General features: G+C 37.5%; 1 protein-coding gene and 1 non-coding gene across 2 annotated transcripts; both read right to left on the bottom strand.

Annotated features, from left to right (window-relative positions):
* Window positions 1-43500: 43500 nt before the first annotated feature.
* On the bottom strand, window positions 43501-118104 carry LOC145678942 (pyroglutamylated RF-amide peptide receptor-like). The gene is made up of 4 exons (XM_081749549.1): window positions 118010-118104; window positions 113064-113206; window positions 66081-66196; window positions 43501-44097 (listed from the first exon to the last, which is right to left on the bottom strand). The coding sequence occupies exons 1-4, from the start codon at window positions 118102-118104 to the stop codon at window positions 43501-43503; spliced, it is 951 nt and encodes a 316-aa protein (XP_081605675.1).
* A 202-nt stretch (window positions 118105-118306) lies between these two features.
* On the bottom strand, window positions 118307-118378 carry TRNAR-CCG (transfer RNA arginine (anticodon CCG)). The gene has a single exon. It is a non-coding gene; the product is annotated as a tRNA-Arg (tRNA).
* Between the last annotated feature and the right edge of the window lie 25801 nt (window positions 118379-144179).

The following is a 144179-nucleotide window of genomic DNA, read 5'->3' as shown; positions in this document are numbered from 1 at the left end:
TGGCACGTTTTAGTGGAAGCTAAGAGGTGTGATATTTTCTTCTTCCCACAATGCATTGTTAATTTTACATATGAAAACTGACCTCATATTTATATTGTACAAAAATGATATTAATCATCAACAATCTGTTTTTATTACCGGAATGGTGGGACCTCAGAATATTCAACCTAAAATGTCATTTCATTTCCCCTTTCGAAAATTATATTTGATATGTTTCCTTCGTACGTTTCAACAAACATTATGTTGCAGTTAATCAACATGTATTTGTGTATCAATTAACTGCTTGTGCTATTTTCGGGAACGCCATTGGTTCCTCAGAATTGGATGCTGTTAATATTTATTCATTAGATAATATTCATTGAACACCAGTTTAGAAGCGGTCGATGATTTCATGGAGCATCAAAGTTAACCACATTCCATGTTATTACTGCGAATCGTATCATTCCAGTTTGTGCTTTCAGAGCGCGTTCAGTCTTCCAGGAATGAATGGATAGAAATGCAGTGATGCTTCAACATTTATAAATGTAGGTTCAGTTTCGGAGAAGCTGAAGAGTCTCTTTAACCCTTTTGTATCCCACCTACAGTATAACAACATATTGTTTTCCCAAAGGATAATTGTTTCAAAGATAAAACCAATAGGGATTGAAGCGAATAGAGCTGTGACAAATCCAAGAGCAAGTGAATGGTTTCTGATACCTGTTTATGTTTATTTGTAAAGATCCGAAATGTGAACGGGAACAAAAACAAGAATAGGAATAGCAAAACAAATCTTTAAAAAGAAGAAAAAAAATACTGTTTTGTAGGACACAAGATTTATCAAATTCCTTTCTTTGCTGTATTGTGCTGTTCGAAGCAGAAATGTGGACATGATGAAAATGACAGGAAACTACTCTAGGTACGTTACCCCTCTCCTCCACATTCAAATAGCAGAATATTTTATAGTCGGCTGTTATGTGCGTCTTATGTGCGCGGAATTTCAGGTTATGTGAACACATATTTACACACGAAAAGGATGATAGAAAAGTGCACTCCAGGGTAACGCCTGAGTGTGACATTCGAATCCAGACTTCATATTTCTATGCCAAGTAGGATTCCATATGTGCGCTTATAATTTCCGTTTGTGTGCGCACAGGAACGAAGAAAATCCGTAGACAAAAATGTACAGAAAATTCATGACTTGCTCTAAATCAAAGAATAACAACTTGAGATTTCTGCAGCAAGTAATACTCCATATGTGCGCCTAAGTGCACATACAATTTTTTAGTGTGCGCATAAACAAACGTAAGATGTATCACATTGAAAAATGTAAATTAGTGAAGTTCAAAGGGCGCACTTTAAGCAATGAAATAACTTGGAACAACATTTGTTCTTATGTGCGTCATATTTGCCCTTATGTGCGCTCAATATCATTTTCTCTGCGCACATACTAACACATGAAAACGATGATAAAAGTGCACCCCCTCAGGGAAACGCCTAAGTATGATATTTGAATTACGATTCCATATTTAGTTTCAAGTAGAATTCTATATGTGCGCTTAAGTGCACATAAAATGTTCTGTGTGCGCACAAAATAACAATATATATGGTAATTGCAAACGCACTTCAGTGTAGTTCAAGGCGCGCACTTAAATCAATAAGATAGAAACTGTGAATAAGATGAAACACCATTTGTTTCTCGAGCGTCATATTTGCCTTTATGTGTGCGCATTATCAACTTATGTGCGCACAATATTAACCCATGAAAAACGACTGAAGTGCAACCAGTGTAACACTTGAGTGCAACATTCGAATGTAGCCTTCATACTTATGTAGGCCACTGCTGTATACTGAACTCTACATAACTGACATGATTACAATCCTTAATATCCTTCTTCCCACATTTACTGACGACACGGCTGTCTTTGCAAAACATCGCAATTTCAACATTGCAGTTATTTACTTTCACAGATAACTAGCTTATTGAACTCATGACTAAGGATGTAGAAAATTAAGATTGACCCCACCGTGACTGCCATGGTGAACATCACTAAGAAGTGACGACAATTACCCGTCCAACTCACGGTCACGGTCACGGTAATTTTGTGGTTATGTATAGAGTATCGGGCCAGAGCCCCTGACTCCATGAGTAATATGTTAGAAAGAATATATCAAGATGTGCTGGTGGTTTGTTGGATGTTACTATTGTTTTGGTATGTATGGGAGACTACATCTGCAACTGTCGCAGAGTAGCTGATTATGAATTCTTTACCAGTCCTGGAGAGATTTTAAATGCGTGGTGTTCGATGGACGTTCCGCAGTGCGCATTCGGTGCCGATATTAGCTATAGCTGGATTTATATGTCTGGGTAAAGTACGCCAGAACTTATTGTGGAGATGCCGTAGTACGTCTCTGACAGTGGGTAGCTCTAAGTCTTCCAGGATCTGGCTGTTTCGTGTATATTTGTCGTGACCAGTGATTATACGACCAGCTCGAGTTTGCACACTTTCGAGAGTTTGTACGTGACTATGTGAAGCATGTTGCCAGGCAGGGCATGCATAAGAGATGGTAGACAGGATTATCATTTTGAAGATGTGAGCTCGGACCTCATGAGAAAGGGAGCTACAGCGCAAGATGGGGTACAACGCTGAGATTTTTCGTAATGCTCTCTGTTTTATGTCTCTGATGTGTGCGGCAAACGTTAGACCACGATCTAAAGTTACACCCAAATATTTTGCGTGCGTAGCATGAGGAATGCGTGTGTTCTCATAGGTTAGATTTCGATGGACGCGGATGCGTCTCCGACTATGGATGACAGCACAGCTTTTGTCTGCATTTATTTTGATTCTCCAACGTCTTGCCCATTCTTGAAAACCTATGAGTTGGCGTTGCATGTATATGTAACACTGTGCAAGTGAGCTACTGGTCGTGAAAAAGGCAGTATCGTCGGCGTATGTTGCAACAAAGCAATGGGGTAAGGTCGGGATATCTGCTGTGTACAGATTATATAAAAGCGGTGAAAGTACAGCGCCTTGTGGAACACCTGCTTTAATAGGTCTAGACGTGGATTTAACTCCGTCAACAGACACATGGAATTTTCTGCCAATGAGGTAGGAACGCAGTAAATGCAGAAGACGATCTGAAAAACCTTGCGTGTATAGTTTATATAAAAGTCCAGCTAACCATACTTTATCAAAGGCTTTTGCGACATCCAGATAAACCCCAAGGGTGTGTTGTTTTCTGTTGAAAGCCACTGTTAAATGATCCACTACTCGCACGAGTTGTGTAGTAGTGCTATGTTGTGCACGAAACCCGAACTGATGAAACGGTAGAAGGTCTCTAGTAGCTACATGTTGTTTCAGCCTCCAGAGAAACACACGTTCAAAGAGTTTACTTAGGTGTGACAGAAGACTTATTGGCCTATAGTTTTCCGGGAGAAGTGGATTCTTCCCGGGCTTGGGGATGGTGATAATACGAGCTTCCTTCCAGGTCTTCGGGAAATAGCATAAGTGAAAGATGGCATTAAATAAATAGGTTAGGAAGACCAGTAGTTTTCTGGTTGGATGTTTTAGGATATCAGATCGAATTCTGTCGGGTCCGGATGCTGTCTTCGCCGGCAGACATTTGATATGTCTTTCTATTTCTCGAGGTGTAACTAAGATGATGTCATGTATAGGGTTTTGTGTAGTTAGGCTATGTAGTGTGGTTCGGATGTGCTGTTTGAGATAGGGATCAAGACGTGATCTGTTAGGCTGGAACTGTTCTTCCAGGGAGTCAGCGAAAATATCCGCTTGTGACTGTGGGTCTTGAGTCAGTCCTTGTTGGCCTTGAATAACTCTAGCTCTGGAAGCATTTGTAGCACGCTGAAAGGATTTAGAGGATGTCCATATTTTTCTATCATTTGGTGTGATATTTCGAAAGGTATCTTCCCAGTACTGTTGATTTTGTCGCTGTGTGAGCATCTTGAGTTTCGCACGCAGTTTATTCCATAATGTTTTGTATGCTGGATGTAGTGTATGCTGCCATCGGCGTCTAGCCCAACGTTTTAAATGGAGATAGATCTGCAGATGTAGACTGTCACATTGTCCCGTGTGTGTTGGAGAGATTTTGGTAGTGGAGCTCGCTGCCTCTGCTGTTCGAAGTGCTAATGTGATGTGAGAAACCGCTTGGTCGATGTCCTCAATGGTAGCTGGCCGATCTCGGAGATCTATCATAGTGTTTAGTTTTTGTTTAAAGATATCCCAATCGGTTTTTATTTGCTTAAAAATAGGGGCAGAATGGGCAATGCTGCGGTGTGATACGTGAAAAATGACTGGATCATGGTCAGAGTCTAAATCTGAGATGACATAAGGATGGACAGTAAAGGATACGTCTTTACAAAGAGCGACATCAAGCACATCGGGTTGTCCGCCGAACTTTGGATAATGAGTTGGGTCTGGCGGAGCACTGATGTTGAAGTTGGACGTGAGGAGGTATTGGTGTAAATCGTCTCCAGCGTCGTTAGGTTTAATTGAGTTCCATTCTCCATGTTTAGCATTAAGATCTCCAGCTAAAATGACCTTTGGCCCTAAGTTTGCGATGACATCGAAGTCTGTGGGCTCTAGTTGTGTGGCCGGGGACCTGTACCCGGTAACCAATATTAATGGAACGCCTGGAGTTATTAGCTTAACAGCAAGTGCCTCCAAAGTAAGTAAGGGTGGTATTGTAACCAACCTGACTGGGAAAGCCTTTTTGATTATAAGTAGTAATCCTCCTTTCTGTCTGCCGACTCTATCCTGCCGATATACAATATAATTGGGTAGTCGCCAAGTAGTGATCCGAGCTGTAAAGTGTGTTTCTTGTACAAACATGGCATCAACTCTATGGTGTGTAAGAAATCTAATTAGCATTTGTTTCTGCCCCTCGAGACCATCTGCATTCCATGTAGCAAGGATAAGTGTATGATGTAGGACGCTGGAGTTAGAAACAGCCATCGTCAACCATTTCTGCTATTGTTTCTATTACTGCTGCAGCCTTGGAAGCTGAATCTGCTGCTTGACGGAAACGGGTAATACCACGTTTAATATGCGTTATGATTTTGTGGAAATGTAACCCCTTGAGGAATGAAAGAATAGACTTTAGGTCCAGGTCTTCTTTGGGGCTCTCCTGTTTTTCGGCAGATGCTGGTTGGATGTGGGAAGCAGGAGGGGCTTCAGCGTCTTCATTGTCCGTAGCCATAGGTTGGACATTAATAATAGTGGGATCGGGAATTGTCTCTGCTGCTGGTTTGTTGACAGTTTTCTCCGCTTTATCTTGAAGTTTTCTTGGTTGCTGTGCCGGCAATTTAAGAGCCTCAGAATAGGATTTGAATACGGGACATCCACGGTAATTTGCCGGGTGATCTCCCTTACAATTTGCGCAAGTGGCGGGTGTGGAGGAGTCGGATTTACTGCAGGACTGGGTAAAATGAAATTGCCCACATTTGAGACAGCGTGGATGCGCTTGGCAGGTGTCCTGTGAATGCCCCAAGCGTTGGCATCTGTAACACTGTAGCACCGAGGGAGGCTTATATGGTTCGATTTGGACCTTGTAATGAAGTAGGTTGTTGATAGCATAGATCTCTTTAATAGCTGCACTTCGTTCCAGAGCAATCAAAAACAGTGGCATTAGTATTTTCTTGTTATCTGTCTTGCTTTTGCGAGACATTTGATGAACGCTTGTTGGTTTGTAGCCCAGTCGGATAAATTCATCCTTCAGATCGTCTAAGTCAGTGTCAATAGGCAGCTTTCGCACAACCACCTTAATAGGCCTTTCGTTTTTTGCTACCCCTGTGGCATACTCAGTTTTCGTTTGATCGCAGTAAGCCTTGATAGAATTGTAGTCATCTTTGTTTGCCGCTTGAATCCGAATGCGCTCCTTAGTTGGCTGAGCTAAAGGGGGCTCCTTCAATGCTCGGGACAAGGTCTTAATAAATGTATAGGTGTTGTTAATTCCGTAGATGAAAATCGGAGGAGGCTTGAAACTGTGTGGCTGACTTGTCGTTGCAGTTTTAGTGCTAGTACTTGCATTATCTGATTGTGCTGGGGCCAAAACCTCGAACTTATTACTGAGTGGAAGAGGTGGATATTCGGAGACACTATTAGTGAGGTGTTCTGTCTTGGTGTTTGCTAAAGACGACCTTCGTCGCTTCAGCGTTCCTACTACCGTGAAGTCCATGTCTTCAGGCTTACTCGAAGCGGATGGTTGTGAAGCGCTGGACTGCTTAAGTGCAGTGGATTTTAATTTCGCTGGGGCGGCTGCTTGTTTCTTTTTGCCTAAAGGCACTAGAAAATCTTCCGGTTTGTACGTTGGTTTTGTTATTTTGCCCCTGAGCCCTGGAATCCGGGGTGATTGTACTTTTTTATCTGATTTTGCTGCTGGCTTCTGAGAAGCCATCTTGATAGCGAAAGTGGGAGATGGCGCCAGCTTACCACAAAAGGGGTAGTGACGGCCCCTGTGTATATTCTGGTGTTAGAGCAAAGCTCTAAGTTTAGAGTTTATTAAGGTGCTCTTTCCTCCAGAGAGGGAGCACGAAAGTAATCGATCACCGGTATAAGTGCCAAAGTCGTCAACTATTTTTTTTTTCTTCAGGTACCTCTACCTCCGAAGAGGAGAGTATCAAAATAAATCGTAAGCCTAGAGAATAGCAAGGTTGTCAACAGTTAAGACCAAATCAAAGTGTCAACCTCCGTGGAGGTATGAAAATACAATTCGACGGTTGTTTCCTAAGCCCCTAAGAGGCAAGTATTCCAACCGTATGTACGAAGATCGCGAATAAAAATAACAATTGGGGATGGACACACTAAGTGACTTGATTATTTTTCTTCGCCAGCTACGAATACCCTATTTTTTTACCTGGTTAGAGATTCCAGGTGGCCAGTTCCGTCCAACTGACATTGGTAGAAACTCCTTGACAATTGCCACCACTGTGAAGTACTTGGAGTTTTACTGGATAACCAACTTACATTTGCGTCTCACCTTATTGTAACGTAATAGTCCCATTTTTTTTTTTTTTTTTTTTTTGTATTTATTTGTATAAGAAAATTTTGTGAGAGCACAGTGATTAAAATTCTGCACAGAGATAATATACAATATGCTGGCCTGTGTCTGAAGTGTGCTACCATCTGGTGGGCGATTACGGTACTAGAGCGGAGCTAAACCGTGCCGTACCGATTTGCTCTCACTTTGGATTTAGCAGGTAAGACGTAGGGTTAGAAAATGACTTGCGTCTATATTTAGGTCTAAAAATATATAATGTTATAACTAAATTCCTTTTAAATAATATGTAAATGGGAAAGGAAGTTCTATGGTATCATTCCGGCATCAAAAGGCCTCATTTAAATGTATATTTAGTGATATTGACCTTCTAAATTGTGAACCTGTCACGAGGCCATTTGCATATGGATCATTTGTGCTCACTTCTATTTTATTCAAAGTGTTGTTTCTAGTATTGAGTATTCAAGAAATTATTTATGGTAAAGAATTATTCGAAGAATACCTTATCTAAATTACTATTTAGGAATTTCACACACACACACACACACACACACACACACACACACACACACACACACACACACACACACATATATATATATATATATATATATATATATATATATATATATATATATATATATATATATATATATATATATATATATATATTACTTGTTGTTGATAGGCACGAACTCACTATTTGTTATTCAACGTGTAAAAAAATCTTTTTTTCCTTGTTAATAAATTTGTTGATTTTCAAATTCGTATTATACTTCACAAGATATATACTATATGACCCGTGCTGGCTTCCCTCAAATTTACAGAATTTACTAAAGCCAAGCATGTTACATTATCACAACCACAAAGAAAGCTGCCCAATGTCTGTAGGCCCTCCTTTTCCTCAGCCTATCACTTTTCCAGGGAACAAGACAATATCTCTACATCATGAGCATCCATCTTTCCTTACTTTGAATCCACACCGCCTGGTAATACGAAGGCTATTACCAGGCGGTGTGGACTCAAAGATAGCAGTCTGGGGCTACTATATTATGATATAGATACTATATACGATATTATTGTTAGTGTTTCTTCCTCATGGCAAGTGTATTATGCAAAAAATACATGTACAGAATGCTTGAGTTAAATTTGATACCTTAAATGTTGCCCATAAATATGTTATGTCATATATTTGATAGGGTCTAAATATATTTTTATTCTGTCGTTTCAGACATATTCGTGATGTCAAGAGGAACTGCAATGGACAAGTGGAAGCCACTGAAATATTGGAAGAGCTTTCTGCATCATCATGATTCATGCTGGGCATCCAAATGCCGTAACAAGGACTGCTGCTCAATGCTGCGTGAACATCGAATAAATGATGCGGCGTGAAATGCAGACGTGCAACGTAAATACGATGCCGTGAGTGCTAGGAAGAAACACAGATGACATCCGATTGCATCCGAACACAGAATTCATTCAACAATTGCTGGAGAAAAGCCAGGCAATGGATGCGAGCTCTATCACTGGAAATGAACGTTGTAGCGTCCACCACCAAAGTGAATTGTGAATAAGGACCTCTGTTATCACATAAAATTGAACTGGTTGAAAATGTTTGAGCAAAGCACTTGATTAAGATCAAGATACTCCTTAAATAAGTGAAATATTCCTTCAACCAGGAACAATGTTTTTTTTTTCCTTTGATGAAATATAAGCTATTGTCAGGACCAAATATACAACATTGAGAACAACAGATGACTTGCCTACAATCCGTTGGACATTCCTCGTATCACACACATTGAATTTCGTGTCCAAAATGAAATATTTGGGTTCGTGTCCAGTAATTGTGATGTGATGCCAAACACATGTCTTTAAACAAGGACTCAGAATTAATTCGAATGATATCAGTAGAGTTGCTGAATACCGTTAATCAAGTATTGGGTCGACAGAGTAGCTGCTGGAGTACCCTACGTGTGCGAGTAAGTTCCCTGCCGTACTACCGGAAATATTCTGAAGTGGTTGTCACAAAATTTTTCCGATTTCACTGGTCTCAACTTGTGCTTCCCCTAACTGCCCTGATTACAATCCAATGAATATCTGAGGTATGGTTAGGAAATAAACTGCCTGTAATACCAAGATCCAGCTGATTGACAAGATTTGGGCGTCATTTGAGGTTCTCCCTATGGAGACCGTGCATGCTGGGTGTGTCAGATTTCAGAGTCTTCTCGTGTCAATTATGAATGCTGAGGATAGTTTTCTTAAGTGATTTATTTTCTCTTTGTTTTTATCATTGTCCTTTCTTAGGTTTCGAATAAGTTTGCCCTTCGTCTTTCACCAGCTCCAGTCTAATTTACCCCGAACACCCTGTTTTAATATAATGTCAAATTTTCTTTTTTTACTGTAGTGTTAGCTGTGCAAAACTCCGTGCGCCTAAAATAATTCATAAATTTGTACAAATTAAAGGTTTGCAGAATTTTATTTCTCTAGAAAACTAGGAAATACAAATATACAAAACGATAATCATGCCTGTTGTTCTGTATGGCTGCGAAACATGGTCACTTACTCTGAGGGAAGAACATAGACTGAAAGTATTTGAGAACAAGATCCTGAGACGAATATTCGGACCCAAGAGGAACGGGAATGGGGAATGGCGGAAACTTCATAACGAGGAACTACACAATTTATACGGTTTACCCAACATTGTTAGGGTCGTCAAGTCTAGGAGGCTTAGGTGGGCGGGTCATGTAGCTAGAATGGAAGAAAGTAGAAACGCTTTCAAAGTCTTGACTGGAAGACCAATCGGAAAACGACCATTAGGAAGACCTAGGCGCAGATGGGAGGACAATATTAAGATGGATCTCGCAGAGATTGGAATACAAAGTAGAAATTGGATGCAGTTAGCTAAGGATAGAAGTCAGTGGAGATCTTTTGTGAACGCGGCATTGAACCTCCGGGTTCCATAGGCCATAGAGTTAGTTAGTCAGTTAGAAAACTAGGAAATAAAACACTAGGATATAATTCATTCAATTCGTTTGGTTTAACGTGTTTAAATAAATATTAATTTCGTTTTATTCATTTTTAACTAAACGAAGTTTTAGTTTTACGTTCCAGCGTGTGTGCGTGGCTTATAGGCGAAAACAAATGGAAGATAAGTAAGAATTAATTATCACGAATTTATGTGGTAAAAGTGAGTTGGAAGCAACGATCGAAGTGCAAGAAATTCACATGCACACGATATTTTGTCGTCTTCCATCAACTTTTACCCTAAAATTGAATCAGAGACCTTTGGCAGTAGAAGCGTCGAGCTGCCTTGCATTCTAATTACAAATTGAATATTTTCTTGTCCACGATTATAAGTGTGTGTATTATGAGCGTTAGTAATGCAGAGAAAACTAGAACTTTTACTAGAAGTTCGTCGGGATAGTAAAACTGCATATTATGGATGCGTTAAAATATCAAATAATACTTGCGATAAAGTGGATACTTTCAAATATCTAGGATCAATATTAGCAGATCAAAACAATAATCACGAAGAAATTAAATGTCGACTAAAAGCAGGGAATTCGTGTTATTATTCAGTTCAGAATCTTTTATCGTCGCGAATCCTATCGAGGAATTTGAAACCTAAAATATATAAAAACGATAATCATGTCTGTTGTTCTGTATGGTTGCGAAACATGGTCGCTTATTCTGAGGGAAGAATATAGACTGAAAGTATTTGAGAATAAGATCCTGAGACGAATATTCGGACCCAAGAAGAACGGGAATGGGGGATGGCGGAAACTTCATAACGAGGAACTACACGGTTTACCAAACATTGTTAGGGTCATCAAATCTATACATTGTTCAGCGTAAGCTCTAAACTCCGATAAACAAAATATTTGTATCCTTCCGCTTGTTACAAATACGATTGGCTAGTGATGTATCACTCCCACTCCCCATGGGGAGGAGCAAATTATGCATGTGCATTTTGACAATACTGTCTCGTGTTGTCCAGATACTTACAGCAGCAGCAGAAAGAAAGAAAAGAAACTCGAAAGATTAAAAAAAGAAAAGTATTTGAATTTCGCTCGTAAACAATTGTTGCTTAGTGAGTAAAGGTTTGCCTTGTTGGTGTTTCACCACAACACTCGCGGAACCGGGATTCATGCCAGTCATCTTTCAGACTTTAAAAGCAGAACACCCTTCCACAGTTGAGTTGGCGCCATAATTACTGCGCATGCTTAGTGTTTATTTCTATTGTTTCATTAGCCACATTCGATTGCAGTATTATTAGATAATCCGTATTATATTTTTGTCATTTATAATAATATAGCAGTTTTATATGAAGCTTCATAGTAAAAGTAATAATGCAATCATATGAACTATTTTGCGGAGGAGTACAAGCGTCGGTAGCACAACAGCAAATCAGCGAAATTTAGTTTCACGTGGCTTTGTTTATCGCAGTTTAGAGCTTACGCCGAACAATGTTTAGTAGGCTCAGGGGGGCAGGTCATGTAGCCAGGATGGAAGAAAGTAGGAACGCTTTCAAAGTATTAACTGAAAGACCAATCGGAAAACGACCATTAGGAAGACCTAGGCAGAAATAGGAGGTCAATATGAAGATAGATCTCGTAGGAATAGGAATACAAAGTAGAAACTGGAAACTGGATCCAGTTGGCTAAGGATAGAAGTCGATGGAAAGCTTTTGTAAGTGCGGCATTAAACCTCCGGGTACCATAGGCCATACAGTTAGTTAGTTAGCCATTATGAGGGTTCGAGGGATTGACCACACTCTAAACCTGCGTCTCTTTGATCGCTCTTTGTATGGAACAAGTGAAAAACAAACGATATAAAGGAATACGATTCGATGTGTTGTGCACTTGTCTTGAAATAATAAAAGAAACCCCTTTAGCTAGATACTTGAACACAGACTCACGTTAGTGACGACTTTTTTTTAAAGAAAAGGAAATTGATCGAAGAACGTGGTAACAACATGTATATTTCCAGAAAGCACTTTGTTTTAGGTTTGAACTCAGTATGACGTGAAAGATGACAGAAAGAAGACTTGTTGTATCAAAAACGCAGACTTAACGACAAACTATCATTTGAATGGCCTTGAGAATAGAAGTCAAAACGTAAAATTTTAGTGTATTGCTCGTAAAGACAGTGCGTCACTCCCAGCGTCGCAAGCTTCCTGCTGAGAAAATGAGTTTCGTATGGAAATGTCTATGTTTATTTCTTCGCGAAAAAGTAATTCTCGCATTTCGATCTTCAATAGAAGGTCTGTATTTGTAGCATTGTCTTATTTCGAAGGAAAAACAAAGTGAAAATATAAAAAGAAAGGTACTTACTAGAATTTTTGATGTGTACAACAAGAAGATTGGTTTTGAGGTTGATATTCAACTATCGATGTTTTGAAGAACATACATTGTAAATCTTTGATGCATTTCAGTCCAAGGAGAGATGTGCTGTAATAGGTTTCCATTTTTAAAGGGGCTCATACACTTTGGGTTTGGCTGCGCGGTCTAACTGTGCTAAAAGCTGGTTGAAAAACTGAATGATGAACTGAATCTAGGATACGTTCAGGTTATGGAGCACTTGCAATTTCAGTTTACATTTACTGTACGTTTACCTCAGTTAAGCGTAATTTATCGTTGCAAAGGAGGCTCTGTTAATCTGTTCAAACACTTGCGTGAAAACCTGCCTAAACGGCGCATTTTCGTACAGTTTATCGTTCAGTTATGACGTCACTAAGTCTATGGGCTATGGAACCCAGAAGTTCATTGTCGTGTTGTGGCTATGCTTGTTCCGCTGGTCCCTCGCGGGAGACCCCTATTTTTGGTGCGAGCTTGTGTGGTTGGGATATCATTCTAAGCTGTAGGTTCACATTTCATATAGCCTCGCTGCTGAGAAAGTATGCTAAATTAAAAAAAAAACATTTGGTTTATTTACATGCTCTAGATTAGAAATCTTCAATCTGTCTGGCAGTGTGGGCCATATTAACAACTTGAGTGATGCCTGTGGGCCATTGAGCTATACCATAGTATTTATGGTTGCTCACAAGGCGAGAATAAATAAAGGTCTTTCAATAGAAACAGATATTCGTATGTTTTTTGAAACAAGACATCACTTCGTTATTCTCTCCCCTCCCTCAAATGACGTATTTAACTAAACAGTGGCAGGCCCTTGCACATAAAGGTGGATAGACATTTGAAAAAATCTTCGTCATGTAAATCTTAGCAAACATGTGATTCATAAGCATCTTAAATTTAATTTCAATTCTTGAAGATTACCAAAAGAAAATCACTTCTGTTGTAGCTCGAAATTTAAGATTAAAAAAGTCAATTCTATGAAGCATTTTTATATGTTTAGATCATATATATAAACAGCCGACAATCAAAATGATATATATGAGCATAGTGTTTGAAAGTTGAAATTGTTGTTTCTTGTTCCAACTAGAAATGCTACCATATAATTTGGAGTGATAATTCGGGTAGAAGAGAAGCAGTTTGGATTTCTTTTTATTAAGGTGAGATAAATGTTTCTCGTAGTTGGGGTATCATATCCGAAGAGGGTTTTTGTCTCTATTGAGAAGTTAGTTAACTGCAACCGAGCCACAGAAATAGTCACGGACTATGGCGGAGGGTAAGAGAAGAGACGAAGGTGAAATTCAGAATGTAATTATATCCTAGAGAACAAAGCAGTCATTTTCAGTAACGTAATGACACCAGAGAGAGTAAGAATCACAGAACCGCACTTCATCCTTTACAAAATAGACCAAGATCACAGATGAGTTTGGAGTTCGTTACATAGTGGGTTGAATTCGTGACTAAAAGGTACCCAGGAGAGAAGTTGCTATTAATAAAGTGGAGAATCTCTGTAGTGACGCACCACAGAGACAAAACAGAGCATAATTGATGAAGGACAATATCTAATTCGTGACAGGAAGGCAGACATTAATTGGACTATAGAAAAGGAATAACTGCATTGTTAAGAACTTACAGAATCACTTAACCAAATCTAAAAGTCTCACAAGTTCTTGCCTAGTCTGATAAATTTGTAGACTAACACTTAAAGAAAAAGAAATCAGGATTCGATTCCCGGCGGGAGTTCATGTGGTTGGAAATGAAAGCTTTGAGTTTTACGTCCCATGGTTATGACGGGCAGTCTAAAGGATACGGTGGTGATGAGAAATGAGTGAAATGGTGGAATGAAGAGTGGAAGGAAACGGGAGAATTTCGGGGAAACCCACGCATAGAATGTTTGTCCACTACAAAGTTGAATTGGTGCGAGCTGGGGTCGATCCAGGGACTTCATGCACCAGAGGGGAACGCACTACCACTGAACCACCATGGCCCCAAAATGTGGTTCGGATCAGACATTAAACTGGAGGTCCACGTCTCATATGCCTCGCTGCTGAAAGCGACGCTAAAATAAAAATCAAATCAAATCAAATGAAAAGAAAGTTAACTCAGAGCACAAATTAAACATTCTCACTTTCCAATTTTGAAATATCGGTTCGAGTTCCACAATCATCCATCCTGACTACGTAGTCTGGTTACAACGATAATGTATATTGTTTATTTCGATTGTAATCAGGGCAGCCGTGCTCAAGCACATCTATGTAATAGAAGAAGAAGGAAAAATGTAAGTAAGACTAGTAGATTGATATATATTTATTTTGTTTGTGCGTTGCTATGGTGATGTTACTGTTGTCAAGGAAATGTTTATACAATATAATTGTGAGTGTCGCCATACTTGTTAGATGCATAATTTTGAATGGTGTATTAAATACGTTAATATCGTAAAATAACGTTTTTGTACGTTTTAAACTGGTGTATGTTTTTCATTCTAACTTTAATTTACGTAGTAACTAAAAAATATATACGAACTGTGGGTAATATTTAAGGTAACGTTATAGGGTTGCCAACTGACCGTTATTTTACCGACAGAGAGTATTTTCGTCAGGCTCGGCTATGGGTAAAATACATTTATCCTTCATCAATTTGAAAATCATGAGTGGTTCCTGGGTACCGATAATTTTATTTTACAGAGTTCACAACTGTAGCAGGCAGTGAAATTCGAAGTTTTAAATCCTGTATTTATTCTCTGTGAGTTAAAGGTGCAACAATCATATCAGTGTATTTCTGGTTTATGTAAAGTGTGGTGCACGAATAGTTGATGTATTTAAATATTAGATATTACCTTTGTCTATGGAATCAAAATGATTGCATTAGTACATACTAGTTACTGTATTTCTGGAAACGTGTATTGCATTAGTACATACTGGTTACTACATTTCTGGAAACGTGTATTGCATTAGTACATACTGGTTATTACATTTTTGGAAACGTGTGTCAACGCTGCACATGTTCAATGTGAGTACTTTTATACCGAATAACCTCTTTAACGTGACTCCTTGTTTCCTACCACTTTGTTACACATTTCACTGCACAACTTCACTAGGCGAGCTCGAATTTCCAAAATATTTTGGGGGTTTAACCGGTAGAATATATCCTTTAAATACCCCCAAACAAGGGTAAAACTGGTTCTGAAAAGGTAGGGGGACGCATGATCACACCGTTCCCCGTGCCTGTCTTTGTCCATTGTAATTTTTTAGGATGTGGGGGACGCCATAGATATTTTGTTGGATGTGGGGTAACGACGTCTCCCCCGCGTTCACCCTCACTTTTACCCCTGCCCCCACAGAAAAAAATATGACAGGGATTTAGATAAAAACAAAATCTTTCCCTCGCTGCAATATGAACAAACGTGCGTATTCAGCCATTGGTTTCCTTACAACGCAAGATTGTGATAAGCTAAATTGGCCACGCCCAACGATAACTTTTCGTGACCTTGACTATCCATATTTCCACGGACTGCAAACGGAATTTGTGTGTTGTTATAAATTTAGACAATGTCAAACTCTAACAATTACATGTGTCAACCATTCGTGCGTCACCTGGTAGAAACTAATCTAAATGTAATTAACATAGTAATTGTTAGTTTTTGTCTGGCTGGGTTACTATTTTCAGATATATTTTTCAAATAACTACTCCTCTCTAATTTTCCTGTAAACTTTATTTATTGAATGTATTGTGATTTAGCATTTATAAATGTCGGGAAGAATGTCAGTGCGTAGGAGACGAACAAAAAAAAAAAAGGTTAGAAATCTACACACAACATTAAACTATACAATAGCTACAGGTCAGCGAACACCACTCAGATAATAGGCTAGGGAAAAGAGACCTTTAGGTATCCGAAGAAGAAGGTAGAAGAATAATACGAGGGTCATCCAGAAAGAAAATGATTTTTGTACAATCCTACTTATAATAATAATAATAAAAAACATCTCAGTTTGTGTGCAACGCTAATATGAAAACCGCAAAGCATTTAAGAGTTACCGCCTATACCTAGGTGACAGAATACATCGCAATACGGGTTACTCAAAATACGAGGAAAAATGATATGAAATCTTAAGTTTAACGTTCCACGCTAAGAGAAACAAAGAGACGGATAATTAAGGCAAGTGAAAAAATTATTTAATAATTGGTGGAATGATAATGTGGAAGGAAACTGGAGTACCCCAAGAAAACCCACGGACATGATGTCCACTACAAACGTAGTTCGAACTGTAAGCTGGCGGTCCCCTAACACTTCTAAATTCCGGCCAAAACATTCCGTGTCCGTTATTGTCAAGGCCTAACTTTCGCCTACTTTCGACACACCATGAAAGCAGAGCGTATCTGAGAATTCTGTTAGGAGTATGTCTGGGATTATGCCATGTAGGGTGTCCCATGCGCACCCATGGCATTGCTGAAATATGAATTTAATATGAATTTTTGGGTGGCGTATGGCCTCTATTACGATCATATAAACCGCCACTCCACGGTTTCTCGAATTCGATATAACGCGAGTTGAATGTGATTTTTCACTGTTTTGAACGGGCCTAGCTCTCAAGCTACGCACTTTCCACACGGATTCATATAATTTTTTTTGTGTCCTTATAATATAAGAAATCATCTCTTACGGCTTGTCGGTATAATTAATTAACACCATGTACTTATATTGAAGTTTACATTTATTCATACATTTAAAATGATAATTTTGTTTATGTTCAGATTAAATATTCCAAACTTTTCTCCAAAACATTTTTGTAGTTGAATCTTAAGCTAAGAGTAAGATGAGGATTACAATAGTTCAGACATACTCTTAAAAGAGGAAGACGAATCGTTGGACTGTTGCTTTCTCCATGAACATTTTAGACGTTTCTTGGATTGCTGCGTATGTTGTCTGCAGAGCTGTAACTAGAGAAGAAGAGGGGGCAGCGAGGCGCTCGCCCCGGGCGCTGATAGCAAGCTGGCGCCGAACGAGCAAGAAGAAAGGAAAAGTGTTGAAAATGAATAAACGACGCGGCGCCCCGTAAAAGTTCTGGCGCCCTATTAAATCAATATTGTGGGTTAGCAAAGAAATGGATTTGTTAAAAATTTTCTTGCTCGCTCCGCTCGCAACTCAAACGTTTCAGTAACAGTCACAAGTTTTTAACTTATTAAAGAAAGTTATTATATATGATTTATTAATGACGATGTGATATCAAAGTGCCGAGTAATGTCTTATAGATTACGCAGGAGGATTTTCAAAGTCAAACGGTCAAAGTCTGAAATGTGTTTTGATGGTGATGAATTTGCTTAGTTAATCACGCCTTTCTACCTAATCGGATTAATCACGAAGGTGAGAATGAAGGTATGAAAAATAGAGGAGTGAAGCGAACATGCAAGCTGCTGTTTGCGCGGGAATATTAAAAATGAAAGTAAACAATAATAATAATATTTTCGAACTTGAAGAAGTTATAAAATAGGGGCTTAAGGCGAGAGACTACTAAATGTTTTTGAAAAGCTAATAATTTTTCTTTTGCCCGTTTTTCGTAAGTGGAAAGAGGTAATAAAATGTAACTTACCACAGTAATAGATAATGTTATTCTACACCCGAAAATACGAATCAGAAGAATTTTCAGTGTTGCCATCCATAGAAAGTACAGTGTGACGAGAATATATATAAACTGTAGGATACAAAAATAATGGTCGTATGTCATGACAAAGAGTGTGACTGAGCTTATCTTCCCGAACAGCGTTTGTTTTATAAAACTATTATTTTTCTAAAATATAATTAATTATACATAATAAGGAAGAAAGTTTGTTTCGGTAAAATTGCGGTTGTTTTTTGGGTCAAAAGATCCAATATATTTCAATCAAAAAAATTTTATGTAGGCTTTACATCTGGAGAACTATATATAATGTAGCCGAACAAAACCTATCGCTTAACTCAGTGTGATGTGCGCATTTCGTAGGAAATACGAAACTTGATTTAGGGGCTGTTCAAAAATTTTGTAGCCCCTAGTCCAATTGGCCCAAAAGATCCAATATACTGTATTTCAATCAAAAATTTTCGTGTAGGAATTATATTTGGAGAACTACATATAGTGTAGCCGAACCCAAACTATCACTTAACTCAGTATGATGTGCTTATTCCGTCGAAAATACGAAAACTTGATTTAGAGGCCGTTCAAAAATTCTGTGGCCCCTGATTCTAAAACTAATTACTGACCAAGATCACAATCTTTTGATTCATTTTTGTTTTCCTAATTCTTTCTTAATCTCTTTTCCCGAATAGTTCTGTTAGCAGAACATAGTTTGTACAATGCTTTTTGCGGCAAAATTAAAATTAGGAGATAGTTGACAACTATGTGCATACTTTTCAAGACGTTCATTTGTGTTGGTGTGGATTTGATTATAAGCCTTCAATGTAAAGATCATTATAATAAAGAAACATACATTACGATGTTAAGTTCTATCTGGAAACTCCATCGGACTTACTGTAGGCTTATTCAGTTGCAAAAAAAGCTCAGACTCAAAATCCTTTAAAATTTTGTCCTCCTACGTTAGAACAAATATGGAGTTAGAACATTATGTGAAAGTTAGAAAGTATATTTCATACATTATAGCGTTCCACCAATATTTGTTGTTGGTTCAGAGAGAATAAAGTATACAAGATTTTCCATTATTTTGTGAGTAAAACAAACAACTACATGGTTTAGTAGCTCGTTTTTTGTGGAGTAAATACGAACATCATACAAACATAAACAAACATATAGTAGGCAACAGCGCATAAAAATAAACCAAAAACCAAACATCACTTACCTTACAGTTCTGTTTGGAAACAAAGCAAAATTGTATTCATAAAACTATTAGTGTTAGTATTGTTAATGTTAGTGTGACAATCCCGAATATATGATAAATTATCTCTTATAATTCTATCTCCACCTTCCCTAAGAAAAATATGAATATACTTCAGACAGTTATGTTTGTATCCTGGATTCAGAAATTCCAGGGTTAAAATCCCGGGTCAGCCAATCTGACGAAAGTTTGTCTAATAATTTCTCATGAATATAAGGAAAGACCGAATTATTTACATTATTGCCACATACAAAATCAAAATATTGTAAAGTTGATTATGCTATTGATGCAATTAACATATAATTTGTAATACAAATCAACTGGCGGGTGGAATTTATACTTGAGCGTTCACCTCTGGTGCTTGGGGTCCTTGGCTCGCACCAAGCGAGCTTTGTGGTGGGCAAGCACCGTGTGCATGGGTTTTCTCGGGGTTCACCTTTTCCTCCTACTTTTTCATTTTACCATTTCATTCATGTCTCCTTTAGCCTAGGCGACATAATCGTGAGACGTAAAACTTGAAGCATTCTGAGCGGAAAACGGCAAACTTTCAAATTTTACTAGACTTTGCAACTATGCCATGCATACGTATCAGTAGAACTGTTATACACGTGTTTGTCAACATATATCAGAGCAAAAACGATAAGAGATATCGGTAAAACGCTTTTTCAAAATTAATTCAGTGCCCCAAGAATATGTATCATCTTATCCGTGAATCTTCTACTGAAACCGGAAGTGGTAGAAATTAATCATTTCCGGTTTCAACCTTGATCATCATAGAAACAAAAATGTAAAAGGAAGCAAGAAGATTTTTTAAAAAAAGATTCAGCGTCTGAAGAAAAATTAACAATCTTTGCTTTTAATTTTATACTAAAACCGGAAGTGGTGGGAATTGTCAACTTCCGGTTTCAATACTGATCTTCACAGAGCAAAAACGGTAAGAGCCAGCGACAAACAGTTTTCTGGAATAGACTCAGCGTTCCGCTAATACGTACATTCCATACATTCCATCAAACTTCTATACAAACCGGAAATGGTAAAAATTAACCATTTCCGGTTTCAATGTTGATCGCCATAGATAATAAACACTAAGAAATAACGAGAAGCATTTTTTTAAAACCTAGATTCAGCGTTCCAATATTATTTTCCATTGTCTCCACTAACACACTATTTAAACCGGAAGTGACAAAAATTAACAACTTCCGGTTTCAATATTGATAGCCATAGAAGAAACATGGTAAAAAAAAATAGCGAGAAATAGTTTTGGAAATCGATTCAGTATCTAAAGAAAAGAGATCATCTTCACTCGTATCTCTGTATTGAAACCGGAAGTGGTTGAAATTTACTAGAACTTCTGCTTTTAATATTTACCTCCATAATCAAAAACGCTAAGAAATAAGAAACAGTTTTATAGAGTTGATTTAGCGTCCCAAGAATAGGTATACTATCTTGTCTAATAGCCCTCTATTAAAACCATCAACCACTTCCGGTTTTAACGTTGACTGTAATAGAGCGAAAACCACATCAGATACCGAGAAACGATTTCCTGCAATCAATTAAGCGTTCTGAGAATATATTCAACCTCTACTCTAGTCTTTCTACTGAAACCGGAAATGGCACAAATCAACCCTTCCACTTTTAATATGCGGGTTTCAACGTTTAACGCCATACAACGAAAACATGAATAGAGAGAAACCGTTTTTCACAAACGATTTAACGTCATAAGACATCGTACCGTGACTATCCTGAAGACTACCAAAACCGGAAGTGGTTGAAATTTACTACTTCCTGTTTCAATATTGATTTTAATAAAACACAAACAGTTAATAAATATCGAGATGCGTTTTCTTTGCAATTGATTCAGCGTTCCAAGGATAAGTTCCTTCTTCTCCATTAACCCACTATTCAAACCATAAGTAATTAAAATTCACCATTTCCGGTTTCAACGTTTATCATCATAGAACAAAAACAGTAACAGATAGGAAGAAATGTTTCTTCAAACGATCCAGCATCTCAAGACAACATATCACGACTATCCAGAACACACTATCAAAACCGGAAATGGTTGAAATTTACTATTGCTTTCGGTTTCAATATTGATATTCATAGAACACAAACGGCAATAGATGTCGACATGCGATGATTTTCTGAAATTGATTCAGCGCCCAAGAATATGTTCCGCCTTCTCCATGAACCCTGTATTCAAAACCACAAGTGGTCCGAATTAGCCATTGTAGTTTGAACGTTTATCGCCATAGAACGAAATTAGCAGCAGGGAACAAAGAAGCTTTGTTTTTCTTGGAAACGATACAGTGCCTCAAGACAAATATTATGATTGTTTTTTATTTGTTTTCAGTTTCGCGGCCCTTTCAGCAGCAAGGCTGTATGAGACGTGGAGCTATAGCTTAACGTGGTATCCGAATCACATGTGTTCCCGCCAGTTCGAAAGCAGGTCTTCCAAGCCAAAGGCGAGTATACTAACTGCTTAGCCACGAGGGAACTCGTATATGATGACTTTAAACAACAGTCTACCGAAATCGAAAGTGGTTCAAATTTAATATTACTTCCGGTTTCAATAGTTATTTCCATAGAGCAAAACAATAAATGTTATCAAAATACAGTTTTTTTTTCTATGGATTCAGCATCTCAAAAACAGGTTTGTTTCCTTCCTTGGCCCTCTCTTTAAACTGGAAGTGGTGGAAATAAACTATTTTTGATTTCAACTTTTATCGCAATAGAGCAAAATGAGTAAGAGGAAACATGTCCATGAAGTTAGCAGGCCACCTATGGCAGGCCAGAACTTCGTCTTCACACATCGTTAGTGCTTCGTTAGTGCTCGTTAGTGCCGCAAACCCCATCGTTAGTGCTACATAAATAACGTCTCAATTTTAATAGTTACTATTGGCCTGCTAACTTCATGCCAGCAGGCCAACATATCAAAATCACACCAAGAGTGAAATTACCGATTCGAGCAACGTTAGTGCTCGTTAGTGCTATAAACATTAACGTTAGTGCTTCCATATATACAGTTTTTAGGGCAACAAAATGGGACAGTATTATGAACGTAGCATGAACTTAGCAGGCCACCTATGGCAGGCCAGAATTTTAACTTCACAGATCGTTAGTGCTTCGTTAGTGCTCGTTAGTGCCGCAAACCCCATCGTTAGTGCTATAAAAATAACGCCTCAATTATCACCAGTCACTACTAACCTGCTAACTTCATGCCAATGAACTTGGCAGGTCACAAATGGCAGACCATAATTTCGACTTCACAGATCGTTAGTGCTGCCTTAGTGCTCGTTAGTGCCGCAAGCCCCATCATTAGTGCTACAAAAATAACGTCTCAATTTTAATAGTTACTATTGGCCTGCTAACTTCATGCCAGCAGGCCAACATATCAAATTCACACCATAAGTGAAATTACCGGTTCGAGCAACGTTAGTGCTCGTTAGTGCTATAAACATTAACGTTAGTGCTTCCATATATACAGTTTTTAGGGTAAAAAATGAGTCCGTTTTATGAAGCTGGAATGAACTTAGCAGGCCACATATGGAAGACCAGAATTTCGACTTCACAGATCATTAGTGCTTCGTTAGTGCTCGTTAGTGCCGCAAACTCCATCGTTAGTGCTACAAAAATAAAGTCTCAATTTTTAATAATCACTATTGGCCTGCTAACTTCATGCCAGAAAACTTGGCAGACCACATACGACAGACCAGAATTTCGACTTCACAGATCGTTAGTGCTTCGTTAGTGCTCGTTAGTGTCACAAACCCCATCGTTAGTGCTACAAAAATAATGTCTCAATTTTTAACAATCACTATTGGTCTGCTAACTTCATGCCAGTGAACTTGGCAGACCAGAATTTTGACTTCACAGATCGTTAGTGCTAAGTTAGTGCTCGTTAGTGCCGCAAACCTCATCGTTAGTGCTACAAAAATAACGTCTCAATTTTTAACAATCACTATTGGCCTGCTAACTTCATTGCAGTGAACTTGGCAGACCACATATGGCAGACCAGAATTTCGACTTCACAGATCGTTAGTACTTCGTTAGTGCACGTTAGTGCCGCAAACCCCATCGTTAGTGCTACAAAAATAATGTCTCAGTTTTTAACAATCACTATTGGAGGTGCTAACTTCATGCCAGTGAACTTGGCAGACCACATACGGCAGACCAGAATTTCGACTTTACAGATCGTTAGTGCTTCGTTAGTCGTCGTTAGTGCCGCAAACTCCATCGTTAGTGCTACAAAAATAACGTCTCAATTTTTAACAATCACTATTGGCCTGCTAACTTCATGCCATGCCAGTGAACTTGGCAGACCACATATGGCAGACCAGAATTTCGACTTCACAGATCGTTAGTGCTTCGTTAGTGCTCGTTAGTACCGCAAACCCCATCGTTAGTGCTACAAAAATAATGTCTCAATTTTTAACAATTACTATTGGCCTGTTAACTTCACGCCAGTGAACTTGGCAGACCAGATATGGCAGACCAGAATTTCGACTTCACACGTCGTTAGTGCTTCGTTAGTGTTCCTTACTGCCACAAACTCCATCGTTAGTGCTAGGAAAATAACGTGTCAATTTTAGTAGTTAGTATTGGCTTGATTGGTCTGCTAACTTAATGCCAGCAGGCGAACATGTCGAAATCACCAGAAATGAAACTGCCGGTTCGAGCAGCGCTAGTACTCGTTATTTCGATAAACATTAATGTTACTGCTTCTATATATACAGATTTTTGCGTAACAAAATGGGCCCGTTTCATGAAGCTGACAAACCACCTATGGCAGATCACGATGTCAGCCTCACATATCGTTTGTCTTTCGTTCGTGCTCGTTAGTGCTATACATCCCTTCGTTAGTGCTTCAAAGACAACGGATATATACAGTATAATATTTAAGAAATCGTTTTTACTCACCTAACTGCATGTCAACACGTCCCACAGAGCTTACCCCAGAGCACAATCTCGATTGCACCCATTAGTGGTTGTTAGTGGCGCATGCCCCATCGTTACTGCTCTATAGATATTGCCTACAAATTTGTAAAAAGCTGTTATTGGCCTGCTAACTTGTGGCAGCACGCAAGGACGAAACCTACGACAGATGGCACCCGTCATTAGTGCTTCGTTAGTACCTGTTACTGAAGATTATTATATCGTTATTGCTTCATAGTTAATAACTACATTTAAAAAAACATTCATGGCTGCAACATAATGGCAGCAGACAATGGACGAAATGTACGACAGACCACAATTTCGATCGCATCCGTCATTAGTGCGTCGTTAGTGCCCCATATCCCACCGCTAGTGCTTCACAGAAAACGAATATATTTTTAAGGAAAGACATTTTTGCCTGCTAATTTCATGCCAGCAGATCAAGACCAAATCTACGCAGACCACAATTTTGATTACACCCGTTATTAGTGACTTGTTAGTGTTAGCTAGTGCTGCGTATTCCATCGTTAGTGTTCCACAGTTAAGGTCTAAAATTCTACAAACTTCATTTTCCTCTCATAATTTCATGCAAAAAAGCCACGCACTAAACCTACAACAGACCACAATTGTGATTACACCCGTCATTAGTTCCTCGTTAGTGCTTGTTAGTGCACCATATTCAATCGTTTGTGCTTCACAGATAACGGGTACATTCTTGAAGAAAACCATTATTGGCCTGGTAACTTCATGCCAGTAGTCGAGGGACGAAATAGTCGGCAACCCACAAGTTTGATTACATCTGTCACTAGTTCTTCGTTAGTGCTCGTTAGTGCCGCACATCTCATCGTTAGTGTTCGCTAGTCCTGCATATCCCATCGTTAATATCCGATATATATGGGCTACGTTTTTAATAAAGCCATTACTAGCCTTCTAACTTCATTCCAGCATACTAGGGACCAGAGAAGACCACAATTTATATTACATCCTTCATTAGTGCTTAACGAGTGCTCGTTAGTGCCGCACATTCCATCGTTAATGGTTCACGAATAACAGCTACATATTTAAGAAGCAAGTATTTTCTTGCAAACTTGATGCCATCAGAACAGGGACGAAATCTAAAGCAGGTTACAATTTAGATTACACTCCTCATTAGTGCTTCATGAGAGCTCGTTAGTGTCGCATGTCAGACCGTTGGTTCCTCAAAGCTAACGGCTACATCTTTCAAGAAAAACATTTTTTGCCTGCTAAATTTATGGCAGCAGAACAGGGATGAAATCTATGCAGACAACAATTTTATTACATCTGTCATTAGTGTTTCTTTAGTGCTCTCTAGTGCCACACATCCCATCGTTAGTGTTCGTTAGTGCTCCATATCTTATAATAAATACTGCACATATGTCGACTATATTTTTTAAGAAAGGCAGTATTGGCCTGCTAATTTTATGGTAGGAGACATAGACCAAATCCGCACAAGAACACAATTTTGATTACACCTGTCACTAGTGCTTCTTAAGTATTTCCAGTGCCGCTATCTCACCATCAGTGATTCACCGATTACGGCTACATTTTTTAACGCCATTAGTGACCTGTTAACTTCATGCCAGCAGACCAGAGGCGAAATCTACGGTAGACCACAATTTTTATTATACCCGTCATTATTGCTCATTAGTGCTGCATATCTCATTGTTAATGCCTTACAGATAACGCCTATACTTTTTAAAATTCCAGTTTTTCCTTCTAATTTCATGCAAACACGTCACGCACGAAACCTACAGCAGACCACAATTTTGATTTTATCTATCATTAGTGCTTCGTTAGTACTCGTTAATGTTGTATATCATATCGTTAGTGCACGACACATTACAATTAGTATCAAGTTGGAACCACCACTTTTCGACTGGGAAAAATAAATAATGCCATTCGTTTGTGCTGTATTAGTGTTGGTCAGTGCAGAAATTTCAGCGTTTGTGCTCTCAAAATAACAAAGTTATGAACAATTTAAATTTCGGGGCCAACTTGGCGTCAAGCTAGCCCCGCTTCTTTTCCTTAATTAAGATAGAATTGACTTCCTAATGGCAGACTTTGTGCTACGTTAGTGCGGGTTAGTGCCCAAATATGAGCGTTTGTGCTGTTCAAATAACGCCAGTATAACGAAATAACTTAGCGTCAAGTTGGCCCCGCTCTTTTTCCTAATTGAGATAGAATTGATTTTGTAATGCCAGACCTTTGTGCTACGTTATTGCAGGTTAGTGCGCAAATTTGAGCGTTAGTGCTGTTCTAATAATATCGTTATAACGAAATCAATTTCCGTCAGGTTGTCCCCGCTTTTTTCCCTAATTGAGATAGAATTCATTTTCTAATGCCAACTGTTTGTCCTACGTTAGTGCTTGGTCGTGACTCAATTTGTCCGTTAGTGATGTTGAAATTACACGTCCGTAAACTTTGCGCCTCCACTTAACGCATTATCGATAAAATTAGTGTCAATCATTGTTGCATCGTTAATACTTCTTAGTGCACCAACCCTAACGTTAGTGCTTCATTAGTGTACATGCTACAAGTAAAACACCTCTCGAGTTCCAAATTGACGCTGGTCCCCACTTTGAGGACTAACGAAATAATTAGTGTCATTTGTTAGTGTATCGTTAGTGCTTCTTACTTCACCAACCACTAATGTTAGTGTTTCATTACTGTAGGCTCTAGAGCCAAAACAATGGTCCACGCTAGTCTCCCCACACTGTTCAGTAGTGAAAAAATTCGTGCAATTCTTTTTTGTGTCGTTAGTGCTTTCAGAAAATACTCATAGTTTTGTTAATGCTTTACTATTAATGTAGATATAGGCAATTATCTATCATGAAACACCCGTAAGAAATGCATGGATAATTCTGCATTGCGTGACATTCCCGGCAAATTGAAAAGCACGAATGACCTCTTCTAGTGCAATCGTTAGTTCATCGTTAGTGCTTCTTTGTGCACCAACCCCTAGCGTTTGTTCTTAGTGTCGATGCAACAAATGAAAAAGCTTTGGGAATCAGCGTGATCTTGATCCCTACTTTAAGCACTAACAAAGGAATTAGTGCATCGTTAGTGCTTCTAGAAAACGCTAATAGTTCCGTGAATGCTTCACTATTACTGTAGACGTAGCCAATTATAAGTTTAACACTTATTTAATTATTTAATCAGAGATGATTCCGTAGAATTAATTTAATCACGTATGATCATACACGTGACGTCATTGTCTTATAGTAGTGTTTAATTACTTACCTTATTCACATTTATTCTTGGCGCCAAAAATTCGTTTTCTGATTGGTCGGTTTCTTTTTTCAGCGGAATGTTTGATTAAAGGGTCAATTAAATTTGATAAAATTAAACAATACTATAAGGTAAAAACTACGTGTATCATCATACGCGATTAAATTAATTCTAGGAAATCATATTTGATTGAATAAATAAATAGCTGTTTGATTAAAGGGGTAATTAAATTTGATATAATTAAACAATACTATAAGGTAAAAGCGATACGTGTATCATCATACGCGATTAAATTAATTCTAGGAAATTATCTTTAATTGAATAAATTAATAGGTGCTTGATTAAAGGGGTAATCAAATTTGATAGGAGTTTGATATCAAATTAATTAGAGTTTGATATCAAAATTTAATTAAATTATATCTTACAATGTTGCCTAATTTACACTATAAATATGCAAAATATAGGGAATTTCAGTTCTTTTAAGGCCTAATTTGGCAACACCGCAGTGTTACAAGTTCGTAATACAGCGTTATTACAGTGTAATTAAACGTCCACCATCTTCAAAAGGTCATATTTGGCAAACTGTCTACTCTACACTAAAAAGCACTAACGTAATTGGTTGGTTCACTAAGAAGCACTAATGACGCACTAACGATTACAATAGAAGAGATAATTAGTGCTTTTGATTTTGACGGGAATTTGACGCAATAAAAATTACCCATGCTTTTCTAATGGGAGTTTTGGAACTTATAATTGGCTACGTCTACAGTAATAGTGAAGCATTCACGGAACTATTAGCGTTTTCTAGAAGCACTAACGATGCACTAACGAAAAGCACTAATTCCTTTGTTAGTGCTTAAAGTAGGGATCAAGATCACGCTGATTCCCAAAGCTTTTTCATTTGTTGCATCGACACTAAGAACAAACGCTAGGGGTTGGTGCACAAAGAAGCACTAACGATGAACTAACGATTGCACTAGAAGAGGTCATTCGTGCTTTTCAATTTGCCGGGAATGTCACGCAATGCAGAATTATCCATGCATTTCTTACGGGTGTTTCATGATAGATAATTGCCTATATCTACATTAATAGTAAAGCATTTTACTATGAGTAATTGATTTCGTTATAACGATATTATTAGAACAGCACTAACGCTCAAATTTGCGCACTAACCTGCAATAACGTAGCACAAAGGTCTGGCATTACAAAATCAATTCTATCTCAATTAGGAAAAAGAGCGGGGCCGGCGGGAAACTATGAGTATTTTCTGAAAGCACTAACGACACAAAAAAGAATTGCACGAATTTTTTCACTACTGAACAGTGTGGGGAGACTAGCGTGGACCATTGTTTTGGCTCTAGAGCCTACAGTAATGAAACACTAACATTAGTGGTTGGTGAAGTAAGAAGCACTAACGATACACTAACAAATGACACTAATTATTTCGTTAGTCCTCAAAGTGGGGACCAGCGTCAATTTGGAACTCGAGAGGTGTTTTACTTGTAGCATGTACACTAATGAAGCACTAACGTTAGGGTTGGTGCACTAAGAAGTATTAACGATGCAACAATGATTGACTCTAATTTTATCGATAATGCGTTAAGTGGAGGCGCAAAGTTTACGGACGTGTAATTTCAACATCACTAACGGACAAATTGAGTCACGACCAAGCACTAACGTAGGACAAACAGTTGGCATTAGAAAATGAATTCTATCTCAATTAGGGAAAAAAGCGGGGACAACCTGACGGAAATTGATTTCGTTATAACGATATTATTAGAACAGCACTAACGCTCAAATTTGCGCACTAACCTGCAATAACGTAGCACAAAGGTCTGGCATTACAAAATCAATTCTATCTCAATTAGGAAAAAGAGCGGGGCCAACTTGACGCTAAGTTATTTCGTTATACTGGCGTTATTTGAACAGCACAAACGCTCATATTTGGGCACTAACCCGCACTAACGTAGCACAAAGTCTGCCATTAGGAAGTCAATTCTATCTTAATTAAGGAAAAGAAGCGGGGCTAGCTTGACGCCAAGTTGGCCCCGAAATTTAAATTGTTCATAACTTTGTTATTTTGAGAGCACAAACGCTGAAATTTCTGCACTGACCAACACTAATACAGCACAAACGAATGGCATTATTTATTTTTCCCAGTCGAAAAGTGGTGGTTCCAACTTGATACTAATTGTAATGTGTCGTGCACTAACGATATGATATACAACATTAACGAGTACTAACGAAGCACTAATGATAGATAAAATCAAAATTGTGGTCTGCTGTAGGTTTCGTGCGTGACGTGTTTGCATGAAATTAGAAGGAAAAACTGGAATTTTAAAAAGTATAGGCGTTATCTGTAAGGCATTAACAATGAGATATGCAGCACTAATGAGCAATAATGACGGGTATAATAAAAATTGTGGTCTACCGTAGATTTCGCCTCTGGTCTGCTGGCATGAAGTTAACAGGTCACTAATGGCGTTAAAAAATGTAGCCGTAATCGGTGAATCACTGATGGTGGGATAGCGGCACTGGAAATACTTAAGAAGCACTAGTGACAGGTGTAATCAAAATTGTGTTCTTGTGCGGATTTGGTCTATGTCTCCTACCATAAAATTAGCAGGCCAATACTGCCTTTCTTAAAAAATATAGTCGACATATGTGCAGTACTTATTATAAGATATGGAGCACTAACGAACACTAACGATGGGATGTGTGGCACTAGAGAGCACTAAAGAAACACTAATGACAGATGTAATAAAATTGTTGTCTGCATAGATTTCATCCCTGTTCTGCTGCCATAAAGGACCCCGCACTTTTCTTACGGAAAGTGGCTTTCGGCTAATGTTGTTGAAACTTCGCTGGTTGATAGTTCTTAACATGTGGATCAAAAGTCTCAATGGGCACAAAGACCGAAATCCACTCCTTCCCCCCCAAAAAACCGCCTCCAAGTAGCTGGGGGGATTGAACTGATTTCAGCATGTAAAACAAATTTGTTGTTCTAATCAACTCAACAAGGACCCCAAACAACCACATGTTAGACTATCAAACTACCCCACTTGACACCGCCCTTTCCCCCCACATATCCCCCCCCGCGAATTACCTTACGGATGTTCCATATTACTGTAGTTTATAGTTGCGCGTATCTGTTGAAATACCTACAGTTTTGGTCTCACCGACGATATAATGGGTTTCACGTATCGCTGATTACGAATCTGAGGTGAGAGTTCTAGAATTCAAGATGGAGGATCAATATGGCGGATCAAAAACACGAAACTCCTGTATGTAGCCACAAATAGCTGTTTACTAGGGTATTTTGGGTCGTTGGTTACGAATCTGAGGTCAAAATTCTTGAATTCAAGATTGCAGATCCAATATGGTGGATAAAAACGTCGAAGCCACAAATCGTAGTAGACTAGAGTGTTTTTAGATCGCTGTTTAAGTACGCAACATTCCTTGATACTTCAGCCACCATGTAGAATTATTCTGCACCCTTGTCCTTTACCAAACCCACCACAGATATCTTAATGTTGAACGGTGTTAAAATAATTCATCAATTATCTGTTCATTATTTTCATCATTTCGGTTTGCAGCATCTAATGTGGTACTTAGCAATGAGTCATCGGGATATCTAATATTCTGTAAATGTCGTGCATGGCCTAAATACCACAAGACACTTGCAACGTGCGCACATGTACCTAATGTACGAGCACCCCTTTGACATATTCAGTAGTAACCTTGAATAACATTTTGATCATAATCCTGGTCATCTTCATCATTGGCTACATATGCTATGAAAACTTGATGCTTAGTTGCATTGCGGAACCTTGAGTAGAGACGTAAGCGCAGGAATCCCGGTTCAGTTACGTTTTCGTCAAGCTGGAATTGCTCATCCTTATCTCGTATTAGTTTATCTTGGACGTAAGAGGATGAGAGATCTACTTGATATGTGTCTACAGTCAAATCTCGTAAGTAGTTTAAGTTAAGTACAGAGAAATCAATTAGGCTTTGATCATTCAGCGGTACCCATTCACCGTTACTTCTAATAAGATTATCTACCTCCACTCTTGCTTTAACAACGTTCGGCATGATTGACCTATTTCTCATTTCTCTAGCTAATTCAATGGTTGCATCTTGCATGAAAATAACGGGATGGTATCTGTTCAAAATAGCTCCAGCTATGCGATAGAAACTATTCAGTTTCTTTGCATGTTGCAGATTCAATGTTTGTGCTAGAAACTTAAAAACAGATCTTAGATGCCCGTTTCTTGCCTCGACTATCCACCGACTTTTAGTAACTAGTCGAGAAGTATTCGCATCTTCTGTTGATAGTTGTCTTTCACGTGGTAGTAGGAGTGCGGGCATTCTATGATCAACTCCTAAATATTCCAGTAAAGGAATTGCATCGCGGTATCCTCTGTCTACTAACACAATGACCAGGATTATGATCAAAATGTTATTCAAGGTTACTACTGTACATGTCAAAGCGATGCTCGTACATTAGGTACATGTGAGCACGCTGCAAGTGTCTTGTGGTATTTAGGCCATGCACGACATTTACAGAATATTAGATATCCCGATGACTCATTGCTAAGTACCACATTAGATGCTGCAAACCGAAATGATGAAAATAATGAACAGATAATTGATGAATTATTTTAACACCGTTCAGCATTAAGATATCTGTGGTGGGTTTGGTAAAGGGCAAGGGTGCAGAATAATTCTACATGGTGGCTGAAGTAACAAGGAATGTTGCGTACTTAAACAGCGATCTAAAAACACTCTAGTCTACTACGATTTGTGGCTTCGACGTTTTTATCCACCATATTGGATCTGCAATCTTGAATTCAAGAATTTTGACCTCAGATTCGTAACCAACGACCCAAAATACCCTAGTAAACAGCTATTTGTGGCTACATACAGGAGTTTCGTGTTTTTGATCCGCCATATTGATCCTCCATCTTGAATTCTAGAACTCTCACCTCAGATTCGTAATCAGCGATACGTGAAACCCATTATATCGTCGGTGAGACCAAAACTGTAGGTATTTCAACAGATACGCGCAACTATAAACTACAGTAATATGGAACATCCGTAAGGTAATTCGCGGGGGGGGGATATGTGGGGGGGAAAGGGCGGTGTCAAGTGGGGTAGTTTGATAGTCTAACATGTGGTTGTTTGGGGTCCTTGTTGAGTTGATTAAAACAACAAATTGTTTTACATGCTGAAATCAGTTCAATCCCCCCAGCTACTTGGAGGCGGTTTTTTGGGGGGGAAGGAGTGGATTTCGGACTTTGTGCCCATTGAGACTTTTGATCCACATGTTAAGAACTATCAACCAGCGAAGTTTCAACAACATTAGCCGAAAGCCACTTTCCATAAGAAAAGTGCGGGGTCCTTTAGCAGGCAAAAAATGTTTTCCTTGAAAGATGTAGCCGTTAGCTTTGAGGAACCAACGGTCTGACATGCAACACTAACGAGCACTCATGAAGCACTAATGAGGAGTGTAATCTAAATTGTAACCTGCTTTAGATTTCGTCCCTGTTCTGATGGCATCAAGTTAGCAGGCCAATACTTGCTTCTTAAATATGTAGCTGTTATTCGTGAACCATTAACGATAGAATGTGCGGCACTAACGAGCACTCGTTAAGCACTAATGAAGGATGTAATATAAATTGTGGTCTTCTCTGGTCCCTAGTATGCTGGAATGAAGTTAGAAGGCTAGTAATGGCTTTATTAAAAACGTAGCCCATATATATCGGATATTAACGATGGGATATGCAGGACTAGCGAACACTAACGATGAGATGTGCGGCACTAACGAGCACTAACGAAGAACTAGTGAAAGATGCAATCAAACTTGTGGGTTGCCGACTATTTCGTCCCTCGACTACTGGCATGAAGTTACCAGGCAAATAATGGTTTTCTTCAAGAATGTACCCGTTATCTGTGAAGCACAAACGATTGGATATGGTGCACTAACAAGCACTAACGAGGAACTAATGACGGGTGTAATCACAATTGTGGTCTGTTGTAGGTTTAGTGCGTGGCTTTTTTGCATGAAATTATGAGAGGAAAATGAAGTTTGTAGAATTTTAGACCTTAACTGTGGAACACTAACGATGGAATACGCAGCACTAGCTAACACTAACAAGTCACTAATAACGGGTGTAATCAAAATTGTGGTCTGCGTAGATTTGGTCTTGATCTGCTGGCATGAAATTAGCAGGCAAAAATGTCTTTCCTTAAAAATATATTCGTTTTCTGTGAAGCACTAGCAGTGGGATATAGGGCACTAACGACGCACTAATGACGGATGCAATCGAAATTGTGGTCTGTCGTACATTTCGTCCATTGTCTGCTGCCATTATGTTGCAGCCATGAATGTTTTTTTAAATGTAGTTATTAACTATGAAGCAATAACGATATAATAATCTTCAGTAACAGGTACTAACGAAGCACTAATGACGGGTGCCATCTGTCGTAGGTTTCGTCCTTGCGTGCTGCCACAAGTTAGCAGGCCAATAACAGCTTTTTACAAATTTGTAGGCAATATCTATAGAGCAGTAACGATGGGGCATGCGCCACTAACAACCACTAATGGGTGCAATCGAGATTGTGCTCTGGGGTAAGCTCTGTGGGACGTGTTGACATGCACTTGACATATGGAAGCACTAACGTTAATGTTTATAGCACTAACGAGCACTAACGTTGCTCGAACCGGTAATTTCACTTATGGTGTGATTTTGATATGTTGGCCTGCTGGCATGAAGTTAGCAGGCCAATAGTAACTATTAAAATTGAGACGTTATTTTTGGCACTAACAATGGGGTTTGCTACACTAACGAGCACTAACGAAACACTAACAATATGTCGAATCCCAGTTGTGGTCTGCCAAATGTGACCTGCCAATTACATTGGCATGAAGTTAGCAGGCCAATAGTGACTAGTGAAAATTGAGGCGTTATTTTTGTAGCACTAACGATGGGGTTTGCGGCACTAACGAGCACTAACGAAGCACTAACGATCTGTGAAGTTGAAATTCTGGCCTGCCATAGGTGGCCTGCTAAGTTCATGCTGGCTTCATAAAACTGACCCATTTTATTACCCTAAAAACTGTATATATAGAAGCACTATCGTTAATGTTTACAGCACTAACGAAGCTGGAACCGGCTACTTCACTTATGGTGTGATTTTGATATGTTGGCCTGCTGGCATAAAGTTAGCAAGCCAATAGTAACTATTAAAATTGAGACGTTATTTTTGTAGCACTAACGATACTGTTTTGCAGCACTAACGAGCACTAAGGAAGCACTAACTATGTGTGAAATCCTAGTTGCGGCCTGCCATATGTGGCCTCCCAAGTTCATTGGCATAAAATTAGCAGGCCAATAGTGACTAGTGAAAATTGAGGCGTTATTTTTGTAGCACTAACGATGGGGTTTGCGGCACTAACGAGCACTAACGAAGCACTAACGATCTGTGAAGTTGAAATTCTGGCATGCCATAGGTGGCCTGCTAAGTTCATGCTAGCTTCATAAAATTGACCCATTTTATTACCCTAAAAACTGTATATATAGAAGCACTATCGTTAATGTTTACAGCACTAACGAGCACTAACGATGCTCAAACCGGCTACTTCACTTATGGTGTGATTCTGATATGTTGGCCTGCTGGCATGAAGTTAGCAGGCCAATAGTAACTATTAAAATTGAGACGTTATTTTTGTAGCACTAACGATGGGGTTTGCGGCACTAACGAGCACTAACGAAGCACTAACGATGTGTAAAATCCCAGTTGTGGCCTGCCAAGTTCATTGGCATGAAGTTAGCAGGCCAATAGTGGCTGGTGAAAATTTCGGCGTTATTTTTATAGCACTAACGATGGGGTTCGAGGCACTAACGAGCACTAACGAAGCACTAACGATCTGTGAACTTGAAATTCTGGCCTGCCATAGGTGGCCTGCTAAGTTCATGCTAGCTTCATAAAATTGACCCATTTTATTACCCTAAAAACTGTATATATAAAAGCACTATCGTTAATGTTTACAGCACTAAGGAGCACTAACGATGCTCAAACCGGCTACTTCACTTATGGTGTGATTCTGATATGTTGGGCTGCTGGCATGAAGTTAGCAGGCCAATAGTAACTATTAAAATTGAGACGTTATTTTTGTAGCACTAACGATGGGGTTTGCGGCACTAACGAGCACTAACGAAGCACTAACGATGTGTAAAATCCCAGTTGTGGCCTGCCATATGTGGCCTGCAAAGTTCATTGGCATGAAGTTAGCAGGCCAATAGTGACTGGTGAAAACTGCGACGTTATTTTTGTAGCACTAACGATGGGGTTTGCGGCACTAACGAGCACTAACGAAGCACTAACGATCTGTGAAGTTGAAATTCTGGCCTGCCATAGGTGGCCTGCTAAGTTCATGCTAGCTTCATAAAACTGACCCATTTTGTTACCCTAAAAACTGTATATATAGAAGCACTAACGTTAATGTTTACAGCACTAACGAGCACTAACGATGCTCAAACCGGCTCTTTCCCTTATGGTGTGATTCTGGTATGTTGGCCTGCTGGCATGAAGTTAGCAGGCCAATAGTAACTATTAAAATTGAGACGTTATTTTTGGCACTAACAATGGGGTTTGCTACACTAACGAGCACTAACGAAACACTAACAATATGTCGAATCCCAGTTGTGGTCTGCCAAATGTGACCTGCCAATTACATTGGCATGAAGTTAGCAGGCCAATAGTGACTAGTGAAAATTGAGGCGTTATTTTTGTAGCACTAACGATGGGGTTTGCGGCACTAACGAGCACTAACGAAGCACTAACGATCTGTGAAGTTGAAATTCTGGCCTGCCATAGGTGGCCTGCTAAGTTCATGCTGGCTTCATAAAACTGACCCATTTTATTACCCTAAAAACTGTATATATAGAAGCACTATCGTTAATGTTTACAGCACTAACGAAGCTGGAACCGGCTACTTCACTTATGGTGTGATTTTGATATGTTGGCCTGCTGGCATAAAGTTAGCAAGCCAATAGTAACTATTAAAATTGAGACGTTATTTTTGTAGCACTAACGATACTGTTTTGCAGCACTAACGAGCACTAAGGAAGCACTAACTATGTGTGAAATCCTAGTTGCGGCCTGCCATATGTGGCCTCCCAAGTTCATTGGCATAAAATTAGCAGGCCAATAGTGACTAGTGAAAATTGAGGCGTTATTTTTGTAGCACTAACGATGGGGTTTGCGGCACTAACGAGCACTAACGAAGCACTAACGATCTGTGAAGTTGAAATTCTGGCATGCCATAGGTGGCCTGCTAAGTTCATGCTAGCTTCATAAAATTGACCCATTTTATTACCCTAAAAACTGTATATATAGAAGCACTATCGTTAATGTTTACAGCACTAACGAGCACTAACGATGCTCAAACCGGCTACTTCACTTATGGTGTGATTCTGATATGTTGGCCTGCTGGCATGAAGTTAGCAGGCCAATAGTAACTATTAAAATTGAGACGTTATTTTTGTAGCACTAACGATGGGGTTTGCGGCACTAACGAGCACTAACGAAGCACTAACGATGTGTAAAATCCCAGTTGTGGCCTGCCAAGTTCATTGGCATGAAGTTAGCAGGCCAATAGTGGCTGGTGAAAATTTCGGCGTTATTTTTATAGCACTAACGATGGGGTTCGAGGCACTAACGAGCACTAACGAAGCACTAACGATCTGTGAACTTGAAATTCTGGCCTGCCATAGGTGGCCTGCTAAGTTCATGCTAGCTTCATAAAATTGACCCATTTTATTACCCTAAAAACTGTATATATAAAAGCACTATCGTTAATGTTTACAGCACTAAGGAGCACTAACGATGCTCAAACCGGCTACTTCACTTATGGTGTGATTCTGATATGTTGGGCTGCTGGCATGAAGTTAGCAGGCCAATAGTAACTATTAAAATTGAGACGTTATTTTTGTAGCACTAACGATGGGGTTTGCGGCACTAACGAGCACTAACGAAGCACTAACGATGTGTAAAATCCCAGTTGTGGCCTGCCATATGTGGCCTGCAAAGTTCATTGGCATGAAGTTAGCAGGCCAATAGTGACTGGTGAAAACTGCGACGTTATTTTTGTAGCACTAACGATGGGGTTTGCGGCACTAACGAGCACTAACGAAGCACTAACGATCTGTGAAGTTGAAATTCTGGCCTGCCATAGGTGGCCTGCTAAGTTCATGCTAGCTTCATAAAACTGACCCATTTTGTTACCCTAAAAACTGTATATATAGAAGCACTAACGTTAATGTTTACAGCACTAACGAGCACTAACGATGCTCAAACCGGCTCTTTCCCTTATGGTGTGATTCTGGTATGTTGGCCTGCTGGCATGAAGTTAGCAGGCCAATAGTAACTATTAAAATTGAGACGTTATTTTTGTAGCACTAACGATGGGGTTTGCGGCACTAACGAGCACTAACGAAGCACTAACGATGTGTGAAGTCGAAGTTCTGGCCTGCCATAGGTGGCCTGCTAACTTCATGGACATAGAGGAAACGAGTAATATGTAGGGATGCGCACGAGACAAGATTTGAGGCTGTCTCGTCTCGAAAATGTGCTATAAAAGTGATGTCTCGACTCGAAAAATATATATTTTTCTATTGGAAGATCTGTGCCTCGACTCGAATTTTTCAGGAAAATTCTGTCTCGACTCGACTCGAGCGCATCTCTAGTAATATGAATTCAACGTTTGAGGAACAGGTTCTATCTTTGGTCTTTTTTATTCTATTGCAACCAGTACTCATAAATGCATTACTTCAAGGTTAAATATTAAATTCTCATTGTTTGGAAGTCTTAGTTTCACACTGTGAAACGACACTAGTCTTTTTTATTGCACAACATAATGTTATGATATAGTAATTAAATATTCTGCATACTGCAACATTTCCCACACATTCTTCTACAATTGTCATCATCATAAGATATGTCACCTTCTATATGTAAACGAATAAGGTCGCCAAAGATGCCTCGTTTGCTGTGAGATAAAATAGTATTAGAGCTGGAAATGTTAAAACAACAAAATATACGTAATATCACATGCACAAGAGCTACACAAATATAAGAGACAGAAAAATAAATGACTGAAATAGTTACCAGACACTAGATAGGAATAGATAATTATAAACATTTTAATATTTATGGAAATTAATTGTAAAAGACAGGGAAAGAAAGGCCAAACAAAATTAGCTTTATCGCCATTATCCTTTCTCCAAGAGTGTTGTTCGTATCACGGTCATTGCTGAAGTCAACTAAATAATCAGTTTTAGAATTAATTACTAGGACGAACTTTAGACGGTTAAAAATTTGATTAAGGGATTATTTTTATTTCGTTTCACACTTACCATAATGATAATAGATACGGAAATCTTTATTTATATCTGTATTTCTTTAAAATGACTTATCATTTTTAAATAACTCCAAAATGCTTGATACTTATAAGGGGAAAGCTGACTTTGGTAAACGAACTTTGAAGCCATCTTTCACGAAGTAGTAGTGCACATTTAAAGTGTTAATATTACAAAATGGAACAGCACAATAGCTGGAAGTAGCGGAGAAAAAGCGTCTTAAAATATCCGACTCGCCACATATATGATACGACGCGTAAAATTATCAAGTGACGGCATGGCAGAGCGAGCAGCATCTACGACTTACTTGCAAAGAAACCTGGGTTCGACTCCCGCATGGGTCTTTTTTTACTTTAACTAATGAAGTAGCCATTTGTAAAAACAAGCAAAATATTAAGTCACTATATTTTTGTAATGTATATAACAATAGAAATGTTCAAATCACTTGTAAAACCTTTCAATATTCCATGTTAACTAGCAACAAAATATAACATATTTCACAAATATATTGATACCACGAGTTATATTATGGTTACCACAATAGTTGTGTGAAAAATATTCTTACGCTTCGTGTCTATATCTATGAACGTTGTGCGAATTAACTGAACTTTTGCAAGGGGGGGGATGGATAACAATTCCCATTCACTATTTCAGAAAACAATAGCATGGAAAACTATGACAGTTGTATCCAGGGGCGTCATTTAGGAGAAGCAGGTGAGGACAATTGCACCTCCCCAAGAGTTTGAGGAATAAATATACTTTAGTCGATTGTCCACTAATGTACTAGTACAAAATGATCGGTAGTGCTCTTGCACCCCTCGAGCGAAGTCTGAAATTACACCCCTGGCTGTGGTATTATCAAAGAGGATAACCCCTCATTTCCCTTGTAATTCGCACACTGTCTACAGATATAGAAATGACGCGTCAAGAACATTTTTTACACAATGACTGTGGTAACCGTAATATAACTCGTGATATCAATTAGGGGCCGCGGTGGCTCAGTGGTAGAACGTTCACCTCTGGTGCTTGGGGTCTCTGGTTCGTTTCGAGCTCGTCCTAAGTGAACTTTGTGGTGAACAAACACCGTGTGCGTGGGTTTTCTCGGAGTTTTCCCTTTTCCTCCCACTTACTTCATTCCACCATTTCATTCATTTCTCATCATCACCATCTCGTTTAGCCTAGCTGGCATAACCGTTGAACGTAAACTCAAATATTTCATTTCATTCCATTTCTTCATGATATCAATATTTTTACGGAATAAGTTACATTTTGTTGCTAGTTAACATGGAATATTGAAAGGTTTTACATCGGATTTAAACATTTCTATTGTTTTATCCATTATAAACATATGGCGAATTAATATTTTACTTGTAGTTACAAATGGCTACTTTATTGATTAAAGCAAAAAACAAAAGAAAATAACTCGAGCAAGAATCGAACACGAGATCCTTTGCACGTGAGTCGTAGATGCTTCTCATTCTACCACGCCGTCGCTTGATAGTTTTACGCGTCGTATCATATATACGGTGAGTCGGAATATTTAAGACGCTTTTTCTTCACTATTTTTGGCTATTGTGCTCTCCCAATTTGTAATATTAACAATTTAAATGTACACTATTACCTCGTGAAAGATGGCCCCGAAGTTCATTTACCAAATCTGCTTTCCCCTTATTAGCGCACATATAAGTAAATGAACTTCGTGTTGAGTAGTTCTACGAATCATCAATGATTAAATTAGCATTGCGTTGATCAGAAATTTCCAATTGGATCGTTTATGACGTCAAAGAACAAAGGAAGCACCAGAAGAATCAGTAAAAGCCAAGGAAGGGAAGAGTGAAGCGCTCCGCGTCGGGACGTTTGTAGCAGTGGACATTTGCGGTACAAAAACAAAACCAGTTTTTCTCCAGTACAGTTTAAAATTCTTCCTTAGACATTTGCAGCACTCAACGTTCAACGTGCCCAACAGCACCAACATGTATTCCATGCGCATATACAATACTTTACACGCATATTAGTAAACACCTTTTATTAAGAATACTGTATTAATATATATTTCGTTAAGTAAATGTGAAGTGTTGTAATAGTTCTAACCTATTCTCTGATTTAATTTGATTCTTCTTCTTCTTCCATAATCTTGCCCTATCCTATTCTAAAATTTGTTATCCTACTTTCCTCCAATCTGAAGATTTTAATTTGAGTGTTAAACCTTTTGTGATCACTTTTTTTCTGGAAGTGACAAGACGATATCTTTTACATATTACGCTACACATCATCAAAATTTAAATGAATATAGCATTCCTTGTGTACAATTCCCATTCACTAGTGAAGATGGCAGTAATAGGAATGACGCTTTCTTGTGAAGCAAGTAACAATATACTTAGGTTCCTTTGGCGTGAACTGTATATTCCATTGCCCTTGAAAGGGTTAAAAGAAAGTAGGTATCATTACTTTTACGAGAGGTTGTACTAAAACAACAAGAATATTGAAACACATTCTTCCCCCCATAATTTCTAATATATATATATATATATATATATATATATATATATATAACTGGAAGATTGAAATTCTGTATTGCCACATGTGAGTAAGATAATTTCTGTTTCTTTTTGCCAATATTCGAGTCGATATCAAGTCTTTCGAGATTGGGTGTAGTCTCTTCTGGTATTACGCGTCTGTGTCGAGTAATTCTCAAGATTTACAAACGTAGTATCGGTCTCAGTCAGGGTTGCCACACTCGAGACTCGTGATGATGCCAAACACGGGTGTGAATTATGCTAGATTTTTGTAAATTATGCCAGATTTTCAAATTATCTTTCCTAACTAATTTTAAAGACACGCCCTTACTTATTTTCATTATTTTAATGAAGTGTATTAACTGTATTCATGTACAAATTTAATATGACGCTGTTAGGAATGATGAGAAATGGCACGTTATAGGGGAGGATGGTCGAATTTATATTTTATGAATGGATAACATTTTAAGAAATATATATACAACATGCCGCTTCCGACATAGCCCTGAAGCATTTCTTTTAGTGTATTACTAGTTGTCCCCTGACGCTCAAATCCCTCCCTTTTCAAGTTGTAAATTGAAAGGAACAGAAACATCCCAAATAATCACACATTCAGGTGTCAGTTGATAGTAATAAAACAATGGGTAAGTAAATATGTTTTGCAGTCACGTTTGCTATTTTTGAACATTTGCGCTTGCTCTGAATTCAACAAAAAATTACAACCGCAGAAATACTGACTGGTTTCAACTAAAAAGAATAATTCCCGACGGTATTTGAACCATTTAAATTTTCGTTCTTTTTCTGTTTGACAAAGGGTAAAATGAAATTATGCTAGATTTGGCCAGGATGCTAAAGTCAAGATGCTAGATGCTAAATGACTGTGGATTATGCTAGATCTAGCACCAAGATGCTAGATATGGCTTCACTGGTCTCAGTACTATCCCTAAATAAGCCCTTGAGTGTTTAGCCTAGAAGACCGTCTACTCTGTTTTGTTTGCTTGGCAACACTGCATCTGTTCCAACTCTTGTGAACTAAAGGCGGGAAGACTACCCATGTTACCCACGAGACGAAATTTGGGGCTGTCTCGTCTGAAGAAGGTTTTGTAAAAGTTCTATCTCGTCTCGAAAAATATGTTTCTTTTGAAAGACCTGTCTCGTCTCTATATCCCCTCAGGAAAATGCTGTCTTGTGGGGGAACATTAGTAACCACGAGATACTGTGTATTACAAGAATTATAACGTAAAATATATCATGTATTTGTTACTGTATTACCTTATAATAGTTGCTGGAAATATTCTGTTTGTTGTATCAGACTTATAGTAATGAAAACGAGCTTATGAACTTCCCTTTTGCATAATTCATTACTCATGACTATGTTCTTCCACATTAATGGGATAAACGGACGAATATGTTTCTTCAGTCAATATTTACTTAGTAGCATATATCGCTATAATAACACTACAATAACAAAACATCATTAGAATAAATACTTTTTGCTGTTCTTTTGCGCTCGTGGGGAATATAATACACTTTTCGCTTGTTAAAACTATATATTATTATCAAGAATGTTATAAAATAGAGGATCTGTCCATATGTATCTTCATCCTATTAATGAAGCCGAAAACCAGCCGAGGATAGGCACGTCTACTGTTGTTGATTGGCTACTCTCGTTTCCGCCATGAATGTTAGCTCAAAACATTACGATCTTATTGGGCGCAGCGGGCAGAGTGGGGATGGCGGAACTGTGACGTATGGCTTCACAATCTTGTTCTATTCGCAGATCCTATGTTTTATAACATCCTTGGTTAGTATCGTTATAGAATTAGGGTTCAAGCGTGAAGATGCCACTATAATTTACTCAACTGTGGTGGCTTTCAGTGACGCTGAAAAGTTATGTTAAAATTATTTACCTTTGATTGTTTAAAAAATAATCTTGGAGAAAGGAAAATGCCAGTAAACCAGGTAATCATATGGTGGTTAAAAGAACAGAAATCATGCAACATTTTCTCTTAAATTCAAATAATTCTTGACTTCTTGTTTTTTTTTTCCTTAAAAGAAAGAAACATACCTGTGCCTCACCCTTGTTGACCCGTAGTGGGGTTATTGGGGTGAGGGCACACAGACACTTCGCTAGGGTGACTCATACAAGCAGTAGTAGGGACGAACACTCAGTCAAGTGAAGGTGCTTACTTTGCGCCGTTGGTGCTGTCTGGAAGCAAAACCTCCTCTGCGATCCAGGAGGAGATTGCGAACTATCTGGCGAAAGTTCTTCGTCATGAAACAGTAGAGCATCGGGTTGATTGCTGAGTTGGCGTGGCCTAGCAACAAAGCGAATTGGTGAATGATCTGCACCGTAGGGTCATTGGCTTCATCCACTCCGATGTCAACCAATAGAGCGAGAATGTTGTAAGGTAACCAGCAGAGTGCGAACATCAACGCTAATAAGAGAAGGATTCTAGCTACTCGTCGGCGTTCTCTGGCCACCTGGCAACTTTGTTTGGTCTCTGTGTCGCCATCGAAAAGAAGTTTTGCTGAACAGAGCTTCCTGCCCATCAAACTGTAGGCTAACACAACGACAAAGCCAGGAATGGCGTAGACCAGCACAAAGCAGAAGATGCCGTAAAGACGGCGGTGATCAGGATTGGACCACGTCTCGACACAAAAGGCGAATTCCCCGCCGAAGGGAAGAACGTTCACTCTCTCCACTTTGCGGACGTTAAAAATTGGAATGAAGATTATGATTGCTACAATCCACAACACAACGATCACCTGCAATGAAAAACAAAGAGAGGAAACTGGTCACATGATTTAGTATATTATCTTTTCTTACACTGTTGTTTTAATTTAAAATGTGAAACGAGAAATCTACATCATAAAGAATATAAGTGTGATATACTAAAATTTGACATTAACTACAATAAGACATATGTATCTGGAAGTATACTAAGAATTTGTGCTTCTATAGGGTGTTACAAAAATGTGTCACCATATTTTGAGAACATATTCCTCACATCAAAATAAGAAAGAAAGTTCATATGGACCTGTGCTCAAAAGTGGATAGTTTCGGAGTTATAGGATGCCGAAAACGTGAAACAAGTGAACTTCAAAAGTTCATAGCTCAACTACTATGTGACCTATCATAGTCGGATCAAGGTACATCACTGAGGAACTGGTATATGAACTATCCAAATATGTTTAAGCATGGGCGCCCGCAGGATATTTTCCAAGGGGGGAAAGACACCCCCCACACACACAATTGCTAGAATGAAACCCAACAAAACTAAACTTAATTGCTATCAGCACCAGAAACAACAAAAGAAACAACAAAGAGCGAAATTATCGTTTCAACTCAACTGACGGATACCATCATTCAAAATACTTAGCATTGCATGCAGCATCAGACTGAATATAATTATTACTGAAAAAATATGAAACAATACATGGGGGAGAGAAGTAGACTAAAATCTTGGGGATGGGTTTGACTAAATTTTGTTACTCTAAATCATTTAGTGAATGTTGATTTTAAAAGTATACTATTGTCAGCAGAAGAGACTATAAATGTTAACCTTTTTCAAAAATCCAGGGAGGGGCAATTGCCCCCCTCTGTGGGCGCCCAAGTGTTTAAGAATGCTCCAGTATACTTGCACACTAGTTTTCAGAGAAGTAGATGGAGAGTGATCAAATACTCCCAAACAGCCTCCTTAAAAATGATTGTGCCAGTACCAGAGATTCAGAAAGATGGCTATTTGGACAGTCCACATACTAGTTCCTCAGGGATGTCGTGACCAGCCTACGATCGGTCCTATACTAGTGGAACTATGAATATTTAAAGTTCATCTTTTCACGTTTTCAGCACCCTATACACTTCAGACTACAGATGCATAATAACTTTTTTCTTATTTTGATGAGACGAATCTATTTACAAAATATTGTGACAAATTTTTTTTTGCAACATCCTGTATAAGGAAATTATGTTTAGAAGGGAAACATTAGATTTTCCGACTTATAAGACGAGCGGTTGTTAAAAGCGCGCTCTATTTTCCGTCTTCAATGTTGAGGGAAAAATATTTTCACTGCATATGATAAAGACTATTGAAAATACGAAGTGATATTATAGCAAGAAACTTATACGGTGTTAAAAGTACTTAACTAAATTTAGAATTGCACCCACGTCTCGAAGTGTCTATAACGTATGTATATCCAGAGAGAAACATACATACTACAAAATGGTATAATAATAATAATAATAATAATAATAATAATAATAATAATAATAATAATAATAATAATAATAATAATCGCATGCGCTCATCTACTTTTCCGTAGTTGCCACATTTATTTTTCTCACCCGATGCATTGGGGTTACATAAGTTAATCATTGGCAAATCAACTTTTTAGTTGTACTCAAAGTAAACTCTGAATATCAAAAAGTGCACTTTCCTTAATAAGGAGCTAGTATGCCAGTAACTAGTCTGTGACTAAACCTCGATTAACGAATTCTCTCGGAATACCGCCCATTGTCTTCTTCACAGGGCCGGATTAAGGGGATCTCTTAGGGGGACTATAGCCCCGGGCATCCAGGTGAACAGGGCCTCCATCTGATCAAAATCTCAACGGGCTATCCAAAAAGAATCATAAAGATACAATCATAGTAGTAATCGCATGACTTGGCCTAACTTTTTGGCCCCTGGGTCCCTGCCTCAGGACCCATGGTCCCTGGCCGGGGTCAATGACCTAGGGGTACCTAGGACCACCCCCTCTAAATTTTGGCAGGGGTACCATGGCCCACCCCCTAAATTTTGGCAGGGGTACATAGGACCACCCCCCTTAAATTTTGGAAATTGCCAAATCTAAAAATTTGGTATGGTAGCCTAGGACCATAGTATGTACCTCTATTAGTATTGGGTGTCTATGTCGTTCCCTTTCATGGGTAAAAAATTGCCAAAAATTCAAATTTCGGGGGTTTTTGACCTAATTTATCCCCTTGGATGAGGTGTTATTACCCTATATAGTTATATGGGCGTATACAGGGGTCAATTCCCTTTCATAAGACATGGGTACATTAATGCACCCCTTTAAAAATTTGGGAGGGGTACCTTGGCCCACCCCTTAAATTTTGGAAATTGTCCAATTTAAACATTTGGTATTATAGTATAGGACCCTAATATGTATTATGATAAATTTGGATGGTCCACCTTGTTCCCTTTTAGGGGTACCAAATTGCCAAAATATAAACGTAAGCAATACGTAGTACCACGTGTTTGGTTTTGACCTAATTTATCCCCTTTGATGAGGTGTTATTATCCTATATAGTTATATGGTCATGTATAGGGGTCCATTACCTATCATAAGACATAGGTACATTGGTGCACCCCGGGAGGGGTACCTTGGCCCACCCCTTTAATTTTTGGAAATTGCCCAATTTAAACATTTGGTATTATAGTATAGGACACTAATATAGATCACTATAAATTTGGGTGGTCCACCTCGTTGCCCTTTAGGGGTACCAAATTGCCAAAATTTTAGTACAACCACGTGTTTGGTATTTGGTCGATTTTATCCTATATAGTTATATGGGCGTATACAGGGTCCATTACCTTTCATAACATATGGGTATATTTGTGCACTCCTTTAAAAATTTGGGAGGGGTACCTGGGCCCATCCCTTAAATTTTTGGAAATTGCTCATTTTATATATTTGGTATTATAGTACAGGACACTAATATGTATTATGATAAATTTGGGTGGTCCACCTCGTTCCCTTTTAGGGGTACAAAATTGCCAAAATATAAACGTAAGCAATACGTTGTACCACGTGTTTGGTCTTTTGGCCCAATTTATCCCCTTTGATGAGGTTCTATTACCTTATATGGTTATATGGTTATGTATAGGGGTCCATTACCTTTCATAAGACATAGGTACATTTGTGCACCCCCGGGAGGGGTACCTTGGCCCACCCCTTTAATTTGGAAAGTGCCCAATTTAAACATTTGGTATTATAGTATAGGACACTAATATAGATCACTATAAATTTGGGTGGTCCACCTCGTTCCCTTTTAGGGGTACAAAATTGCCAAAATATAAACGTAAGCAATACGTTGTACCACGTGTTTGGTTTTGACCTAAGTTATCCTCTTGGATGAGGTCCTATTACCTTATATGGTTATATGGTTATGTATAGGGGTCTATTCCCTATCATAAGACATAGGTACATTTGTGCACTCCTTTAAAAATTTGGGAGGGGTACTTTGGCCCACCCCTTAAATTTTAGAAATTGCTCATTTTATATATTTGGTATTATAGTACTGGACCCTAACATGTATCATGATAAATTTGGGTGGTTCACCTCGTTCCCTTTTAGGGGTACGAAATTGCCAAATTTTAGTATAACCACGTGTTTGTTTTGGCTCAATTTATCCCCTTGGATGAGATCCTATTACCTTATATGATTATATGGTTATGTATATTGGTCCATTCCCTATTATAAGACATGGGTATATTGATGCACCCTTTAAAAATTTGGGAGGGGTACCTTGGCCCACCTCTTTATTTTGGAAAATTGCCCAATTTAAACATTTGGTATTATAGTACTGGATCCTAACATGTATTATGATAAATTTGGGTGGTCCACCTCGTTCCCTTCCATGGGTACGAAATTGCCAAATTGTAGTACAACCACGTGTTTCGTTTTTGACCTAATTTATTCACTTGGATGATGTCCTATTACCTAATATGATTATATGGTCCATTTTCTATCATAAGACATAGGTACATTGGTGCACCCCGGGATGGGTACCATAGCCAATCCCTTAAATTTTGGACATTTTTTCAATTTAAGCATTCGCTATCATAGTACATGACCTCAATATGTATCATGATAAATTTGGGTGGTCCACCTTGTTCCCTTTCATGAGTAAAAAAATGCCAAAATATAAACAGAAGCAATATGTTGTATCACGTGTTTGGTTTTTGGTCCAATTTATCCCGTTTGATGCGGTCTTATACCGTATATGGTCATATGGTCATCTATATAGGTTCATTTCCTATCATAAGACATGAGTACATTGGTGCACCCTTTAAAAATTTGGGAGGGGTATCTTGACTCATCCACTCAGTTTTAGAAATTGTTTAATATAAGCATTTGGTATCTTCGTACAGGTCTTCAATATGTACCACTATAAATTTGGATGGTCCACAAAATCAAATTTCGGAGGTTATTGACCCCTATTTAGCACGTTATATGGTTTATTACCTTTATATGTTTATGTTCTCTTTTAAATTTGGGAATTATAAAATAACATAATTTGGTAAACGTTTTCTAGGACCCATTGGTGTTCCTCTTATGGCCAAATATTCAAAATTTAAAGGTTATTGACCGGCTTTATTATTGAATAAGTACAGGATTTATTACTTTTCCATAAGACACAGGTGTATTTGTGTATCAATCTTAAATTTTGGGAGGGGTACATTTCTTATTGTCATATCAATAATTGGTAATTGTTCTTTGGGTATCTCATTATGATCACGTGATCAGTTATTGACCTATGATGGGATTAGGAGTCCAGGACATTGGTACATTGAAACTTTGTACGATAATTTGAGAATTACGTCATTGGTATTGATTATTACAGCCAAATATAAACGTAAGCAATACGATGTACCACGTGATTGACCTTGATGAGGTAGTGTACAGGGATACATGGCTAACCTTATTGAATCTTATGACTCATAGTCTTAAGGGAATACATGCTACAACACTGGCAAAGTTATTGTTGATGCAATTTGATTGGTTGATCACTATCTTTCGTGCAATCTGATTGGCTGATCACTATCTTTCGTGCAATCTGATTGGTTGCTGATTTTCAAATCTTTGCTGCATTCAGTTTTATGTTTTGTTTAACATTTAAAAATCTTGGTTTCGTTCAACATTTTGCACTCACTGATAAATATGATCAAAACCGTTTATTTGGTAATCGAATAGTTAAAAACCGGATAACGTTTGACGGTTAACCGTGAAACGTAAAATTTTTTGTTTGAAAGTTTTTGTTTGAAAAAAATTTTGTTTGAAAATTTTGTTTGAAATTTTTTGTTTGAAATTTTTGTTTCAAAATTTTTTGTTTGAAATTTTTTTGTTTGAAATTTTTTTTGTTGCAAAATTTAGTTGGAAAATTTTTTGTTTAAAAGTTTTTGTTTGAAAATTTTTCGTTTCCAATTTTTTTTTTGTTTAAAATTTTTTGTTCGAAATTTTTGTTTTGAAATTTTTGTTTCAAAGTTTGGGTTGACATTTTTTTTATAGATTGTGCACTCATTAGTAAAGAACCGGAACTGTTTAGAACAAAAACCTTTGTCAACATTATGATGCAATAGTACACGTCAGAACATGGGGCTGTACTTGAAATGAAAAAACACAAATCATTGAAATGGATCATTTTATTACACTCCACATACATCCATACCAGATAGTGGTTCTGGATATTGTCGATACAATGTATTTTGAACTTCTTGCACTAGTTTGTCTTTAGCATATAATTTTAATTCCAATTGAAGTCTTTTAAGGTCTATTGCAATATCAATTGGTGGAAACTCAATGTCCATTTGATCACAAATAAACTGTTTATCAATACAGGTATGCACCCACGAACGATGTTGACAACCATCACAATATCTAGATACATGTTGTACAATATGCGTAACACATTTTTCAAAATAGTACTTTTTCAGGAATATACTAGTTTTGTTGCACACTTCCACTGCATGTTTCACACATTGAAATACGCTTATAAATTTGTTCCATTCAGTTTCCGTTAGATACACCATGTTGCGAGGGGCATGAAATGTACTCTTTTTACGTAACAGCACCATCTTCTCTTCGAGGACTGTACGCATCACCACTTCATGATTTGAGCCTAATGATTTGACTATGGTCACATTTAGCTCATCATGAAAATAATCGTTCATTTGGTCGATTCGTGAACATAATATTTGCCATTCTTCACAGGTCAGTTGTACACCAAATTGTTCTGCTTTGCCCAATCGAATCACTGGTTCAAATGTTCTAGCACTGATACCAATCATCACATGCTTTGTTTGAAATATATTTATTGGATAATAGCTTGCGAAGATGAACTCTTTATCGTTAGAAGTACACATCTTTCCTCCTGAAAAGCACTTGCTCAAATGATTTCACGGTATTGGTTGATTTATAGAACTACGACTGACGTCATTGGAAAGGAATGTGCTGACATTTGAATTCATGATTTCATCACAGTTACTGACGTCATGCCGAGCAACCACATTCATACAACTATGTCTGATGTGTTGATGTTTGAATTCATGATTTCATCACAATTGCTGACGAATCCGGCTGTGTACTAAATTCAAATTGATGACTTCGACCCAAGAGTCTTTTATAGCATAAAGATACAGATCCAGTATTTAAGAAACGCAGCAGTTCTACTTGTTTTGATGCTTCCATGGGTAAATATCTTGCTGGTAAAATTATATTCTTATCATTTTCAAGCTTCACTACGATTCTTAATCCAAACTCTGTAGGGATCATTTGGCTAGCTAAGATTCTATAAGGTAAATTCTGTTGTAAATCAGTAATCTTGGTAAATGATTTCATCACATCACGTGTGTTTAGAAACTGCAGACAAGTAGCCATGATGATGTTATCATGAATACTAACGCGAACGATACTTATATATGATGCAAAACTGATGACGTTTCATTATCATGTTCTGACGTGTACTATTGCACCATAATGTTGCCAGAGGTTTTTGTTCTAAACAGTTCCGGTTCTTTACTAATGAGTGCACAAACTTTTAAAAATGTCAAACAAAAGTTTCAAAAAAAATTTCAAACAAAAATTTTCAAACAAAAAAAATTTGAAACAAAATTTTCCAAACAAAAATCTTTGAAACAAAATTTTGGAAACGAAAAATTTCAAACGAAAAAATTTTAAACAAAAAATTTTGAAACAAAAATTTCAAACAAAATTTTCAAACAAAATTTTTTTCAAACAAAAATTTCAAACGAAAAGTTTCAAACAAAATTTTCAAACAAAAATTTCGAAACAAAAATTTTTAAACTAAAAAAAAATTCAAACCAAAGTTTCAAACAAAAAAAAATTCAAAACTTTTTAAATGTTAAAACAAAACTGAATGCAGCAAAGATTTGAAAATCAGCAACCAATCAGATTGCACGAAAGATAGTGATCAGCCAATCAGATTGCACGAAAGATAGTGATCAACCAATCAAATTGCATCAACAATAACTTTGCCAGTGTTGTAGCATGTATTCCCTTAAGACTATGAGTCATAAGATTCAATAAGGTTAGCCATGTATCCCTGTACACTACCTCATCAAGGTCAATCACGTGGTACATCGTATTGCTTACGTTTATATTTGGCTGTAATAATCAATACCAATGACGTAATTCTCAAATTATCGTACAAAGTTTCAATGTACCAATGTCCTGGACTCCTAATCCCATCATAGGTCAATAACTGATCACGTGATCATAATGAGATACCCAAAGAACAATTACCAATTATTGATATGACAATAAGAAATGTACCCCTCCCAAAATTTAAGATTGATACACAAATACACCTGTGTCTTATGGAAAAGTAATAAATCCTGTACTTATTCAATAATAAAGCCGGTCAATAACCTTTAAATTTTGAATATTTGGCCATAAGAGGAACACCAATGGGTCCTAGAAAACGTTTACCAAATTATGTTATTTTATAATTCCCAAATTTAAAAGAGAACATAAACATATAAAGGTAATAAACCATATAACGTGCTAAATAGGGGTCAATAACCTCCGAAATTTGATTTTGTGGACCATCCAAATTTATAGTGGTACATATTGAAGACCTGTACGAAGATACCAAATGCTTATATTAAACAATTTCTAAAACTGAGTGGATGAGTCAAGATACCCCTCCCAAATTTTTAAAGGGTGCACCAATGTACTCATGTCTTATGATAGGAAATGAACCTATATAGATGACCATATGACCATATACGGTATAAGACCGCATCAAACGGGATAAATTGGACCAAAAACCAAACACGTGATACAACATATTGCTTCTGTTTATATTTTGGCATTTTTTTACTCATGAAAGGGAACAAGGTGGACCACCCAAATTTATCATGATACATATTGAGGTCATGTACTATGATAGCGAATGCTTAAATTGAAAAAATGTCCAAAATTTAAGGGATTGGCTATGGTACCCATCCCGGGGTGCACCAATGTACCTATGTCTTATGATAGAAAATGGACCATATAATCATATTAGGTAATAGGACATCATCCAAGTGAATAAATTAGGTCAAAAACGAAACACGTGGTTGTACTACAATTTGGCAATTTCGTACCCATGGAAGGGAACGAGGTGAACCACCCAAATTTATCATAATACATGTTAGGATCCAGTACTATAATACCAAATGTTTAAATTGGGCAATTTTTCAAAATAAAGAGGTGGGCCAAGGTACCCCTCCCAAATTTTTAAAGGGTGCATCAATATACCCATGTCTTATAATAGGGAATGGACCAATATACATAACCATATAATCATATAAGGTAATAGGACCTCATCCAAGGGGATAAATTGAGCCAAAACAAACACGTGGTTATACTAAAATTTGGCAATTTCGTACCCCTAAAAGGGAACGAGGTGAACCACCCAAATTTATCATGATACATGTTAGGGTCCAGTACTATAATACCAAATATATAAAATGAGCAATTTCTAAAATTTAAGGGGTGGGCCAAAGTACCCCTCCCAAATTTTTAAAGGAGTGCACAAATGTACCTATGTCTTATGATAGGGAATAGACCCCTATACATAACCATATAACCATATAAGGTAATAGGACCTCATCCAAGAGGATAACTTAGGTCAAAACCAAACACGTGGTACAACGTATTGCTTAGTTTATATTTTGGCAATTTTGTACCCCTAAAAGGGAACGAGGTGGACCACCCAAATTTATAGTGATCTATATTAGTGTCCTATACTATAATACCAAATGTTTAAATTGGGCACTTTCCAAATTAAAGGGGTGGGCCAAGGTACCCCTCCCGGGGGTGCACAAATGTACCTATGTCTTATGAAAGGTAATGGACCCCTATACATAACCATATAACCATATAAGGTAATAGAACCTCATCAAAGGGGATAAATTGGGCCAAAAGACCAAACACGTGGTACAACGTATTGCTTACGTTTATATTTTGGCAATTTTGTACCCCTAAAAGGGAACGAGGTGGACCACCCAAATTTATCATAATACATATTAGTGTCCTGTACTATAATACCAAATATATAAAATGAGCAATTTCCAAAAATTTAAGGGATGGGCCCAGGTACCCCTCCCAAATTTTTAAAGGAGTGCACAAATATACCCATATGTTATGAAAGGTAATGGACCCTGTATACGCCCATATAACTATATAGGATAAAATCGACCAAATACCAAACACGTGGTTGTACTAAAATTTTGGCAATTTTGTACCCCTAAAGGGCAACGAGGTGGACCACCCAAATTTATAGTGATCTATATTAGTGTCCTATACTATAATACCAAATGTTTAAATTGGTCAATTTCCAAAAATTAAAGGGGTGGGCCAAGGTACCCCTCCCGGGGTGCACCAATGTACCTATGTCTTATGATAGGTAATGGACCCCTATACATGACCATATAACTATATAGGATAATAACACCTCATCAAAGGGGATAAATTAGGTCAAAACCAAACACGTGGTACTACGTATTGCTTACGTTTATATTTTGGCAATTTGGTACCCCTAAAAGGGAACGAGGTGGACCATCCAAATTTATCATAATACATATTAGGGTCCTATACTATAATACCAAATGTTTAAATTGGACAATTTCCAAAATTTAAGGGGTGGGCCAAGGTACCCCTCCCAAATTTTTAAAGGGGTGCATTAATGTACCCATGTCTTATGAAAGGGAATGGACCCCTGTATACGCCCATATAACTATATAGGGTAATAACACCTCATCCAAGGGGATAAATTAGGTCAAAAACCCCCGAAATTTGAATTTTTGGCAATTTTTTACCCATGAAAGGGAACGACATAGACACCCAATACTAATAGAGGTACATACTATGGTCCTAGGCTACCATACCAAATTTTTAGATTTGGCAATTTCCAAAATTTAAGGGGGGTGGTCCTATGTACCCCTGCCAAAATTTAGGGGGTGGGCCATGGTACCCCTGCCAAAATTTAGAGGGGGTGGTCCTAGGTACCCCTAGGTCATTGACCCCGGCCAGGGACCATGGGTCCTGAGGCAGGGACCCAGGGGCCAAAAAGTTAGGCCAAGTCATGCGATTACTACTATCATCATCATGAAATAAAATATGATCAAAACTATGAAAGATATTTCCTTAACTTTCCTTCTGTACTTTCATAGAAATGTATTAGGTGAAGTTAGCAGGGAGCCAAAAATTTTTTTCTAGCCCCGGGCCTCCAGATGCTTAATCCAGCCCTGCTGCTTCAGTTTTTACAGTGTCTGAAGAAGCCTTATGCAGAGTCGTTTTGACGTATGGTTAGCGTCATACTAAAGGCTTGACTACAGCAGGAAACATGTGTTAGTCCAACTCTTTAGTATGGCACTAACCTTGAGTCAGAACGACTCTGTATAAGGCCAATTATGTTCAGTTAGTTGGCGAAATTGTCACACAATAATTATTTTAAAATAAACCTTGCTTTGTTCAGAGACTTTTTTTTTTTGTATAAACCCTGTGTTACTTCATTCCGGAGATGGAACGTTGAAACAGATTTTAAGCAGATTATTTGAGTAGTTACTATGAAAACGGTCCAAAGCACTCAATTATTTAGTTTATATTTCCTCTCCCCTCCTTTGAAGAGTATCAGTTAGTGGCCAGATGTTGCCAATGAGATATAACGAGAACTCGTTTAATTAATTTCTACTTAATTACAATGCCAACCATCTCTTCGGCCAACCGCAAATAAACGGAGATTAAAATTGATGCTATGAATTAAAATGTTTTTCAACAGTGTTTAAAAGCGAACAACATTATTTAAATTAAATTATTCTCTATTCATTTAGCTTTAATGCAACCAACTGGGAAGTTATAGTTAGATGAAACGGTATTAAAAGAATGTAAAACTCGTCATTGTTTTAAAGAAACGAAACATTCAGTTGATTTTTAACTTTTTAAATATTACAAAGGGAGATGTCATCAGATGACAACGTTTATTTGTATATAAATATCTCCCTGTCTATGTATGGTAACTCTAATTTTTTTTGAATCATTATATGTTGATGAAACTTTGTGTGTGTTTTCTGTGATGCAATCCAACCATTCTTATTGCTTGTAGCTGATATCAACGAACGGAACAGTTTCAAATTCAACCTGAAATGAAATAAAATGAAATCTTTGAGTTTTACGTCGCAGGATTATGCCGGCTAGGCTAAAGGAGACGGTGATGATGAAAAATGAATGAAAATGGTGGAATGAAGAAAGTGGGAGGAAACTGGGAACCGTAAGAAAACCTACGCATACGGTGTTTGTTCACCACAAAGTTTACTTGACTCGAATTGGGATCGAACTAAGGACCCCAAGCACCAGAGGTGAACAACGTCAACCTGAAACTTTGCACATGGCATTTAGTGTGGAAACACCAAGATCTTTTCCAAATCTGTCGTAAAAATATAATATCCGATTTAGATGAAATATCACATAAGTTTCCGTTGTGCTTATCAATCATTACTTGCCTATCCATCATCAGTCAAAGATAACAACGTAAATTTAGTTTCCCTACAAAAATATAGTTTACTGTACATAACTTTTAATGTCATCTTCTACCATTAGTTGGCCAAAAGCTCACAAAAAACCAAGTGTACTTAAGTTGGATAATGTGTAGGTCGAAAGTAATATTCTTGATGCCTCGAATAGCCGCATCGATATGTATAGAACGATGATAGTATTACCTGAGAATACAATATCAAGTTAGGAGAGTCCATGGGATGCGGCCCTTACGATGAGGCGTAACATAGGCGTCTATTCGTACAATCATAGGAATCCTGTCCTAGTCAGGTAAACTAATAAAACCTAATATTTGCAACGATGCGAACAAGAGCCAAAAATAAGTGGAAAGGTATAGATCGATCGGAGACTTACCGCCAATGACGTGGGATCTGATAGGACTAAATCAATCGAGATCCCTACGCGCGCTGGGCTCAGTTCTCGCACACGCACTACCACAACTAACGATGAGTTGCCCCCTTACCTGGATCCCAGATTTTTTATCCTTTATCTCCAGGTGGTGACTTGAAAAAAATGAAATGACATCTTTGAGTTTTACGTCCCACGGTTATGCCTGTTAGGCTAAAGGAGACGGTGATAATGAGAGATGAGTGAAATGGTGGAATGAAGAAAGTGGGAGGAAACGGGAGTACCCCGAGAAAACCCACGAGCACGGTGTTTGTCCACCACAAAGTTCACTTGGCGGGGGCTGGGATCGAACCCGGGACCCCAAGCACCAGAGGTGAACGCTCTACCACTGAGCCACCGCGCCCCCAGGTGGTGACTTGAGTTGGGGATAATGGGTCCGCGGTGGCTCAGTGGTAGAACGTTCACCTCTGGTGCGTATGGTCCTTGGTTCGATCCCAACTCGGGCCAAGTGAGCATTGTGGTGGACAAACGCCGTGTGCGTGGATTTTCTCGGGGTTCTCCAATTTCTTCCCACTTTGTTCATTCCGACATTTCTTTAATTTATCATCATCATAGTCTCCTTTAGTGTAGCCGACATAAGCGTGAGTCGTAAAACGTAAAGATTTCATTTCATTTTCATTTTTCAGTTGGGGATAATACGAAACTCGAGTTCCCAGCTTGTGAGGCTTCATCTGTTTTATTATCATCTATTCGTATCCCATTATAGTTGTTCAAGTTGTATACAATACTTTCAGTAAACAATAAACACTAGACATGACGTAGTTACGGGGCATCAGAGCAGAACGGAATTAAGTCCAATTAGAAAACTTGTGAGAAAAGGAGATATAAAATTTTTATGATTGGCTTAAATCCATGGAAAACTTAACACTGCTTTTCTACATTATAAGAATTATTTACAATATATGAACACGAATCTTTTAAACTCTCAAAGGATGAAATATCTCGAATATAAATAAACATAGACTTGATTCCAGTGTGCACTAAACGCGTCATAACCATATGCACACACCATACAACATTGCACTGCTATAACAATATACGATTACATTGTTTAGGTAAGATAACAAAATAGCATAACCAACAACAAAGATTTCTTTTGCAAAGATAGTTTGAGGCTTGAACAGACTCCCTTGAAAAATTGCATTCTCACGGCATGTATGTAATGAATGCGGAATTACTCTTTCTTGTAAATGTGGAAGAAGTCAGATTGCCTTCTACCGGAGGAATATTGATTGATGTATGAAAGTGAATATTTATGTGATATAGCCATAATTACTCAGTTATTGTAAAAGCAGTATCTCTAATCCTAATTCTCAATCTATACTTTCACTCCAGCTTCCTAAGTTCCAGTCTTAACATCTGTCTTATATCAGAGTTTTATTGCAATATAAGAAATCAGAGTGCCCTCTATCGGACAAACATTCATTCAAGTATGAAAATCAAGAAGGAGCATTTTAGCAAGTTATAGCTAATATTGGATTCTTAATTCTAACGAAGTATATAAGTATGACTTGAGTCAAATAATACTGACGAAAATGGTAAGAAACAAAGAAGAAATATTTAATGAATTGAGAAATAGGGCGTAAAAGAAGAAATAAAGAAAATTGTCGGGCAATATGTTGCTCATCAGAAGCCTATATGGGCTTTATTAAAAAGAAAATCTGATCATTCATTGCTGAATCAGTAACTCATTATAAGACTATTTCTAATCGCTTCTAATTAACAATCATGGTGATGCTTCTATTTCACAATTGCTTTTATTTATGTAGCGTCGACTGAGCTTAAACATTAATTCCAATTTTAATATTGCATCGCGTGAATAGTAACTAGTTCTGAAATGATGATTTATTGCACTAAGTGCTTGCAAGATGCACATTGCATGATATCATCACTGACAGGTGTATCTACGAGCAAGCAAATGAATATTTATGTTTGGTAATGCATAATTGAAAACGAGTAGAAATTATATGTCTATGTGATGAATATTTCTAGTGATAAATTAATGCGAATGAAATTTCAAATCCTTACTTTATTCTCTGAAGACACGCAATGTATACCGTCACTATCTACCGGATGGAGCCAGTCGACTTACTTTCAAGCTGAATATTTGTCCAACTCTTCTCAAGAATTTGAGATTTCAAGCAATATTTGTAACAGGTTTAGTTTTTCCTACTTGGGCTACATCTGCACGAAGAATTGTGACCGAGCAGATTAGTCGCATTCAGCAGAGAGAGACTTTCTGTCTCTTTATTCAAATAGCTCTCAGAAACACTTACGATACTCGATCATGGAAGAAAATTCTGAGCTCTTACCGGTAGGGATGCGCACGAGACAAGATTTGTGTCTGTCTCGACTCGAAAATGTGCTGTAAAAGTGATGTCTCGAGTCGAAAAATATATATTTTTCTATTGGAAGAGCCGTGTCTCGACTTGAATTGTGTCAGGAAAATCTTGTCTCGACTCGTCTCGTGCGCATCCCTACTCACCGGGAATATAACCAGAAACCACACGTATCAAAGGAGATCTTTTGGCCATTTGGCATCACGAGAGCAATACAATATTCGAGGATTTGTTTTTGCGTCGTTATGGAACAATGGGGTTGTGAAGATATTCTAACTTGAAGAACCTCTAAAGTTTGAGGATTTTCCGAATCATTAGATCTGCGAGACTGTTATCGCAGCCACTATGTGTGTTGCGAAACATGACTAGAGCTTGAATTTGTACCAATCTGCACATACATTTCACAGACAAATAGGCCATTACCCACCACACTACTTTTACTGCAAGAGAGCTTGGTCACAGGTGCCGCCAAACTACAATAATATGATAATCAGACACCTCCTGCAACAGACATTTTTCATTTCTTGAAATTTTTATTAACCTTCGGATACCCAAGGGGGGAGGTACAAATGTATTCCATGCGTATATTTTACTGTATATTTTATGTCACAGACATTCGAGGTTGACTAGCGTTCTTTACATTGTGGGGCGGGCTGTAAGGAAACTTATTTCCTCAATAACAATTATATTGTAAGATGATCTGCATACGTATGTGGCTAAAACTACAATGGGGTACGTTTGTACCCCTCTTTGGTATCTATCTTACAATATTTGTTTCAAGTATTTTATTATGGTAAAGAGCAAAATAAAGAACAGGTAATATTAAAGCTTATTGCATCATATATTTGCAATATTGCATTCATATTGCAATATTCAACCTTTCATGTCACAAAAACATTGCGAAATTAATGCAATTCTGTAGAGTATAAACAAATTTCAGTTTCGCTAACCTAACCTACCTAAACTTACCCTAAAGTAACCTACACCAACAAAACCAACATAACGTAACAAAGCACAGGCCAACATTAACATACCAATATTATTGATGTCACAAATAAGGATGTTTCTGATTGCAAAAATTTGTATTGAGGTACACCTATACCCATGCTGGGAATCTGGAGTTTAAAAGTATCATGGATATCCGAGTATTAAAGAAAAGAAATGTATACTTGTGTACAAATAACAAAAATGTACGAAAATATGCAATAGAGTACTGTACTGCACCAAACAGAAATGTGAAGACTATTAAAAAGTAATGAAAAAGTCTGAAAGTGCGAAAAAGTGGGTGTGAAGAAGAATTGAAAATGAAACTGAAAGGAAATTTCTAGTTTTATTTCCACGATTATGCCGTTTACGCCAAAATAGTCTAATTATTTATGATAATAATTGGTTGTGAAAGTATTGGTGTAATGGGAATGTGGGAAGAAACGATGATATATTATAACATCACCCAGCTACTGATTATACTAACAAGTAAATGGTGTAGTAAGCGTAAATGGTATAAAGCAACCATTTCCGATTATAACGTTGATTACTGTAGAGCAAATACTGACAGTGAGAAAGTGGTTTGAATCGTCCGTATTGTGAGGAATGTATTGTCCGCCTGAGTATTCGGCACACTCTTGTCGAATGCCCTGAATACTCACATCTCAGAAAGCGTCACAGACTGCCGTTTTCACTTGACTGTACACTGGGAAATGAAGTTCCTTTTGTTGGGTGTGTTGTTGCATTAGTGAACACTTCTGACGTTGTCCACGCCCTCTCAACTTTGTTCTTTTATTTATTGCTGTTATTTTATCTCTTATTTTTGGTTTTTATTTAAATTTAGAGTGCTCTTTTTATAAACATGTTTTGTATATTCGTTTTAGCATTTTCTTTCTTCTTCTTTTTGTTGTTGTTGTTGTTGTTGTTGTTGTTGTTGTTGTTGTTGTAGCAGTCGGTGTGAGCAGGCGTTTTAACCCTTTGGGGATCCTGGCTTTTTGGCCTATTTTTTAGACTTTCATTCAAGCAGCTACTGTTTCGTCACTATTTATCCTAGGATCATGGTTCATACCTCGTTCTCTTCAGAATAGAGCTGGCTTTCAAATGGTACCACTTACATGCTCATACCATATACCAGAAGCGGGGAAAAAAATGTCAAAGTGAAAATTTCGGAGGGAAAAATTTTTTTCTCGAACTTTGGCCCCCCCTGGACCCACCCTGTGTGATCGTAGCCATCTAAAAAAAATCTGATAAATAGTACTTGGTGTACTGAATGTGTGTGCCAAATTTCAAGTTTCTATCTTGAATAGTAAGGGAGGGAGAATTTTTATCAAAAATTCCCACAGTGCCCCAACGTACCATAAAACACTATGATCTGAGGGAAAAAAATTCCTGAGACATCCATAATTACCCTAGGACTATAATCCACCAATCATTCTCTTCAGAATAGAACTGTCTTTCAGGCGGTACCATTCACATGTCTCCATCATGTATCTAAGGTGGGAAATTCCTCAAAAAAGGGATTTTTTGGGACAAAATTTCCAGTTTTTCAAACTTTGCCCCTCTGGACCCCCCCTGTTTTTACGCAGAAATCGGAAAAAAACTTCTGGTAAATACTACTCGGTGCACTGAATGTTTGTGCAAAATTTCAATCTTCTACGTTCAAAAATAGGCCCGCCAGAAAAAATTCCCCTACTTTGCCCCACTTTTACCCTATACAGAAGTATATTTGGATAAAAATTCACTGAGACGGCCCTAATTACCCTAGAATAATAATTCGACCGTCGTTCTCTTCAGAATGGAACTGCCTTTCAGACGGTATGACTCACGTGGTCCTATCATGTATGTGTGGCGGGAAAATGACAAAAAACGGGATTTTTTGCGGCAAAATTTCCCTTTTTTCAACTTTTGCCCCTCTGGTTCCGCCCCTGTTTTAACACTGACATCGGAACAAAAAATCTGGTAAATACTACTCGGTGGGCTGAATGTTTGTGCAAAATTTCAATCTTCTACGTTCAAAAATAAGCCCGCCAAAAATATATATACCGACAATGCCCCATGTTTCCCTATATAAAAGTATATTTTTCAAAAAATCCCTGAGACGTCCCTAATTACCCTAGAATAATAATTCGACCGTCATTCTCTTCAGAATGGAACTGCCTTTCAGATGGTATGACTCACGTGGTCCTATCATGTATGTAAGGCGGGAAAATGACCAAAAACGGGATTTTGGGGGTAAAGAAATCCCTGTTTTTACCCCTTCGCCCCTCTGGTTCCCCCCCTGTTTTAGCACTGACATCGGAACAAAAAATCTGGTAAATACTACTCGGTGGACTGAATGTTTGTGCAAAATTTCAATCTTCTACGTAGAAAAATAAGCCCGCCAAAAAATATTGAACATAGGCTTAGAAAATGAGAAGAGAAATTTTTGACTTATGACGTCATCACCTCCTGTGTCTGGACGCAGGACGGTCTGAAACCATACGTAATGTCTTCTACAAGGCCTCTGGACTTGGAAAACAAAAAAAAACCGGACGAAAAAGCTCAAATAGAAGAGAAATAACGCAATGTACCATGAAAAGTGCATATGGTACAAATTGTACCATAGGATCCCCAAAGGGTTAATCGTGACAGAGACCCATAGCCTCATTGTTGGCATCCTCACTACCCCCTAAACATTCAAAACATAGTGAGAAACAGTTTCCCTTTCAATAGATTAAGCACCCCAAGAATACATTTTATCTCTATCCTTAATTCTGTACTGAAACAGGAAGTGATATAAATTCGCTACTACTTTTGGATTCAATATTGATCTATAAGAGAAAACACGATCAGAGATAGCAAGATGCATTAAAAAAATCGATCCTTGGAATAATTACACTCTTTTGTTTTATCCCTCTATTCAAACCAGAAGTGCCATAAATTAATCACTCCCGGTTTTAACGATGATGACAACAGAGTTAAAACGGTAATAGAAAGCGAGGACCTATTTTCTTTTACAGTCAATTAAGCGTCTGAAGAATATATTTAATCTCTATTTTAATTTCTCTACGTAAAGCAGAAGTGATAGAAATCTACTATCACTTCCTATTTCATTATTATTCGAGAAAATATCACGCAATGTAAACCAAACTTCTTCACGTGGTGTACACGTGACACGGCTACTTGTTTTCTTAGCCCTAAAACTCGCTTGGCAGTTTTTTGAATTATTATCTGTCCTTTCAAGGGATAGAAATATTGCCTTGTGTTGATATGAGTTTAACGCCTCCTTTCAGTGTTGTTTTAATAAGACGAGACCTACAATTTGAATGGAAGCATATCGCTACTCGCGTTCATACCTAAGGCAAATACCGCCTTCGATAATCGAACCCGAGATCGTTCATACAGAACGTATGCATATATAATTTCTAGGAAAGCTATAAATGATCATCATGTAGTCTGGAAAGCTGATCTGATAGAATGTCCATTCGAATTTTGGTATTTTCTACATGTGATAAACTGCTTTATAAATATTGTTTCAAGAAAGTGTTTAAGTTAGTTTTCTATTTACTTCTGCCATTCAGGATATTGTAATGTATGAGGCGCATCTAGAAAGTAAGTTTCCCACGCGTCCCATAGCTAGGAAACCGTATGTTGTGCGAAGCGACTGCGTGTACGTGAGAGAGGAAGGTTCTAACATGGTACATGCGCCAGCGGAACTTTCCTAATTCTCTCAGTAGCGTCAAGGCAGTGATTGAAGATTGGCGTTGCTATTCCAACTCTCGCCGCGTGTGAAGTGCTAGCAGTGATAAAGTTTTTGAATGCATAGGGCATAGCACCAATCGAAATCCATCGCCAGCTGTGCTAGGTCCATGGGCCTAACGGCATGAGCAAGCAGTTCCTGCAGATTTTCCGCTCCTTATTGACACCACTGTCACGGAGTGCCTGTTGATCAAGAAGTTTTGTGTTGAAGCAACTGACCCTAGAGCACAAAGCAAGGCGCACAGGGTCAGCATTGACAATTTTTCAACGATACAGCTGACGATGGATTTCAATCGTTGCTATGCCCTGTACATTCAAAAACTTTATCACTGCTCGCACTTCACACGCGGCGGAAGCTGGAATAGAAACGTCCATCTTCAACCACTGCCACGATGTCACTGAGAGCATTAGAGAAATTCAGCTGAGCATGCGAAATGCTAGGACTTTACTCTCTCACGTACATGCTGTCGCTTCGCGCAACATACGGTTTCCTAGCTATGGGACGCGTGGGAAACTAACTTTCTGGATGCACCTCGTACCACGTGCTTCTGTGTACAAACAATACCATATGCTCTGTTTGTAAACATCACCACATGGATTTACGTTGGAGTGCTACACACCACATGGGATTACTAGGAGTAGCAGACGACAGACTATCAGCTCCACCTACAAATTACAAGACGACAGAACTCGCCGCTTTGGACGACTGTATATTGGACACCAACTAGAGGACCGGTACCAGTTTTCTGGTCTCCCTCCTCTTGCATGCTTGGGCACTCGGCTTAACCTACCCTTAAAGCTTGTAGTCTGTTTCTGGAATCTTGGCTATTGCTTTCTCCCTGACTTAGCCTGCGCGAGACTCTATGACTTTTATCCCCCTCACTGCTTACTTCGAAGCTTTGGGGTTTCCTGTGACACTCTACTTAGCTTGCTGCGGGACTCAGTAGAGATCTTGTCGTCCACGACCGCACGGGCAAGGGCTACCTAAATTCTGCCTTACAATTTAGAGGAAGTATTTTCTGTAAATATTGTTGTTATAGGTGATTTTTATAAATAAACCAGTAGTGGAAGTCGATTCCGGACTCTGATTTTATTTACCTAGCTCAACCTACAAAGAACTTTTACAATATTCATTCGAAAAATATATTCGTACTCAGTTGAGTATTCCGAGTAAAGGCAGGTTCTACAATTGGACAACCAACCTGGGGATCTAGGGGTTCCATATTACTTGGGACCCCCAGCATCTCGATATTTGGCTGAATAGCTGACAACAGAAGATACATGAATGTCCTTCTCCTCTAAAGCTACACAGAAGTTTGCGCCATTGTTGATACTCCATTCACTTGTCATAGCTACACGGGATCATTAACATAATAGGATAAGGATAGAGTGCACAGTTCCTTTACATATGCTTTACTAATGTTTAATTTATATTTGATAACAAAAAGTATAATAGCTGATGATGAAATTATATCATTTATTTAAACTGTACTAGTATAACCTTGACCAGAAGCGGTTAACCGAAGGCACGTGTACCATTAGTGGCAGACATCAGGGGGGCAAGGTGGGGCGAACGCCCCCCTAAGAAAATCGTACTTGTGAATATCGAAAGCCCAATAGAATTTTTACATTAATTATAGCAAAATTTGAAACTATATTTGAAACCTCGCTTATATTTGCTCCCCCTTGGAAACCACAATATGGGCGCCCTTGCTGGCAGACGTTCATGTCCTCAAATAGTATCTGCAGATTGGAACAGACAAAGGAATGGATAAAGGTAAGTAATAGAGTTTTGAAATATTTTCGTAGAATATTGAATACTCTGTATACAAAAATGTGATGAGAGTGGAGTACTGACTCATGAACAAGACGAATATTTTGTTTAAATCTCCAACTTTTTTTAATACTAGCTGAATGTATCCATTCTTCACAAGGGGGATGTATTTGGAAGTCAACGCCTGTGGGAGTATCATCATTTATTTCAGCGACCGCGAAAATTGTGGATTGGACAGTAATATCGGTCATTTTGGATTACTTTCACATGTCTCGGTAAACGTTTCCCCTGAGACCCCCTGGTTCAGATTTTTTAAAAAAAGCTTCGTCTTGATCTGGGGCCTGACAGGCTAGTATCCAGGGGGTCTAGGGGGCCGCCCCCTAAATTTTCGCTGCCCCCCTAAAATTTTCACGGTAGGCTGCAAATGAATTATAATATGGTGATGAACTATAATATGGTTGGACTGGGCCCCCTAACTTCGGCCCCCCTACATTTTTGGGCTGGCTACCGGCCTGGGCCTGGACCAAGGTAAGCGTGACCAAATTTTGATAACTCTCGGTCCATTCGTCTGGTTCCCAGGCTGCACACAGACAGACATACAAACACACAAACAAACTCTTTATTTTATTTATATTAGATAAGTACTATGGTATTTATTTACTCACCTGCGCTGTACACTTCCTAGTAAATTTTTTCCTAAATCCCATTGGGTGTCGGATGGCCAGGTAACGATCTATACTCATCGCTGTGATAGTAAAAACACTCGCACCCACACATACTCCTGGAAAATAACAATATCAATATTTATTAGAAAAATGATCCTTTTATTTATTCCATTTACAAGTTGAATAATGTTTTGTTTTTCAGTTGTTACTTTCTCATATGAAAATACCATTGATATTATTTGCAAGTAAGACTTATTCAGAAAATTAAAGGTAGTAAAAAACTTAACAGTGTATAACTGATTCTGAAGTCCTCCTCTTTGTCATTGGTTCACTGCTTCAACATTACTAATGGTTGTGAAAAATCGTTTTTAAAACTAATGCTTTTATGCAATTCACTAAAAAGAGACGTTTCGTGTGGTAATTAAGTGCTACTGTTTCATTAACAGAAACTTAGGAAAAAACGTATTAAATATATTTAGTGGGGTAAACTGAAGAATGGGACTACGAGTAAAAACATGAGGATCTCTTCCTAAGACTAAAACATTGGGCACGCTTCCTAAGACTAAATGCATTGGTTTCTCTTTCTAAGGTTAAAAGCATTGGGCGCTCTTCCTAAAACTCAAAGCATTGGTTCTTTTTCCAAAGACCAAAAGCATTGGCGCTCTTCTTAAACTTAAAAGGATTTGCCTTCTTTCTAAAGCTAAAAGCATTAGACGATCTTCCTAAGACTAAAAGCATTGGTCCCACTTCCAAAAACCAAAAGCATTGACTTCTCTTTCTAAGACTAAAACCATTAGGCACTATGCCAAATATTAAAGGCATTGATCCCTTTTCCAAAGACCCAAAGCATTGGACACTCTTCCTAAGATTAAAAGCAGTAGCCCTTCTTTCTAAGACTAAAAACATTGGGTATTCTTCCTAAAGCTAAAAGCATTGATTCCTCTTTTACAGACCAAAAGCATTGTGCTTTCTTCTTAAGATTAAAAACATTGGTCTTTCTTCCTAAGACTAAAAACATTGGGAGCTCTTCCTAACACCAAAAGCATTGGCTTCTCTTTCTAGGACTAAAAGCATTGGGCGCTCTTCCTAACACTAAAAGCATTAGTTCCTCTTCCAAAGACCAAAAGCATTGTGCTCTCTTCCTAAGATTAAAAGCATTGGTCTTTCTTCCTAAGATTGAAACGTTGGGCGCTCTTTCTAACGTTAAAAGAATTGTGAGCTCTTTCTAAGGCTAAAAGGATTAGGTGTTTTTCCTAAGATTGAGGGCTAAAGTTCTTATGAATATTTGGAAGTGATTCGTCCCATCCATTACTTTTAGCCTTAATCTCCTTTCATGATTTTACCATACCAAAAATGATTATATTATAATTTTTGTGATATTTTATCTGAAGTTCTTTCCAGTTCTTAAACAGATTCAAATCCAGATATCGTAAGCAACTTTTAAACTAAATTAAATATTTTTATAAACACATACTTTCATTAAAAAATAAAATAAAGCACAGTAAAAATTTTTTAAAATGTTAAAAAAATCACACAAATAGAAAAATGAAATGAAATCTTTGAGTTTAACGTACCACGGTTATGCCGGTTAGGCTAAAGGAGACGGTGATGATGAGAGATGAATGAAATGGTGGAATGAAGAAAGTGGGATGAAACGGGAGAATTCCGAGAAAACCCACGCACACGGTGTTTGTCCACCACAAAGTTCACTTGGCGGGGGCTGGGATCGAACCCGGGACCCCAAGCCCCACAGGTGAACGCTCTACCACTGAGCCACCGCGGCCCCTATCACACAAATAGACAAGAAATCTGTCTTTTTAATATTTCTTGTAAACATGTGAGAGCACTTTTTATGTTTATCTTTTTAGTCGTTAGAAGACAATATTGTATTCGTGGATTTTCTCGGGGTACTCCAGTTTCCTTTTACATTCTTATCCCACAAATTCTTCCATAATTATTCACTTGCCTCATTTATCCGTCACTCTTAGCCTAACAAGGGCAGAATCGTGGGGCGTTAAATTGAAAGATTTCATTTCATTTTCTTTTTAGTCATGCATAAATAAATTTTTAAAATCTTTCAAGATAAAGTCGCACAATTATGCTCTTTTAGACTAAGAGATTCGATGATTACGGTAACTGAATGGTGAGAGAACAATTTGGTGGATTGGTAAAGTGAGAAGAAACAGGAGTACCCCGAGAAATCCCACGGACACGTCGCTCGAATCGAACCAGGGACCCCACGCATCACAGGTATGGGACCCTCTACCACTGAAATAGATTTCTAGGAAAGTAATTTTCTTAAAACCATTATCTTACCTTTTAGCACGATTTCTTTTATTTTCTACTTTTTAGTATGAGATTTTTATTTTATTTTAAAAGAAAACGTGTATTTTAAAAATATAGATTTATTTTATCATATTTTTACTTTTTGTTGTAAGATGTTTTCACATTCAGTCAGCTGTTGAAATCTATCCTACTTCCACAATCTGATAAGTAATTTACGAAGATCTCCTGCATGTTATACTACACATACTAATTGCAGAGCACTTTTGGTTGTATAACAGAACAGGATATATGGTTAGTGGAAAGAAATATTATTAACTTAACCCTTTTAGGATTTATAGTAACAAAAATGAGAATAACGTAATGTTGTATTAAACGCTTATGAAACTCATATAACACGTATTGAACCCAATTTGTTTTATTGGTCAAGTCAAGCATGGGCCAAAGAACATCCCAGATGCGTTTTGGAACCGGATGGTCAACTTAGCGGCGGCAAGTGGCGGCGGAGAGACGTGACATTGTCTTTTTTCTTAAGGCAATTATTTACGCCCTTACTTCAAATTATTTACGCCCTTAATTTTTAAGATATCAGATTTAAATTTTGCATACGGATTGTGTGCACCTTTAAATACTTCTCAGTTTTTTTTAGATCTCTATGTGAACCCGGGCCTGGGCCCAAGGGGCACAAATGTTTCGAGGGGTGATTTTTCAGAAAAAAATTCCAGTCTTTCCCGGTTCAGGTTAACGATACGGACATATGAGTAGAACCGTTAGAAAGGGACGCGTTATACTGAGGAAAATGCCGTATGAACCATGATACTAGGCCAAATAGTGATGTTGCAGGAAATGTTTATATTATATATATATAAATATATATGTATATTTTTTTACCTTCAACGAAATTTTAAAAAAATTCCCGTCCTTATTTTTATTGAAATTTTGTACACACATTGTCTTTACCTCCAAGTATTTCGCAGGTGATTTTGAGATGTCTACGTCAACCATGGCCTGGGACAGAGAGAGAAAAAGAAGTTTTAATTTTTTTTTGAAGAACACTATTTTCCCGTTTCTACGGTATAATACAAACAGCGAGTGGTGTCATTGGAAAGGTTGCTGTATTCTGGAAAAAGAAAAAGAGGTGAACCATGATCCTACGATGCAGTAGCTATTTGACTGAAAGTTTAAAATTAACCTCAAAAAGTGGAAATCCTAAAAGGTTAATAGGCCTAATAACAACTTAAAAATATTAATCGACTTGAACAAAACCGCTACAAAGCAGAAAATAAAAATCTCTTAAAAGCAGAAAATAAAAATAGTTTTAAAGCAGAAAATAAGAGTAAATATCGCTTAAAAGCAGGAAATAGAGATAAAATCGCTTAGAAGCGGAAAATAAAGAATAATTGAAATCGCTTAAAAAGAGAAAATAAAAAGCTCTTAAAAGCAGAAAATAAAAAGTTTTAAAGCAGAAAATAAGAGGAAATATCGCTTAAAAGCAGGAAATAGAGATAAAATCGCTTAAAAGCGGAAAATAAAGAATAATTGAAATCGCTTAAAAAGAGAAAATAAAAAGCTCTTAAAAACAGAAAATAATATATTACTAATATCTATAAATAATTCTGAAGTGTGTGCCAAGCTAACGAATTAGGATATCATAAAATTGTCATCCAAACTGATTTTATATTAGACTTTATATTCAGTGCTCTTGTTGAAATCGGTGAATATTCTTTTTTTTTTTAAATATGTTTTCTGTACTCGGTTATTTTTCTTTAGAGTTTGTTTAACTTTTGCACATTTTCGTTACTCCAGTAGTTTCGTTAGATACCTGAACTAAAGGTTGAACACTATTTTCCTATAACATGAATCGGCCTACGATATATTTTTAAATCAGTATACACATTACAGAATTATACGTGAACATTCAGACATTTCAAGCTGCTGAAGATTTTCATAGTCTGGCTTTAGACACTGCTATTAGATCCCGATAAAAAAAATTATTTGGAACCTCTAAAAGAAGGATAACCTGAATGGAAAAAGTAATGAACGAAAGAAATGTGAGAAAATGTGAAATGTTCTACAATGGATGAACAAATGTCCACTGGACGCCCATCACTCATCAGAGAACGCCTTAAAACTGCAGTAAACAAGAGAATCTTGCAAGAGAGGCACGTAATTCTCGACGAATTGCACATAGTGTTTCCAGACTTTTCCGCGGCAACTGAGTGACTAACACAAACCTCAGGGAATGATCTCAGCATTGACATTTTTGACACGATATCACTCAGATGCAGACGCCTTTCCTGATCGGATTGTGACTAGTAGTGACACCTGGAAGTCTCACATCACCCCAGAGAGCAAGCACCAATCACTTGGGTGGCATCACCTTTCATCACTCAGAAAACCGAGAAAATTTAAACAGACTCTCGCAACACGAAAAGTTAGGGCAACCGTCCTTTGAGATCTTAAAAGTCTTCTTTTGAGCGATTTTACTCCAGAAAGCACTACAATCAATACAAAATATCGTTGTGGGACTCTAAGAAAATGAAGGCGTACCGTTCAAAATAGGAAGCGAGGGATGCTTTTTTGCAGAAATTCTGCTTCTTGACGACAATGCCCACCCTCATACTGCTGATGCAATTCAAGAATTGCTAGGTCATGTCGGTTTTGAACTTTTTGAGCATCCACCCTATAGTCCGGACCTGGCTCCTAGTGATTTCTACCTTTTACCTAAGCTAGTGGGGGGAGGGGTAAACGTTTTGGACGTACTGAAGATTTGGAGAATGCAGTGGCCACTTGGCTTCATGAACTTGCGTCAGCAGAGTATAACATGGGAATTCTGAGGATTGTGAACAGATACGACATATGTTCAAATGAAGGTGGTGATTATATAGAGAAAGCTTCAGGTATGTAAGAGTCATTTTTTCACTAAATATTGTTTTTTATTTACTTTGTATAGCTAAATGGTCTTTATTTTCTGTAAGACTCTCATATATAGATGCAATTCCAGTACTTTAAATGAGTATTTCGTTTGTAATCTGTATGATCTCGTTCAACTTTATGTAAACGTCATTTGACTCAAGAGGAGAAAACTTCTAGTTTCTGAAGGTATGCATAACAAGTTACGAAACAAAAAAGCACGGAATATCGTTGTTTTCTTCCTTTCTTGTTCATCTGCATTAGATAGTAATTTTTGTTTATTTAATATGCAAAAGTGGTATTTCTTTGTTAGTCAGAGAAATATGTTATACAATAGACTACAAAGGATTTGCATTTCACATCACGTCAACCCATAATTATTCTGGAGAACAACTTGTAACATTCTTTCTAAAAAGTTATAATTACTAAATTGCTTTGAATATTATTAAAAAGGTTCACACAGCTTTCGTTCTCTCTCTCTCTTACACCATAGATTTTTTTATAACTTTATCTAAACATTAAAAAAATAATAATAGAAAAGAGTGATATATTAAAATTCTCACAAAAGTTGTTTTAACTGCAAAATTTTATTATTTTGTTTGAAACAAATATTGTTTTTCTGAAGTTTGGTCTTCTTTAAATATGTAATAATAATAATAATAATAATAATAATAATAATAATAATAATAATAATAATAATAATAATATAGAACATTTTATGTACTGCAAAATATTTCAGTTTAAAGCGCATGATTATGCCCTTAGGCTAAAGGAAATGATGGTTAAGGCTAGTGAACGATTATGGAATAATTTGTGGAATGAGAATGTGGAAGAAAAATGGAGTAACCCGAGAAAACCTATGGACACGATCTTGTTCATCACAAACTTACGTGGCTGGGATCGAACCAGGGGCGCCACGTACCAGAGGTAAGGTCGCTACCACTAAGCCACATTGCCCTCGACCTATCTACGAGGTATGCAGGGTAAGATAACACACAAACAATTTTCAGGATAAAACACCACGAATAATTACTACGTTATGTCCTGGGGTATTGCAATGCAAAACTCCAAGTGGACGCCCGTTTCGATAATCAGATGTCACGTGTGAGTGTTTAGGAAGCTACCTGAAAGAAAAAAATAGTACTATAGAACGTCTCACTCTTAGATTGCAGTATAGAGTAAATGGAGCGCGCTGTTGCCACATTTCTTTCGCCATATGTTTTCTTCTGAAAAAAAAAAAAACAAAACAAGAAAGACAAAAAGAGTGACAGAATCTGTAAATAAAGCTTTCCTCAAATTCATATATTTTGAACCCTTTTTTCATTTCATTCAGTCAAATTCACTTGGAACGGCTAATTGGAGGGTATGAAACAACAGTCATTGCGTGTTAGAAATTTATTTTTATGATGGTTTTTGTATCGTTGCAATAAAATTTCGATAAGAGCAATATGAAATCGAAAGAACATATGAAACGAATATAAAACATATGATTGAAATCACGGGCGGATCCAAGGGGGTGATCGCCCTCCACAAGGGGGAACTTTCTTATTTTATATATAAATAAAACCCAGCCCAGAGTTTGGAGCTCTTAAAAGTAGCCTAAGTAGCAGTATTACAACCCACCGCCCCCCAGAAGTCCATCCTGGATCCGCCCCTGATTGAAATAAATGACAGACTAAACAGTTTCACACAGAAATTTCTTGTAACAATTGTGCGGCAAACTAAGGAATGGCAATGGGTAAAATACTGCTACTGAAGTTGGATAAGAGTGAAAACTGGAATAATGTGATAATGATACGTGTCGAGAAAATACGACATACGAAAACGCTCATTCGTCCGTATTGCGAAAACGCAAAATATCCGCAAATCCAATTCCGTTTGTCAAATAAAAGTTACATCGTTACGTATACTTTGAAGATGGCTGCTCCCCACTTCCGATGGTTTAGATCCGATTTTATCCGCGGAACAACAGTATGATATTTAACAAATACCAGGAGGTCTAAATGAACCATAGCACTATAGTAGGAAGAGATAAACTGATGAACTGGACAGGGGAGCTACCCATTGATGAATTATGGAAAAGAAATTTGGATAGCATAGACAAGAAGAAAATAAAAATGGCCCTTATAAGAATAAAAAATGGCGGAATGTGATTGTTTGGAAAGTGAACACGGAGATTTAAGGGATTGGATGAAGGTCTCAGCAAATAGAAATTAAACTTTCTTATAACAATGACTATATATATATATATCTGTTAAAAGAATTTAAACTTTTTCATAACAATGACTATATATATGTCTGTTAAAAGAACTTTAAAAGAAAATTGTTCATTATAATGACTATGTCTGTATTTTCATTTATGTTCTATAGTGTCTGAGGAAGGATATGTTAGATATTCGAAACCGTTACATATTATAGTTTAATATACAGTAGGTTTGAAGGTTTGGTCAGTGTTTCTTTTGTTAAAAGAAATTATAAATGCATTTGTGAATATTAACGAAAGATTTGTAAATATAAAATAAAAGGAGAAAAGACGCATCCTAAATACCTTTTAATCACTTTTACTGCTTCCACTTAAACACTTTCGGCACTATTTGACCCTCTCTCCTACGCAGTCCACCAATAGAATGTCTTTTCCGCATTTCACTCTCCGTGACGAACAATACAGTAAATACATCGCCCTGTATACTATATTTTACACTATATACTACTTCTGACACCTCAGACACACATTATCAAACTGGAAACAGAAGAAGAATGAAAAGATACCCTATTATATATGTTCTAAACAAACGCACTAGTTGTGACTTTAAATCACGTTTAGTGACAGCCAACAAGGTACAGATAGTTGGGCGAAGAAACAAAACCACGCAACAGAATATTCAAACCCTCCGAAAATATATTTTGTTTCTTTCATGCTTCCTAAAGAAACATGAAAAAAAAACAAAAAAAAACAAAGAGCCTTTCCATTCTGTTTTGTGAGCTCATGAAGTTATTTGTTATGAACGCTTTTTTTTTCATTCATTTTCATTCATTTACATTAGAGACCACGCGCGAACTGTAAACGAATCAATTACAAAAGCTAATAACTTTTCATCACCATTGAGTGAGGAGTTTTATTATTAACAGATATTCCTCTGCCTGGCCTGCTTTTTCCTCTTCCATAGATATTGATCTTCTGTTGAGTGCCAACTGCATTTTTGTGATTTATGTTATTCCTAACTGAATTACTATCCTGATTCGTGTTCACTACTTACTATTCACCCGCGATTGAAATTTGTCTTTCTCGGAAGAAAGAAAATAAAAACTATACTTCTAAATGTTAGTCTTTATACACACACACACACACACACACACACACACACACACATATATATATATATATATATATATATATATATATATATATATATATATATATATATATATATATATATATATATATAACATATCAAGGGAAACGAGCGAAGTAAGTGAAACATAAGATTGAGTGGAGTTGACGCAATGTTTCTCGTAGGTGTGGTCCAGGATTCGATTTTGCGATCTTGCTTCTGTTTAGCAGTAGATTCGTGCTTGCATAGCATCAACAGTGAATACTCATCGGTATAGCAAGAAACTCTATATCAGTGACTTTAAAACAAACATTATAAGGAAAATAATATTGGCAAGATTTGTCACTGCCTTTCTTCTGGTCAGATGCGCTCGCTTTGGAAAGTTGACTCTTAACATTAAAAGTCATAAAACCTAAATAAAAAAAGATATCGACCTGCAATTTTTTAAAAAAAACTTCAATCATTTCTCAACATTTTTCTCGCTTTGCACTCCCGTCTAACCTGAAAAATAAAAAAAGTTTCTCACTAGTCAACTTTTTACATATTGCATTGCAATAGTGTACGCACTTTCTATTACATTTTATTTTTTATTTTAAAATTCGAATTTTTTTTGAATGAAAACTTTTCCAACATTGACACCAAATACGGTGTTAATACCTGTTTAAGTTTCAAGTTTGTATTTCTTATAGTTCTGAATTTATGACGTGATATATTAAACGCGATGTTGGAATTTGCCATTAGTAAGATTTCACTGTTTCAATTTATTTCAATACTTGAAAATTCTTCTTGATATGGGAAAAACAGATTATTTGATAGAGAATACAATGTTCTACAATAATCTATCCACATCTAGTAAAAAAAAACTATTTCTAAAATTCAGGTTAAATTTGGCAACAATGGGCATAAGGAAAAGCATTACCATTTACTCCTGTACTGCAATCTAAGGGTGAGACGCACTATAGACGCGTTTAAACTAAAGGTATGTCTAACCTCACATCAGTCATTACCCAGCTGTCCTCACTGGTCTCGTGAGTAGCGTACGCGTGACTTTGGGTTGATTCCCGATAGAATGGGTTCTGAAATTAGAACGGTCATGATAGTTGAGATTCCACCATAAACTATTCGTCTGCGTCTCACACAGCCTTGATGCTGAAACAGGATGCTAAGCTCTGATCTAAGCAAGTAACCAATCTAAAATTGGCTTTTTGGATGCCTTGAACCCTTCGGGGCCAGCTGTCACGTAGGTTGCTTTTCAATGCTATTATGACTTAAGTTTAATCTGTTGTTAGAATTAAGTTAATAAACATTTGCCAAGTTTGAAAAATAAGTTGAAAAATTATATTCGAGTTTCAGTAATACGATTTGTGCTTTGGGGCCAAGGATTGAATTAAGAGTGAACGGACATGAAGCCCTTCTGCATCTATTCATTAATAGGAAACAGAGATGAAAGAGGTGTTTTTATCTAAGGAAACGATACTAATAATAGAAGTTTCCTATGAATGAGCTTTTATGCAGAAAGTCAAAATTCCAGCAAAATACTTTAAAGCAAATACAACACCCTTAAACAGGTGGTTGCGGCTGCTGTGTGCGGCAACCGAATTGAAGTTTGACCTTGAGAGCTGGTTTAACCTTAACAAATCCCATTTAGCAACGTTTCCCGTCTCGATATGTAGAGGACTGCTCTACACGCATGCTATATATGATCACTAAAACCAATAATATGGTCAACATGTTACAATACTGTTCGTTCGACGAAAGCTGAAACGTGAGACAAACTTGAAGGCACCGCTCTGAATTCTCTTTAAACATTAGCAAATCAGAGAGCTTTCGGTGTTGCCACATAGTTTAACTGTTCTCTTGTGTCACCTGTTCATCTGTTCGTGCGGTACTGCGTCTGCTTAGACACACTCTTTTACCAACTTCGCGTCACAGTCTTCATTTCATTCGCTTAGACCACACCCAATCAAGTTTGTCCCACGCATTAATTTCTTACCGCGGGTTTGGCTCTCATTGGTTCACACTAAACGTTAATTCGACGGTCAAGTAGTATAGACAAAGTTTTTCTTTGTGTCACGAAGTTGTTTTACATTCAATAAATTCGTGGCACATTATTACTTTGGTGAGCTGCTGAAACTAAATGACATTATTAGAAATATAGTATACGAAGTTTAGTACTGAGAACTGTGTATAATAGACTGACCATTTATGATTGGTATTCCTTCTACCTTTACCCAGTTAATAAATTTAGGATAAATCTTTTGTCAACATATTTCACTGTTGTATATACAAATAATTTAATCCTATTTTATAAATTACTGTAATTTGTGACAGTGAAAGAACGACGCTGGGATTTTGAGAAGAATCTTACAGTACACGAGGGGTGATCAGAAAGTATAGTGACTAATTTTATTAGAAACCAAGTAATAAGCTTACATTGAATTTGATTTAATCTCCTTCAAAGTACTGTCCTTGGCTAGCAATGCATTTATCCCAACATTGAATCCATGACTGGAAGCACTTCTGGAAGGCTTCTTTTGGAAGGGCGTTCAGCTACTCAGTCGTGGCTCTCTCATTATCAGGAATGGTGTCAAAACCTTTTCCTTTAAGCACAATTTTAATTTTTGGGAAGAACCAGAAGTTGCATGGAGCTAAATTTAGTTCATAAGACAGATGTAGATAGACGAACACTTTTCTGGCCAAAAGCGAGGTACGGGGAAAAGTATTCATCTTACTTTTTGATCACACCTTGTACACAACTGTGGATATTGCTTTTATGCACCGGTGCAAATCCCGGAGGGATGAGGTTGACATGTCCCCTCCAATATTAGAACTGAGGAGACTGTCCCCACAATAACCCGATTTGAAATGTGCTTTTTGGGAAAAAAAATGTGATGGTTTGTGACCGATTACCACAAAGGAAAGTGAGATGAAATTGATGTCACCCCAGAATAAGCCTCAAATCTGTCCCCTCCGAATGTTAAAGACAACTCTGCTCCCTGATCCTCCACAGGATTGTATTTCAACTTCACAAATATTTTGATCATCGCTTAATAAAAAAAAGTCTTATGTGTCCCCCTTCCCCAATGTTGAAGACAGATTTGCGCCGCTGCTTTTATGCTTAACTGGTTTTCTGTATGTCTATGCTTCGTGATGTTCTACGGTGTAACTTAGCGCCTACGGGCCGATTATCTATGATGACTGTTTTGTCGAGTAGTTCTAAGTGTTCGTTGTAGGTCGAACAGAGGAATGATCAAAATATCAAGTAATTCTACATTTTAATTTTGAGCTTAGGTCGACGCAGTTGTTACGAATACTCACCGTCTCAAAGACGGACCAACATCCCCGATAGTGTATTGCCTCTCACACATGTATGTATTTTAATCAAGCTTGATCCTAATCATTTGAGCTAAATACACGGTTCTGATTGGTAGAAGTTATCCATTTCTCAACACGTAGCATAGAAAAAAATACATATAGCACCAAACAAAATCTGTTGTTGGTTCTGCTGGCTGAGCATCCCAGCGGACGAGCTAGTTATGAAAATCGCTTTTGGCGTGGGTTCAAACCGGGCTTAAGGAAACTCTTTCATTTATTTTTTTAAAGTTTTAGTAAAAACTTTTCATTAAAATAAGATTAAAATATAGTCATTTTCCCCTGTACATAATACATAAATGCATAAATTGTGATTTTTTTAAAAAAAAAACATTGACCTAGAGATTTCTGATACCCCTTATAAACAATGACGTTATAAACCAACAGGAGAGAAAGAAGCAGGACCCTCGCAAAGCGAGGAGCTGTAGGGGGGTAGTGGGAAGATAGAGAGGGGGAAGTACCGGAGGCACCAGGAGGGGGAAGGGCTTTGAACACACAACTTTATTGATAAAAATAGTGATTTACTTACTTTACGAAACAAAGCTGAGCGAGCAAAGGGGGTTAGAAGCCATACAAGGCTGTTTTATTCTACTTTTGCTCCAATGATAATAGCACGTGGCATTACGTCACGCTCGGGTAGTGCAAATTCGATGTAAATCTAACCTCAGTTGCTTCTTGTGAACAACTGAAAACAGTTGGCTAGGGAAGCGAAAAAGTATATGCCTCACACGCGTATTTTCGAAATACACTGAACTCTAGCCATAAGGCATTCTGAACGGGGTTACGCTTGGCAACAATGTAGGAAAAATGAATGACGTTTATATCGCGATCACGAGTCATGACCTACATATAGCACAAAGTAAACACCAGATGCTGTCGGCCCTGGTAGCCGAGTGGGATTTTCTCGTTCACCGTGGAAGTGTGTGGACGTGTCTGCGTGCTCTGCGAAGTTAACGTGTTTACTTGTGTAGTGCCTATCAAATGGAACTGCGGAGTGGTAGGTAAAGTGTGGCCTGTTATTTTGCATGTTCTTCCTGAGACAGCTACATATATATATATATATATATATATATATATATATATATATATATATATATATATATATATATATATATATATTACATACGATACTTGACGAACTCTTTTTTTTTATTTTTGGTTTCTGAGTTTTTGTGAAAATGGAAAAGAATTTAAGAGAAAATACAATCAAATTTGCATTTGATAAGTCGACGAGTCGAAATCAGCCTAGCTTTTATGCAATACATAAATGGCTGTCTGATATGATCAAACTCAATGCTGATCAGGTGCAAGGTATACAATTAAATAGCGAAGAACATTGTGTATATGTAAAGTTAATTTCTAAGTGTTCGTTTGAACAGATTATGTCCTCCCTGCCTCAGTCTGTCAATTTTCAACATGAAGATGGCCTGATCAGTGAAGTTCTAGTGTCAAATGCTACTGAACAAATAACGAAAGTGAAGGTAGTCAATCTTCCATTGGAGATGGAAAATCAAAAAATTGTCGCGATCTTAGGCAAGTATGGTGTAATCAAAACAGCATCAAATGAACAGTGGTCAGACAAATTTGAATATAAAGTTAATAATGGCAATCGTATAGTACAAATGGAAATAAAACAACATATCCCATCTCGTCTTGTCATAAGTGGCTATCGTGCCTCGATTATCTATTATGGACAACCCCCACGTGTTTTATTTGTGGATCGGTTGAACACGTAGCTAATAGGTGTTCTTTAAACCGAAGAAGAACTACAGTGACACAGCAACAAAATTTGCCATCTACATCTTCAGGTGTTTTGCAACGGCAGGTAATACACTTCCTTCCAACAGAATTATTACAGGATGATGGACAAACTCAATCACCAACTACAGAACAAAAGATAGCTGAACGAATAGAGGAAAGAGAACATATTTCAACTGCCAGATCAGCAGCGCGGTACAACACTCTCGATCCCCATATTTCCAAGAATGATGACTTGACTCTCTCCGAGCACAGTTTCCCTCCATTAGTTCAAGCTGTGACTAAAAAGAGTGCTGCTACCCTTCAAATTACGGAACACATAGGTGCTTTACAGCCTGATGACGTTAGTCTTGGCCCAGTTTTTACAAATGACAATCAAATGAAAGTATGTATGACTGTATCTCTTGACAAACCATCCGACGATACTATACCTTCTGTTGTGACAGCAGATGAAGATGGTACTGTTATAGCTGACAAGAACCATGATATTGCAGACCCAGACGAAGGAATGAGCTTACCAGAGACAGAAGGAGTAAACGATGACTTGAACACGGAGAGCACATCACCTGAGATTTTGAGTGAGAGTAGAAACAAGAAGAAATAACGAAAAATTAGTCAAATTGAAGGAACAGACAAGCAAAGTGTACAGACATAGTTTTTGACGTCGAAAACCACTTTCTCTAATTTCGTTCCGTCCAGTAACATACATTTTAAGAAATTTGTGCAGTTTAATAGTTATTTATGTTCACTTGAATGCCATATGTTACTAGGTGCATTTCACTAAATATTAACAAACTACAATCTGAAGTAAAACAGTCCCTATTCAAACAGTTTGTTTATGAACATGATGTCGACTTCCTGTGTCTTCAGGAGGTTACGACTGATGATTTTTCATATATTTTTGGCTACACTAGTTATGTAAATCTTGGGGAGAAGCACTTTGGTACTGCGATCTTAGTTAAAGATGGCATTCACATTTCAGATATTAAAATGTTAGTTGATGGTCGTGGTATTGCTTTATATTGGGATCAAACTGTTATTGTAAATATATATGCTCCGAGTGGGCATCAAAACAGGGAAGCTCGAGAAATGTTTTATATTGCCGACATTTTATATCTGTTTACAGGCACCTTCATTAACATGATTTTAATAGGTGATACTAATTGTCACCTTCGACCACAAGACTGTCAAGGTGTGCCTTCGTATAGTGCAGCATTACAACTCCTCATTGATCAATTCCATTTAGTTGACTGTGCTATTCAGTGTAAACGAGATCAGCTATTTACATATCTCAGGAATAATGCTGGTTCTAGAATAGATAGGTGCTATGTTAATCGTACTATCATTTCACAATTAGTTGATTATAATGTCTACGCTGCGCCCTTCACAGATCATTCTGCAATTAAACTAGAGCTTGCCATTGGAAAACCTTTCGTCTCTTATGGGAAATGTTATTGGAAAATGAATGCCCAGCTCTTACAACGCCAAGAATTCAATGAGTTGTTTTCTGAAGAATGGAAATTATGGGTTCAATACAAGCAGCGATATTCCACAACAACCCAGTATGTTAAGAAAAATATAAAATGGTTTTGTATACAATATGCTCGGGAAATACAAAATACAGATAAATATACTATGGATTATTATATGAAATGTTTAGCTGAAACAACCAAACTTTCTCACGGTAATACTGAGATTTTCTACAGGGATGGGAAATATTTCAAACGTTAAATATTACAGCTACAATGTAAGAAAATTGCAAAACTTCGAACTTCATGTCGAAATACTGATATTTTACGTGACGAAAAGTTAACATTATACCAGTTGATTAAACACCGTGCAAGAAGACAGAAACAATTTATTACAAAACTGGAAACTGATTCCGGCAATGTACTATCATCACAGTTTGACATTTCCTTATGCATATATGACCATTTCAAAAATTTATTTGACAAAGAATTTACAACAGATCTAACTCATCTTGTAGACATTTCTGACGCGACACAAGTTACACCTGCAGCTAATGATATGTTAATGGAATTGTATACAGAGAAAGAAATATGAGAAGTTATTAAAAATCTTAAAAGAAACAAGACGCCAGGGTTAGATTGTTTAATAGCAGAATTTTACCAGAAATTTTTTGGCACCATTGGAGCAGAATTCACTCAAATGGTGAATGAAATTCTTTTCGGTAACGTTAGTCATCCGAATTTCTCCCAAGGTGTCATTATTCTAATTCCGAAAACTAGATATTCACGTAAAATTAAAGATTATCGTCCATTATCTATGCTTTGTGTGGATTACAAAATCATTGCTAAATGCTTAGCCAATAGGCTAATGAAGATTATACCCTCTATATTACATCCAATGCAAGCTGGATTTAATGATCGGAACATGATTGATTTGCTGATGGATTTAAGAGACACAGTGTCATATTTGGATTACAGCAGAAAACCACATGGAATATTATCAATAGATTTTCAAGGTGCTTTTGATTTAGTAAATCGTGACTATTTATATCACGTGATGAGTAATATTGGGTTTCGAATAGAAGTCATACAACAAGTCAAAGCATTATATACTATAGCGAGATCCAAAGTGCAGGTTAATGGATATTTTACTCCATCCTTTGCTGTTAAACGATCAGTGAGACAAGGATGTCCATTATCCATGATCCTTTTTAATATATATATGATGCCTTTGCTTTATACACTTGAAGTAAACATATCTGGTATACAATTCGCTGATTTACAATTTAAACTTTTTTCCTACGCAGACGATTTAACTGTCTTTGTTAAAGATACAATTGAGTTGGATAGTGTCATTGCCATTATTCATGCCTTTGCAAAATATAGTGGAGCACAACTTAATATGGAGAAAACAAAATTACTTAAATTTGGAAACTGGAATAATGAACACAATATATCAATCTCCCAAGTTGACAATCTCAAGATCTTAGGAATCTGGGTTTGTAGGTCTGTACATGAAATGATTACTTACTGGAATGTGATTATTCAACACATCAAAGTTACGTGCCACAACTGGAAAGATCGTAATTTCTGTTTAGAGGAAAGAGTTTGGATTTCTAATACATATATAGCTGCAAAAATTTGGTTCGTTGGCCAACTCTTGCCCTTGCCATTACGTTGTAGTAGGCAAATTCAGACTGCACTCTATTGGTTTGTGTGGAAAGGGTCCATCTTTAAAACTCCTATGTATGTAGTAACACAACCCAAATCTAATGGAGGATTGAATTTAGTTGATGTTTACATTAAGTGTAAAGTTTTGTATTTCCGTAAATGGTTCTACATTCTTCATTCAGACAAATCGTTATTTGTGAAAGTATGGAGTTTATACTGGATCGAGCAAACAGGGACCTCATGGTGATTCCCTCCTGTGTCAGATACATTCAGGACAATATTTTTGAAAGTGGTTATAATGTTCTCGATCCAAGTGTACCAGTAAGATTTAGGTTCAAAAATATGTATCAATCCTTACAACTCACACAGACAGTGATGTACAGAAGTCTCAAGTTTCATCCAAATCACAATTGGAATCAGATTTGGGAAAATATAAATAATACAGTTCTTAACGCCAAACAACGATCTCTTTGTATAAAGTAGTGCATGATTTGGTACCAACAAAAAGCAGACTACACAAGATTAATCTCACTCAATCCCCAAATTGTGTGTTTTGCTCTCAACTTGATAACCTTCAACATAGACTAAGAACTTGCAGTCTAATTAGTCCCATCTGGCTCCTTCTCGGAACTATTTTACGAATTATATGTCGTTGCAGTATTGATACGTTTTCGCCAGACTTTATGTTATTTCCAGATTGTAAATACTTTCCATCACAAAAACACAATGCAGCGATTTGGCTTTGTGGAATTACGATACAATATCTTTTGACAAATCAGGAATATACAGTGGACAGTTACAAATATCATGTTTTCAAAGAAAAATGGAAATTTTCTCCCAGTGTACGGCAAAAGAACTTTGGCAATTTTCTTGTTTTAAATGAACAATTAACACCATGATATGCTGGTCCGTAGTTTTTTTTAAAATCTTATTCTATGAGCCCTCTTTTGAAATGTATAATTTCCTGTTACCTGTACACTTTATTTGTGTTAGTTAAATAAATTATTATAATAAAAAAGTGAGCTTGCGCAACATGCTAGTAAGGAAAATCGTTGCTGGCGTGGGTTCAAATCCTGCGTTAGGAAAGTGTTTTTTTTATTATTTTTAAGTTTTTTTATAATACTTCTTTCGTTAAAATAAGATTAAAATAATATTCAAAAAGTGATTTAACGATTATTTTTTAAAATTTCAATTAAATTTCTTTCATTAAAATAAGATTGCCCTTGTACTTATACAGATCCATAGCAAAAGTAATAATAATAATAATAATAATAATAAAATAATACAGTGGACTCTTTTTAATTCGAAGTCCAAGGGGACACAAAAAGACTTCGAATTATCCAAAATTCGAATTATCCAACAACATTCATTTTCACATATATAACAACAAACAAACCAAAGTACTGTGCATCAAAAACATATTCATATGGTGTAGACTTCATCTTTAAAACAGCTTATTATTTGCGTGATCGAATACCGCAAACTAACAAACGACATTGACTCCTCATAATTCAAACTACCTGTAAAATGGAAAATATATGTACGTACAACACTACAACATACATTGAATAGCCCAAACAATTAAACTCCTGTAACAATTTGAATATTCTGTTCTCACTTTTAAGAAGTCGTAAACCTCATTTGCTTAAATTTGATTGTTTTTGTACGGTCAATAAATCTTGAATTTCATGTATTGCGTGGAATACGATATTAATAACATTTGGTTGACTTTATCAATAATTCATTTTAAATTTTCAACCAATTCTTAAACAAGATGAGATTGGCACACGTTCTCTATCTTTACTTCTTCCCCAACTCACCTTCATCTTGATCATTACATAGATTTTCTATTTATCTTCTGTATTACTCTTTCCTATGGCTGCATCTGGATAACTGAAAACACGTTAAACCTGTATTTCTCTGTTTACATCTGTCCATCATTAAAAATTTTCAGCTGTATTTACTTCGAATTATCCAAAACATAGGTTCAAAATTTCGATTTATCCACGATATTTTACTATTGTTTTCAATACAGTTTTCAAGGGGAATGGACTTCTGTTCGAATTATCCAATATTTCGAATTATCCAAGTTCGAATTAACGAGACTCCACTGTAATAATAATAAAATAAAATAATAATAATAATAATAATAATAATAATAATAATAATAATAATAGTAATAGTAGTAGGAACGGGTTAGAATGCAATTCAGCATTCCTTTCCGTGAAATGTTGCCAAACCTAATGCCTTTTGGCTAGGGCTGAGTGTATTTCGAAAATATGCGCCTCACACATACTGCATTTCTTTCTCTCAGTGTTGCCATATGTACCAGCTGTGAAATAATTAGGTTGCAAGGTATACCGTGGCTCAAAGGTAGAGCCTAGGCTAAGGATTCCTTCTCGATCTCAGACCAAATGACCTCGTGGTGAAGGGTCCGTGTGTTTTCTTGGGTTTCTCCCTTTCACTCCACATTTCCATTCCACCAGTTCTTTCGAGCTCCTCCGTGGCTAAGCGGTTAGCGTACGCGCCTTTGGCGTGGGTGTCCCGGGTTCGATTCCCGGCAGGAGCTCATGTGGTACGGATTCCACGTTAATCAGTAGGTCCACGTCTCATATAGCCTCGCTGCTGAACGGGACGTTAAACTCAAAATCAACTCAACTCCACCAGTTCTTTCATTATCATTCATTTTAATTAATAATCCATCTCTTAAACTAAAAATTTCATTTAATTTCATTTCTAGAAAATTCCAACATGAAATAGCAAAAATTTTGTCTATTAAGTATGCCTATTATTAAAACTATTGTTAAGTATAGTTAACGATGCAAGAAAACTATAATATGCTTATAATTATGAAAGGTAGTCCTTCTACTCTAGCTCAGTTAAGAAATTTAGGTGTCTCTTGTTAATATTTTTCACTGTCATAGAAATAACTTTTAATCTACTGCACGAAATAATTCGTGACAATGAATGACTGACACTGGAATTTTAATAACAACTTTAGCCTGTGCGGAACTCTACACATAATTTCTATGCATAACTGGTTTCTTTGAAAAGTCGTTACACTGTAACACTGAAATGAGGAAGGGTCAAGGGACACGAAATAAGCATTGATAAAAACAGAAATGTTTAATATTTGGAAGCGCGGTATGAGTTTTTGTCTCCATCTGGAAGTACATTCCACAGTTCTGTTTTATTAGAGGTCAATGCCAGTACAGTTTTATAAGTATTAAAATACATGCAGCGAATGAAAGTTCATGATAATTGAGAATTGAATTTCTGTACTCTATATTAATATAAAAATATTAACAAATATTATTTATATGCTAAATAATAAAATAACTCCCACAGATATTATCACCTGGTCAGTGGCGTATTTACGATTTATTTTCGGGAGGGGCTTTGCTAACTTTCGGGGGGAAAGCTTTGCCTGGAAATGTGAAAATTCTGCAAGATATTTCATTTACTTTACTATACTAAGTAAGATTTCGGGGGGGCTTAAGCCCGGAAGCCACCCCCCTAAATACGCCACTGCACCTGGTAATGATAAAGAGTGCATTAAGAGTCTGACATATTAAAAATAATACAAAATTTACCATTTTCTTTTATTTGTTTTTCATAAGTGAAAGGAGACAATGCAATGCGACTTACCGCAATCATATATAATGTTATTCTACATCAGAAAATATGAACCTGAAGAATTTTCAGTGTTGCCACAATAACATTTCCCCAAAATTTAAGTTAAGGCAGGGAGTAGAGGAACGAACTCAACTGCATTTGATTACGTATCATGTTTTGGTATCCTATTATTATTATTATTATTATTATTATTATTATTATTATTATTATTATTATTATTATTATTTAATAACTATATGTTAAAACTATTTTGTTTATCACAAACTAAATACAGCTATTATTTAAAAAAGTAGTTCACAGGATTCCAAGACAACATGATATGTAAACAAATGCAGTTGAGTTCCTTCCTCTAGTTGCTGCCTTAACTTAGATTTTCGGAGAAATGTTATTTTGGCAACATTATACTTTCTGTAGCAACACTGAAAATTCTTCAAATTGATATTTTTGTTATAGAATAACATTATCTATGATTGTGGTAAGTTGCATTTTATTATCTCCTTTCACTTATGAATAAACAAACAAAAGAAAAATGGTATTTTGATTTATTTTTAGTATGGCACACTCTTGTATTTTTGTCTGTTGTAATATGTCATAGCTAATTGTACTTTATTTCTTTCCTATAACTTTTTATCATACTTTATTTTTCCAGGCAGGTTTGCATAGCTACCCTTACACCACTGTTGGTGAGGTATTATGTGGATGAACATTTTGGTGAAAAAGGAAATCTTTAAGTTTTACGTCCAACGTTTATGCCGGTTAGGCTAAAGGAGACTGTGATTATGAGAAATGAATGAAATGGTGGAATGAAGAAAGAGGGAGGAAGCCCGAGAAAACCCACGAGCACGGTGTTTGTCCCCAACAAAGTCTACACGGAGCGAGCTGGGATCGAACCAGGGACCTCAGGCACCGGAGGTGAACGCTCTACCACTGAGCCACCGCGCCCCCAACATTTTGGTGAGAAATGGATTGGTAGTAGGAAAGGTTTTTCTTAATAAGGTCTCCGATTTTGATTTTCCCGGCATTTTGCGGTTATGAAAATATGTTCAATCAAAAAGTTTATGCACAATCACCTTTAAAAGTGCCTCACCTAGAAAATTAAATTTGTAAATTATTACAGATATTACAATTGTAGATTGTCAATATGAATATTTGAAGCAGAACTGTTGGTAGAGCGTAGAACACTTGGTCAAAATTTTTGGTCAAAATTTGAAGTTTGATGAATGTTTTACAGGTTATTTCGCTGTTAACTCAAACCTTCGTCTCGAAAATACAGTACAACCCCTCAAATCCGAACTAATTGGGGCTGAAGCCTGTTCGGATTTCGGGGGGGGGGGGTTCGGATTACCCGGGAAATAATATTACGTACTTATCTCGTCACTGAATTGGCGGTAAAACAACGACTGAGGTTAGACAGGGTGGCCCAGTGGTCGAAAGAGTAGTGAAATTGACTGGCGAATGTACACTCATGTCCAGAATGATTGTCGCATATCTATAACTGTCTTCTTGTAAGAATATAATTAAATAATTATTTTGAATAAGCATTAAGTCTAAAAATGTTAAAACCTTTAAAAAAACTAAATTTGTGTGATTAATTTTTTTTTTCATTTTCCAGCTGTAGTTATTTTTTTCTCCTGAGAACGTGTTCGCATTTGCAGGGTTTTTGGATTTCCGGGGTTCGGATTTGAGAGGTTGTACTGTAACACGTTTCAAATCCAACGAAGCTTATCAAGTCCCATATATACGAGGTGTGTTCAGAGAGATTGGACCTTTGGTTGGCAAAAATGCATTTATTGATTTAAAAATCCGAAACACTAATCCGCTTCCAAGTAATCTCTTTGGTAATGCACACACTTCTCCTAGCGATGCTGCCATTCTTGGGTAAGACATCCGGAACGCAGTTTTCGTAATGGTGAGCAACCGTGCAGTCGTATTCTGCATAATGTCTTCTCTTGACTTAAATCTGGTCTCTTTTAGCAGCATTGTCAGCTTGGGACATAACTAAAAGTCACAAGGAGCCATGTCGGGTGAGTAGGGAGATTGATCAGTACACAGGAATGTTGTGTTTGGCGATGAAAGCCTGAATCAAATTTCAAGATACTCTCCTCATGCCCAATACTCTCGTTCAAAAATTGAATGCATCGATCCGCTTGGTTTCCGCTTGGGTATTGCCAAGCTTTTGGCATAATTTGATGCAATATCGCTGCCGTTTTACAAAAAAACCTGAAATCCGACGACTTCTTAGTATCCGTCTTCACTCGTTGGCCGATTGCCAGCGATTGACGCTTTCGGCTGGCAAGAAAAAAAAACACGACTGCGCATTAGTGTCCCCTTTACATCTACACTGAAGAAAATCACCCGCGCCCTATTGGTTTACGCGGGAAAAAATAAGGTTCTATACTTTTTGAATGCATCTCTTATATTTTTGAAATTCTCTCGTCAAGCGTCTCATTAGTGGATTTTATAAGATTGTAATGAAAATACAACATATCCTCCTGTCCGTCTGTTATTCACACGATAACACTTCAACGAAAACATTTTTTTGAATTTTATTTCTTTACAATAGACAGCTCGAGCGACTACCTTGGCCGAGATCGTCAATGGCGTTACTTTGTTCACATGTTCACGAGGGATAGTGACTTCGACTGTGGCTATACATACGTTCTTATTCCATGCATGGAAATAATATCGCCTGGTGTTTCATTTTTTACTGTTAAAAGGAAAAAATGAAAATACAATATTTCAGTTTAACGTCCCACTATTATGCCCTTTAGGCTAAGGGATGATTTAGGCAAATGAAAGATGATAGAAGAATTAATGGAATGAGAATAGGGGAGTACCGCGAAAAAAATTTACGGACACGATGTTGTCCACCACAAAGTTACTTGGAAGGGGATCGAATCAGGGATACCACGTATCAGAGGTGAGCGCTTTATCACTTTGCCACCATGCTTACTTGAAGTTAAAAGCCTCAGGTACTTGATCTATGAGCGAATGTATAAAGCTTAAGGTATTGTTGGATGGCATCATTTTAACCTTAAATATAAGATTTTTTGGTTTAACTGCAAAAAAATATTGGTTAGGTTAAACCTTTACATACTTAAATGTCAAGGTTTCACCTTAGATGTAAAAAACTAACTCCCATTCAACCGGGCATTATTTGAGCAATAAAAATGGACTTTATTTGAAAAAGTTTGAGAATCACTGTCCTAGAGAAAATCTTCAGCTAGAGACTTACATTAAAGTTTGAAGAAATTCTGTTTACATTTATCTCTTACTTTTATACTAAGGACTATCGACAGTAGTTTTCAGTGTGAAAACATCTCACAAAAAATTCCCACTTCTCACCTTGATTAATACACTCATGCCATTATAAGAGACTGAATAATTATAGAGATAATTATAAAACATTTTTTAACAAAATCTTAACGACTTCGCATACGTAACACACTTGTTTAAAATAAACAACAGAGACCGTAGAATGTGGTATTAAAGTGTTCCAAAACTTAGCAGTGCAACCCCTGTGATATTATGCAACCATCATCACACTAAATAATGTATGGTTGCCTATGAGCATTATATCTTCCAGTAATTACCTCAGCGTCCACTGACACGGGAAGGTCCCACAAGTTGTCGCTCAAATCTGATTGCCACATAGCACATCTGATAGAGCATCATGAGAAATGAAAATGAGCAAAATTTAAGGTGTTATGGACTAGAAGGATAGGAGCTACGGAACTTCAAGATTTGAATATCCAAAAAATTATATCATGGAATTATGTACGTTTAAAGTAAATATCTCGAAAACCGTTAAAGGAATCAAAATAAAAGGTGTACAATATAATAAGAACAAATTACCGTATCTAAAACCACAAACAATGTTGCCATATGTCAAGCAGCGTTGCCAACTCATCTTAAAGATATTTTGTTTGAAATAGCACCATATACAAGTGTGCACAGATTTAAAATGCACTATTATCACTAAACATAAAAGCGAAGTGTAGTGGTACACCGTTGCACACACTGTTGGAGCTACGTGTGGTGAAAATGTTCAATGAAGAAGTCTAATATGTGGCAACAGATGGTAATGCAGGAATGCATTAGAACAAGTTAGGGTTTTGCATTATACTTCTGTAGTCTCGGTGAATAAGCAGACAACTCACAAAAATAAACTGATACACGCGAGGAAAGAAACACGTGTTTTCTAATTCTGTAAACTGGTTCTCTAGGTTATCTTATCAATATTTGGAAGAGTACTTTCGTGGTTTATTTCTTTCGTGTTAAGTGATATATTCTTTTACTTCCTATCCTACATACCATATAACTATGTTTGTACACTGTAATATTAACATATTCACATTGGTAATATTATTATTTAATTACTACCTCATTTCGTTTTTAGTCGGTCGGGATAGCAGTGTGGTGTAGGAGGCTAGAAAACTGACATATTAGGGATCGCAGGTTCCACTTACGTCTCGAACATGTTTTTGTTGTGCTTTTCACTTTACATTTGATTGTTATCTTTCTCTTTCATAATGGTTCGGATCCCATTTTACACTATAGGTCCCGTCATATATAACTTCGGAGCTGATACAGGACGTAAAAATATTATCACTCAATCTCGTTTTTCAAATCCATCAATACTTTGTGACACTGCTGACATTTTGCTATGTTATACTATCAATGTTAAGCATTTGAACTAAATTTATAGTATAAGACCCAGATTCCTTTATTACTATCTGTTGCCACATATCAGACTTCTCCATTGTACATTTTCAGCACACGTAGCTCTAACAATGTGCAACACTGTACCATTACACATCACTGTCATGTTTAGTGATAATAGTGCATTTTAAATCTGTGTACACTGTGATAGGTGCTATTTCAAACAAAATATCTTTAAGATGAATTGACAACACTGCTTCACCTATGGCAACCCTGTTTATGGTTTTCGATAGGACATTTTGTTCTCATTATATTGTGCAACTTTTGTTTTGATTGCATTAACGGCTTTCAAGATATTTACTTTAAATATAAAGATTTCATGATATAATTTTTTGGATATTCAAATCTTGAAGTCCCGTAGCTTCTATCCTTCTGGTCCATAGCACCTTAAATTTTTCTCATGATGTTTTATCAGATGTGCTATGTGACAATCAGATTTGAGCGACAACTTATGAGACCTTCCCGTGTGAGTTGTGTTTTTGGTCCAGCTTCAAAGATTACGATCATATTGTAAATCAATTTGTATGGAATCACCGAGAAGATACACTCTTTCGGCAAGGGCGCCCATCAGGAGGGGCAAGATGGGGCGCTGGCCCCCCTAAGAGGAAATTATGCTTGGGAATATCGAAAACCCAATAGAATTTTTACATTAGTTCCAGCAAAATTTGCAACTATATTTGAAATATCGCTTATATTTGCCCCCCTTGGAAACCACAACATGAGCGCCCTTGCCTGTCCGACTTATTTTTCTTTCCAATTCGAATCAATACGGTACCAAAAATTTGTAACCAATATGTACCATCAAAATTAGAATTTGTAACCCCACCAATTTCGAGAAATTTGAATATTTTATGATGGATCAAGCTAGCTGACGATGGTATTCTTTCGAGAGTGCTAGAAAGAATAAAGGAAACCATGATCACAAAACAATTCAAAAATTCAAATTTCTCGAAATTGGTGGGGTAGAAATTCTAATCTGGTAAAAATTGGTACATACTGGGTGCAAATTTTTGGAACCCTATGATTCGGAACCCTATGGAAAGAAGAATAAGTTGGAGTGACCACCTTAACGTCAATTTCGGATGCCATAAAAATTCAAATTCCTCGAAATTGGTGGAGGGTAAAAATTCTAATTTTGACGCTACAACTTGGTACATATTAGGTACAAATTTTTGGTACCGTTTTGGTACGAATTGAAAAGAAAAATAAATTGTGTGGGCCAGCTTGACGTCAAGCTGTCCGCAATCAAAAGTTCTAATTTTCTGAAGGATTTAGGGATTTAGGTTAGATTTCTGGGCTTTCGGCATCTATGGCCACTTAGCCCGTCTCGTTTTGAGGGATGATATCCCTAGGCGAGCACACTATCCGCGAAAAGGGAAAGAAGAAAGAATTGGGGAAGGAAGTTGACCTGGGAGCTATAAGTTAGGTACCGCCAGGGCATTTGCCTGGTGTGAATGAGGAAAACCCAGGAAAACCTCATTCAGGGTGGCTGGCCTGAAAAAGCGTTTAACACTTTTTCGACCGAGTGCCCTCACCGGAACCGCTCGCACCGAAGGCGAGAGCGTTAGCGACTACGCTACGCGGGGCCAATAATTTTCTAAAATTGGTAGGGGTACAAATTCTAATTTCGGTGGTACAAATTCGTACATATTCGGTACAAATTTTTAGTACCGTCTTGGTTCGAATGGGAAAGAAAAATAAATAGCGTGGGCCAACTTGACGTCAAGCTTGCCCGCCATCGAAATTTCTGATATTCTTAAATTGGTGGGGATACAAATTTTAATTTTGATGGTACAAATTGGGTACAAATTTTTGGTACCGTTTATGTTCGAATTGGAAAGAAACATAAATTGTGCGGGCCAGCTTGACGTCACGCTCCCCGCCATCAAAAATTCAATTTTTTCTAAAATGGTTGGGGTACAAATTCTAATTTTGGTGGTACAAATTGGTACATATCGGGTACAGATTTTGGGTACTGTTTTGGTTCCAATTGAAATGAAAAATAAATTGTGCGGGCCAGCCTGATATCAAGCTGGCCCGCCATAAAAAATTCAAGTTTTTCGAAATTGGTGGGGGTACAAATTGGTACACATTGCGTACAAATTTTTGGTACCGTTTTTGTTCGAATTGGAAAGAAAAAGAAATTGTGCGAGCCATCAAAAATTCAATTTTTTTCGAAATGGGTAGGAGTACAAATTCTAATTTTGGTGGTACAAATTGGTACATATTGGGTACAAATTTTTGGTACCGTTTTGGTTTGAATTTGAAATTTGTGCGAGCCAGCTTGACGGACATGAGCAGACACCTGTTTTTTTTTTTTTGTGTCGTTTGAGGAAGGAGTCATTTCTGGATAGGGTGTTGATATGTGATGAGAAGTGGATGCTGTCCTTGGCGTCGTCATCATTGGATTTGTGTTCGTGTCCCTGTCGTTCAAGATTATTGCCCATAAGTGTAAAACAAGTATAACCGAGTAGAAAATAGAAACAAGTTACTGAGATACGTTCGGTGAATCAGTTAACTTAAAAAAGTGGTAAAGCGCTTACCTCTAGTGCATGGGGTCCCTGGTTTGACACCTGCCCAGGTAAGTTTGTGGTGGACAATATCGTGTCCGTGGGCTTTCTTGGGGTGCTCCAATTTCCTCCAACTCTCTCATTCCACCAATTTTTCCATCATCATTCACTTGCCTTAATCATCGTCTCCCTTAGCGAAAGGGATCTAAACGTTGGACGTTACACTGATTTTTTTTATTTCATTTACATACACGTAAAACAATGGTTGCTTTAAATTTACACTAAGCTCTTCAGTTATCCCCATCAATTTTGGAATCACCCCGAATTAATCGCCCACACATAATAATAATAATAATAATAATAATAATAATAATAATAATAATAATAATAATAATAATAATAATAAAAACATTTCTAGTCAAGATTGCCCTAAGGATCGAAGCTTATGAATTAATTTGACGTACATTTCATGCTACGTAGTTTTGTACGAAAATATATATATCTCTCTCGCGTCTGAGAGTTTAGCAGAGATACACATAAAGAGATCCTATGCAAATCCAAAGTTCTCAGAAGTTTCAGTTTACAAAGATAGAATAATCAAATAAGGAGTTTCACTTTCAGTATTTGGATAGATAGAAACTGACTGAAACGCAAGTGAAAGTGATATGACGATTTGCTTTACACATGAGAAAAACATGCTGATTGCATTAATTCTCCAGAATTACATGAAGACTGATGGTGGAAATATCGCACAACGTGAAAATTGCTTTTGTAAACAATTCACATCGAATCTAAAGAGCACATCACTTTTTGATGATGTTGGAAGAGGCTAAATTTTACACGTCAGTGTGTCATGTTGCGAAGTGTTGACTTTAATTTCCTCTACAAATGCTGAATAATGGTACTCTATCAGAGTTCATGCACAGCACAATACAATGAATCACTATTTTATAGAAAGCAAATCAATCTCCAACGAGGTCAGAGACGAGAATAATTTATTCGACATCCAAAAAGAGATTTTTCGCTTTATATAGAGGAGAAAGGAGAACATGATTATTTTTTTCTATGCTAGCAGGACATTCTGTTTGTTTATCACCTAATTAGACAGTACTATTTATTTCAGATAACAGAAATTGATCACCATGATCCTTTAAACGTCCATTGACGCAATTGCTGTGTCGAGGCTTTAAACCTCAATAGCTCAGCCTGTAATTAAGGCAGGAAGATAATTTTGGTACCAATGTATTTCTGAAAGAAGGAGCTCTCCGCCGGTATGCATTTTATGTATGTAGCGGGTACCACGGCGGAGGAGTAGGGTAAAAGTCGTGTTTTTTTTTTTTGTTTTCCAACAAATGTTTGGGGGACATTCCCCCCTTGGGAGTACACTAAAAAAATCAGTATATTAAGCAATGAAGTAGACCACTTCATGGCAATAGTCCGTATTTGTACTTCTTGCTTATATGGATGGAGTATGGAGGGGGCAAAGGTAGCCAAGTTTTGGAGTTTCGGTTTTTTGACATAAATTACATTTATTTTTACGACAAACATCAAACCCCTAATTAAGCTAGAAAGATTGTTTGGTATTCCCGACCAAAGTATTCCCGACGGATGAAGCTTTCCAGTAGTATACATTTTATGTATTTGTGGGGCACCACGACCGAGGAGGGGGGAAGGTGAAGTCTTTTTATTTTTTGATGCACAGGGCGTTTTTATAGAAATTTTGTTATGAATTTTTATCTCGCTTTGTATTGCAGTAATGGTTATCACTTTTATATTATTGTCACAAATATCTGACCTACACATTAGCATCATATTGTTAGCGTAGGATAAACTGCAAAGCTAGCCAGGGCCCCGCTAAGTTTTTTCATTTTTAAATGATTTTTTGTGTTTCTTCTTCTTCTTCTACGAATATGGCGGGAATTGTACGTAACCTTGTTGGAATCTGTAGCTTAGAGGCTTTCCAAAGGTGTATGAATCATGACTCTGTGATAATTAAGAGGTTGACTGCCAAGGTGATTTGAGGGTACTGGTCCCAGGAGGACATAAATTTAATCTTACCTTTGGCTCGATTATGGATAGTTATATCACATTTTTGTCGCGATATTTTGTTTCTCTCGAAAATGTACCAATGGGAGCCGAGCACCTTATGTGATTCTCATTGTCTCACAGTAATTTGTGACAATGAGCATCATATATGATGCTCAAGAACCTGGATAAGTTAGTAATTTGTGATATCAAGCATGATCATCATATATGGTGCTCATGGCCCCAGAGAAAAATAAGGTGAGCCCAATATATGATGCTCATGGCAGTCAACCTGTTAAGCGGGTCACCAGAGCTCCCAACGTTAGAGTATACGGTTTTGTTAAAGTCCCTGGTGGGCGTCTAAAGGTTAAAATCATAAATAATGATTTCTTATGCTATGCTTAAACAATGAAGATACTAACACCCTTCTAACTTGGATCCCAACCGCCTTGGCGCTAGTGTAGTTGGCGGATGCAAGATCAACCTTCAGAGTATAGGCCGTTTCCCACCATAGTGCTTTGCTTTCAGGAGATCTGCATTACAAGACTATGCCACCGACTCTGGCATCATCATCATGAATATAAGGATTAACACGATGATTACATGTCTACCGCAAGCACAAGGTTTTACGCTCATAAACGAACGATAGTCAAATATTGTAAAAATAACTCGTCTCCAGGAAGTCACAAAGATGGATTCGGAAAAAAACTACGAAAAAGGCCGATTGTCCCTACATGGACTCCCCTTTAACAAGAGGCCTATAAAAGAATATCTAAAGAGGAGAAATCTACCAGTTTACAAGTGATCACTCACCTATCAACACCTTTCTCCTGGGCTATGGAGCACTCTTTTAAAAACCCATCTCATGAGGCTGATATGAGCAAAGATTTTGTTTAATTATCTTTCTCCCGGAACTGCTATGACATAGGAGAACTTCTTTAACTGTCTTCCAAGGCTGCTATGAGCAAAGGAGATTTTCTTTAATCATCTTTCTCCCGGAGCTGCTATGAGATAGGAGAACTCCTTTAACTGTCTTCCAAGGCTGCTATGAGCAAAGGAGATTTTCTTTAATCATCTTTCTCCCGAAGCTGCTATGAGATAGGAGAACTCCTTTAACTCTCTTCCAAGGCTGCTATGAGCAAAAGAGATTTTCTTTAATCATCTTTCCTCCGGAGCTGCTATGAGATAGGAGAACTCCTTTAACTTTCTTCCAAGACTGCTATGAGCAAAGGAGATTTACTTTAATCATCTTTCTCTCGGAGCAGCTATGAGATAGGAGAACTCCTTTAACTCTCTTCCAAGGCTGCTATGAGCAAAGGAGATTTTCTTTAATCATCTTTCTCCCGGAGCTGCTATGAGATAGGAGAACTCCTTTAACTGTCTTCCAAGGCTGCTATGAGTAAAGGAGATTTTCTTTAATCATCTTTCTCCCGAAGCTGCTATGAGATAGGAGAACTCCTTTAACTCTCTTCCAAGGCTGCTATGAGCAAAAGAGATTTTCTTTAATCATCTTTCCTCCGGAGCTGCTATGAGATAGGAGAACTCCTTTAACTTTCTTCCAAGGCTGCTATGAGCAAAGGAGATTTACTTTAATCATCTTTCTCTCGGAGCAGCTATGAGATAGGAGAACTCCTTTAACTCTCTTCCAAGGCTGCTATGAGCAAAGGAGATTTACTTTAATCATCTTTCTCTCGGAGCAGCTATGAGATAGGAGAACTCCTTTAACTCTCTTCCAAGGCTGCTATGAGCAAAGAAGATTTTCTTTAATCATCTTTCTCTCGGAGCTGCTATGAGATAGGAGAACTCCTTTAACTCTCTTCCAAGGCTGCTATGAGCAAAAGAGATTTTCTTTAATCATCTTTATCCCGGAGCTGCTATGAGATAGGAGAACTCCTTTAACTCTCTTCCAAGGCTGCTATGAGCAAAGAAGATTTTCTTTAATCATCTTTATCCCGGAGCTGCTATGAGATAGGAGATCTCGTTTAACTCTCTTCCAACGCTGCTATGAGCAAAGGAGATTTTCTTTAACCATCCTGACTGGGTTTTTCCAGGCTTTTTCTCAATCGTACCAGGCAAATGCCGGGATGGCACCTACTAAAAAGGCCCTGGCCGATACCTTTCCAAATCCTTTCCGTTGTTATTGTTGTTGTTAGATAGCCAGTATAAAATGGCCTCTGAGCTGTAGCTGGTGATTGTTAAATCAATAAATAAATATTTCCATTCGAAAGTCTTACGTAATATACTTGTGAGATGTATATCTCATAGTCGTTTCATAACTTTAAAAAAAGTATTGCATGCATATTTATGTTTGCTTTTTTGCATCTAGGAAAAAAAACACATGTAGAGGTATCGTGAAAGTTTGAAACGTTACTTTGGTGTGCCTCAAAGGAAAAAAGATTGAGTAACGCTGACTTGAAAAAAGATTGAGTATGAATTGATATCGAAATTGAACCACGTTAAAAATTTCAGGACTGTGAGAATTAGAACTCAGACCGCCTTGCCAGAATCTGTCACTCTTACAGGAAGAATTTGTACTATAGCGATAACAACCAAGCGGCAGACCCCGAGCTCGAGTACCTTTGTTTCAATTAACTTTCCCTTCAGCAAATTTTCTTATTTAGGTAATTGTTATTTTAATTATATTATATTATATTATATTATATTATATTATATTATATTATATTATATTATATTACATTATTATTATTATTATTATTATTATTATTATTATTATTATTATTGATTATTCAAAACCTATGTCAGTTCACGGATTCTGTTTTACATGTTACTTTCAATTATGTCGCAAACTCAGTTGTATCTGACTTAAAAAAAAGAACTAGTGTGAAGCAGGAGTAGTGTTGCCACGAGACGAGACATTTCTCGTGTCTCGTCTCGTCTCGTCTCGTAAACGAGACGAGACACGAGACGGGACAGAACCCTCTTAGACGAGACACGAGACGAGACAGACTACTTGTCCCGTCTCGAAAACGAGACGAGACACGAGACGAGACGGGACGTCTCGTGAAATGTCTCGTCTCGTCTCGTGTCTCGAAAATGAAAACGCTGGCGGGAATGGCCAAGATTGAAATTGCCAGTGGTCATATAGATTGCAAAAGGAAAATCCCCTTTGTGAGAAAACATGTTGAAAAGCCTTCATAAAAAAGTGTCCTCTGTCTATTGAATGAAACAATCGTGATACATGAGCTTCCAGGAATATCATCCTTAATGTCTTGTCCCCAATTCCCCTTGCTGCAAACTGAGGAATTCTCATTTTTTTTATTTCTGGCTGGAATGATGACAAACAAAATCAAAGACAGGGAAGATTTTTACAAGGTCAAGAAACCGAACTACCACCGCCATCTATTCAATTTAAAAACTGGGTAAGGTCTACACTTGTCTTTATTCTCTGGTGGCGGTATTCTTTTTGCTATATGAACCGAAAACGGCAATTGAAGTATGTCATCTTGCAACTAAAATTGTCTTCTCTCTCTCTCTCTCTCTCTCACACACACACACACATACACACACACATAAAAACACACTTTTACCATTTTACGAATCGCTCGCTTCTTATTATACAGCAGTCATGTTGTAAAATTCACCTCTTCGTTTGGAAGGCGGGCGGACGACAAAAGAAGCAAAGATATTATCGACGAACCCTTCAAATTGTTTGCTTTCAGCAAATTTATGATACTAATAATAACACTTTAGGTAAAGAAGTTTTACAGGGGGACCTTCGTTTTGTTACGCTGAAATGTTTGATCTGACCAGAGTGCGAAATTACCCTCTGCTTCGAGAGGAGGGGAATACTTCCCTTTCCTAGTGAATAATATTCATTAGGACCTGAATTATCTTCAGAAATTGTTTCTTACAGGCGCACTAAACCTCTCGAACTTGATAAGTGTAAAGAACATTTGGTATAATATTAATGGAACTCCGTTGAAAGCAGAAAATATCATGAGAATGATCAAAATTCGAACATTGAAGAATATAATTAACAGAAAAGAAATAGGATACCCAAACCATATTTTTAAACCTGCTATAAAATGTATATCCTATATTTTTACTAATTCCTTACTCCCATGAAAGTATCCTGGGGAGGATATTCTCTCCATTTTTTTCAGACTGAAATCCTTTTATCCCGTACGATTTCCCCTCCCCCTGACACAGTACGAAAAAACAAATGTTGTTAAAATCCATACACATGACCCTTCCGGGACTCAACCCGGGGCCTTCAAGCCGATGGTCTATCGCCACAGACCGCTCGGCTTGGTATGAAGATGTACGTTGTATGATTGCGAATAGATCCCGACAATATAAAGAACTTTAATCCAAAATGGCCACCCAAAAATCAACTTTTTTTTTTAGCCATTAGCTAATCTGGGTTTACTGTCATGAGTTTGTTACACAAACGGGGCAAGCACCACATAGTAGCACACACCCCGCGGTTATGGGAACAGATTTGAACCATGGAGATGAAGACTGGCCCCAAGCATTCTTTCGTCCGATGTGTCGTTCAGCTCCCATTACTATGGCACTTTAAGTAGAGCTTAGTGTGCAGTAACATATAAAATTTCAATCAAATACTTTCCATTACTCAATAAAATTATTTGGTTCCGAGCTTTTTTTTTAAAAAAAAAAAAATTGCAACAAATCTATATATGCTAAAATGGAAAGTAGTTTTTGGATTGTTATGGGTTAACACTGTGAAACCTAAAGGCTGGAATATATGAAATCAAAGTGTACACACATATCTATCTCTCTATTTATCTATATCTTTCCATCTCTCTCTGTATAGTTTTTGGATTGTTATGGCTTAACACTGTGAAACCTAAAGGCTGGAATATATGAAATCAAAGTGTACACACATATCTATCTCTCTATTTATCTATATCTTTCCATCTCTCTCTGTATATATATATATATATATATATATATATATATATATATATATACAGACACTATAAAGCAAGTGGGCTGATAGTATACGATAGTGTCGGGGATGATGACACCTTTACATCGAACTTTGCTTGTCGTGTAAACATTATTTAACATTAGTGTCTTCATCTTCGACGTACCTATGAGCAATTTACTGTATATTCGTGTATTGAAACTGGTGAAACAAATTTCAATGTTTTAGAATGAAAAAAAAGAAGAAGAAGAAGAAGCCAGGGTCGAGAAGCCTCAGACAACTAACAGCAGAGATATATTATATTGTAAACTATTTGTCCTTGCCTTGTGAGCTTATTTGAATTTATTTTTAAGACCTTTAGGCAACTTTGGCCGAATGGATGATGATGGGAAAATTAGTGGAATGAAGAAAGTGGTAGAATACTAGACAACTTCGAGAAAACACGTTCGAAAAATGAAATGAAATGAAATGAAATCTTTGAGTTTTACGTCCCACGGTTATGCCGGTTAGGCTAAAGGAGACAGTGATGATGAGTAATGAATGAAATGGTGGAATGAAGAAAGTGGGAGGAAACGGGAGAACCCCGAGAAAACCCACGCACACGGTGTTTGTCCACCACAAAGTTCACTTGGCGGGGCTGGGATCGAACCCGAGACCCCAAGCACCAGAGGTGAACGCTCTACTACTGAGCCACCGCGGTCCCCACACACACTCAATGTTTGTCCACCACAAAGCTCACATGGCACTAACCGAGATCGAACCGACTACCACATACACCAGAGGTGAAGGCTTCACGGTGTAGCTACCGTGACATTTCTTGTCTTGTGTGTTCTGGGTAATACTTGTAACTTACAAGGGAAGAGAGGGAGATGGTTTATATACCAATCAAAAGCACTAATGAAGCCTATTACAAAACTGTAATAAAAATTTTCCGAATGCATATACTATGCGAGTTATATGGATATATAGAGTGTCCAGATAATCCGTTACCACCCCTTGAAATCGCAAACGATAAGACAGATGCCAAAACTCGAAAACATGTGTTTGATCATTTTAAAAGTACAACGTATCAAAGCAAAAATTCTTGTCACAAGGCCACCCGCAGTGTACTGGGCGGGATCCAACTCAAAAATTACAAAAGGTAAGGGGGTCAAGTAGCATATCGTTCGAAACTTCTTGGGAAATGAAAGAAGACGGAACAAGTCTCAATACTCTAAAATTACCTTGTGCAAAATGACGGCCGGTCAAACTGTCAGCAAAAACGTCATTGTAAAGTCGATGGCCACCCCCAAAAAAATCCTGAAACGGTGAGGCAGATGTCAAAACAGGAAAACATGTGTGTCATCATTTCAAAAGTACAATGATTGGAAGTAAAAATATTTGTCTCTGGGTCCTCCACAATGTCGCAGGCGGGGTCATGTTCAAATTTTCAAATGGCAAGGGAGGTCAAGTAGCACATCGTTTAAAGCTGTTATTAAATGAAAGCAGAAAGAACAAGTATGGACGCTCTACGATAATACTCTGCAAACATCTTGCATTTTAGTTGTTCTTTCTGTAACCGGGTTTTAGTTTATTTTCACTCTAATTCTTGTACTCAACGGAAAGAAAGGAATTGCCCCTACTGTGAGATTCTGCTCTTTGAGCCCAATAATATCTAAATAAAGAAAAAAATAATAAAATAAAAGCAAATTAAGACATAAAGAAAAGAAACGACTACATTTGACATCTTTGAGTATAGAACTGACTAGTTAACATATAATGTACTTCCACGAACATAAATAAGTAGAGGTTGGAGCCATCAGAAGTAAAGACTCTTACCTCTACTTATTTATGTTTATGACTGCACAACAGTGGTACTTATGCTCGTTATCTGGTTTATCAATTATAAAATGATTCAAACGAAAGAATTCCTTGCACCAGGAAGAGTAAATACGTACAAATATCTCAGAATGAATACAAGTGCCGATTGCAAAATGGAAAGTGAACGTGCTCAGAAAATCGAAATGAAGATGTACATTTTGACCGGCCGCCATTTTACACAGAGTAATTTTAGAGGATCGAGACTTGTTCTGTGTTCTTTTATTTCTCAACAGCTTTATTTGACCATATTTGCCATTTGAAAATTTTGAGTAGGACCCCGTCTGGAACCTTGTGGAGGACCCTGGGACAAACATTTTTACTTTCAATCATTGTGCTTTTGAAAAGATGACACACATCTTTTTCTTTTCTTTTTCTTTTTTGACATCTGTCTTGCCGTTTCAGTTTTTTTTTCTTTCTTTGGAGGATGGCCATAGACTCTACAATGACGTTTTTGCTGACAGTTTGACCGGCCGCCATTTTGCACAGGGTAATTTTAAGGAGTTGGGACTTGTTCGTCTTCTTTCATCTCCTAAGAAGTTTCGAACGATATACTACTTGACCCCCTTACCTTTTGTAATTTTTGAGTTGGATCCCGCCTGGGACTCTGCGGGTGGCCCTGGGACAACAATGTTTGCTTTGATACATTGTACTTTTATAATGATCAAAAACGTGTTTTCCAGTTTTAGCATCTGTCTCATCGTTTGCGATTTCAAGGGATGGAAATGGATTTTCTGGACACCCTGTATATTTATATAACTCGCACAGTATATGCATTCGGAAAATTTTTATTACAGTTTTGTAATAGGCGTCATTAGTGCTTTCGATTGGTATATATCCCTTCGATATATAATCTCCCTCTCTTCCCTTGTTAGTTGTATCTTGATTAGCATGGTGCAGCCTGCTACATTTTACTTTTGTTCCCATGGTATGCTGCTATATTTTTACGAGACAAGACGAGACAATACGAGACAAACGAGACGAGACGAGACGAGACGGGACAGAACCTCTCGAGACGAGACACGAGACGGGACGAGCACATTTTTTCGAGACGAGACACGAGACGAGACATTGCATTGCATGAGACGAGACGAGACAGCCTGAAGTCTCGTCTCGTCTCGTCTCGTGGCAACACTAAGCAGGAGGAAACGAAATATGACGATCTTGAAAAAAATCGAATTCGAGATTTAAACAGATGTACTCATTTCATGGCCTGCATATACCGAAAAAAACAGTTAATTTGAAAATCCGTTCGTTCGTCCCAATATAAGGTGTTTACTCGCCTAGAATTCGTGTCGTTCAAGAAATGCACACCAAATTTATCTAGGAGAGTTTCTCGAATTTTCTTCCTACCCTGAAAAGAAAAGTTTATGAAGGGTGAAAATTTAAAAAAAATATATATATATGTGATTTTCTCGACAACGGCTCTAAGGATTTTCTTTGTATTTCGTATAGCAATATTGCATTATCAACTCTATTCTTTAAAAAATCAATGAGTGGTAGTTTCTTGTTCTTCATTTCGGTGAAAACTTTTCGAACAGTTTTCTTAACCCTTTCACTGTGGAAGGCAACGGAAAAAAAATTCCCTAACCTGCGAATGTCGATTATAGTCGACGTGTTAAAATTTGTCTGTATCTTGGTTTTGTCGATTGTAGTCGCCAAAGGTTTTCTGTGTGATTTCTATTGTTTATCGAAAACACTAGAACACAAACAAAAATGAACGGTACAACTTTGGCGACTACTCTCGACAAAGCCAAGATACGGACAAACAAATTTTAACACGTCGACGATAGTCGACATTCGCATGTTAAGGAAATTTGGTTCTGTCGACAAAAGTCGACTTCCTCTGTGAAAGGGTTAAAACTGATTCAGATAATTTTGTTTGTCTTTCATAAATATATATTTCATTACTAATTTAAAAATGTATAACTTGTTTGTTCTGAACAAATTTATGAGGAGTAGTGGTTTTCTTTTTCTTAAAAATGATTTGTACATATTTCATAGGTAAATTTTTAATTAATACTCTTAAAATACGTCTTGACTCATTTGTCCTAGAAGAAAATACATGAGGAGTTTGCTCGAAAACAACTCAAACAATTTTGTTCATATTTCATTTTATTTAATTTATTTATCTATAATATCCTTTTTATTCTTCTTACCTTTTATTTGTTTCTCTTAATCCCTAAATGTATCTGAATATATTATGTGTTTATTTGTAATAATCTATATGTGCATGTGGTATACGTGTGTAATTTTTGTTGTCATTTTAATGTGTGTCATTTCCATTATTATTCTATAATTACTTGATATTGTCATAATTAATCCTGATCATTGCATGGTCAAGTGGGAGACAAAGCATGATTAACCTTAACTTCGCCATGTAACATATGAATAAATAAATAAATAAATAGAATGTTCAATACATTACTTCTTACGAAAATATCCTCAATAGGTAGTTTGCTATTTGAGGGGGGTGTTTTTTGAGTTTTCTCAAATACGACTCGTGCGATTTTTTTGATATTAGATAAATAAATATTTCCTTAAGAGGTCTCATCACTGCGAAATTAAAATACCGCTAATTTTACAGTAATTATGTGATATCTTCAACTAGATAAAAAGATAATCGAAAAGTGGAACAAGATCTCCCTAGACAATATTATTTTGCGTGAGATACCGTTATTACGACTCATTTATCTGCTTTCGATTTCCAGCCATTTAGAAAATCGGCAATTATTTTCGCGTTTCTAAATAACTGCAAACTGAAAGCTACTAGGTGACTCGTGATAACGATACCTCATGCAAAATAACATCGTCTAGGGAGATCTTGATTCACTTTTCGATTATCTTTTATCTATTTGAAGATATCACATAATTATTGTAAAATTAGCGGTATTTTAATTTCGCAGTGATAGGGACTCTTAATAACCCTAATACATGGCATAAGTCATCCCTTATGGAAAATCCAAAAGGAAAATGAAATGAAATGAAAGCTTTAAGGTTAACGTCCCACACTTATGCCGGTAGGCTAAAGGAGACGGTGGTGATGAGTAATGAGTGAAATGGTGGAATGAAGGAAGCGGGAGGAAACGGGAGAAGCCCGAGAAAACCCACGCACACGGTGTTTGTCCACGACAAAGTTCACTTGGCGGGGGCTGGGATTGAAACCCAGGGATAGTTTAACTTTGGGAATAAGTGAGTTTTCTCTGAGTCTCCCAGAGTCCCCTGAAATTGTCTTATAATTTAGTTTTGTATTTCACAAGCATAACAGGATTTAGCAATAGAAACAAGAACGTTTAGTGCGCTGATATGCATCTTTTGATTATTTTTGTTGAAATTGTATAAAAATTCAACTTATTTTCACGCTATTTCTTAATTTCAATCGTGGGAAGTAAAAAAAAAACCTACAATCCATACATTCAATCAGGGTATGGGAGGAAACGGGAGAACCCCGAGAAAATCCTCGAACACGATGTTGTTCACCACAACCTTACTTGGCCGGGGATGGAACCACGGACCTCACGCACTAGAAGTAAACGCTCTACCACTTTTTTTTAAAAAAAAGTTAACTGATTCACCGAACGTGCCTCATTAACTTGCTTAACTACTTATTGCTAGGTTTCTACTTACTTTACTCGCTCTTTACTTGTTTAACTCGCTTTTTTTTTCAGTAACCTAGAACGATTGGGACACGAACACAGAAAGATCGAGGAATTTCAAAGGCTCTCTCACCGGGAATCAAACTCGGGACCCCGTACACGAAAGGCGCACGTGCTAGCCATCAGGCCACAGGGTAGAGCTACCACTGAGTCACCGTGTCTCCTCGTTTGTAGGTAGAAGCATTGGTAATTTACCATCTAGCTTATACCTAATTTTTATTCTCTATTGTTGCAGGTAAGTCACACAGCTCTTGACAAGGAAGATGAAGCAACTCAGAAAGAATGTGTCTGATGATATGCAAGGTTTCTCTAGGGATGGTCAAGTATGCTTTCATGGAGTCATCACGTACTTGGAAACTGGTTGTTTCATTTAAATTCTGAAATCAAAAGGTAATCGATGAATAACGGAGAAATTCAGGATTTTGAAGTCTATAGATGCCGCAGAGTTTTACGTGCAATCTTGTAACAAATATGACTAGTAATGGCTCATGTATTGAATGATATTTCCAAAGGATTAATGCTTTTACCTGCAAAATTTCATGTTTCTAATGCTTACCATTTCCTAGTTAAATTGGATTGTGCATGGATTGAACCATCTTTGTATTATAATAAAGATTCGGTAGTATCCTCACGTTTCTTTCTTTGTTCATTGAAGTTTAGCTTTCCTTTTCAGCACTGAGGCTATATGAGACGTGTATCTACAGTTTGGGATGAAATTCGAATCATCATAATATGTTCAGTGCTCTTCCAACGGGACCCAAGGACGTCCGCGCTAGCCAATAGACCAGCAGGGAAGGTTAAACATATGTAAGAGGTATACCTATAATAATGTTCATATTGTGGTAGTGTCCCCTCACAGAACTCTCCAGGTAACGTACACAGACAACCGGGTGACATCAACCTACAGACTGATAACCAGTTCACGAGCCTACCAAGCGGCTATAATGTACGAGCAGCAGGCAGTGATGCCAACCTGAAATAATATGAAATCCCATGTCGAGAGGCAAAAAATCCCATTTTACGTGTGAATTTCCCACGTTATACTAATTAAAATTATGCTATAATATTAAAAATTACATTTCTTTGTGTTAGTCACTTTTTACAATATCTAAATGACTGAGCCGTAAATTTCGATCTTTTCGAAAAATCCCATACATGCTGCTTATTATCCCTTTCTGAGAAAATAAGGTCAAAAACTCCCACGATATGGGATTTTTCCCACAGGTTGGCATCACTGGCCAGCAGGAGCGTGACTTGTCCAGTTGGAACTCGACGATAGAAGGAGCAAGTTGTGGGTTCTCAGCGTGTAGAAAGAAGCGGAAACACGTGCTTCATTGCTTGATATACCGGTAACTAACATTATAACTATCGTTATTTTGTAAGAACAGTGGACGATTATTTAATCAATCTTTATACTATTATATAATTGCTATTGTATAAATACTTATTGGGCCTCAGGCAAATAATTATTGTGCCTTAAAAATTCAATGGTTTTGAGTCATCCACTTAGTTTATTGTCGCATGCCATTAGTTGGTAGCTTTCCTTGCAGATGGCTTATCTGTTTCTAAGCGAGTTATGAGGAAATGCATTCCTGCTGTTTGCTACCTTGGTCGACAAATTGTGAAATTTTCATTTGTTGTGAGGATTTGTTTCTCTCCGACGTTTCTCTCCGAGTCGGCGCTCACAGAGTACGTAGAAAATATTTATTACAATAGTACTAATAGACAATTATTTCAATTTCTAATTTTTCGTGACCCACTCTGTACAAGGAAACCTTATGTCAGGATTGTTGTGGACTAAGAAATGGATACATTACTGCGAAAGCACTGCTCTGAAGTTGAAGTGTAACAAGTTCTGCACAATTGGCAAAAATATTGTAGCGTGCTGTCGTGCTAGAATTGTTCTTTGAAAATATCGTCTCATTTTGAACTCTTCCTAACTTTCACATCGGAGACGTTCGAGTTCTTGTTCCATGGACTGGAAGAAATAGGCTGTTTCTTTGTTCCCTTTATTATATGGGTACGCCGTGGAGGAAATTAAAATAGTACAGAGCCAAGTTTTGTGTTTCCAAACTTTTCTTTGCGTAAGCATAGGAGATGATATCTGCAGACATATATTACAGCAAAACTGGTCAGAGACAGGAAGAAATTGTTTCTTGATAAGAAATCAGTGTTTCAAGAGTAGATCTCATCTCCTTAAACCTCAGTTCAATTGATATTTGTAGAAATCTATTACCACTCATGGTTTTAGCTTGATCACTATATCCATATAAAGAAAACTTATTTTCGCTATCTATGATTGTTCTTGCTCTATGGCGGTTGCCGATAAATCCGTAAATAGTAGATTTATCAACTCAGGGTTTGAATAGGATTAAAGGAAGTGACGAAACCAATAAAAGCTTTTAAAATATATATACGAGTTCTAGTGAACTTCAACAAAAGCGCTGAAAAGCAGAAAATATTAATAATAATAATAATAATAATAATAATAATAATAATAATAATAATAATAATAATAATAATAATAATAATAATAAAATGAAATGAAATCTTTAAGTTTTACGTCCCACGGTTATGCCGGTTAGGCTAAAGGGGACGGTGATAATGAGAAATGAATGAAATGGTGGAATGAAGAAAGTGGGAGGAAACGGGAGAACCCCGAGAAAACCCACGAGCACGGTGTTTGTCCACCACAAAGTCCACACGACGCGAGCTGGGATCGAACAAGGGACTCCAAGCACCGGAGGTGAACGCTCTACCACTGAGCCACCGCGTCCCCGACTATAATAATAATAATAATAATAATAATAATAATTATTATTATTATTATTATTATTATTATTATTATTATTATGGGCTTAAAAGCAGAAAATAATTAATTAGTTTTACCTATAAAATTTTTGGAGTCCCTGCCAAGATAACAAATTAATGGCTCATAAAACTAACGTTGAAATTGGAAATACAAATACATTTGTACTACTTCCACTTTTAGTAGAGAGATGCATTTGAAGATGGTAGCTTTTTCAAGATGTGTTTGGCCCCGATTGCAGATAACGACTTGTCCGTATTTGTTTTGTTTTCGTTCTAGGCTGATAAACATTGAAAACTAGAAATGGTAGATTCAAACTAGCTCTGCTTAGAACAGGCGGTCAAGCTATGAGGACAAGTCTATTTTGAGGCCGCTGAATCAATTAAAAACATCGATTCTCGACATCTCCTACCATTTTTACTTGGTACCTTGCGACAGATAGACGAACGGACATATCCGCTATATAATACTTCGCATACTTATGCATTGCATAATTTGGAAGTCTAGAAATGATAATACGCGTGAATATGCGAGGAATGATCAGAAAGTAAGTTTACAAAGCCTGCAGTGAAACCTGTATATATTACTTCATACAACCAATGCAGCCAACAGATAGTGAAACATGTATATATTACTTCATTCAACCAATACAGCCAATAGATAGTGAAACATGTATATATATATTACTTCATACAACCAATACAGCCAACAGATAGTGAAACCTGTATATATTACTTCATACAACCAATACAGCCAACAGATTGTGAAACCTGTATATATTACTTCATACAACCAATACAGCCAACAGATAGTGAAACATGTATATATTACTTCATTCAACCAATACAGCCAATAGATAGTGAAACATGTATATATATTACTTTATACAACCAATACAGCTGACAGATAGTGAAACCTGTATATATTACTTCATACAACCAATACAGCCAACATATAGTGAAACCTGTATATATTACTTCATACAACCAATACAGCCAACAGATAGTGAAACCTGTATATATTACTTCATACAACCAATACAGCCAACATATAGTGAAACCTGTATATATTACTGTGTACAACCAATACAGCCAACAGATAGTGAAACTTGTATATATTACTTCATACAACCAATACAGCTGACAGATAGTGAAACCTGTATATATTACTTTATACAACTAATACAGCCAACAGATAGTGAAACTTGTATGTATTACTTCATACAACCAATACAGCCAACAGATAGTGCATATATTCGCTTATTTTTGGACATAGTCTCCATATCGGTCGAGGCACTTGTCGCACCATGGAATGAGTTTGACGATTCAATCCTGGTAAAAATCTTGTACTTGCGTGTTCAACTATATTGTCACTAAGTGTTTAATCTCCTCGTCAGAAGCGAAGCGACGCCCTCCTAGATGCTTCTTAAAGTGCGGGAGTAGGTGAAAGTCAATTGGAGCGAGGTCCGGACTGTAGGGAGAACGTTCAAAGCTGTACCAGCGAAACTGCTTCAACAGTGTGGTGGTCTTCTGGTGACCTTTTCTCTACCAGCCGCAAACTCTGCATTCTGCAACATACTGAAGAGACATTACAGTCTCTCTGTGTATCACTACAAGCTGCTGGGGAATTTCAGCTGCGGTTACATTTTTCACCCACAGAAATAGGATAACTGAGCGGGCTTCTTCTTAAGACCAGTTTTCGAAACGAGTCGTCATTTATGTTTATCTACAACTAGTGTCGTTATTGGCGGGTGCCTGAGACTCTGCACAGTTGCCAACTCCATGTATTAAAATGACCACGCACTCCTCATTTCTCTATAATAGACAGAACTCCAGAAATATCGGCGTTGTAACCTTAGTTTCTGACCCTTCCTCGTATATAGCGGAAGATGTTCCTTTTATGTAGATTCAGGATCGCAAGAACAGCTTCCAACTCCTTAATTTCTGTATTAAACCTGGTAGCAGGAGACATTTACAGCTACTTTGAGTTTTATATAAAGATGCACCGGGCAAAAACGTTAAAAAGGAGTTAGAAGATTGTTATAGGTCTCCAACGTGGCCATGTTTACATAGTACTGTTTATTTTATTAATTAAAAATGTCTTGTTATAAAAATATGTGTGTGTTTGCGTCTCTTTTCTAGAAAACACTTGTGTAATTAAGCTCCAAAACTAGTAAACAGCAGTGATTTATTATAAAATATAATTGAAAAGTTTTTACAATTTAAGTATAAAAATGAACAAATATTAACACACGAGTGATTTTTAAACATGTTATAATATTAGATAACAGTTTGGTGTTGTAAGTAAATTTATTTATGTTTCTATAAGTTGTCAGAGTAAATTGAGAACGAGCTAGTTACGTTCACGAATATTCTCGCTTTCGCATAGAATTGCACTAGTAATAGTAAATTGTGTGTAAAACCGTAATAGAAACGGATGAATTTTCATAAGTAGAATAGATTTGTAGATACTCCAGCGATGCAACTCGACTATTTGTTACCTAAGGCAAGAACTCCCCTTACCGCCCTCCCCCTGACCAACCAAACCAAAACGTTCCCCGACCACCCCTGAGATTGGCATCACACAGTATTTCTCCTATTCCATTTTTCTTCAGGTGGTAAAACTTGATTTCAAAATTACAGATCATAATTTAATTTTTAGTACAAGATAAAACACCAAACTAATTAGTATTTGAATGCCAAATAATCTTAGAGTAACATGGTTGACATGTTCTTATAGTCTCATCATAATAACTGTAAATCACATTGTGTTTGGAATTATATCGGGATGTGCATATGTGTACAATGATTCAACAGTCTGTTGCTTTAGGATAGAATATTTAATTATGACAAAAAGTCAAGCTGTTGTCTCGAGTATTATACTCGGACATTTTACAAATCTCTTAAATCAGTGTAAGTTAAATGAAAACACAAGAAGCTGGAACTAAAATTTAACTTTGCGGGCTCTTTTGGCTGCAAAGATTTTTACAATGTTCTCAAAAGATAACTTTGAAGCTAACTTACGTTCTATAGATATGATCCTAAGGTTGGAAAGTCGTGGTTGTCCTTTTAAGTTCCTGAGGTATTTTTTTATGACCTTTAATTTGGTAAAACTTCTTGCCTTGCTTTTTTCCCAGTTTTGCGCCCCCTCCCAATCCGGCGCCCGGGGCACAATCCCCGTTGGCCGCCTCTTAGTTACTTCACTGGGTAGCTATTTAGTAGCAACTAAGTACAGGGAATATAGTGTATAATTTAAAACAGATTTCTGATCTTACAAATTTTCACTGATCTACGTTATATGGGAGCGTCGGTTAAAACAGATAGAACTTGTGTTTTTGAAAATATAGAAGGAAAACGGGAATAAAAACTCAATAATCAAGACCAATATGGAAGGAATCCCATCTGATAGACCACAGAATCAAAGGAGAAGACAGAGAAAGAGAACCAAAGAGTTTGAAGAGATAATAATGAAGGCAAGGAAAGGGGACTCACATCAGAAGGTGATACAAACATTATTAAACAACGTGTTTTAAAAGGATCTTACAATATTCATAACTATGGGGTCATGCACCACTCCGAAACAAAATTTTCCGGTTACGCCAATGAAAAAAATAAATAAATAAATAAAACTAGATGAGATTTTAAATAAATAAAAGCTCATTTTTAACATGAAGTTGAATAAATTTTATTAAATCTTCCTAACAGCAAAGTTTATAAGTCTACGAAGTAAGAAAAATGCAGTAAAATTAATCTATTTAATACATCATTGAAATGCACACAAGCACACAAGCAATAGCATATTCTTTGAGGTCCATCTTACTGTGTCCTACCCCGCCAAATTGTGGTATAAAATGCGTGGCACCTTTTATGTTGCCGTCGCCAGTGAGCGAGGTTGTGACAATAAAACTGTTTTGTCTTCGTGAAGTTGTTGACTGTAGGTGATAGCGACGAGATAGTTGCGCAACTGTTTTGTCGCCAGTGAACGGTAGACGTAAAACTGTATGAGAACAGAAAAAACAACTCTAGTGCATATACTAATAATTAAGGTGATTTTCTTACCTTGCAAATACATGGTTAACTTGCACATAACTTCTCCGTAGAACCAGAGCTGGTGCACCGCCTGTCCTGCTGCAACCGGCATGCAAATGAAGGTCACTAGAAGGTCAGCCACTGACAGGTTCACAAGAAAGTAGTTGGTGACACTGGAAAGACCATAAACCCTACATTCAGTGTAATGCTTCGGTTCTTATAACCTTACAAGTAAATAAGCAAAGCTTAATCATCTATACATGTTTACTCCAGAATTTACAAACATAAACTACAATATCGTATAGTTTGGGTGGCCCAAAAGTAGGTATACAGTACCGTATTGATCAGCTCATTGCATTTTATATAATTTCTTATTGTTATCCATCAGTTAGGCTTAGTTTCTTTATTATTTGTTATTAATGCGTTTTTACTTATATCTTAAGCTCGAAAGAGCCGAAGCAAATAAACCCACAAAGTAGAATGTTATACTTGATCAATGCAGGAGTGTATACCTACTTTTTGGCCACCCTGTATATTCTTATTTTTTTTACGAGAAGGTGCAAATTTCTCCAACGTCAAGTTATCACGACCGAACAAATAATGAGAAAACGACTGAAAAAGAAGTCACAATGATTGTTGTGTCTCTAAAATAATGTTTGCCTGGCGGTTGCATTACTCTATGAAATTCTTCATTCAACATGGCAGCATAAGTTCTTTACAGTATTTGATATAAAACATCTAAAGACATGAAAATTATATGCTTTCGTATGATTTAATTCAGATCTCGTAAAGAAGACTTCAAGAGATTTCTCAAAAAGATTACAGTATATCTTCCGCCCTGACTCGATTTTAAAATTATCCCTTGAGAAAAGGAATAGATGTTTTATATTACGTATGGTAGCCAAGTTAACGTTCGACATGAAATAATGAGGTCGCGCTACAATCATGCCGTGCCGTGACGGAAGGGAGCAAGCGGGGTGACGGCCAGGGCTCCAAAGTAAGGGGGCGCAAAATTCGGGAGGAAAATGCATGTACACATATATAAAACGGAAGGAAAAGTAATAAAAAGTGTTTAAAATCATGGAAAAGCAGAGTTTATGGGGTCGCCGTCGTATATTCTCTTCCCGGGCGGTGATTTTCCATGGCATGGCACCAACTACAGTAGTCAAACCTCGTTGAAATTTGCTTTCATTGAGTGAATATTGATAAGTATTGACTACGTATTCCTACCTCTAATAACATACAACATGTCTGTCAAATTGATTTTCCACAACACAGAGTTGGCAACATCACTGCAAGTGGATTGATATATTTAAGAGCAGCGCTGGAGGTCAAACCTCAATTCGGCTGCCGCGCACACTGAAATAATGGTTTAATTTTCAATGCTTTATTGATTATGATACAAATGTATGCTTTTCAGATTATTAACATGTAAGAGAGCAATAAGTAGAATGCTTCAGGAAAATACCAGAGATTTTCAGTTCAACCCATTTATATGTTGTGGGTACTCTGAGTATGTTCACGCAATACTTCGATGTAGGTCACCTATTTTGATTCTTTGTTTGTTCGAAAGAATAAAACTTTCCTAATTCTCTAGAATCTGAGGACAATCTTTGGAGGCACACTATGATGCGCGTCAATAGAAGCTGGGTTAGTTATGATGAGGTAAAATGGTTATAAGAAACCACACATTTAGAGTGGTAATGGTTGCATAACAGTCCAGGGGATGAACTGCAAAGTTTCGGAACAGTGTAACTTAAAAAAAGAAAAAGAATTCAGATATTTTCAAATCAGAAACTTGTAAAAATGTTTTCTATTTTCTACGTAGTTTAACGTCCCACGCTTATGCTTCCGCACACTTGCCTTATACGGGTTAAAGAAGACGGCGTTTATGATAATGAAGAGTGTGAGAATGAAGAAAGCGTGAAGAAACCCTGAGAACCTTGAGAAAATCCAGTCACGTTGTATTTGTTCTCCACAAAGCGTACTTGGTGAGAGCAGGGGCGGATCCGGGACGGACTTCTGGAGGGGCGGTGGGTTGTAATACTGCTACTTAGAGCTACTTTTAAGTAGGGATGGCCACAAAGTTCCGGTTCCGGCGGAACCGGTTCCGCGAGGAACCGGTTCTCGGAAATCCAATTTTCAGAACCGGTTCTGGAACCGGTTCCGGACCTGGATCCGAAAAACCGGTTCTAGAACCGGATCTTAGGAACCGGTTCCAGACCTGGATCCGAAAACCCGGTTCCAGAACCAGATCTTAAGAACCGGTTCCAGATCTGGATCTGAAAACCCGGTTCCAGAACCGGATCTTAGGAACCGGTTCCAGATCTGGATTTGAAAACCCGGTTCCAGAACCGGATCTTAGGAACCGGTTCCAGACCTGGATCTGAAAGCCCCCAAAGACCCGTAATGGAAGCAGAAAGTTCACCTTTAAAAATAATGCAAAGAGGACCATGCACTTGTGCCTTCCCCGCCGAGACCCGCTTGTGCCCCCAGAAAAAAATTTTGGTCCACCAGTGGGTGTTTAGCAAAATGAGTTGGCCAGTTTGCCTGTTTAGCCAATGAGTTTGCCAGTTACCCGCTTTATTTAGCCAAATGAGACAAGCTGCCGCCGCCTGGGCGCCTGCCTGTCGCTTCCACCATTTCATCTAGCATACTGTTCACAGCTTGCCAGCAGCTCGCGTTTAGCGTAGGGATGGTAACAAAGTTTCGGTCCCAGTGGAACCGGTTCCGCGAGGAACCGGTTCTGTTTTCAGAACCGGTTCCAGACCTGGATCCGAAGATCCGGTTCTAGATCTGGATCCGAAGAACCGGTTCCGGAACCGGATCTTCAAGAACCGGATCCGTTCAGAACCGAAAACCGGTTCCACCAGGAACCGGTTCTGGCCATCTCTACTTTTAAGAGCTCCAAACTCTGGGATTGGTTTTATTTATATATAAAATAAGAAAGTTTCCTGTCCTGGGGGGTTGCCCCGATCGTCCCCCCCTTGGATCCGCCCCTGGATGAGAGCGTGAATCGAATTTTTGAACCCTCTACCAACAAGCTGTCGTGCCTCTAACCCAAATTTCATTGTCGGTTATGTTTTGTTATCAAGAGCCAGTTTAAATCACAAAATTTTATACCTGATAAACCATTGTTCTCTTAACCTTCCAAGATGGCCTAGTTACCCAAACTCAGGCACCTGAGAGGCGATTACCTTAATAGCTAAGAAACACAAATATCGTTTCTGAGGTTAGACAGGGGCACGAAGGCTCAGTGGAAGAGAGCTTAGCTCTGGTGCTTGAGGTCCCTGGTTCAATCCCTGTCCAAATAAGATTGTGGTGGAGAACATCATGTCATCCGTAGAGTTTTTCGGGTACTCCACTTTCCTCCCACTTTCTCATTCCACCGATTTCTCCATGATCATTCACTTGCCTTAATCATTGTCGCCCTTAGCCAAAATTCATAAATGAGGGACGTTAAACGGAAAGATTTCACATCTGAGTTTAGAACAAGAGATGTTTACATTTGTCGCTCGTCCATGATCAGATTCAACGATTTACTTCACGCTGTCTAGTATTATTGATGTATTATTGATTATTTAAACCCTCGTCTATGCTAATTATACTCAATATTTCAAACAATATAAATATGTGATTTGAATGATGTGGATAGGAAATGGAGATGTGTTTCACTGAATCATGGATATGTGTCACGACGTATCAAAATTCTTTGCGTTCTAGACAAGCGTCGCTAGAGGAGGATGTGGCGACATGGATCGTCACAGAAATGATTAAGTAATATTATGTGGATATACATAAGCGCCGACTTTGGGGGGCAGGACACTTTTAGCTCCCCCCGAATATTTAAAGGTGGGGTCCTCGCTCTCCCAATATAATCCAGTCGAGGAAGAATTAACAAAGAGCAGCAAGAGTTTTTTTGTCGTAAACTTCGTCGTGCCTTAAATTATACATTAGGGACAGCCTTCTTATTCGATAGCAAATGCCGTTTTCAAAACGGTGTTTAGTACAGCACTGAACTTCAACCAACACTTTGGCAGCACTGATATGAAAAGTCAAGATCAATGCGCAAAACAAAGTCTGCGGGATCGGGGGTCTTCATGAAGCAGTTGATAGAAAACGACTGAATATGATTATGATATTTATTCATTGTATAGCCCCCCCTAATATTTTCTTCAAGTCGGCGCCTATGTGGCTATATAAGGTAAAGGTAATATTGTGGATTTAGTTGAAAGTAGATGGCGCCATCCTCTATCTTGACTTCCGACACTGAATATTTTCCATTTGCGTTTCCTCTTTATCTTTCCGGTCTTAAACCCGAGCATTAGGAAATTTTATTGAACGTTCTGGTACTAGCTGGTTGTGTAATATGACGAAGGCCTCGTGATTTATATGCTCGATTGTGATTGGTTGGTTTTGAATCTGTAACGGAAACCAGGAATCAACTGACGTCGATCGTCGGTTGGACAGAAAATGAGGTATGTATCGTACATACATTACATTTTGTTAAAACCCGTAAGTACTCGCGCCATTTTTTGTGACAGCAGTACTCGCTCGGGGGTTCAATAGACCCCCAAATTGATATGTTTTTTACAACAAAGAAATATATTTTTTAAAGTAGTGTAAAATTATCTTCTAGATAACTGTGAGTATATTCAAGCTATGTAATTAAATAATCTTCAATAATTCAGTTTTGAGTAATGAGCAATTGTAGATTCTTTCTTTCTTTCTTTCTTTTCTTTTCTTTCTTTCTTTCTTTCTTTTTTTTTTTACAAAAAAATTAATTTGTCCGAAATTAAAAGAAATTAGACTTTTACAGCAGGCCATATTTAAATGGCAGATTGAGGCTTTTTTTTTTTTGATTGTTCGTTTTTGGAACTGCAGCTCACATTTAATCATACCCTATTGCTATTTTTCCTGTATTGTTAATTTTTTGTTTATAATAAGTACCTGACATTATTATTAAAATTATTCGCTTTGTCAATGCTACGAATTTTCCAAGAACAATTATAATTTTTCTGGAGGATGCGCTTAGTGATCTTTTCATACAGTACCGGCGAAACATATCCATACCTTTTTTATTATTTTTTCCTCGGTGGTCGAAAAATGAAAATGAAATGTTTAAGTGTTACGTCCCACGGTTGTGCCGGTTAGGCCAAAGGAGACGGTGATAATGAGAAATGAATGAAATGGTGGAATGAAATAAGTGGGAGGAAACAGAAGAATCCCGAGACAAACCACGAGCACGGTGTTTGTCCACCACAAAGTCCACACGACGCGAGCTGGGATCGAACCAGGGACCCCAAGCACCGGAGGCGAACGCTCTACCACTGAGCCACCGCGCCCCCTCCTCGGTGGTCGGGTCTGTGGTTCAAAGTTAGACTTGTACTTTTTCCTTTTTTTTCTTTCTTTTCAAGTATGGATGTTTGCTCCCAGGGTGGTCATCCAGAAAAGAGAAAGTTAAGAGGGTTTCGTTACAAGGGGAAGAGCGGAACATGTATCACCAAATAATTAAATGGCTACGCCGAACAACGTTGCAAGTAACAACAATCCAAGCTTACAGAAATTAAAAAAAAAAAAAAAACTTTATGCTCATTATATATATGCTTTAAATGTACTTTTTCACTTTCAAACTATGCCTTTACATCAAATGATGTTACATAGAATTGGAACTTCTTTTACAGTACCGTTGTTCTGTTAAAATCTCAATGTGACACAAATTGACGCTTGCAGCGTTGTTAGGTGGAGCTACTGAATTGTATAGACAAACCTATGATTTTATTTCATAGAGACGATGTTTTTATCTTTTCCTTAGAGTACTGTTTTTCTCGCATTGTAATCCAATATATTAAATATGCTCTTTTAGTATTCAGGGAGAGGGGTTAAATATCTCAATCTGTACTCTAGGTTCTCCCTGTATAGTCTATTTGTATCCATGTGAATGACTTTTTTTCTTACTACATGACCTACGATACATCATTAAATTGCTTCTATAAAATTAGGATCATTAAATTCTCAAATCACGGTGTTGAGTTAAAGAAACTCAAGCATGTGAAATGTAGCATGTCCCTTCCATTATTCAAAAACTAATGACACCAATGGTTATAGATATGTGACATAACCGGACGAAGCGATAGAGTGGGGGTTTGAATCAACTTCCTTCCAATTATTATTAGCAAATTGTTAGAGTCTTGATTCAACCAACTCTACATACCAGTAACGGATTGTAGTCTGCACAAACAGAGTTTGAAATATTGCAATATTCAAGGTATGTACATAAGCGCAAGTATTTCTCTCTCCCGGCGTTCTTGAGTCTTATCCAAAAGATATTCAGGAAATATGAAGAGGAAAGTCTCTTTAAGCTCTATTTGTATATTTATTAAGTATATTCTCTAATATTTATCTAATATATGAGTTTCTTTTTTCAAATAAAATGAAGAATCACTGTCAATGTATGTTTATACACTATTTATGTATACAAAACGTATGGCGTTTCGGAAAAATAAGAAGAAAAATTGCGTGCTCATGCACGCAGTTAAACGAAATTATATAATTAATTTGATTTGTTTTGAGTTTAGCGTCCCATTCAGCAGCGAGGCTATACAAGAGTGGATCTACAGCTTAACGTAGGATCCGAACCACAAGAGCTCCCACTAGGAATCGAACTCGGGTCCCCTAAGCCAAAAGCGCGCACGCTAACCGCTTAGCCACGAAGGAGCTCAAACTTATTTAATTAAATAAACCATTTGAAATGGGAGCTTATTCTTAACTCTTTTAGAGTTAGAAATTTTTGTATTTCCTTCTGATTGAAATCTGGAGTACTGCACACCAAGTTTCTCTGAAGGCATTTTGTTAGCATTTTTTATATCAATATAGGGGACAGAAATCTAACTTTCAGTGACTATGTATTTCTATCTGCTGCTCTACTGTAAAGAAACATGAAATCTAGGATTTTTCCCTTCAAAAATGAAATAAAATGAAATTTTTACTTTAACACTCCACGATTATGACCTTTAACCTAAACAAGACAAATGGTTATTGAAAGTGAATGATTGTGAGACTAACTTTTTGTGCTCTCCCACCGAAAATATAATACAAGACCATTTGCACGAGTGACAAAACAGAACATGAAATATGTTAGAAATCACCCTTGAAGATAGGAAACGAATCACATGCATCGGAAAGATAGCAATTATCATGAAAATAAAAGCAATGAAGTGGGAGTGGGTTGGACCAACTGCAAGAAGAAGTGATGATCGATGTTGGAAAGAAATTCTCGACCGGGTACCGAGAAGAAAGAAAAGATTTAGGGAATATCCTTATTCAAAATGTGGATTTACTCTTTATTAACAAATAAGAAACTTCTTTGACCTATTTTTCACGAATGGCATAGCAAGTTAGATGATGTAATAATATGCGCACATTCACCCTTAACGGCATTTTTCTACTATTCGGGATTGGAGTTTGCTATTTCCTAATTCAAATAGCTCCGCAACACCATCACAATACCATTAACACTTAGGATTATGATTCTTTCACCGGGAATCAAACCAGACACTATATCCACCAACGACAGATTCACTAAATATTTAGGTACAATACTGTATAAGATATCCTATGTACTTACGATTTTGTGGTACGTTAATATGTATAGACATCAAAAACTACAAAACGATTTTATACGAAACATACAGTATGATGGATAAACTCAAAATTTCATGCATTTTGTGAATTGTGTATAAATCAGTTATTTGCAACTGGGCGCTATGTTATGTCACAGATTCCTGCTTCTATTCTTTTGAAACCACACGGAGAGAGCAAAGATAAGGAAACAAACCTAACGCGAGTAGGAATCAATGTAAAAGATGGTTGTTTTGTAGGTAATCCACAAGTACAGCGTTTTTCAACCTTTTTTGTTTTGGGGCACACCGAAATTCGTTTCAAACTTTCGCGACATTTCTGCATGTGATTTTTTCCTAGTTGCAAACAAAGCAAACACAAAAAATTACATAGAATACATTTAAAAAAAACTATGGAATGATTATGAGATACAAATCCCACAAGCAAATTACGCAAGACTCTTGAATAGAAACATATGAACACAAAAGAAACATGACACTTAAGCAGAAATATGAGATAGAAATATTAACATCAGAAATATAAGGAAACATCAAATTAAAATCTCGCGCAGATCTGACATGTATTCGCGACACACCAATATGTCGCGACCGAGCGGTTGAGAAACGCTGTACTAGCGACTTCAACACCAATCGTGATATCATCTCTGTAACAACAATGGAACAGAACTGATACAATAAGTTGTCCACTTTTTGTATACATTGCCAGATACTGTGAACATGATTCTCATCTCTGAAAACCAAGAACTAATAAAAGAATCTGCAATTTATGTACGAAAATAACCTAAATCTATATTTAAAAAATCTAAACAATAATAAAATTAACATCAATTATAAAGTGAGGAATTCTATGTAAGAAGGGACCATAAGGAGAAACCATGTTCTGAGAAAATCGCGTGTAAACTTTTCAAATATATTATTTAACTTTTGTACTTGTGCACCCTACAAGAGAAACATAAAATTATTCTTTTTCTTCTACAAAACACAAAAGAAACTAACAGTTTGTTTCACTATAACATAAATATGAACGTTTTTTGAAAAGCTTACATAGGCCCTTTTAAGACAGAACGACTTTGGAGGTTTCTCTCGCGTATATGTTTCGCAGTAGTTGTGTGATAAACTGTGAAAATGAATGAATAAAGGTAATTGCAATGTAAAGAACAAAGTATACAGTAAATATAATAATATATGTATAACAATAATACATTAAAATACTCAATTTATTATGTAGAAATGAGACATGTAACAGTCCTGGGCAAGAGCGCCCATCAGGAGGGCAAGGTGGGGCGATTGCCCCCTAGAGGAAATTGTACTTCAGAATATCGAAAATTCAATAGGATTTTTACATTAGTTACAGCAAAATTTGAAACTATTTTTGAAACATCGCTTATACTTGTCCCCCCCTTGGAAACCACAACATGGGCGCCCTTGGTTCTGGGCAATAGAAACAGTTTATGCATTATGTAGGACTCGCAAAACATACTCATGAAGATCATCTTTTGCATAACCGCTGTTTGATTCTTTGTCACGGTTTGGGCTTGACAGAATACTTTATCATACCAATCAACATCTCGGTCCAGAAAAACTCTGTAGGCCTACGTCTCCTGCTTTTGATCTGTACATCTACTCTATAATAGGCCTGACAGCATAGCCTCTTTTTGTTTCTTTGAACCAGTTCCGTAAAATTGAGCAAACGACTTTTCTTGTTCCACAGCATTTAAGTTCTTGCAACTTTTACCTTTACAGCAACTGTCCACTAATGCAAATTGCTTTTCGGGAATATATTTGCCACTACTTTTTTTTATAGCTGTCATTTCTTTTCTCTTTCTTTTCTCTCTCTCTCTCTCTCTCTCAAATTTATTTTCTCTTTCTTTGCAGTACATTCGCTTTTGGACTGTCTCTTCTGTTTCTTTGGATTATAATCGAACTCGTGCTAGCACAACGTTCTTCAAACAACTTTCCTATCAACATAATTGCAGTAGATACTTGCTTCCGTCTCACAACGACCTCTATACCTTCACGGTAGGAATATCAAGACTTAAGATTTAAGTTACTCTTTAAATCTATACTTAGAACTAGATGAAATTGCTTCCAACTAGATACAAATTTGAAAAAAAAAATGGTCATAATTGGGCTGGTAAGAAGTTTGTATTGGTCACCGACTTTAATCAAAATAATAGCAATATTTCCGGCCAAGCCGGTCAAAAACCGGGCAGTTTGCAACCCTAGTGGTCATGGGTTCGTTTCCAGCTGATGGTGCTCGTCTGGTATAATCTTTAGTAGCGATTGGCATCCCACTTAAAACAGTAGGGTGTCTCTCATATCGTCTCGGTGCTGAAACTTTTTTTTTTTAAAAAAAGAAAACAACGATTTGATCTATTTGAAACTGTGATAGAAAAAGTTCTAATGCGACAAATACGCGGAATCGTTTTAATGTTCACGCTTTCGTTTTGTATAATTGGAAGATCTGACTTTGAGTTCCACATCCATTGATTCTATTTATAACATTTTCATTTTTTCCCCCCTTTAATTCCCAACAGCGGATTGCTGGGATGGACCTATAATAATAGCTCTTGGTTGACGTTTTCGAAGATCATTTTCTGTATCATTAATTTTTCCATTGCAATACAGGGTGATTCAAAACGAATATTGGGGTTTCAAGCTTCTGTAGTATTTATTACAATTAATTTACAATTATAAATAAGACATCAAACGAAAGAGCAACTCAAACAGTTTTGTGATCACCCATGTATATACACTGTTTTCCTCTGTCCGTCGTAAGGAAGCGCTAGTAGCAAACATGGTGACTAGTGAGCAGAAAGCTTTCTGTGTTTTACATTTTGCAAAGACTGAATCTGTAGTTATAGTGCAACCGTCGCTGTGAAGAATTTTAAGGAGACGCTTAGAGCTACGTCCTTAGCGTACAAGCTACAGCAGCTACAAGTCTACAGACTACGGTTTACGTGCCAACTTTGCAAATGAAATATTGCTGCATAATGATGAAGATTTTCTGGATCATGTTGTCTTCAGTGATGAATCGACGTTTCACCTAAGTGACGATGTGAACACTTATAATGTTCGCATTTGGGGGTCAGTAACTCATCATGAGATGGTACAGTTCAGGAACGTCATTTCAGATTTTGCTTGGGGAGGGGGGGCAAGACCCCTTGATGTAAGCAAAATTTCGCGTTTTCCACTGATTTACTACTATTCTATTGATAAAATCTATATACATCCCAAACTCAGGGGGGTCAAATGCCCCTCCCTGCCCCCACCTAAATTACGCCCCTGGTACAGTTGCAACGAGATTTCCATAAATTGAATGTGTTTTGTGCCATATCCCGGTGGAAAGTTCATGGACCTTTCTCGCCTATCGACTCGATGTGTGCGGTGTGACGAACACTTGTAGCAAAAACTGTTTGAGTTGCTCTTTAATTTGATGTGTTATTTATAATTGTACGTTAAATGCAATAAATACTACAAAGCTTTAAAATCCTAATATTCGTTTTCGAACGCCCTGTATAATTTGATGTGGAACTAAATGCATCATATGTTTTCTTGACAATCCACTGAAAGTTGTTTAGCTTCTCTTCTTTTGCAAACGGACTAGAGAAAAATCACAATTTATTGGGACAGAAGTCTGGTGAATGTTAGTTTAGAATGAACAAAGATGGAATATTTATTTAGCAGTAGACAAAACTTTTCCCACTTTCAAATTCTGGGTTCAGAGGTAAAGATCAAAGCTCAGCTTAGCGTGAGCAAGCTTTTTTCCAAGGTTAAACAACAAAATGCATGAATAAGTTTCATCTGGAAAACCACATAAATTCATATTTCAGTTACATTATACAAAATGAACATGTTAAGAAACATCCATTATGTCGTTTAAGAGAAAAATTTTCTGGACTCCATTTACTTACTAAGGGAAAAAAATGTACCAGCCAAACTGAAATGTATGTACATCTAAAATAAAAAAAAAACATTATAATTGTATTTATTTATGAGAAAAGTCGTACCGCAATGTAATGCATATTTGACTTTTTCTTAATAGTTTGTCTGTTGTTGCGAATAACATCGGAAGTAAATTGAATATTATGTTGAGGGAAAAGAGAATATGAAAGGCACATTTAGTTTGTAAATTAGGAGGATAAAAATAGAAAGAGTGACTTTCAGACTACTGCAGGAAGAGGTACACAATATAACATCCGCATCACTTAATGTGATTTCCCGCAGAAGACTGAAGTAGCGAAGATAAACAATTACATATTACCCTGTTTTATATTAAGAGTTGTCCCTCAGAATTTCCATCATTAATTTTGTCTGTGTATTCTATTTTAAACTTGTCTTTGGATTTAAAAAGATATAAAGAAAACGACAACCTCTTTGTTTTGTCTTTTTCAAAGGGAAACACAGAAGAGAAAGAAGAATTCATTATTTTAAAAGGTTATGTATTTCTATATATTAGCCTTAAGTTCGTTATATTATAATTTCTGGAACTAATTAAAACGTAGTTTACTCACTAAATGTTCAATAATAACACTCGAGATAAAATATATTTAAAGTGATGTATTTTCCGAAGATTTTCAGCATTTACCTCTTTTATTTTTCACAAAATTACTTCTCTATAATTGACGGTACTCCACTATTAATGCCTTCTTTTATGTATTATATTGGAACTTGTCTTGTTTTCATCACCATTATCGGTGTTATTTAAACGGAGCATCAGCTTTAAAGCCAAGTATGCTAAAAATATGGGTAAATTGAATTACTTGTACAAGAATAGTTTATACGGTTTACCCAACATTGTTAGTGTCGTCAAGTCTAGGAGGCTTAGGTGGGCAGGTCATGTAGCTAGAATGGAAGAAAGTAGAAACGCTTTCAAAGTCTTGACTGGTAGACCCATAGGAAAACGACCATTAGGAAGACCCAGGCGCAGATGGGAGGATAATATTAAGATGGATCTCGCAGAGATTGGAATACAAAGTAGAAACTGGATGCAGTTAGCTAAGGATAGAAGTCAGTGGAGAGCTTTTGTGAACGTGGCACTGAACCTCCGTGTTCCATAGGCCATAGAGTTAGTTAGAATTGAATTACTTTGTTAGAAATTGTAAAAAAAATTACAAATGGCGGATGACGCCATTTGCATTTTTTGTTCGACTTTCACCTGTATAGTAGGAAATAAATACAAAAGTAAAAATTGTTAATTATGTAAGTTTAGGAATAGGAGAACTAATTTGTCACAGTTAGCTAAAGAAATGTACAATCAGGTGTAGTAAATGTCAAAATCCTGATGGAGTTCCAACGGGAAGAAGAGTTCCAGTTACCCAGATAGTCAGAGTGAAAGATTTGGAAAAAATGAAAAAAAAAAAATAGATGAAATGTAAACGTGTAAGGTAATTGTAAATGAATGTAGGTGATTTCAAGAGTATTTGTAAATGTGTATGAAAAGTGTACAATGAGAATAGTTAATTTTTTCCACTTCCTCTTCGTCAGCTCACTCTAGGAGATGTTGACAATATCACATTCACCGCGGAACTCCATATTGGAACTGTGTAGAAAAACATGTTTATACATGTTTGCCCACCAAACTTAACAAGTTAAATGTTCAGGTCTGGCCATAGAAGAAATTACTATCACACGTTACAGACTGTTGTCCATATCAACATATGCATATTTATAAATGTTATCGTTATATGTTTACATCAATTTCTTCTACTAAATGTAACAGCATTAGAAAGCATTACGAGGTTTTGAGTTTTGAGCTTCTGTTGTATCCTTTTCCTACTCAAAAGTTTAGAAGAACTGGACCTAAGTAGTATTCTAGGAGAATGACCGATTCACTCTAATTGGCTGTTGAAAGTCACATGTTTCTGGTATGACGTCAAATGGGCTCTTAAGCTTGGAAAGAGTACGTACTTCCATTTGCTAAAATTTGGGCTGGGTGCATTGGCATATCTCTCTTAAATTTTAACATTTACGAAAACTAATAATTTTGAAGAGGTTTGAAGGTCTTAAATATGTACGTCTGGAAGTTTAGAGTTCCAGCTCGTTCCGTTAGATTTTTAAAAAAATGAAATTTTCAAGATCTTTAACGTTATTTCCTTTAAAGTGGGTGGTTGTGGTCTTATGGAGAGGTATTTTACTGTCTTTCATGAGTACCTAGGACCCGGTACGTATCTCTACAATCCATTTTGTTCACTTCGATGGGTGGGGAAAGGTCAACTCCACACTCTGGGGCTGTAAGATTTGTGCTTATAGCCCCATACTTATGTATTGGTATTTGATCTAATTGATGAGTGCCTTAGTCTCTTGAATTACTAAGACCAGCTACGTTTCCTTGTGATTCATTTGAATGAGTGTGAGTCACTCCTAACATAATATCATTTTTCTAAGAAATTTCCTAACATACTCGATACTCAACAGCGATCGACTATTTGGCTAGCCTTGTTCTAAAGTTACCAGCTGGAGTGAGAGTGGAACCGCGTGTTTTCGTGTCTGCAATCGAAAATGAAAAATGAAATCATTAAGTTTTACGTCCCACGGTAATGCCGGCTAGGCTAAAGGAGACGGTGATGATGAGAAATGAATGAAACGGTGGAATGAAGAAAGTGGGAGGAAACGGGAGAACCTCGAGAAAACCCCCACACACGGTGTTTGTCCACCACAAAGTTCACTTGGCGCAAACCGAGGACAGTGTCTGCAATCGAGTTGTTGTCTCCAATCAGTTGGCTAGTCTACACATAGCTATCTTATTACTTGCATTATTGCGACCGAGGACCTCATGAAGCTTCCAAAGGATCTTTACACAACACTTACTATATTTGTATTGAACCTTCACAATCAAAACTCCTTTTTCTCTTGCATAGCTGTCCAGAGCAACTACCTCAACAAAATACACTTCAAAACTTACAAGGACAGTGTTACGAATCCGAAAAGAAGACAACGACGCGCAATTAAAATTCAGTGCTTTGTTCTTTGGGACACTGTATGTAGAGAACTACAAGTCCTACAAGAATTAGGCGAAGTTAGACAAAGTGACAAGTTCATAAATTTTTACTGTACTGGATAAATCAGTAATTTCCAATTGACTAATAGATGTTCTTTAGGAAAAGCGGTAGGGAAACAACTAGCAGAGTAATGAAAGGCGCTCCACTCGGGTGTGAGGAGTCCTTAGTTCGATCTCGGGCAGCTGACTTCTTGCTGACGAACACTGTGTCAGTAGGTTTTCATCGGATTCTCCTGTTCTGTCCCCATATGATCACTCTACCAATTCTTCCATACTGATTTTCTTTCCTTGGTAATTAAGTATTAATCATCTCCTTTAACCTAAATGGCACAATCGTAGGACTACAAAAATTTCATTCTTCCTTATGTCTATTTGACTGGTTTACTGAGATTGGAGACGGAAACTATGTTGCAGCATCGAGTTAGAAATTTCTACTGTAAATTCTCCATTGTAATTCTCATCCATTTTCATCAATTGTAGACATTTTTGCACGTGTTTCGAAAGGTTCACTTGAGGTTACTAAGGATATTATTTGTATTATGATTACTGTTGATATACGAGTGTTAGTCACAAATTATACGCAACGAAGCTATAACTTTTTCCTTCATTTGTCTTTCTTTTGTTGCAGATAGATCATGGCCGCTCCATTAGAAGTTTGCACCAAAAAGGAACAACAGAGCAGTGATGCTGTTTTTGTGGTCGGAAGGTGTATCAGGGGCCGCAATCCATCAAAGACTATTGGCACTATACGGAAACAGAGTTTTGTCGAAACGAAGTATCTACGAATGGATTGAACAATTCAAAAATGGCCGCACAAGTGTTACTACCATCTACGGCTCCTTCCTCGTGCGTACACACTCCTTTGTGGCAAGACACTCTTCCCGTATTGTGCCGAAAGTCTTGGATGAATTGCGGCCCCTGATATACCTTCCGACCACAAAAACAGCATCACTGCTTTGTTGTTCCTTTTTGGTGCAAACTTCTAATGGAGCGGCCATGATCTATCTGCAACAAAAGAAAGACAAATGAAGGAATTAGGATTTAAGAGGCCTCATCCCGTCGAAATTAAAATACCGCTAATTTTACAGTAATTATGTGATATCTTCAAATAGATAAAAGATAATTGAAATATGGAACAAGAGCGCTCTAGACAATATTATTTTGCATGAGGTACCGTTATCACAAGAGACCTAGTGGCTTTCCGTTTTCAGCCGTTTAGAAACGCGAAAATAAATGCCGATTTTCAAAATGACTCGAAATCGAAAGCAGATAAGTGAGTCGTGATAACGGTATCTCATGTAAAATGATATTGTCTAGGGCGCTCTTGTGCCACATTTCGATTATCTTTTATCTATTTGAAGATATCACATAATTTCTGTAAAATCAGAGTTGTAGATTGTAGTCTGAGGAAGAAAGTGCTATACTTCCGAAACCGTTACGTTTCTAGTTTATTTTTTATAATAAATATTCTAGCCAGCCTTCTAAGAAAGCTGTATTTTTCTTTATTGAAGATGGACACAAGGCCATATTCTTATAATGACTTACTCTCGTATCTGACCATAAGACGCATTTGTGTGTTTTCATATAAATAGAGAAGTTTCGCTCCTTCATCCTACAGAGATGACTTCCCTTTCAGAAGAGCAGATGTAACATTAAAATGATAAATTATGCATGCCAGACACAGAATAAAAACACATATCTATGCAGAATACTAGTAATCAACCATATGCTAGACCAAGACAACAACGCATCACTTTATGTGTCAGGTGTGGTGAATCACCCTCTCCCCTCTGACGTCAAGTGACCTCGTGGAAGATGAAATATATTGCTTAGCCTGCCCCCTGGTGTGATTTAGCATCAACTACTTCTCTTCTTCGCTCTATATGGATAATGTTCTTACGTAGCTTGGCTGACCGTCCTTTCATCTACGGGTGTGTTATCCTCTTTAAATATATATCTATCCTTAGCATAGCTGTGCGCGAAACTTTGGATTGTAGGGAGGGGTACGCCAAATTTCAAAACGTAAACATTTGAGAAGAGATGCCAGCGAACCTGTTTAAGAACTCTGTATTATTTAGTAATATATACTCAGCATACATTAGTTCTCTCTTTTTGGAAACTCGTCCACTAATGCCTTATATAGATTTACTTCAACAGCGGATATCCATTTTGCTAAGTATGCTTGCACAAGAAGATTTATTTCGTAACAAATTCGCCAGAGTAAGGCAAATGAGTATCACAGAGATACAGAAGAGATGAAAGCCCAGAAGCGAACGCTATTTGAAATCAGTGAACTTTAAAATACATTCGACATGTGTGTATAACATGGAATATGTATATACAGTGTTGCCAGAGGTTCCATTATGGATGAAATGAAATCTTTCAGTTTAACGTCCCATGATTATGCCCTTTAGGCCAGGGGCGGATCCAAGAGAGACTTCTGGTGGGCGCTGTGGGTTGTAATACTGCTACTTAGAGCTACTTTCAAGAGCTCCAAACTCTGGGATGAGTTTTATTTATATATAAAATTAAAAAAGAGTTCCTTTTCTGGGGGGAGAGGCGATCGCCCTGATCGCCCCCTGGATCCGTCACTGCTTTAGGCTAAGGGGTACAATGATTAAAGCAAGTAAATAATGATGGAAGAATTGGTGGAATGAGAAAGTGGGAGGAAATGGGAGTGTCCCGAGAAAGTCCTGGGACATGATGTGGTTCACCACAAACTTACTTAGCCGTTCATCGAACCAAAGACTCTATGCATTAGAGCTCTACCACTGAGCCACCATGACCGCCAAGGAAATGTTTAGAAAGTCAATGTTATGGTCACCGCAAAAAGGTACTTTTATTTATAAACATTACAAATGCTTTTTAAAGTGAATTTTAATTTTCGGAGCAATTCCTATAACTCGTTTTTGTTAGCATCTATTTTGTTTATGCAGGGTGTTCCGAAACAACAATGACAACGTTTGGGATGTGATTCATGACTCCAAGATAAAACAAAAAGTATAGACCAACCTGAGTGTAGAAATGCTTCCTTTCGACTTTATTACCAACTGAAAAAAATCTGGAAAATGCAAAAAAACAGCCATAGCTCAAGAACAAAATGTTGGATCAAAGTCGAGTTAAAGGGAATGTCTATTAGTATTGGTTATAGATTCCATTAACGCACAATTAAACGATCTACCACTGATCCACCGTGCTCTCTTCTATTATGGACGTTTAATAAGGTAACAGCACGTATATACGCCAGTGCAACTAAATACGCCAAGTGTTCAGTGTGGGACGTTTCCAACGAAATCCGCTAGAATGCACCTCCAATATGTGCCACGGGCTTGGACAAGTCCGATTTGACAAATACTCCGGGAGATAGGTCTGAGACTGTCACGCCATGGAGTTGTTTGCTTCGGGAAGGTTCCACGGACGGACGTTACTATTTCAATAGAAGTAACAATCCGTTATTAGTACTGTGCTAACTCAGATCATGACCGATTGTTTACAGCAATGTAGGGCTTATTTTATGTCCGTCTAGGAACACTGTGTTTTGTAAGTGTAACTTCAGTATTTGTGATTTCATGGCTACTAAATCAATACCAAGCATCCTGCAGCGAAATACGTCAGGGCTTGTGCAGAACTGACTGCAGAAGACAAAGATGTTTTCATTTGTCCCACATGTTTCATCGGTGTAGTTTCTTCTTAAGTCACAGTACAGTGACATTGTTTGTTTATCTTCTTATGGACTAAAACTTTTCAGTTTGGAACTTCATTTCAACTTTGGAGATTATCGTTTTCACATTTTGTCTTTCTATCTTCATCTTGCACTTTTATTATTCTATTTTCTGCATCAGAATGTTGTGTAGTAATATTTGAGTTTGTATAACGCAGACGATGTAAGCAGTTGCAAAATTATTAAAAGTTTCTAGTACTATCCTAGACTTGGCGTAATTACCTGCACGTGTTGGTAAATACGCCATTTTGTAACACTTTTTTTCTTTTACCTTAGGTACAACACAGAAGTGAGTAGCATCATTGCCACATTCTTTCTACACACGGAAAAGACTACTCTGCAATGCACATGTGCTGCTCTTTGTGTTTCATGAAAATTAAGGCCGTAAAAAAATCCAACACCCTTAACGTGGTGTATTTACCTTCACCTACCTTATTATTTGTTATTTGTACCTTATTATACTTGTAGTAGTTACAAATTTGCCTGTATAAATAAATTGCATTCTTTCTTTCCTACGTAATTGACTTTATTTATAAAATGTTCATTTTTATGTTCACTTATTTTCAATTTTAGGTCAAGAAAGCTTCTGATGCAGCTGACTGAGAGAGGCATGATCACGTGTTCTCCGCTAAGCTGGACGTAATTCAACCGATCGCTAACAGATGGCATTGGAGCGGCTCAGGGTCACAAATGATGTTACGCTAAGTGGTTTGGTTCTATTTTAAATTTGAATCAATTTGTTTCACCAAAATTTTTGAATTATTATTTTGTTTCTGTTTATCATTCCTTTACAGCACCATGGCTATAACGAGGGATATTCAGAAAGTAAGGTTACAAGCATGTACTGAAACGTGTATATAAGTTATTTCATACAACCAACACAGCCAACAGATAGTACATACATTAGGTTATTTTTCAACATTGTTTCCATATCGGTTGAGGCACTTATCGCATTGTGGGAAAAGTTTGAAGATTCCCTCCTGAAAAAATTCTGTGCTTGAGTGTTCAGCCACGTTGTAACGAAGTGGTTCATCTCCTCGTCTGAAGCGAAGCGATGACATCCTTGGTGCTCCTTCAAGTGCAGAAACAGGTGAAAGTCGAGTGGGTCGAAGTCTGGGCTGTTGAGAGTGTGGTTGATGATGTCCCAGCGAAACTGCTTCAACAGCGTGATGTTCTTCTGGGCGGTATGCGGACGCGCGTCGTCGTGAAGGGAGGTGACACCCTCAGTGAGAAGTCCTGGCGACATGCTGACGAGACATTACCTTCTCTTCGCAAACCTCTATCAGCTGCCGGTAAATTTCAGGTAGGTGGTAGGTGGTGGATGGCTGAAACTCTGAACAGTTGCCAACTCCATGTATTAAAATTACCGCACACTCCTCATTCCCCTATAATAGACAGAACTCCAGAAATATCGGGATTGTAACCTTACTATCCATTTCATAAAGATAGGCCCCTGACTTCGCGGTGCTGCCGTGACGTCCAGTCAAAACTTACACTGCATTGTCGTACCTCGTTGGAATTGTTGGAATGTTGTCTTTTCAATACTTAAGATATACAAATTTTCTTTGTACTGTGTAGTGAGAAAAAAATAGAAACTAATGAAAAAGTGTGTATTTTTTCGTACTTTTTTGGTAAATCAATGTTTATAGGACTATATCTCGGAAAGGAGATAACATGAAATAATTTCCTGTGCACGATATGTAGATGCATATATTACCTGTAAGTTCTGAAAATTTCATTACTCAGCACGTAGTAATTTTCTTGTTATTCAGTAAAAAGTGAGACATTACTCTGGATTGCTGCGGTGTATTAACAATCTGAAAAAAAAAAACTTTTAGAAAGATCTTAAAGTAGCTTTTTCAACCAAACTGTTTTGACTTATTTTAAAAAATAAACAATCGCAAATATGACATTATGATTTTCTCAGCTTTGCGCCCTTCGCTATCGCAGTTTATACGGAGTGCTACGTTGCCACATTTTCCTTTTGCGTATACACTCTTAGACGAACGAGTATTTAAACTTGTCGCGCACACTGTCCGGCACTTTTTAGAGATATTTCTAAAATTTTATGTCTTCACAGATTTTCAACCAATTTCTTAGAAATTAACAGGATATACAGTAAATGTGCCAAATGTTCAAAATTAGAAAAGCGAACTCTTATTTTGTTTCGATTTGCATGTGATGGTCCTCGAAAATTTGTTATTTTTGTCAGTTTGTAACTTATTGCACGCAGTACAAAATACACTTGCACAGAAACAAATACAAGCACAAACTTTATTATACGATACAACCTTAGTTGATATATATAATATTGAGTTTACACTTCACAGAAAATCTGTTTTCAGATCTAGTGTTGTACATTTCGAAGCACTTTCCCACGCAAAGTCCAACTTTATAGACTATATCAGGCAATAAACCAGGGATGCAAATAAGCAACAAAAGTTTACTCGCCCAAGAAAAAAGTTACTAGCCCACATCACATAATAAAAATAATTTACTTAACTTCCGTATGATATTAAATACTCGCCCGCACCGATGAAGCACACGTCCCGGGCGAGTGGTTATTTGCATCCCTGCAATAAACCTTAATATTTATTACAAACTTCCGTTTACTTTGTGAATACTACGTACTTTTAGTCTGGATTCCACATTTATCAGTAGGTCCACGTCTCATATAGCCTCATTGCTGAACAGGGCGTTCAACTCAAAATCAACTCAACTTTTTTTTACTATAAAACTTCATCGATAAAAACAGCTGAGACACTTTATATGTGGAATACTCTGTAGATAGCCCATCATTTTGATCAATTCCCGGGACACCACTAAACAGGGGTTTTGCGTTTACTTGAATTTTATCGCTCCAAGCTACATCAGAATCTGTCTTTGAATAGGAACGACACGTTTTTTTCTCTCTTTCCCGGCGCAGCCTCAGGTTCACTTGAAACAGAGTTACTATCTTGTTCACTCCCGAATACGCCACTGAGCAGAATAATTAATGTCATTACTATTCATTACTAACTCATAACCGTCTGAGTTGGAGTCATTCATCAGTTCTGCAATTTCATTATCGGTAAAAAAATTTCCTCTTCTTTTTGTAATACCACCACTCGTAAAGGAATATCCATATATTTGGTCTAGGAATTAATTCGTGCGGTTGGTACACACACATTGAAGCTGAAGCTGTAGTACAAACAAAAAATACATAAATACCTTAAGAAAAATATTGTCCATCGCTAGCCACCACTTTCGCCCATCTGTCAGGCAATGTACGGATTCCGTGGCGAAAGAAGTCCTCATCCTTGGAAGCGATCCAGTCAGAGACCCATGTTTCGATATCTTCTGAAGAAGTAAACCGCTGTCCAATCAAATCGTTGTTCATGCAATCGAACAAGTAGTAGTCCGAAGGAGCAACGTCTGGTGAATACGGCGGGTGGGGTAAAACTTCCCATCCGACATTTTCTAAATAGGTTTTGATCGGTTTTGCGACATGTGGGCGAGCGTTATCATGTTGAACAATAAGTTTATCATGTCTGTTCTCCATTCTGGTCGTGTTCTGGCCAGAGCTTGCTTCAAACGCATTAATTGTCGTCGATAACGTTCTCCATTCATAGTTTCACCCGGTTGCAGCAGCCCATAGTACACCACACCTTTCATATCCCACCATATGCACAGCATAACCTTTGCACAGTGAATATCTCGTTTTGGTTGTGATGGACCTGGTTCACCTGGTTTCACCCAGGCCTTTTTTCGTTTAGGGTTCTCGTAATGGATCCACTTCTCATCACCCGTAATAATTCGATGCAGAAACCCCTTTCTGCTCTGTCGTTGAAGCAGCAATTCGCAAATGGTTTTTCGTCTTTCAACGTCTCTGTCTTTCAATTCATGTGGAACCCAATGTGACATCTTTTGAATCATTCCCATGGCTTTCAAGCGTTTGTAGACTGTTGTTTGATCAACGCCTAATGCTGCTGCAAGTTGTTCCTGCGTTTGACACGAATCCTGCTCGAGCAATGCTGTCAATTCTTCGTCTTGAAATTTTTTTGGCTGTCCAGCTCGCTCTTGGTCTGCCAAGCCGAAATCACCACTTCTAAACCGTGCAAACCACTTCTGACACGTTTGCTCAGCTAGAGCATGGTCACCATACACTTCCACCAAAATATGATGACTTTCAGTCGCACTTTTCTGCATGTTAAAGTAATGCAGCAGGACACCCCGCAAAAACACTTTATCAGGCACAAATTGCGCCATGTTCACTTAACTACAAACTGGTGTTGTTGACGCTTTAATCCACTGCCCTATACTACGAACGATACGCGATGACAGGGGTTTGCAACACATGTGTGGATACACGGAACTGTGGGACGCTCCGTTCGTTGCGCCATCTCTTGTCCACCCGCACGAATTAATTCCTAGACCAAATATATATATATATGTGTGTGTGTGTGTGCGCGCGCGCGCGCGTGTGTGTGTGTGTGTGTAAGTTTTTGACGACTACGAACCGAAAGGAAATGTTGAAGACATAATCAGTGCGACGTGACTAGACGCAAATACAGCCCTCGTCAGCTACTCATTGCATTGTTTTCTTTCGTTGAAAGAAAGCAAAGGACCCATTCTGTGTTACTGTACATTCGGCAGGGGAATTCATTGCAGAACTTGGGTGAACACGTGATTGCGAAGGCTACATTTCTTTTTAACCTTTAACATGTTCGTAAGCTAGAAAGTGTGTATACTGATAGATCTTGAGGTAGAAATGGAGCCATTGTTTATAAGTGTTTAGGAAGATAGCAGGAGCAGCGATGAGTCAACAAACCCATTACAAAAGTGAATGAAGTAAATAGAGTAAGAGATGAGTTTTTTGATGTTTTACTTCAACGTTTTATTTCGATTACATTGAGATGTGTAATGCATTATTACTATTTTTATGATGTTGTGAAAGGTTATAATAAATACTTTTTCCTATTACATTCTTATGAAGTAGGCTTCACGCTACAGGCTTCCTGAACGCGACAACACTGTACGACAGCGGTGCCGCACTTCCACTTACTGTATGCTGTTTCTTTATATAAGCGCGGGGAATTTAAATATTGGGCTGCAACATGGCTCACCGCTTAACGCAGAGAATATGTTGAAGTAAAAATTTTTTTTAAAAAATAAATACTCTACCAACTAAACCTTGTTTTGTTAATAGTTTCAAATATTTGGAACACTAGACTTCCAAATTTTCGAACAGTGTTTTGTACGTTTCTCTACCTAACATGGTAAAGGAGATCAGAGCGTCGTACATTTGTTTTAATTACACAAAAAGTATCAAGTGATGAAAATTGAACTTTTCACAACTTACAGCTAATGGATGCATCTACATATTGTACACAGGAAATTATTTCACGTGATCTCTTTTCTGAGATATAGTCCTATAAACATCGATCTACCAAAAAAGTACGAAAAATACGCACTTTTTCATTAATTTTGATTTTTTTCTCACTACATAGTACAAAGAAAATTTTATGTCTCAAGAATTGAAAAGACAACATTCCAGCAATTCCAACGAGATACGACAGTGCAATATAAGTTTTGACTGAACGTCACGGCAGCACCGCCAAGTCAGGGGCCTAGCTTTATGAAATGGATAGTAGTTTCTGATCTACCCTCCTATGAGACGTACCCCTACCGTTTATAACGGAGTCAGGACCAGCATAATGTGTACAAATTTTAGTGCTTTTAGGAATCAAATCCGGAACTATCTGCACCAAAGGCGCACACTCTAGCTAGTAGACTTAGGGGGAAATTCGGTAAATAACCTTTGAATATATGACACATGAAATCCTGAATAACATAATCCAACATGTTTCCCAATAACATCAAACAAACTTTATCCATAAATTATTAACAAATTAATTAGCTCTTAAGCCTATTACAAACCAATGGTTTGATAGACAAATGATCGATGAGATTGATTGAAATATCTTACTATCCCTTAATTGGATAATTGCATCGGTTGAAGTAATAAAAATGTCATAAACCTGTATGATTAATGACAAAGAGAAAGTGTCTAGGGCAGGAATGAATTCAGGGTGTAGCCCGGGGGAATCTCCCCCCGAAGAAAATTTATCCTCCCCCGGAGAAACTCCCAAAATTTCAGTCACAAAATGTAGAAATTACTTCACTCAATTATTTGCTTTTCTTTCTGTGCACGTGCAAACGAAATCCGATCTCTCAATATACATATAAATGACGCAGACCCATTCTATATAAATATTAAATATAAAGCGCCTAAATCCCATTTCTCGCATCGGAAGTAACAGACGTAAATGTGTTTGACGATTGTTAAGGTAAACACATCTTTCTTTAACTAAAAATAAGTCAGTTAAAGGGTGAGATTCAGAGGGATCAGGGAGGAAAAGTTATCCCTCCTGGGTTGGATTTATATAGAATTTATCAATATAATAGTAGTATATAAGTGAAAGATTGCTATTGAAGGTTACGAAGATCCTGCTCACTGCCGTGCCATGGGGGAGGGGAAGCGGGGCGACGGCCCCGGGCGCCGAAGTAAGGGGCGCAAAATTCAGGAGGGAAAAAGAAAAGAAGGAAAGAAAAAGAGAGGAATGAAACACATGTGCACATGTGGGCATGTGCACATATATAAAATGAAAAGAAAAAAGTAATTAAAAGTTCTCAAAATCAGGGAAGAGCAGGATTTACTTTTTAAAATTTTCTCACCTTTCGAGACTGGTCTGTCGACCTCACTCATATGTACGGGGGTACCGTCGTATACTCTCGCTCCAAGCGCTGATTTTCCACGACACGGCACTAATCTACTGAAGATTTCGTAAACTAAACTATTGATGTGTATGCAGTGAAGGAACCAAGGCTAATATGCTTGATTTAGAATCAGAAGTGTGAGAAAGAATCATACCTTTTTGTTAAGATATTCCTATGTATGTTTGTTTTAGGACAAAAAATATTTGAGTTAATTTAAATCTTTTTAAAAACTTCTACATTAGTAACAAATAGTAACTACTGAATATAGGAAATAATAACAAAAATAGCTATTGTAAATAGCAATTAAAGTTTAGTCTAAAATATTTTTGCCAGTCTTTATTTAATGTTGTAGATAAAATCAAACGATTGTTTTTTTTAAAAAATTATAATCTCACATTGAATATTTATCAGCAATTAGTCTCAATATTAGGTAAGATGTGCATGTGAATGGAATTGTTAAATATGCTGCTTTCTTGCAAAAATACAGAAAAACAACCCTCCCACCCGAGGATTTTACATCCCCCCCGGGTGAAAATATCTAAATTCAACACTGGTCTACGGATGGTTGTACCTACCAACCTCCATGGCTAATATTTTTATATCTGTTCAGAAAGTGGTACTATTTTGATCACAATTGAAAGTGTTTTTTTTTTTTTTTAAATTACAGAATCAAATTATCGTATTTGAGATTTTTCACAATGCAATGACTTTACGAATGGTTATTAGGTTTAGGGATTATCATACACCATTGTAAACGCATTTGAGACCACACAGTGAACATCGATTCAAATTTTTCATCACAGATTGAGCTGGAGCGCATACTGATCATAGTATTAAGGTTTCAGCATACCAGCCACCTTAGCGTTTGAAGAGGTATACTGCTACTAGTTTGAAGGTCGTCGGACAACATAAGGAATGAAGTTCCGTGTGGGAATCCTTGTATGTGGTTCGCAGCCTGACTGCAATGCCAGGACGAGAGGCTATAATTTAGTGATTTAGAACGCCACCGTGTAGTGGGTTGTGAGAACTCGAGTAACTGTTCTTCAGAATCACCGCTTGCAAGCTAGTGACGTTTCAGTGATCCATTGTTGGTGTACACACATACACATGATTTTAGTAAGGCAGAGAGTGCTTTAGTGCAATGTCTACCAAGGCGGCCTTCTTGGCTGCTATGTCAGTGAACTTGTTTCGATGAATACTGAACGGGAAGATCATGTAGCTAGAATGTAAGGAAGTAGGAACGCTTCCAAAGTTTTAACTGGAAATCCAATCGGAAAACGACCATTAGGAAGACCTAGACGCAGATGAGAGGACAATATTAAGATGGATCTCTCAGAAATAGGAATGCAAAGTAGAAACTGGATCCAGTTGACTAAGGACAGAAGTCAATGGACAGCTTTTATGAACAAAGCATTGAACCTTCGGGTTTCATAGTCCGTAGTGTTAGTTTTACAATGTCTGCCTTTATTTACTCCGTTGTTTCTTGTGTTCGAAATAAGTGTTTCAAATGTAGTATTTCCATGCTTTTGAACGGCCTCAGCTCTGAAACTATGCATTTTTTCCCACTGGCTCATATTAACATTTTTTAAATGTGAGAAATTACATCTTACAGTTTGTCTGTGTAGTTTATTAACACGCTGTACAAGATAATGAAAATTTAGAAGGAGCAAATTACCAACAAAAAATATTTTTATTGCGAATGCATAAGCATTAAGCACGATCACAAGATAAAGCCATTCCTCCAACGAGTTAGAATCTGACGGAACCGCTGATGTCAAGATGTTCTCGCTTCCTGAATATTACAGAGAAAATTGATTTTCCTATCGATTTAAGACGTTTTGAAACCCACCAATCAAACTCTGAAAAAAATCCTAAAGTAAACCTTGAACTTCATTTTATCTTCTTTCTCTATTTTTCTTCACCGGCGAAGACGCCACTGAATGTCAGTGACGTAAAGAGTAATCACCGAGCTCAGAGGAGAAACCGCAACCTTTCACAGCTGTGAAGATCTGAGTAGAAGTAGTAAATAATTAACCGTTAGAAAAGCAGTGATAAAATTAGATATCCGGGCTAATTACAACAGCGTCAACTGATGTCTTGAGTTATGTATTGAGTTTGTTTCGTATTACAACATGAAATATATTTACACTCAATATCTTTACACAAAAAGTAAATTTCGGTCGTAGTGTTTTAAAGTAGAGCAATATCCGTGAACAATTAAGGTTTTAACTTATTACTCAATCAAAATAGAAGACGTTTGATAGAATTCGTATGCTGTTGGCCGTGTGTTTTTAAGCTCTGTCGAAACGAAAAGATTCTTTACAGAACTCTTCGGATAATCGATCACAGTGTGTTCTTTCTTGCATTTCATCAAGAGGAACAAATCTGGTGAATATGGAAGATAAATATACAGAGTGGCCCCAAAATAGGTATACAGACCTACATATATAAAACATACAGGATTGTATACCTTCTTTTGGGCCACTCTGTATATACGGGTGTTCATGAACCATACCGACGAACTGTAAGAAAGCATTCCTTACATCAAAGTAAGAGAAAAAAGTTGATGTGTATATTTTTACAGCAAGGGCTGCCCAAAATTGTCAAAAAGCTAAACTTCAACATGAGTTATTTCGAATTCGAGATGTCGTGGAGTGGCTGCCCATATCAGCGTAAAAGGAGTCTTGCATACATAATCGAGAAAAGTATATTTTATCAATGTTCAATGGATGTGCAAAACATTCCCTACAGGGTATAATTCCCAGACATGCTTCCAACAGAATTTCCATGTATGCTCTGATTTCAAGGTGGTTTCGAAGTAGAAAAAAAGGTTAGTATTGACAACAGTAAACATGGAATGTTTCAGTTCGAAGTCGGAAGTGTTAGAGACAGCCAACACCACGACTCCTTGTGTTAGGATTAACAAGGAATTTGCTTGACCCAGGTACTTTTTGTTTTAAAAAAATACATTTAGTTAGATGCAGTGAGTTATATTTTGCAGTGTATAATGAACAGATAATGTACCTGATTGTTCTGTGTACTACAGTACATGTTATATATATATATATATATATATATATATATATATATATATATATATATATATATATATATATATATATATATACACAGTGCGTTCCACGAATAACACTAAGGTCCACCTCCTCAAGAAACCAAGGCAGATAGAAACATAAAACCTTTTGGAACCTTCAAGGGATATAAAAAACAACATTATTCTGAGAAGGAGAATCCCCCACAAGGGGAGCTAAAGGGGGTTACTGGGGGTAACTCGAAAATTTTAAATAGCAACCCCCATCGTGTGGTACCTCGTTTGAAAGGTAATCACAAGTAAAGACCACTTGTGAAAATTGTAAGTCGGTAGCATGTCCGTAGCCAACATGGCGGCCATCCGTAAAGGACGGTCGAAGTGCGTTCAACGAATAGCACAAAAGCTCGTCTCCAGAAGAAACGAAGGCAGATAGAAACATGAAACCTTTTGGAACCTTCAAGGAACTTAAAAATCAACATTATGCTGAGAAGGAGAATCCCCCACAAGGGGGGCTAAAGGGGTTACTGGGGGCAACTCAAAAATTTTAAATAGCAACCCCCATAGTGTGGTACCTCGTTTGAAAGGTAATCACGAGTAAAGACCACTTGTGAAAATTGTAAGTCGTTAGCATGTCCGTAGCCAACATGGCGGCCATCCGTAAAGGACGGTCGAAGAAACATTGCAAACCTGTAAGCAGAGAGTAACATAGTATGATTTGGGACATACCTCATTAACGCAGGAGATGCTCGAAGTGTGCACCGCCCACTTCCTGGCAGTAATGTAAACGTTGGACGAACTCCTCTCGAACACGGGTAAAAGTCATTACCGGTATAGAATGACAGGTATCAACTATGCGTTGGCGCAACTCCGCAATGCTGTTCAGCTGCGTGCGGAACACTATAGTCTTCAATAGCCCCAGAGAAAAAAGTCGGGTGGAGCAAGGTCTGGCGAACGGGCTGGCCATTCAATGGTGCCGCGATGACCAATCCATCGTCGCGGAAACTCACTATCTAAATAGTCACGTACAAGGCGGTGAAAATGGGCAGGACAGCCGTCATGCTGGAAAACGGGCAGAATCTCTCCAAATTCTTGCGGATTCTCTTCCATTGCCTCGACAATCAACGGTGCAATAAAGTCTTGCAGCAGCGCCAGGTACTTCTCACCCGTTAATATTCCATCGATGAAGAGGGGCCCGATTATGTGATTACCTAAGATACCCGCCCAGACATTCAGCGACTCTGGATGTTGAGTGTCTTCTTCACGAAATACATGAGGGTTTGTGTCACACCAATATCGGCAGTTATGTCTGTTGACCTTGCCATTCAAGTAGAACGTACTCTCATCGCTGAAACACACGGTTGTCAGCACAATGGTCCCACGTGCCAATGCCTCACACATCTGCTCACAAAACTCGATACGCATATCGGGATCATGTTCACTTAACTCCTGGACCATATGTAGTTTGTATGGATGAAAGGTATGTTTTTTTAAGATTCTGTATGTCGTTGTGCGTGACACACCACACGTTTGAGCCACAGTTGTTATGGACTGTTGAGGATGCACATTCAGCTCCGCCAACACTTGTATCTGTGTTTCTTCCGTAGCAACACTAGGGTTTCGAGGCTTTGGGGCATTGGTCACACTGCCTGTCGTAAAGAATTTGATTAATAAATGGCGTACAGAAGGAACACTAATTGGGTTGCGCACATTTTGTTCATTGAACAACCGTGCTGTTGCACTGTACGAACGATTCGTAGCACCAAAGAGTAACACAATTTCAATTCTCTGTTCAAGAGACCACATTATGTATGTAACATAGGATGGTCAAACGCACCAGCACAAACACACGTCTACGTCCTACAGACCTACTGTTCCGGGTTGTAATGTAGCGCACTGTTGGTCGGAAAAGCACATCTGATAGTGGTGCACGAGTAAACAGAGTAGCTTTGCTAAAGTACGTGTGTCCAACACCAAAGCGCCACCACGGGCAACTCGTCGTCATGAACTACATCTCCTCGTCCGTAAGAGTAGCAGTTCGACAGTAGCGCAATGGTAAAGTGTTGGTTCAGTACACGTGCGGTCCGGGTTTCGAGCCTCGGAGGGTTCAGATTTTTCAATAATATTATGGTACTCTCTTTTCTATCGGTTTCAGTTCAATTTGCATGTTTTGTATTTGCAATACTGTTATAGTGTTAGTTGTGTTTTATGTGTATTGTGCATTCGTTCCGAACTAGACCTACGTTAGACTTTAGAGTTTGTTGTGGACACGGTCTGGTCTCTATACGCGATTACTTTTCCAGCGAGGTACCACACGATGGGGGTTGCTATTCAAAATTTTTGAGTTACCCCCAGTAACCCCCTTTAGCTCCCCTTGTGGGGGATTCTCCTTCTCAGCATAATGTTGATTTTTAAGTTCCTTGAAGGTTCCAAAAGGTTTCATGTTTCTATCTGTCTTCGTTTCTTCTGGAGACGAGCTTTAGTGTTATTCGCTGAACGCACTTCGACCGTCCTTTACGGATGGCCGCCATGTTGGCTACGGACATGCTAGCGACTTACAATTTTCACAAGTGGTCTTTACTTGTGATTACCTTTCAAACGAGGTACCAAACGATGGGGGGTGCTATTTAAAATTTTCGAGTTACCCCCAGTAACCCCCTTTAGTCCCCCTTGTGGGGGATTCTCCTTCTCAGCAGAATGTTGCCTTTTATGTCCCTTGAAGGTTCCAAAAGGTTTTATGTTTCTATCTGCCTTAGTTTCTTCAGGAGGTGGACCTTAGTGTTATTCGTGGAACGCACTGTATATATATATATATATGACAGTGGCGGCTCGTGACTTTCAAACAATAATTCAACGTTAGAAATATAGACACAAAAATAATGTGTTAGAAGAAATTCACTTCACACATGGCATTCTGATTGAAAGTCCTTACAGATCTGTCCTGTGGCAGATTGCACACTTTTGAGAATACTTGTAATTT

This window comes from Thermobia domestica, chromosome 2, assembly GCF_964235325.1.
Source record: "Thermobia domestica chromosome 2, izTheDome1.hap1.1, whole genome shotgun sequence".
Lineage (NCBI taxonomy): Eukaryota > Metazoa > Arthropoda > Insecta > Zygentoma > Lepismatidae > Thermobia > Thermobia domestica.
The sequence above is the reverse complement of the archived record's forward strand: the minus strand, read 5'-3'. Positions and strand labels throughout refer to the sequence as shown.

Bases quoted from the DNA above. Each gene is read 5' to 3' on its own strand.
- LOC145678942 (XM_081749549.1), bottom strand. From the start codon at position 118,104: ATGGATATGTTTCGCCGGTACTGTATGAAAAGATCACTAAGCGCATCC. The intron at 113,207-118,009 runs GCGAATAATTTT...TGGTCTTTCCAG, and splicing joins AAATTCGTAGCATTGACAAA to TGTCACCAACTACTTTCTTG. The intron at 44,098-66,080 runs GTGAGTAAATAA...TTTTCATTGCAG, and splicing joins CTAGGAAGTGTACAGCGCAG to GTGATCGTTGTGTTGTGGAT.